Raw genomic sequence first — 133,377 nt, 5'->3', positions numbered from 1 at the left:
AAAATTTTCTCCGTTTTTAGAAATGACCGCCCAAACGGCAGGGGTGGGGGCTTACTAACATTGATTTCAACGAAACTGTTTCATCGTGCTAAAGTGTCTCACAAAATTATGCCACCTGATTGTGAGATACTTGCAGTTGAAATCATTATTCCGCAGTGAGCCCCGGTTACGGTGGCAAATATCTACTTCCCCACAGGTCTCCGTAGGACGGATGGGCTCGATGCGTTACTGCTACACAACAGAAGAGTAGTTCTAGCTGGGGACTTCAATTCACATCATCTTATTTGGGGTTTCAGAACAGACTTTAGCGGGCATTTACTTTGGTCTTGGATGTTAGCAAACGATGTGTGCTGTTACAATAGTCGTCCCGTAACTTACATGAGGGCAAAATCTCGATCAGCTATTGATTTAACGTTATCGGTTAATGGTATAGCTGTATCATCGTGGTGTACAGTTGACTGCGGTACATCAAGTGACCACTACCCAGTCACTTTCACTATTCCGTGCAGTCCAGTCAGGGCGAGTAGTTCGGCACAAAAATTTATCAATACTGCACTGTTCAAGAACCTTCTAGGTGAGGCCCTCTCGTCTTTTACCCCTCCGATAAATCTGACGGGGGACCTCAAGTATTAAATTCCGCGTTAGACGCCACTCGGCGAGCAGTCTTTACAGTCCGGTCAGGCGTAAAAAATAAGATTCCTTCCAGCTGGTGGAATGACGAGTGCGAAAAGGCCTATCGTCAAAGGAAAGCCGCATGGAAGAGTCTAGCGCATAACCAGTGCCCAAAGAACTGGATAAATTACAAATTCTTTGCAGCCTCTTTTAAAAGAACAATATCTAAGGCTAAGGATGATTACAATGCCAGTCTGAACACCTATTTGTCTAACCTTGTCAACCAGAAGTCTCTCTATAGATTCATGGAACGTAATAATGTGCTGCCCTCTTCTCACATCTCTCAGTCCACAGTATTGCCACCTCGGGACGAAAAAGATATACTAGAGTCCATAGCTCAAGGCCTTGCTGTGCGTTTTCGTGCTCGTACTACCTTTCCATCAACCCCGTTTCGTTTGGGTGGAGACTTCACTAAGGTACTTATATCTGATTTAGTGTCGGTAGTTCATTGCCTGTAATCTGCTGCCCCTGGGATTGACGGAGTAACAGTTGGCATGCTGAAAATCCTAATGCAAGACTTTGCCCCGTACCTCTCGCAGATTGTGAACTGGTCTTTGGAAAAAGCCTGGGTTCCACAAAATTGGAAAACAGCGAAAATTATTTTATTGCTGAAAGAGCCGGGGAAGGGTTTTGATCTCGATAATATTCGGCCGATTGCTCTCACATCAAATTTGGTTAAGCCTGTAGAGCGGGTAGTCTTCAGCCGCCTCACGAGTCATATTCTGAGTCTTCAAGGATTTAGCGAGGCTCAGATTGGTTTCCGCCGGAGGTGTTCGATTTAGACCGCGCACATAGACTTGGAGAGCCGTATTAAGGTTGATATGAGGCAAAATGAGGTATCCGCTCTGGTTACTTTACATATTGCAAAGGCTTACGACAGCGTTGAACACAGCATTTTGCTTCATAAACTGGCTAATGTACAACCTTCTTTGTACCTCTTTGCGTGGATAAGAGAGTTCTTAAAGGGCAGCTGCAGCACTTTTTGAGAATTTCGCGATATTCAAGGATTCAAATCTATGTAGGCTGTAGGTAAAGCATGCCAAGTGTTTTTGAACTAGCATTTAAAATAGTGACGTAATTGACGATTGAATTTTGCGCTTCTCCCCAATGCACTGGAGGAGTGCAGGGAAACTCAGCGTGACGTCACGGAAGGTATGATTTCAAATTACCGCTGTCGTCAGCCACAAACTGCCCTGACGCGTTAAACGCTGCCAAACAACTCTCGGTAGGGTGCGCCTTGGGTGGCGTTGGTTTTTTTCCCTTCAAAGCAAGCGTTTGTGCGTTGGAAATGTACCGATACCTTCGATGACGTCATCATCCGCCCCCCACTTGGCGTTGTGCGCTGCGGAGGAGCTTGAAGGGTGTCCGGATTTTAATCGGCGATTACTTCACTATTTCAAGTGCTAGCCCAAAAAGACTTCGCATGCTTTACCTCCAAGTTTCACACATTCGACCCTCTCAAGCTCGTTGATTTTTAAAACCTATGCAGTTTCCCTTTAAGGAATAGAGTATTATTTTTTTCTAAGGGTACGTTAACTTCTACAACATACGCCCAGTCTAGAGGTGTCATGGTTAAAGAATGCAGCGCGAAAAGACAAGGACAAACAAAGAAGTGGACAGGACTGGCGCTGACTACCAACACATTTATTCGAAGAAACGAGCAGCTTTTATAATGCCATCCAAGACCCACGTGACCAGATAAAGCAGCAGGCGTGGGAAATCTAACACTGATACACATCATTGCACACAACATGGAAGTAACAGCACATCGAGGCGACGCAACGTCACCCTGATGCCTAAAAACTGCATGGCTAAATGACCAGGATGAGGCAAAATAAACGAGTAACAAAAGAATGAATTATCGTCTACTGCTGTCCACTCATCGTGAGGCAATTGGCAGAAACAAAGAACTAAAGCCAAAACAAAACAATACCGCAAAACAGTGTAAAAGTCGAAGCAAAGCAGAGTCAAAGATACAATACAACAAAAAGGAACGCTACGCAAAAGCTGTGTCAAATGCTGAAATTTCATACAGAGTCTAAGAAAAAGTTAAAAAGTTCTAAGGAACAAGTCAAAAAGTTCTAAGGAACAAAATTCAAGCAAAACAGACGTACTTAAAGCGGACCTAGAAAACTCAACTCCTTGTCTAAAAGTAAAATTGAAGGGGTGCTAATGCACTTGTCTCCAGCTTTGGCGGTCAACCGCGCTTCAATGATGACCCTTTCTATTTCGGTCCTCGCTCGTGCTCTGATGACCGTGCGTTGAAGAATGGTTCGCGCCCTTTACAAATCGTTTGGGGGTCAGAAGACCCCGCTACATGATCGGTATCCTTAGCCCGGGACATCGCACGACGAGACCCCGTCTCGCGCCCGCTTTACTATAGCCCTTTGGGACTCCAGTGTAGAGCAGTTGAGGAGGGTAGTCTCCCATGTTTCTCGGGTGGGGGTGGGGGAAGAGGAAAGGTGAGGATTCTGAGTATATGCCCACACAATGTGAAAGATATCGCAGATCTCTCCACATTGCGGGCAGCACCCATGTTCGGATCGAGTGTTTGGCGATGGCAGGACAGAGAAGAGTTCCTGTCTGCAGGCGCCGCAGAGTTCGCTCCACCGCCTTACTCAGGCCCTTGGCAGGTGCCGGTTAGAGATGGTGACTGTCGCAGTAATGAATTAAGATTTCGCGGAACCGCAGAAGCGGTTTATGAGCTTCTGAGCCAGGAGAGCTAAGATGAGCCCAGTGTGTGAGCGCTCGGTCGGTCGCATCAGCGACGTCATTGCCCCGTAGACCCTGGTGGCCAGAAGCCCAGATTACGTTTGTGCGAGTTGGATCCACGGGAGCCCATCTTAGACTTCTGGAGGCAAGAGGGGATAATTCCTCAGCAAGACAGTGTTCACAGGCCCGGCGAAAGTCTGAGATAACCGTTCTCGATTTTAGATCGGCGGCAGCGAGAGATACTGCAACTTCCTCCGCTCGCGTTGAATTTGGGGCCCGAAAAGATAGCCCATCGACATTCATTCCCCGGTGGACTACGGCAGCCGTGTACAATCCTGCGGACGAAGGCCCTGTAATGTCCACGTAGTAGACGCCCTGTTTAGATCCATATTGCCTCTCAAGCGTGCGAACCCACGCTTGTCGTCTGCCTTCATGTGAAGTCATGTCCATGTTACGCGGGAGCGGAGCGACTCAGAGCATATGACGCCACAGCACCGGGATGTTCTCCGTCCCCTCTGATATGCATGCGTGTTGGATGTGTAGGCGATTTAGCAGGCGGCGCCAAGGAGCCGTCTACGATAGCCGCGCATATTGGTTCACGAGATGGGCCTCCCGCATTTCCTGATAGGAGTTTATCACCCCCAATGCCTTCAGTTTGGCGTTCGAGGTAGCCGCCGTGAGGTCCAGTGCTCGCTTTGTCGCCTTCATGATGATGGCATCAGTGTGCTCGTCTTCCTGCTTGGTGGTGCGAAGGCATACGGCACGGCGTAGAGGATCTAGGTGGACACGAAGGCATGGGCGAGCCGTAGCGCGTCCCTGCCCCGCAGACCACCCCGCTTGTTGGAAACGCGGTGCATCATACCCCCTACCTGTTCAGCTATGCTCGTGAGTTTCGCTATAGTACAGTCCGGCCTAAGCCTGTTATTGATGAACAGACCCAGGATCCGGAGCTCTGCCACTTCTCTAATGGTACCGCCCGACAGAGATATGTGTAGGGACGTGTTGTCCTTGTGATCTGCCCTGACATGCAGAAGCTCTGATTTGACGAGAGCACATTGAAGACCACAGTCGGCAGCATATGCATCGACTATGGAGGTGGCCTGCTGAAGGTGGTCCTTCATTTCCCCAAAGCTCCCCTCACGACGTCACTAGTGAGTTGAAAAATGCCGAGTTGGCCACAGCTCTCGAGTATACGGAGGCCACCCGATGGCCGGAGTATCACCTTGGTTAGGCCCTTAGAGAGGCGAGGTAGGTTCGACTAGAGATGTGAAGCCCTAAAAAAAACACTGCAATTTTGGAAAAAAAAACCGTTTTTTTTTTCGTTTTTTTCAGACGACAAAAAAAGGAAAGAAACATCGTAAATTTCACAATGCAATTTCAAGGTTCTATGATTTCTTGCTTTCAGTTTAGGTTTTTGTTTTTGCTTTGAAAACCATAACAGTTTGCACCGTTGAACGATTGGAGAGCAGTCGTCATCGCCGGTGCCAGGTAGTAATTTTAAAACGTTCGTGCTGCGAGTACGCGAGTTGGAGGCCAGGTGACATATAAGATGCAGGCTTGACTTAAAAACACACTAATACTTGAACTCACGGCTGAAGTAGAACAAAATTACTGCAAATTCTACAGCGCGACACACACGGCATAAATAACATAGGCTGTTGTGCACGTAAGCGGTTCCAGCCAAATACAAGCCTAGCTTCTTGATTTCCAACGTAGCAGAGTACAGGACATCCGCAGGAATTTGATTCAGGACAGGGGTCTGGGACTGAGGGAAGCACGTGGCCCCATCTACCTGGTGGCAAGGCCTTTTCACCAACCAGCCGCTAACTCCTCTGGCTTGCCGACTGCTGCAGATACCATAATCAACCGCCAGCTGCGAACGAAACTGGTTACGTTTCGGAAACGTCCATGCAAGGATTCGCAACAGGCTTTCAGGGGAACACGTTCGAAAGCTCGTGTATGTGCAGTCGAACCTAACTGTGGACACAACTTCAATCCATGCTGCTGCTCGTAGTGCCGCATCCAGCGCCAATGACTCTGAATCCGATATGGAGTGACTTATAGATCAGTTTTCATGTTCCCTTTGTCGGTGCAATAGAACAAGATACGATATTTATATCTCCATATTCGCCTGGAGTGCAAATCATTATTTATCATCTCGGTGCAATAGAACAAGAAGTTCGTTTCAGAATATGACATCTATAACTGCATATTCGACTGAACTTCAGAGCATTATTATTGATCGTTGTGCTGTTGCAAATAAATCTGTTTTAACACGTTTTGCAAAATTTCCAATTTTTCATGAAAAAAACCCTGAAAAGAATGGTTTTTTTCATGCCATTCAAAATTTCTTGAAATTTTACATCTCTAGGTTCGACGCCACCGATTGCCGGGCAAGTCGGCGGCTAAGCCTTTTCGGAAAGGAGTCGGCAGAGGGCCGCATGCCACCCTGTCCCTGGGCGCGATCGGTTCCATTGTGTGTCGCTGGGTCATCTTTGGCATTCGTGACCAGGTCGTTTCGATCCACCGACGGTGAACCAACCATATTGGTGAGGAAATTCTTCGGGGGCTATAGCGGTCTCCTCCACGTCACTTCCATGCTCAAGGTTACATCCGGCCCGGTGTTGGGCTAAAATCTCACACAGAAGCGGCACAGCCCCGTCAGAGCGGGGTTGCTAGGCCTAGCGTAGGCCTAGCGGGCCGTGCCTACCGGCGAGAGCCGAAACGCAGAAATGGCCGCAGAAACAGGCAAAAGGGGCCTTGCCGACGCGTCTGACGGAAGTATCCCAGCTTCAATGACGAATTCCAGGCGATAGCGGTGTTGACCGTCGCTGATTTCAGCGCTGGGCAAGGGTGAAGCGAGTAGCGTTCGCGCGAGAGTCTGATCCGCGCCATGTCTGGTCGAGACTCAGTCATCCGCGGTGTCAAACTTTTGCCGGAAACACTTCGTCCTCAAGAACCCACCCCTAGACTCGAAAAGCAAACCACTCTTTTGGAATTGATGAAAAAGTGTTCCCTTTCAATCTTAGATTTAATCGTTCTATAGAGCTCCAACGTCGGCTTATCCCTGCAGCATTCTATTTTGGCAGTGAGTACTTTCTGAAGGTCGTACTTTCTGCTTCAAGATGTTACGGTTGTACTAGGTACGTCTTGCTATCGGTTTCTTCCCTTTGACATTTGTATTTTGTGGGGTTTTAATTGGGGAGATAAACACGTTTTCCCCGTTTAACCGCGGCTGACCTAGTTCAAAACCGCCGGACCCCACCCCGTGGTCGCGTACGCTGCCGAGCGCACTCCGACCACGGTGGGCCTTGCTCTGAGGGAACAAAGGAACGCCTGTCTGACACAAACAAGGCATTTATTGCTACAACAACAATAACGCCAGCTAGCAACCAAATACGCTGAGGAATCGAGAACGTCCGACTCACCAGCACGGTTACGAGCGAATGTTCGCCCATGCTAGGGCAAGGGGGAAACTCCGAGGCCGGACGGGACGAGCTGACGGGAACGTGTTTCCACCACGAGGTCGCCAGCCGGCGAAGAGCGGAGCATTGAATTGAATTTATTTCTCCAGAAGAACTGGAAGGATTTCCAGGCAAAAAGCTACTTTCGCAGCTTGACTGGGCCCGGAAAACCGTTAGATAGCAGTGGCTTCGACATATAAGGTGATGGAAATAAACATAAGAAAGATACAACAAAAAGAGAACAAAAGTACACACTATAGAATATAAACAATGAAATACACTTAATAAATAAAACTGCGTGTTTAAAGCAATAGCTTCTAGGCTCGTCTAGTGCAAAATGATACGTAATCAAGAAATACGCATGCAATAGAATAACAAAGATGTACTTAATGTTCACTAATGCATATTTTGAACATATATGCATACATTAAACACATCAAGTTGTATGAAATGATCAAAATTTTAGAGAAATGCACAAAATTGTCTCTGTAGATCATAGTGCACCTAGAGAATCAGAAGTAATGAATGTAAAAAAATACATCACATATCATGATATAAAAAATAGCGCACAGGGAACACAAGGGACGGAAAGTAAACGACGCAGACAAGCGCTAACTCGCAACTGAGGTTTATTGCTGACGCGCGCAATATAAGGTAGTCACTTTAAAAAAACAAAACAAAAACAACCACACATGGTCCCTCCTCGAACGACCAAGTCAGAGGAAAAAATTGAAATTTGAAGTATCAGGCAGCACTCATCGCTGTGGAAGATCAGTTAAAAAACCGTTATCAAAAAAGGAATTCAATGCAACGCTGAGGCTAAAAAATCGATTTCACAGTCTGCCAAGTTAACAGAGGGCTCACTGATACACGGATTCCGACATTTTCTAATATGGTATGCCTCCATTATCTCGCGTACACGCTGATCACGATGTCTGAAAAGTATGACGGTACTAGAAAAAATCGGTTTGCAAATTTTCCCCTTCTGCTCTTCTTTTTTGCTACATTCCCGGCAATGCTCAGGGAGATTCCCATAATGATCTTTCAGGGAGTTACGGTGTTCACCCAGCCTGACGTTGAGGCATCTCCCCGTTTGTCCTACATAGACAGCTCCGCAAGACAACGGTAGTTTGTACACTACACCCAAGCTGCAGGGAACAAACGGGGCGCGGTGCCTAACGGTGCATCCGCGCTTTTTTCGCTTATCTCCAACACCTTCCTGCCTGTTCCGTATCTGAGAGCATAAACTGCTCAGCTTGCTTGGCCCGGAAAAAACCACCTGGACGCCGTAGCGGCTCCCTACCTTCTTTAACCCATGTGCCAGTCTATGCACGTAGGGCACCACGCCGACTTTCTGCCGCTCCCTTCCAACGTCTTGGGACTTGTGTCCCCTTTTAATCCAACGCACTAGTTTGCCGCACGTCATCGAGATGACATGCATGGGATACCCTGATTCCTTGAGCCTGTTCACCTGTGCAGAGACACTCTTTTGGAAGGAGTGAACGCAAGATTTGGTGATGGCTGCCTTAATGCAGGACGTCGCGATACCATTCTTCACGATTTTTGAGTGTCCCGAGGCGAACTTAAGAAGGGCCTTAGCAGAACGGGGGCTGTAAGTCCAGCAAATGTGATCCTTGCACATAGACAATGACAAGTCTAAGAACTGTAGCACCCCTTCTTTGGGTGATTCAACGGTGAAATTCAACCCTGAGCTGCATTCTTTAAAAACCTTCAAAATGACAGGTATGCTAAGAGTTAGATCACACTGAAATGAAAACACAAGGTAGTCATCAACGTATCTGCAAATTTTTTTAACAAATCCTGATGAATTACGTTCAATGTTTCGGTCCGCCTGTGCGAGGAAAATGTTACTAAGTATGGGGGCTACGCATGAACCGATACTTAGCCCCCATACTTAGTAACATTTTCCTCGCACAGGCGGACCGAAACATTGAACGTAATTCATCAGGATTGGTTAAAAAAAATGTGCAGATACTTTGATGACTACCTTGTGTTTTCATTTCAGTGTGATCTAACTCTTAGCATACCTGTCATTTTGAAGGTTTTTAAAGAATGCAGCTCAGGGTTGAATTTCACCGTTGAATCACCCAAAGAAGGGGTGCTACAGTTCTTAGACTTGTCATTGTCTATGTGCAAGGATCACATTTGCTGGACTTACAGCCCCCGTTCTGCCAAGGCCCTTCTTAATTTTGCCTCGGGACACTCAAAAATCGTGAAGAATGGTATCGCGACGTCCTGCATTAAGGCAGCCATCACCAAATCTTGCGTTCACTCCTTCCAAAAGAGTGTCTCTGCACAGGTGAACAGGCTCAAGGAATCAGGGTATCCCATGCATGTCATCTCGATGACGTGCGGCAAACTAGTGCGTTGGATTAAAAGGGGACACAAGTCGCAAGACGTTGGAAGGGAGCGGCAGAAAGTCGGCGTGGTGCCCTACGTGCATAGACTGGCACATGGGTTAAAGAAGGTAGGGAGCCGCTACGGCGTCCAGGTGGTTTTTTTCCGGGCCAAGCAAGCTGAGCAGTTTATGCTCTCAGATACGGAACAGGCAGGAAGGTGTTGGAGATAAGCGAAAAAAGCGCGGATGCACCGTTAGGCACCGCGCCCCGTTTGTTCCCTGCAGCTTGGGTGTAGTGTACAAACTACCGTTGTCTTGCGGAGCTGTCTATGTAGGACAAACGGGGAGATGCCTCAACGTCAGGCTGGGTGAACACCGTAACTCCCTGAAAGATCATTATGGGAATCTCCCTGAGCATTGCCGGGAATGTAGCAAAAAAGAAGAGCAGAAGGGGAAAATTTGCAAACCGATTTTTTCTAGTACCGTCGTATACTTTTCAGACATCGTGATCAGCGTGTACGCGAGATAATGGAGGCATACCATATTAGGAAATGTCGGAATCCGTGTATCAGTGAGCCCTCTGTTAACTTGGCAGACTGTGAAATCGATTTTTTAGCCTCAGCGTTGCATTGAATTCCTTTTTTGATAGCGGTTTTTTAACTGATCTTCCACAGCGATGAGTGCTGCCTGATACTTCAAATTTCAATTTTTTCCTCTGACTTGGTCTTTCGAGGAGGGACCGTGTGTGGTTGTTTTTGTTTTGTTTTTTTAAAGTGACTACCTTATATTGCGCGCGTCAGCAATAAACCTCAGTTGCGAGTTAGCGCTTGTCTGCGTCGTTTACTTTCCGTCCCTTGTGTTCCCTGTGCGCTATTTTTTACATCATGAACTTTATCCAACTTGCCCAATTTTCCGCCTTGCTTTACATCACATATCAACGAAATACCTTCGCAATTGTTTGAATCTGAAATTTGTGGTATGTGTATATTTCTTGAGTACATGCGGAAGATTGTGTTGCAGTGTTTGGAGTTTATAATTAGTCCTAAAATGAGGAACAAACCAAGTATTCGTGCTGCGGGTATTAGCAGAGGTACGTTTAGTTTTAAAGGACGCTGTTTCAGTAATAAAGGCAGTAAATTCTTTGCTTTCTTCAGGTTCGTTTACGTCTCTTCGGGGGAGTTCAGCCTCCTCCAAACGTGAGTAGTTTGGTGGTGTTTGAAGCAGAGAAGTCCAGAAGCAGAAGGTACGAAGGGGAAATTATATTTACAGAGTATATACAAGGCAAACTCAGTTGCAGAAGCGTGAACTCACACCGACGTTTCAAGTACTCAAACTTAGAAGGCACTTATCTCACACAGAGATACAAATTCAGAAAATTTTACTCATCGACCGGCGGTCTCGGTTAGAGCCTAGAAGTTCTTTCCGTACATGCTAAGCACGGAGCCTGGTTGGGACTGCCATTCCTTGCTTTTTCTTCCGTTTTTATTACTTACGTAAACAAAGGCGCTGGGGCGGTCATTTCTCTCCCTAGTCATTGAACAATCAATCGCTGCTTAGTTGCGCAGTAGCCACAGCCCTGTGGGTTGGGCATAGCCTCAAAACCAGGGCTCGAATAAATAAAACAAACAAATCAACAAAACATTCATAAAACGCTCTCCACGCAACACCCTCGCCTTCCCCCAAGAACGCACTTTTCGTCTCCAAGTGCATGCACGTGCGTAAGCGCCTCAGGGGCCGCCACACTCGCGTGCTGCCTCCGACCGGACCTTTGTTTACCTCCCCGCATGGCTACAACGGTATCAGTCAGCGGATCAGTCCTTTGATCCGCCGCGGTGGGAAAAAGACCACCCTTTTCGGGACTGCAAGGCCACGCCGTACGCGCGCCCTCTGCCCGAGGCGTCACGTCTACGTTCCGGAAGGGCGTCCTCCCCATGCCGGTAATTGCTTCAGCATGTGCTGCACTGCGCGAGCCACGCGGGAAGTACAAAGGGGAGAGCCGGCGAGGTCGTGTACGAGGCGCGATCTTACAAAGGCCTTGTAAGAACTATAAGAAAAAGAAAACAAACGCAGCATCCTGAAGTCATACATGTGGTCAATGCTGATGATGTGATACAATGGAAAGAGAACGTTTGTTGGGGCTTTTTGCGTTCCGCGTCCGTCGAAAAGCGGCCGCCGTGGTCGGGTTCGAACTCAAATCATGAAACAGACGAGGTTTTCAAAGTACCGTGTACATGTCATATCTTTTTTTTTTTTTCTGAACATAATCCGAGACACTGCAAACGGGGTGCAAGTGCTGGAATGTCACCTGACGTTCGTATGCCTTTTTTTTTTTTTTTTCACCGACGCCGAGGAGTGAAAGTAATGACCACCTTCAGCTGTACGTTTGTGATGTGACGAAGGGTTTTCTTTTGGAGGCACAGAATCTTCGCGATATTTGTTTTCGTAGTGGTTGCCCATATTAAGCTGCAATAATTAATATGAGATTCGAAGAGTGCATAATAAATTTGTCGCTTAACCTTTGAGGGTAGCAGCGTGTGGCATCGTGACAGTGCTCCTGTTGTCGCAGCGAGCTTTTTACAGATGTTATAAACCTGCGTATCCCAGCTGAGATTAGCTGAGAAAACAACTCCCAGAATTTTGTGCTCATGCACAATTTCAATCTCATTATCAGCATATCTGATTGCGCGTTCAATTTCAAGGGGTTTATTTCTTGCCCGGAAGATGATTGCGTTTGTGTTTGCTGCATTAATATTTATCTTGTTGCGCTGCGACCAGAGCAAGAGCTTGTCAAGCACATCATTGCATTTTAATACTAATTTGGGTACACTTGGACCAGAAAATAAGACTGTGCTGTCATGTGCATATATTATGAACTTCGCCGGTTGGTCCAGGTGTAACAATATCATTTATATACAAATTAAATAATAAAGGTCCCAAACCACTTCCTTGTGGCACACCATGAGTAACTGTTAAAAAGTTGCACTCTTCCCTATCGACGCATACGCACTGAGTTCTACCACTGATATATGATCGAAACAGTACTAGTAGTATGCCCCGAATTCCGTACAGTGAAAGCTTATGCAGTAGTGTATCGTGATTAAGACAATCAAAGGCCTTCGTAAAGTCAATAAATAAACCTAAAGTGTAATTGTTATTTTCTATATTTTGTAGTATATTTTCTTTCAGAGTCAATAAGGCTGTCTCGGTTGATCTATTTTTCCGAAATCCATGTTGAGCATTGGTTAGCACTTCATACTTATCTTGAAAAAGAATTACTCGATCATAAATTAATTTCTCTAGGCCCTTTGAAAATATTGGGAGGACAGATTGTGGCCTGTAATCTGAAACTAAATTTTTATCGCATCCTTTATGAACTCCAGTTAATCTAGCTTTCTTCATGGCAACTGGAAATACGCCCGTTTCAAGGACCAAGTTATGAGTTAGAACAGGAAGAATATGCTCCAAAACATATTTAACAGGTTTTACTTGGATATTATCTACATCTAATGCTTTACTGTAATTCAAATGCATAAATTTTGTGTAAAATTCTGATTCATTAGTTGGGTGCAAAAACATACTTTCAGGAACACTATGAATAGCCATAACCGAACTTACTGGGTTATTGTCCCTTGGTACAGATTTCATAAAATGTTCATTAAAATATTCCGCGAGTGCCTTTCCAGTCAATTCGGATTTGTTAAAAGTAATTCTGTTTGGCTCTGTGTTCTTCTTTCCGTGACCTAAGACCTTGTTTGCTACTTTCCAAACGATATTTGGGCTTTTTCGCGCGGTATCAGTGAATAATTCCTGGAAGTACACTTTCGCATGATAAAGAGCATTCTTCTTTACGATCGCGCCTTGGTGAGCCCTTGTTTTACGTATCTCTGTACGAAGATTTCAATGAATGTGGTGTAAGCATCACTTGGATCTTTAATGTGAAGTATGAACGACCAATCATAAATGGCGACATCATGTTTGAATGACTGCAAAGCCAGGTCTGTTATGTACTGGAATGCAATCGGGCAAGAAGCATCAGCTTTAGCTCTTGTTTCTGAGTTGTAGATCATAAAGACCGGACAGTGGTCACTAATATCTGATGTAATAGTACCAGCGTCGGAAATGACCGTCTCTATGTTTGTTATCAGTAAATCAAGTGCAGACGTACTAGATGTCGTGCAGGAGTGCAAACTGCTGGACTAGTTGGTTCATATATAGAAAGGGAACCAGCGAAAACAGACGCAAGACAAGAACAAAGAAGGCACACACCACAACGCTGGACTTCATCATCATCATCATCATCAGCCTGACTACACCCACTGCAGGGCAAAGGCCTCTCCCATGTCTCTCCAATCAACCCTGTCCTTTGTCAGTTGCCGCCACTGTATCCCCGCAAACTTACAATTGATTTATTGCGATGAAGAATTGCTCATTTTAAAAGCATTTCCTGCCTGCGCACACACCCTACAGATGTCGTGACGCGAGTTGGTGTTTCGATTACATTTGTGAAACCAGAGCTGTGAAGCGTTGTGATAAGGTCATTTGCAGCAGTATTGTGATGAGAAATGTGAATATTAAAATCACCCCGCAAATTAAGCTGAGGTTATTAACAAGCATGTAGTCAAGAATTATTTATTTATTTATTTCTGATACCCTCATGGCCCTAAGGGCATTATTGAGGGGAGTGGTACATAGATATAAAATGAAACTTACAAAAAGGGTGTAACGCATACATAGACATGCCTACAAAAAAATGGCACGCATGATTGCAAAAAGAATTATGTCAAAGAAGAAAAGAAAATTCGAAACGTTGCCGTCCGGAGCGGGTACACAACCAACTGTAACCGCTTCCTGCTTATGTTTCAAAGTTAATATTTCAAAATCATTGCATGATTTTGAAAACTCTGGACTATCTGGTAGTCATGGGCAGAATCAACATATATAGCGACACCACCGCCGCGTTTACCAAACCGATTAATGAAGAAGTTTCTATACCCTTCCAGGCAAAGCACATTACAATGCTCATAGTACCAAGTTTCTGTCAACATTATTATCTTAAACTTGAAATTAAATTCATCTAGAAAACTACTACTGCACTCATCCTTGTTACAAGCAGAACGCATATTGAAATGTAAAACAGGGTTTTGTATGGATTGGTCAAGTTTTATGTTTTGTGGAAAAGCAAACTCGTGATAGCGCATTTTCGATAGATGCGGTATCGCTGCTCTCCTCTATACGTAGCCTAGCAGATCTTTTCAAGGTCCTTTTCATTTTCTATCTGCAGAGCATCAGTGCCGTCTGCCTGCCTTGCGAAAATCTTAACCGACCAGACCGACTTCCGCTGATGCTCCCGTTTCCTTTTGGCAGCCAGGCCGAGCAAACGTTTCAGGACCGGGCAAAGGTGTTGATTCACATATATAGGGTGACTCCCTTCCAGTCCTACATCGGTGTTTGTGAGGCGCATTTTCTTTACTTTTCTGTGCGTTTCATCGCGTTTCGCCCGTGATTTGAACTGGACGAGAATGTTTGGCGTTTTTCTTGTCGGGCGGGTAACGATGACAACTCTTTATGTCAGCTTCAGAAATAGGCTCACTGATAGCCTTCCCAAGTTCGGAAACTATCTCCAGAACACTTTCACTTTCTTTCTGTTCTACACCCTGAATTTCAATGTTCACCTTTCGCGAGTACATCTCTAGACGAACAAGGCGCGTCTCTCCAGTTCTACAGTTTTTAGCTCTAGGGTCCCACATTTCGAACGAAGCATTTCATTCTCTTCTTCTAGCTTAGAGTTTTTTTTCAATTTCATTGTCCACTTTTTTCTGGAGCTCCTCGATTGTTTCGTTCGCATATGTAAGGGCTTTGTTTGTTTCAGTCTGCTCTGCTCGTAGTTCCCGAATTTCATTCCTTAAACTCCGCTCAACTCATTCTTTCATCGCCTTCATTTCTTGTCGGAGCGCGGGAACGAGTGACGTCATAACAGGTGCCGTCGCCGCTGCGCCAACAGTGCATTCTCCAAAAGGAGTGACGTCACACGGCGCACAGCTGCGGCGCTGAGGCCACCGCCGACTCCTCCGAGTGATTCAGAGGTGCCGCCGCTGCGATTGCCACGCCGTTGCCCGCAGTTCTACTCGGGAAGGCCATTGGTCAAGCCACAGCCAATTTTTTATATCCCCAGGGCACGGTGTAAGTGTCCCAGGGTGCACGATTCTTCATGACTTCTCTAACTCCCTCCTTTATCCCTTCCATTACGGCGCGGTTCGGGTGTCCACCGAAATGTGATACAGATACTGCACCATTTCCTTTCCTCCAAAGCCAATTTTAAATTTTCAGCTACATTTTTTTTTTTTGCTTTTATAATTTCCTCTTTTTCGTCTCGCTGCCGTCAATTAGTCACATATACAAGAGTACTTGTAAGTTTTGTACCCTGAAATCTCAGTCCCATTCGCGGAAATGAGGCCTCCGCCTCATTTACGCAAGGGTCTGCCTAGTCTTGAAGGCCTCTCGCGCCGTCCGCTAGAAGAACGATGTCATAGGCTATAATTCACTATATCATCGGCATATATCAGTCCCGGTATGCGACTTGTCTCCAGTTGGCCCGCCACAACACAGTAAACCCTAACCCGCTCGTTTCGATCTTCCGTTCAGTCTCCCTGATGTAGAGCATAAATAGGAGTGGCGATAAAGGACATATATATCCTAGTCTAAGTCCCTATTCAATCGACCATTCCTGCACCTTCAATTTCCTGCCTATTCAAAGCTATGTTGTTTTCCTTGTAACTTGTAATAAACACATTGTGTCAAAGCTCACACCCTATTTGCAATAACAGGGCGTGCTTTACATTGTCACAAGCCCCTTCGATGTCTAATGCCGTACACAGCGGTCGTTCTCGCAGCTATTTCGATGCACTGTGTAAAAATCAAGCTGTCCATCCGTCCTTGTCTTAATCCATTTTGCGGTTCTCCCAAAACTACAGTCGCTAGTGCTTACGGATGGCAGCGCTGTCTAGAAGTGAAAAATAAAAGCTGTTGCTTGATAACGTTATTATGTTTTGAAAGCAGTTTTTTTTTTCTTCTTTTTCTACTTGTACTTCCTAATTTACCTGTTCAGAATCTGTTTCATTAATTTTTTTTGCCAGAAGGTTGTTTGTTTACTAATAATATATAACATTGCAACTGAAACACAGTTTGCGCTATTGGTAGTGTCGCTGCAATACGTAAACCTAAATTTTGGACAACTTGAACCACCGTTTTTTTATGCATGAACCCTATGGGTATCTCAACTGTAAGATTCTTGGTGGCTCTGCGTAGAGCAGCAAACAGTTGCATCAATCAGTCGCCGCCGGCGCGTGCAGCGCGGTAGTCGTGGCAGTGGAACGCGCTATCGTGGCTGCGCGTGCTCGCGTTCTACCTGCCACAAAGACGGCGACAGCAGTGGGTGCCATGCCGTGGTGAACTCTAAAGGTAAGGCACGGCGGGTTTATTTCTCGCATAAGAAGCAGACTGTAATGAAATGTTAGCTTGTTAATCTTCTCGTTCTCGTCTTGCAGTGTTTTCCTTGATAACGGTTACACGGTGACACATATTCGCACACGCCGTCGCGTTCGTTCTGCTGCCGCCAAGCTGCCGAACGTTTCGGGCCTCCCGATTTTTATGCTTACCCGATGCCGTCGGCACAGCGTGCTTTGTCATGCCGCACCGGTCGCGCTACTGATGACAGCTGTGTTCATTCATTTGATACAGCTTTCAAGCGTTCACATGTAACTGACGTGGCTCAGTTCTGGCTACTTCTAGAATGTTCTCAACTGTCGCTGCTGTTGTAGTAAGGACCCGTGCAGCCCGATCGCATGCATTTTCAGAGCTGTTCGTCGTCTGCTCTTCTGTCAAACTGCTTCTTTGCGTGAGCGCTGGTCAGGTTAGCGACATTGATATTTTTAGTTCGATTCTACGAACTGACGGACGTTCGATCTTGTTTAGAATCATGGCAAGTCTTGAGATGATTTGCAGTTTTTGGGGTGTATTCGGTTTTAAGCTGCGGCCTTTTATTGTGGCTCGCCCGCGTGTTTCAGACGAGCCTCACGGCCCATATCGCCCATATGATTACAGGCGGAGAATGCAGTTGCGGAAAAGCAGTACAGACCAGCCGGTGTCGCTGCACATTTTTGCCTTTTTCATAAAAGCGAAGGATTCTTTTTTTCGCATATTCGAAGTTGCTATGTGTCACTTCTCGCATGAAACGTTTACGAGTACTACTTGCCTTTGGGAAAGAAATCCGCCGTTTTCGAAAGATGTAGCGCCCTCTGGGGAGAGGCGAAAATTCGTCTGCTAGTGGGTGAAATCGAACGCTCGTGGGAGAGGCAGGCGCGATCTGGTTCGACAAGGAACCACCTGTGCCACCACCTGTGCCTGCGTAAGTGGCAATTATAAGTGTGTGTGTGTGTGTGTTTTAAAATAAGTATTTTTAATATCTATATAATATATATATACAAAATATCTCTTTCAAAATATGTCTGCATGTGAGTCCATCTGTTTGGAAACAGCCAGCACACTTACTTATTCTAATATTACATCCTCAAAGGCCCCATTGAAGGGGTATTACATGAGACAGTGGAGTTCTGGACACATGGTTGATTCGATGGATGATCTGAATGAAGATAAGTCTGGAATGAAGTACAACGGCATTGGGCAAGTCAATCCATTCTTTTGCAGTGCGGACAGAAAATGATGTTAAATGAGCTCTTGTGCGGGCAAATACATTAGGCATGTTTATAATACACCCTATCAATCGCGCACACAATGCGACAATAAATTTTCACAATTCCAGAATCTCGCCCCCCCCCCCCCCCCCCCATCTCGTACACACAGGGTCAATCACACTTAGAGGGAACACGGCTCCACGTGGCTGCGCACACGAGGAGCCGTGTTCCCTCTAAGTGTGATTGACCCTGTACAATGACAGATAAACATTTTATAGTGTGGTAATCTATCGATACCGGCAAACTTCAATCTTGCTGCAACGGCCCTTCAGGCGTTTTAATAACAAGTTTGATGTTGCTGCTTACTGAGGTCTGCCCCGTGTGATTTGTTGTTGTGTGTGCAGAATGCGTTCCCAGCTGAAGTTCCAGCTGTCGTGGCTGATAGCGGAGAATGAGCACAGTCATGACTGGCGGCTCGCTGCCTACCGAGCCTTCTTTGCAAAGCAGGCGCCTCTCCTGGACGACGATGCGTCGTTTGTGCTCAGCGAAGTGTACAGGAAACCTGTCAAGAACCTCTATGAAGAGGCCATATACCAGGTGGACTGCACGATTGAATGGTCGGCCACTCTGTGGTTCAACCTGTCTTACAAGTACCAGCAGGTAGGGGCTTGGTTCCGAGTTGGCCTGCACATATGGCTTATTTTAGTTTCATTTATTTATTACGTACTACTAGTGTTGTGCAAGGTCTTGGACAGGAGGGGGCAGAAAAATTTGTATAAGGGGAGTAATTACTCATTGGCATCCACACAAGCCCAGCCATACAGGTACAGAGGTCAATAAAGCTTTGTAGGGCGCTAGCTGGTCGTGCATACTGAGACTGGGGAGCGCTAGGTTCTATACAAGGGAACAACACACACAAAGGAACAACACGAGACACGAGCGCAATTTTTTTTTACTTACAACTGATTTTATTTTCGACATGGCATAAATTTATACACATCTAGTCATGGGACACACAAACATAAAAGCCTTAAAACCAGCCAAGATAGCCGAGCAGTCGAAAACCATGCAAGATACAAGCTATCCTTGCAAGTCATGAATTTTAGGTCTGACCAGCTAAAAACAATCGTTCATGTCTTGTGTTGTTCCTTTGTGTGTATTGTTCCCTTGTCTTAAACCTAGCGCTCCCCAGTCCCAGTAGGTACAGAGGAAAGCTGCAAAGCTTCTGAAGAAACTGCTTAGTTAAAGAAAAGTTCATCCTGATCCTACGAAGTCTCTGTGGAAGCTGTATACATTTCTTTTGCAGCAGTACGGCTGCGCTTGGGCGGATGCCGATGTTAATAGACACTTTGAGTTAGGCATACGCAGTATATATATATACTGCGACTCTGCGGGCAACGAATGTGCATGCACAGAACACTGCATATCTCGCAGTGGAGCTCTAAGCCCCTTTCTATATGTAGGCCAGTTTCTTGGCATCCCTCATGACTGTCATTGCATCAGGGTTACTTCCATTGCAATATGCTATGAAATGCTGCCGTTGAACAGCTTCCTTGCACAAAAAGATAGCGTGCTTGGGAGTGCATCTTCAAAAAAGAAAAAAAGATAATGGGTTGTTTGTGTGGGAGGAGTGTACTCTTGTGAACCTCACTCATTGTCAAGAAAAAAAAATGGAACTGCATTAAGAGACTCTGTGCATGATTGCTTGCAGTTGGCCCAGCATAATAAATGTTGTACATGCCGTGCTTTGGCTGCCACCCTAGGTTCTAGCATGTGTGTATGATTAGTGTGCTTAATGTGTGGCAGTATGATTAGTAAAAAAATAAAGTGGTTGAAGGAACGACGGGAGAGGATTAAGGCATGCTTATGTGCTTGGGGAAACTAAAAAAGCACTCCAAGTAACCCAGGGTTTCTTAGGAACCCAGTTTGAATACCCCACGTATACTGAACATGCCTATATGTGCTCATGTTCCTGGCACGATCACGTGGTTCTTGGGAGTAAACAACCTCACGTGGTGACGACGGGAAGGATGGTTTATTGGGACTTAACGCCCCAAAGCGACTCAGGCTAAGAGGGACGGCGTAGTGAAGGGCTCCGGAAATTTCGACCACCTGGGGTTCTTTAACGTGCACTGACATCGCCCAGTAGACAGGCCTCTAGAATTTCGCCTCCATCGAAATTCAGCCGCCGCGGCCGGGATCGAAACCGCATCTTTCGGGTCAGCAGCCGAGCGCCATAACCACTGAGCCACCGCGGTGGGGTAAAACGGGAAGGATGGCAGATGGTCCATGGGCTTGCAGCTACGATTAACCGCTTAGTTTTGGCAAGTTCCACAAGCTTGGAGGTGTGACGTTGCACAAGCTTCGAGGTGTGACATTACACAAGCTTCGAGGTGTGACGTTGCACAATATCTGTCGTGTGATGTTCCTAAGAAACCCTGGGTTACTTGGAGTGCTTTTTGGTTTCCCCAGGCACATAAGCATGCCTTAATCCTCTCCCACCGTTCCTTCAACCACTATTTTTTTACTAATCATACTGTCACAGATTAAAGGGACACTGAGGAGAGCTCTATTAATATTTTTTTTTATAGCAAAATCCGATAGTTCGGCATTTAATGGCTTTGTTTCCACTTGGCCGGCAGCGAAAGATGCATTTATTTCTAAGAAATTTGGATTCGAAGTTGAAAAAGTTTTTCCCGCCGCTCTGATTCAAACTTGGGATTCTCCTATGACGACACAGGACTAAGTGACGTGAAACATGACGTGAACATGACGTAACACAGACTCCGTGATTTCTGGCGGCCAGCAGTGCGGCCCAGCAGCAGCCGAAAAGAGAGCTACCGCCGGCCGCACGTTGAAGGCATCTATCGGCTATTGCGGCCGTCACTTCGTTTACGTTTGCACCGGCGTTTTGCCAGTGTTACAATGGATCCCGTTCTCGAAGTCGTCAACGAAGTTCTCGCAAATAGACACCTTTAGCATACTGTGTACCTTGTTACCGTTAGCGGAATACCGGGAGACCCCATACCGCTGTGAGCAGGCGCTGATTGGTCCCGGCGCTGCAGGAGCGCGCGTAGCTGTCGGGTACGTGGCGCCATCTGGCGACGTCAAGGAGATTTGCGCATGCATTTGCTGCGCCTCAGTGATTCGTGGCTTATCGTGTCCTAGTGTTGCTAGAACTATTGGTTCTAGCAACACTGTTTTGTCCTATGACGTCATGAAGCTTGTACTTGCGAGTTTGGCCTGTGGCGGCGATACCTGTATTTTGGTTCTTGCTCTTTTCTACGTTACAAGAGCTTTGTTGTCAGTATGAATGGCGTTTTTGTAATCAGGAGCTGGTATTCTGTCAATGCAAGTCAACTTCAATTTCTCCTCAGTGTCCCTTTAACCACACTAAATCATACACACACGCTAGAACCTAGGGTGGCAGCCAAAGCACGGCATGCGCAACATTCATTATTCTTGGCCAACTGCAAGCAATCTAGGAGGTGTGATGTTGCGCAATATCTGTCGTGTGGTTTTGCGCAATCCCTGTCGTGTGATGTTACATAATCTGGCATGTGATGGTGATGGTTGCTTCCACATTGCCGCACAGGTGGGCCAGGCATGGTGTAAGGCAGGCAGGGAAAATATGGAGGAGGACGACGGTGGGGGGCTTTTCCAGTGGTTGATGCCCAGCCCCGTGGAGGCCTTTCCGCTGGCCACCCACCCGGTCGACCGAGATGTCGCCTTGTTCTCCGTCTCGTTCGGCACGCTGGTGGGACTGGAGACATTTGTCGAGCACCGGCTCTTTTCAAGGCGGATGGTGAAGGACCACCGCGACTACCACATAGATGCAACCTTCCAGCACGACCAGCGGTCCCTCCATGTTGACCTCCACCTCAACCACCACAGTGCGTGTCCACAGCGAGTTGCGGAGTACCGATTTGTGGTGCCATACGCCAATATCCTCAAGGTGCGTGGATTCGCTAGGGCATTTATTTATTTATTTATTTTATTTCAGATACTGTCAATCCCATTGGGATTTTTACAGGATGGGCACGTAGTAAAAGCGAATACAAATGGAATGGTATACATTAAGAACACTGTTGTTTGCAAGTAATTACGTGAGTATGGGAAAAAAACACAGATAACAGAAAATAAAACACATAACGAAAGAGTATATTTCACAGAAAAGGGTGCAATTTTATACATTGTAAGTAGTATGTTCATACAGATGCTGTTATATGCAGTGATACGAGTGGTCTGTTGTACTTGTATAATTATGATTTATTTATCTATTTAATTATCGCGCAACTGTTCTTCTACCAGAGTTACAAATTTCTGCAAAGATGTATTAGTAGTGATAGAGGGGTTCAAACTATTCCATTCTTTTATGGCAAGCGGAAAAAATGAATATCTGAAACAGTCTGTTCGGAATGCGTACTCTCTAAGGGTTAATGGGTGCTTATGCCGGGATGGTCTCGATTCATCTACAGATATATATAACGAAGTATCTATGTTTAACGAGTTATGAACTAATTGGAACAATAATTTTAGTCATGCTAGTCTGGCGCGTTTCTGTAAAGTAAGAATACATGCTTGATTTATAGTTGGGATGGTGAATCACTGGTCCTGTATTTGTTAAAGATAAATCTAATTGCCTTTCTCTGTACTCCTTCTAGTTTGTTAATGAGCTGTTGTGTGTAGGGAAACCAAATCGTGTTTCCATATTCGAGAACTGATCGTATGTGCAGTCTTTTCTTTTGTTATTTTTGGACAGGAGAAAACATGCATGAGCACTGGTCGTGTGGTTAGCTAGCAGGCTAGTAGCAGATTCAACACAATGCAGTATGTTATTGCAGCTGACAGAATGCATGCAATGTACAAAATATCCAAGGAACAAGTAATACCCGTGCCACACGCGCACAAAAAATGACAGTAAATGCTTAAGGCCTTAAGTTTGTTAATGCCATTATTTTCGGACTTGGTGCTACACGTAGACATTTAATGCCATTATCGAAAGTGACGATGACGATAACGCTTGCAAGGTAGTCAGAAATTTCAACTGAATATAAACATTCCAAATGAGAACAATATATGGGAAATGTTGTTCAAATGTAATGCAAAAACGATTTTTTAGAAAGTACGGCTGTTCCTGCTTTACAAGTCGAAAAAGTAGCCATAAACTCTCATGTCAGCACATAAGTCGAGAGTATCTGTCAATAAGGCTGGTTAAAATGGCGCTCTACACATCGAAAATGCGGTATGGATGCCTCATCTGACTGAAAGTTAAGAATTAACCATTTCCTACTGGTTAGAAAGTTGTTACTAACAAAGCTGCGTGCTTTTCTGCATGTGGAATGGGAACGAGAGTACACATTGCACAGGCGAATGAGTTGTGGCGAACTCAGTAGGTCGCGAATGGCAGTAAGGCTAATGCCATTAAATTTACGCAGGTGGCACTGCACGAATGCCATTAAAACTTAAGGCAGTAAGCACTTAATGGCATTAGATCAGCCCGTGTGGCACGGGTATAACTCCAAGTGTACATATATTAGGATACTATACTTATCTTCTATGCCTGCTTCCATTAGATATAGCTGTTACATAACTGTAAACAAGGGCAACGGGCACAGTAGAAATTGCCTACCACGTATGCACAGTATCCTGCAGACATGTTTGCAGAATTGCCTTTTGTTTATCAGTAACAAATGGTAGAAAACCATCTGATGACAGAATTTCAGCTTGCAGCGTTGTGTGCAAACCATGTTGCAGCATGCCTGCTGTGTCCTTGACAGGATGAGTTTTTTCGTGTCCTATCCACAGTCTCTCTGGTCTGCCCGTGTTGCATTGTGTCTGCTGCATTTTAAAGAACCCGGGTAGGACTTCGCAAATATGCAAAATGTAGATGCCGCTTTTATTGCACCTCTTAAAGTGGGGGTTAGGTATTTTTTTAGGGCCTGTAGATTTTAAGAATTTTATACTGTTCGGTGATGGAATTCAAGTCAAGACCGAAAATGTAGGAAGGGAGCAAGTTAGCTGCTTAGCTGCCATTCTTGGATAGAGGATGCTCAGGAGTGCAAACTCCATTGGCACCATCCTGGGCAAACAGTCGGATCACGTCATGCAAAAAGAAAATACCAGTAGAACCGTGCACACTAACGATGCCTAGCAGCACTATAAAATTCAGGGGACAGTTTGACGATCTAAAGTGCGCGATTCGAAAGCCTTTCCATGCAACTTTGGCTGCACGGCCATAGGCACACACGAGGCAGCCATGGAGCGACTTTGATTGGCTATTCATGACTAATTAGTCATGACCCATGACTGACTAGTCATGATTGGTTAATTATGAACTAGCCATGTCGAAAGCCTTTCCATGCAACTTTGGCTGCATGGCCATAGGCACACACGAGGCAGCCATGGAGCGACTTTGATTGGCTATTCATGACTAATTAGTCATGACCCATGGCTGACTTGTCATGATTGGTTAATTAACAACTAGCCATGATTGGTTAATGACTAACTGGTCATCTCTAATTGGTTGATGACTGGTAAATGACTAGTCATGACTAATTAGCTGATGACTAACTAGTCATGTCTGGTTAATGACTAACTAGTCATGACTTCTGACAAGTATTGAATAGTTATGACTCACTTCAGATGTAACGGACAGGGTCATGGCCGCGAGTCTGAGCCATTAAAGGCTTTCGCCTTGATACTCTGCAGTATTTGCGGTGAAAATGCTTGCTGGATATGCAACAGGAAATGCTTTAGTGGTGTCCGTATTCTTAAAAATTTTATCTGAATGCCTGTCGGTAACTGCCGCCGCGGTGGCTCAGCGGTTATGGTGCTCGGCTGCTGACCCGAAAGATGCGGGTTCGATCCCGGCCGCGGCGGCTGGAATTTCTTTGGAGGAGAAATTCTAGAGGCCAGTGTACTGCGCGATGTCAGTGCACGTTAAAGAACCCCAGGTGGTCGAAATTTCCGGAGCCCTCCACTACGGCGTCTCTCATAGCCTCAGTCGCTTTGGGACGTTAAACCCCATAAACCAAACCAAACAGCCTGTCGGTAACTGCGGTGTAATCTCTTTAATTTGAACCGACCCCCCCAGGTGCTGATCAACATGAGGAAACGCGTTGTGGAGTTGTTCCTGCACCTAAAGATACCAGCCATGTTGATGGGGGAGGTAGTGAACGAATATCATGCGAAGCCTGGCACAGCAGCGGCAGCAGCTCCGCTGCGGTGGGAGCGCTACCTCAGCCTAGGCTGCCAGTGTGTCGGTGGCCGTGTGGAGGGTGCCGCGCTGTGCGGAGGCCTCATCCTCAAGCTGGTCATCCGGGACCACTCGCTGGCATGGCGGGTGGTTGGGCGGCTCTCCCAGCGCTGCACCCACGGCACCATGTTCTGCTACGCTGCGGTCCGCACCCACTGCCCCAGCGTGACTGCCAGGTGCAGGACCATCGAGATCCAGGTACGGTCGGCGCGAATGCAAAGGACTTGCATGCACTGTGCTTTTTGGTGCCACGGTTTTCTTTTGATTGTAAAAAAAATGGCTGTGGCTTAGCTTGGTTAAGCCCGGTAATTGAAATGAAATGTTTATTCGGCCATATTTCCAATATACCCCCGGGGAGAGGCAAAAGGAGGCAGACAAAGCATGCCTCCTGACGAGGCCAACACCCCGGCTAACGCATCAGGACAGAGGTGACAAGACGGCAAATCACATATGCAAAAAAAAAAAAACTTTACAACAAAAGAATAGAATACCTTAAGGTAACCTGCCTAATCTCAAAGAGAAACAAAGGAAGACGCTCCTGCGAAAGCAATATCCGTAGCTATGCCATGGTTCAGCTGGTAGTGTAGCTGGTGGTGGTGCTTGTGGTTAGACTTGTGGTGATGCATCGGTTATACAATTCAATCCAATCCAATGCAATCCAATCCAATGCAACGCTGAAGTGGTCGTGTGTAGATTACCATTATCCCGGTGTGTGATGAAGAGCGCTGAAAGGCGCGCTGCGCGCGGAGGGCGCAGGAGTTAGGCAGCAGCCACCACGCGCAGCCTCGCCTCGCGACGCCACAAGTTGGAGCCCTGCTCTTGCAGCTGTGACGTTCACACCGCTAGGCGCGCCGCTCAAGGTCAATGGTAGCTACCGCGGCCTCGCCACGCGCGGAGCTGAAAGTGAAAGTAGTATTGCTTTCGCAATAAAATTTCAGTATACATGGATCACCACGTACCATATTTACTCGCATAATTTGCGTGTTTTTCTTTATATTAAGGGGGGAGACTGGTCTTGAAAAAAAAAAAAACATTAATGAAGTCAGTTAAGAAATCTTCAGGGATTATGTATTTTTGTGTGCCAATTCTTAATATGTCATTTAATTTTATGTAAAACAATTCCTCGAGCACTTATGCAATTTTTATGCATGTATTTTTGAAAAGCTTCAAAAAAAATTTCTTGCGGGAAACTTTCTGAAATGTATGTCATTGGGTTCTCTTGACTCCAAGAAATGCAGTAAGGGTAAAATTGACTAAGGGTAAATTGACTTCCTGGCTATCATAGAACTTGAGTTGTAGGGTACTGAAGCTGCCACTTCAGAAACAGGAATACACACTTTTCTTTTCATTTCTGAAGCGACAACTTCAAAACTCTATAACTCAAGTTCTATGATAGGCAGGAAGACAATTTTACCCTTATTCCATCCCTTGGTATCAAGAGAACCCAATGGCATACATTTCAGCAAGTTTCCTGCATCAAATTTTCTTCAAAACTGTTCGCAAAATACTTGCATAAAAAGTGCATAAGTGCTCAAGGAATTGTTCTACATGAAACTAAAAGACATACCTAGAATGAGCTCACAAAAATACATGTGGCTTGAAAATTTCATAACTATGGCTAGATTAATAAAATTTTCAAGACCAGGCTCCCCCCATAAGGTTTCAAAAAAGGGGGTGTGCAAATTATGCTCAAATTTTTGTGACACTGAAAAAACACTGCAAAGGTCATAACGTGCTGTATATACTGTTAACTAAACATGTTGACAGATTTGCGTGTCTGGTTGGGTTTGATGGCTTTATTGTATAATAAACTCTGATACATCTCCAACCAAAAACTTTACTTTGAAACCCAATGTTTGGAGCCTTCTCGGCTCTTTCTTCAGGGGTGACTGGAGGCAGTAGCAAGCGTCTTTAAGTACGCATGGCAGAGAGCCGGAGGTAAAAAAAAAAAAAAAATGGCCACGCGAAAGGCGCAGGGGAGGGGTGGTGGAGTTAAGGCTGTAAGGCTGTCAGTCACGTCAGAATGTGTGGAGGCGGTCAATGGTGACTTGGCTTCTCTGAGCTACAGAGCGGAGTTCCTGTGTATATACTGCGGGCAGGCTTCCTTTTGTGTGGTCGACGTTGTTCGGGCTAGTTGGAATGTGCCAGGATTCGAGTAAGAGCCTTTCTTGGTACATTGTTTCGGTTCCAAGTATTTCAAACTAAGGTTCTTGATTGGGGATGTGTCAGAGTTTATTGTAAGCAATAATATATGCTGTACATTGCCACCTATTCTTAGACCCCTCCCCATCTCGCACCCCTCATTGGCCAAAAAAAAAAAAAAATTTACTCCAAATGTAAGGTGCATACTGCCTCCTGCCCCGCCCGGTGTTACGTAGTCCCCCCGCAGGATGGCATGGTGGTGGTGCACAGCTCAAAGCAATGAATGCAAAATGATAGTCGCGAAACCAGCAGTGGGAGGCGAAGGAGATAACGGGCAATAAAACGGTGCCCTCACGTGCGGAGGCCCGGCTGACTAAGTGCAAACTGAGCAGCAAACAGTTCAGTAGTTTTGGATTTGAGCGTACATGCAAAAGGTTGAAGGTTGTAGCTTTTGTTGTCGGAGAGTGTCTGCACCAAACACATAGCGGCACACACGCTTTTTTCACTGCCGTGCACGCGTTGTAAGGAAAACAAACAGGTATAGAGAAGCTGTGCACCCGCGCCACGGCTAGGCTTTTAAGAGAAAGGAACAATGCGAGAAACGGCAGACAGACTTAAACCAAAGTCACGAAACGGTCCTGGCACTTCCAGTGAAGACTTTATGCTGACAAAAGCAAAGGTTCCACTAGCAGTCAAGTTCAACTGGCTCCAAGATTTGACCTCTAACAGGAGGCATGCCGCATGTGGCTATGATGTCATGCCATGTGACTCACTGATGCCACGGCTGTGCTCTTGGCAGTCACATCCGCCCCTGCACTGGCTGGTTGGTGGCCGCTCCTCCTCGCCACTTGTGGCATGTGCTGTGTCACGTGATTCAGTGTTGCACTTGGCAGTCACGTCCGTTGCTGCATCGACCGCCGCTCTGGACGCTCGCTTTTGCGCTCGTGGCACGAGTGCAAAAGCGAGCGTCCAGAGCGGCGGTCAGTCGGCTCAGTGGCGGACACGACTGCCAAGTGCAAGACTGAATTTGCTCTCGCTAATATAATTGCAGTGCTTGCTGACAGAGCTTTCACTCTGTATGTCCTGGCTCGGCTGAGTTGATAAAAGCACGCTTTCTGAGGCAAGTAGAATAAATGCCACTCATTCCCTGATTGGTGTGTTGTTTTTACTTAAATATATATATACATTTTTTGCGCATTGCGTACATGGGCCGGATCCCGAAGACTGGTCCTCTGATCTGGAAAGAAAGCGCGATCCTTACATGCGTTTATCCAGTAAACTAGGCGCAGTCTACGGGAGACCACTTTTCTGTCAAAAATGAGTTGGGCAGGTGGGGCTGTGCCTGGATAAAAATTTCGTGACCACTGACGTGCATGCCAGCGAATGAGAAAACCTGGAGACTTGGCATCGTATTGTGTGTGAGATATTGGTGTATGTTGGGTTTAGAAAACAGCGATGGTACAAAAAGCGAATGAAAGAGAGAAAAATGTCAAATATGTGACGTGATAAAGTTGGGGTTGGTCACTGGCGACCGAGAAAAACCACTCTAGAAATCTGTTGAAAAATGGAGCATAGATCCTGGAAGAGAGTCATGTTGGACTAATCTCTCCTTACATTTCGCCGTGTACTGTGCGATGTCAGTGAACGTTAAAGAACCCCAGGTGGTGGAAATTTCTGGAGCCCTCCACTACGGCGTCCCTCATGGCCTGAGTTGCTTTGGGATGTTAAACCCCAATAAACCAAACCAATCTCCTTACATTTCGCAGTTAACACATTTCTGTTTAGTTTTTACTTAGTTCTGTTTGCTCCCCCCCCCCCCCCCCAACTTGACAGACAGCATGTATAAGAGTCCTAAATGGTGTCTGATAACACCAGTACTGCATAGTTCACTGTCTGCATAGTTCACTGTTTACATAGGCCGCCGCGGTGGCTCAGTGGTTATGGTGCTCGGCTGCTGACCCAAAAGACGCGGGTTCGATCCCGGCCGCGGCGGCTGGAATGTCTTTGGAGGAGAAATTCTAGAGGCCCGTGTACTGTGCGATGTCAGTGCACGTTAAAGAACCCCAGGTGGTCGAAATTTCTGGAGCCCTCCACTACGGCGTCCCTCATAGCCTGAGTTGCTTTGGGACGTTAAACCCCATAAACCAAACCTAAACCAACAAATCTACTCCACCTTGGGGGATTCCCCTAAACATTTGACCAACAACTCTCGGCTACCCTTGGCTGTGCAGAAGCGGTGCGAGTCCATCCAGAAGACCCTGCCGTTCTCCTGCGCCTATGCCCTCAAGGCCACCCTGCACATCACCTTCGACGTCCTCGACCAGATGGTGCTCATGTCCGAGATGGCGTTCGACACGCTCATGCGGCGGCTCGAGCAGCAGTCGAAGAAGGAGCCGTCGATGGTGGAGCGGGCACTCAGCCACATCGTGTCCAGCATCGACGCGGGAAACGTCGTGCTCTTCAAGCAGGCCTTCGAGGCTTGCTGCGCCCTCTTTCGGGACGAGAAGCCCCCGCAGCTTGCTCGCGGCACCTGTCTTGTTCGGAGCGTGTTCATCACACCGGGGCGAATCATTCTGCGCCCTGCACAGGTGTGGTGCTTGACTGTATTGTTTTTTTAATGCTAGGGCTTTTGGTTGCTGTTGAGGAGTTACTTGTTGCCATCCGGCTCTGTATCAATGCATGCAGAGCCGTTTCGCTCTTTTTTTTCTTTATATTTTCGTGTTTGATGTTATTTTAACTCCGTTTTGTATCAACTTCGTGTTCCTTTCGTGTATTTGCCTTGTACCGCGTCCATTGTACCGTTATCATGGTTTTTTACTTACGCATATTCCTTTTCCGATATGCCCCCCCTCACCCAATGCTCTTCGGGGCCTATGAGGTACAAATAAATAAATAAATACGTTAATTTGCAGAAAGACATGGTCTGAAAAATGTCTTTTGCCTAAAACTGAATCGTAGAAATCCATTATAGTAAACTCAGTTACAGTACAAACTCGGATATAGTAAAGTGAAGCTGCAGTCCCATTTTGCCTTCCATTGATGGCTGTGCATTTTTTTTTATTGTGATTTTTTTAGAAGAAACGGCTATAGTAAAAACCGTCTGGCCGTGGCGATGTACTCCCCGCGAAATGATCACGTCACGGTACGCGCGAAGTCTAGGATCATTAGGCAAATCGAAACCGAATGCGCTCGTTTTGGGTGGCTTCACCACCAAGCTAGAGAGTCGCGAGGAGAAGCCAACTTTTTGAAGACCTTGAGGCCGTGAGGCAAAGCGTGCGGCGCGCGCAGGAAAAGTAAAGCTGGCTATGAACGTAGAAAGAAGGCGGCGCGGGTATACAACAAAGAAGAAAACAATACTCGTTCACATGAACACACAGGTAACGAACGAGAAAAATCTTAACTCTCTGAGATGGAGCAACTTTAGATGGCCGATTCCAGTTTTACGGTTTGGGGAGATAACTAATTACCGAAGCTATTAGTTTTATGTGAATATTCAAGTACTTCTGAAAGATTGTTCTCTTGTTCTTTATTTGTGCTAAAGCCAGCACTTGGCTTAATTTCTGCCAAGTTTCAAGCCGTACTGCATTTTTTTTTTTACTTCTTTTACTTTATTTTCTTCTACTGTTGTTCAATTTTCAATGTTTTCTGTTTAAAGTGCGCCTTTTGCTTATGCAAGTGGTGGTTTTATTGTGTACTGCATACATAGTTTACTGTCTCCTTAAAGGTGTTACCTTTTTGTTTTGTGTTCCATAGAAATGGTATCTCTTACAACATCAAAACCAATGCTGAAAACTGGGTGCCTGGGCCTATGCAAGTTGTTTTTATACAGCCTTTTGCCCAGATAGCATTTCGAGAATTGTGCATGCTTCTAGAAGAAAGAATTGAATCGAATTCTCTTGCACGGCTTTGGGCACACCCTTATCCGGTGCTTTTCGGTGTGCAGCCCTTTCATTTTGCGGTCCCGTTTTTATTCTCCGCAGGTTCATCAGTAGCCTAGAGTAGCTTCAAGACTGCAGCACTGTTTTATTTCGCATCCGCCGCAGGTACACTTTGAGAACAGAGTGCTACGGCACTTCAACGCCGAGTTTGCCATCCGCGTGTCGTTCAGAGACGACAACCTGGACAAGCTGTCATTCACGCTCAACTTGCACTCGTCGCGGGACGACATCCTGGAGGCGGTTGTTGCCCGCTTCATGCGCGAGGGCATGCGTGTTGGCCTGCGGGAGTTCAAGTTCCTGGCGCCCTCTACCAGCCAGCTTCGTGACCACGGGTATGCTACTGCCCATGGTCCTTCTTCCTAAGTGGCGTATATGCTCGTGCACAGTTACTGCTCCATTTCCTTTTCTCAAAAACCAAACCAAACAGTAACAAGGTAACCATGTGGGCTAGTTAGTGTGCATCAGACATAACTTCACCAGCGAAAGTACGAGACACGAGGAGAAGAAGAACACAGGACAACGCTGGACTAACAACTGAAGTTCGATCGAGAAACGGCCAACCTAGGTCACCAGAAGATGCATGCATATCAGACACACTTAAAAACAAACAAATACATATGTGGCGAATCACCAAGGAGTGGATACACACTCCATAAGTGGCAGACAACAGAAGACAGATATTTTGCCTATCAAACTTGCACGCGCACACTTCTGCTTAGGAAATTAACTTCCTAGTGAGATGCAAAGACGGTGCACTGACGCATGTGTCACTACTGCCTCGCAACCTAATATGGCAGGCCTCAAGGATTTCCCTCTCCTCCCTGTTTTTTTTCCTTTTCTGATTACTGAAATGTTGTTAAAAGCCGGAACACAGTTTTTACAACTCCTGCAATGACGTGGAAGATTATTTTGATGGACAAATTTTTCGGGGAATTGTTCTGTTGTGTGCCCGGTCATTAACACATCTGCCAGTTTGGCCCGTGTACACCCTACCACATGACAGGGGTAACTTGTAAATGACACCAGTCGAACAAGCAACGAACTTGTTGGCGTGCTTCACAGTGCAGCTCTTGGACTTCCTCCCCTCACTGGCCTGCGCGATTCGTGAACATAAACTACACATCTTACAAGGTGCAGAGAAGACTACCGTCTACCATGCCGTTGGGCCACTTTTTTCAGGTTATGCGAGACACCGTTAAGATAGGGCACCGCTTCAACTTTCTTCCTCTCCACTCTAGCATTTCCGGACTCCCGTGGGTTCTGGTTCTTAATTATCTGCAGCATCGACTCACCAACTGCAGTCAGCACGTCAGCCGGATAACCCGCGTCACTAAGGCGGCGGACTTGCTGGTGAAAGCTGTCATTCACTGCATGTGGGCAGCTCTTCTGCAAGGCATTCCCTAGGCAAAGGCTAGCCATGGCTCTTTTAATCAGCTTGGAGTGTGATAAAACATAAGGCAATAGCACTTTCTCAGTTCAGGGTGAGTAGCTCCAACAAATGTGGCTTAAGTCCAAACAAAACCGCATTAAGCATTAAAGGGGCTGTGAAACACTGCTTGGGGGGATACCGGGTATACTTCAGGTGGATTCTTGATGTCACACAGATGCCGACTTAAAGAGAATTACAGGAATCGATGCACAGGAACGGGAGTTATTCAATGAAGAAATTTCAAAATACAAGCAAACAAAACGCTGCCCTCAACTCGATTTTGGCGGGGCTTCCCACTCCTGTTTCGCTCTCCCGATGACGGCACCTGGCACAACCAATCAAAACAGCCAGCCAGAGCACGTCGCGGAAGTTTGCACTCCACGGTTGCCTGCTCTCTGTAACTCGTTCTTGCTGAGGCTGGCAGCGTCGTTTCCATGCCAGAGACCCTGGTGGTGTATTTTTATTTTACTTGCTTTGCAAAGCTTTTATCTAAGACGAACAAGTTGTTTTTGTTGATCTAATTTAAAACGCAGACAGGTGACAAAATGTTTCTCTATTTATTCACGCAATTTGCAGTATATTCACTGTTTGTCCCGTCATCAAGCTCGCGCCAGGTGATGTCATATCCGCTGCTAAAACCCGCCACTGTGTGGGGACACCATTGGAGCCATGGATGTGTTTTTGGGAGGACATTAAAATATTAAAAAATGGAATATACGTGGTATTACCGACGCTAATAGCACCATTGTAGCTTACTGTATGCGATCAACAGGCAAAACAGTCAACTAAGATAGTGTTTCTGGGCCCCTTTAAGTCCAAACGAAACAAGTTGGGGCACTGGCGTTAACAATGTTGTAGAGCTTGGTTGATTTTGACGAAAGGAAAGGCACAGAACTGGCTCCCTGGGTCAGTGGACACCTCAACCATGCTTTGAGGTACATGGTGTTGGTGTCCACCTGTAAAAACCTGCTTTTGCTCAATATTCCTTGCTTAGCAATGCTAAACTGCCAGCAACTTTTGTATTGTTGTGGTTAAGTCACTGGATTCAGGCCATTGGGTCTTGTGGTTTCGGCTGCTTGAAGAGAGTGTTGTGGTTAAGTCTGGGTCGGGTCGCATTGGGGCTGAACCATGCAAAGTGTACAAGAAAAGCTAAGCTGATGACCACGGCAGATCAACTGCTCCAAAGCTTGCTAGCCAGGATGAGGGCAGACACCGACTTCTCAAATCTAAATTTCATGCTGGCAAGCTGAAGGACAAAATAAACAGTGGAAAGGGTGGTTTAATTGCCAATAAGCCTGTCACAAGTGCTACCGTATCTGCTTGGTTCTAATGCGCACCGTTTTTCAGAAAAAAAATAGAGAGTTTTAGTATAGTGTTAGCGTGATAGCGGACCTAAGGGAAATTACGTTAGCGTGCCGCAAGCAACTTATCCCCTCAGAGAGTTTTAGCATAGCGCTTTGGAAACGCTAAACGCCATCTGCTTGACATGGATGCCAACGGTCCTTCTAAAATGGTTGACATTGCCGCTAACTTGCCAAAGTATAATATTTCCAAGTTTTTAAACGAATTATTAGTGCAGCATTCATTTTCGTCTGCAAAATGACCCCGAAATTGAAATAAAATGAAATGAAAACGTAAAATAGTGGCGCCATCTAGTAAAGGCAATGTTAACTACAAGCCGTTGGAGCAATAAAATTTGCCATCACATGACGTCTAATGTTCAAAAACTTGAGAAAAATTTAATATAAACTCTCTTTACATAATTCAAGTCCATAAAACACCGCGAAAAACCTCCAAATCTATTTTTGTCTCGTTCAAGACGTTTTTGCTAGGTTTCTGCTGCGTTTCGGGCCATTGCAGACGGTAGCAGTGCAGCTGGAGGTTCCATTAGGCTTGCGCGCTCCAGAATCGAGAGCGTATCTTAAAAACAGGGCTGAATTGCAGCTTAAGCTTTATCGTCGAAGCAAGGTAAGTCGTAGCGAAAAGCAACAACACCAGCAGTTGCCGGTAAACATGGCGACCGGAATCGCAAGAGCTGCTGAATCGGCTGAAGCGGGCGGTTGTCGCTTGAAAGGACGCCGCCATGTTTCCACGCTAAAAGCGCAAAAGCCGCAACTGCCGCAACGCTAAATTCTGAAAATTGCGTACGTACGCTAACACTATTTCCCCGTTAGCGTTCTGCGCATGCGCAGTCTGATCCCGCTATTCCGCTATGCACGCAATTACGCAAAGCCCGCAATACTAAAACTCTCTAATAATTGAACAATGACATAAATGTTAAATTCAAGTACAAATATGAAACTACACCAGCAGCACCCTATTGTCATCGGCATCACAAAATGGCAGCTTGGTATCTCTCTTTTGTTGATATCGACATATCACCTATCGCATTCATGGGTGCTGATAGGCCTCATGGGCATCTGAAGTGTTCTATCAGCAGGACTCTGATCTGGACTTCAGCTGACATGGATACATCAGTTGCAAAGACACGCCTTGTTGACTCCAACACTGGGTTAAAAAAAAAAAGGTGATCTTGTGTGAACAGGCAAGTGGCAGTCGGGTTACCTTATTGTGTGCCCAGTTTTAATGAATTATGTATGCGTGATTGGTGGCAGCTTAAAGACTGGATTTTCGCCAGCAAGTCTACTTGAGAGTCCTTCGATGGGCCTTAGACATGAGACACTGATTGATTGTACAGTTTAGGATTGTGTAGAGTGCACTATAACATGTAACCTTGTTACAGCACGCTTTGATTGCAACAATGCAAGACACTGCCAGTGCCAAAAAAAATGCAAAATACTGTGGCATCATCTTGTAACAACTCAAAAGCCCTTGAACGACATTGTGAAGGGGGTGCCAGGTTTTCAACATAGGAAGACATATTGAAAAGAGCCTAAACCGTATCAAAGCATAATTAGCCCATTTGAATAAACAAAAAAAAAGAACACTGCACATCTACTAAGAGCATAAAGATCATATTTCACTGAGATATGGTTTGGTTTGGTTTATGGGGTTTAACGTACCAACGCAACTAAGGCTATGAGAGACGCCGTAGTGGAGGGCTCCGGAAAATTCGACCACCTGTGGTTCTTTAATGTGCACTGACATCGCACAGTACACGGGCCTCTAGAATTTCTCCTCCAAAGAAATTCAACCACCGTGGCCGGGATCGAACCCGCGTCTTTCGGGTCAGCAGCCGAGCACCATAACCACTGAGCCACCACGGCGGCTTTCACTGAGATATAGTCACAATGGTGGTATACAGCAAGAGTAACCAATGCTTCATTGCAGATTGTTACTTCAGCTTCTTTATGCGACTTTCAATACCGAATTAAAATTATAATTCCTCATTTCATTGGTATTGATATTCCTGATTCTATTAAATAAGGTGAGACTTCCTTTCCATCAGAATCTCTCAACAAGTCTGATCAGTGTTTGGTCCGTTTCACTCGCAAGCCTTCTAGCTTTCTAACAAATTCTGCTATGAGTGCCCTGTCTTTGTGACCGAAAGACGCAAGCTGCGTTGCGCTCTGGACCGCCTTGATCCTTGCCCTTTCACAGAGGCTAAGATCCTCGGTCCGTGGCCACAACAGTCGACTGCCATCAAGGCTTACAAGGCACTGTTTTCTGTTTTGGGAGAGACTGCCTTGGTTGACAGATTGTGACTGTGTCTCCCGTTCCTTCTCTCTTCCCTCTTTAATCCCCTCATTCCCTTCTCCAGTGCAGGGTAGCCAACCGGAAACCTTTCTGGTTAACATCCCTGCCTTTCCCCCCTCTCTGTATCTATCTATCTGGTCTGAGGAGATGTTTTGTAAGCAGTGTCCGCGTTGCGCGCAGGACGTGGATGTACGCGGTGGACGAGAAGCGCAACAGCGCAATGACCATCCGCGACTGGATGGGCCGCTTCGAGGGCATCCACAACGTGGCCAAGCGCATGGCACGCATGGGCCAGTGCTTCTCCTCGACGGAGCAGGCCGTGCGGGTGATGCCCCACGAGGTCGCCGACGTCCCCGACCTCGTTGGTGGGGCCCACCCTGTCAGCGGCAAGCCGTACGTCTTCTCGGATGGTGTCGGCATGATGTCCGTGCCGCTTGCTGAAGAGGTGAGGGGGCATGCGGTCTGGTGCTGGCCCCAGCCAGGCGGCGATTGCAGTAGGCTCGTGTTAATTCAAACTCGTTTGGCCGCACATTTGTGGCGCTGTTCGTTATGGGGAGGCTTCTGTCGGAATTTGGTCGTTCGAAGTTGCGCTTTATGACAGCTTTGAGTCTCCAGAGTGCGAAGTCGCAGTGTGGGTGGAAACACCTTCTGTCGGAGATTGATACAACTGAGCCAGTTGCTCATATGAAGGGGTTGGACTTCTCGGTTTTTATTTTATGAAATTTGGCGAACCTTTTTTTTTTGCGGCAAACAGGGATGATTTTTGAGGAATGAAATACTGACTTTGCTCGGTGATTTAGTACAGCAATCCTGCATGGTTAGCAGTCATTTGAAGCGTACCTCAGTGTTTTTGTCATTATGGACAATTTATTTACAGTAATGAGTGTGCAAACGTTAGTACTTGGAGCTGATCTTGTACGTCGTCCGCCTGTTGATGGCGGCGATGGAACTGCCGCCCAGTCGTCGCAGTAGCCGGTGCATATTTTTTCGTGAGGACCATGTGAGCGTTTGTGTCAGTGTCCTGCATGCAGTTGACCAATCTACTTAACCGACTAACAGCTCTAAGCAGGTGATGACAGTGAACAAGTACTGCTTAGCTCGCAGGCGGTGGTGCTTCTTGGTCCGCAGAGGTGTGTGAGCTAGCGAAGCAATACCTCAAATCGCACAACTGCGCTGCTTATCCAACAATGTACACCATCATCGCATCTTGCCCCTGGCTTCCTGCTTATATAATGTCAGCTTTGACTGAGTGTAACTCTCATTCAAAAGCCAGCTATTTGTCTTGCATGCTAAGAATACTGACCTTTTTCGGTTAAAACCGAATTCAAAAACTAAATTTAGCATTTATTTATTTATTTATTTATTCATTCATTTTAAAACAAAATGTCCAACCCCTACTCATATGGTACCAATGGCACCTTCTATTGGAGGCGGGTGTAACTTGAGTCGGTTGCCCTTACGATGCTGCTGATGTGGCTTAAAGCACACACGAGGCAAAATTTAGGTCTTTCGTGGCTAAATAACTGATTCCATCTGTCGCGGAGTGACTGGGTCATTAAACCTGGCCCCATTCTAAGTATATATCATGACTGGCAAGTATCCATGCTTAGCTGTTTCTAACTGGTTATGTACCATATATCGCATAATGAACCCACTCATCAGTTTGGAGGGAGGGTTCAGTACGCGAGAAAAAAGTTTTAACTGATTTTTTTGGGAGGGTTAAAATTGCATATACATCCATTCGTCCTTCCGTCATCAACTAACGCATGCGGTCAGACGCGTTCGTGTCGCTAGTGTTTAGCATCGTTCACTTTGACGCGATCTGACAATTTTGTGGTAGCCGGTGGCACTGGCCAATCGCGACGAGATAAAGCAAACATGCTGCACACCGGCCATGAAGGTCAGGAGCGCATTTTTTACGAGAGGTTAAAAAAAGCACACAGGACAGTTACTAGTGTGTAACGGATGGCACGAAAACTGAGGAACCTGCTACAAAAAGTTTTAAAAAGAAAAAGTATATTCTGGACAGCAAAAGTAGGGGCCGGGTCCATTATGCGAGTGGGTTCATTAGGTGAGTATATATGGTACTTTGCCTAAGAAGTTTTGCGGAGACCACAGCTTGAATTGAGCTAGTACAACAAAAGTGCGCCTGCAACCTCATGAAGGAACCAAAGCTTAAGGACTCTGGAACCAAACACTCTAAGTATGAATGGCTAGGGTTTGGATTATCACGAGCTGACTGCGGTTATCAACGGTGCCCTCACCGACCGTAACTGTTCCGATGCCTGCTTGAATGGTGTAGTGCTGTGGCATCTGTCTGCCCGCCACTTGCCCGATAGTTGTGCGCACGATGACACTGTGGTCGCCTTGCATGGGCCTTTTTTGGCAGGCAATGCAAGGATCGTTCACAGAGCACTGCCTGTCTCTACCCAGTTGTTTCACCAGCATGGGGCCTGTGTGTTGGTCGCACCGCTCCTCTGCTATCGCACTGCTCGTGGCCATTGTGCACTTGGCCAATGCATGGGTTTGTCAGAGATGCCTTGCCATGGTGGTGGTGCCTGTGTGCCACTGCCTAGCATTTTGTGGCACATTTCTGAGGTAGCGTCAACGTATCTGTTTCAGAGCTGTATTTTTGCGGGCCAAAATACTACAAAGCAATGATGAAAAAATGCTAGACATAAGTCACGGAACGCAGGTCTAATCGAGGTAGAAAAAGAGAAAAACCAGAAAATACCCTGATTGTAACACACGCCCGGTTTTCACAGTCAAAGAAAGGTGGATTGTCTTCACTCGTAATACGCCCAGACTTTTATGCTTCTTGCACGAAGAAAGAACGGTGCTTGGCGAGCGCACAGTTTTGGTGCACATGAAGAATCACGTGGGTGGAAGTGGGAGAAACGTGCAGAGGTGCCAATCAATGCCCTAAACAGTGCATCCCTGTGTTCGGTTGGCTGGCTGATGTACGGTCGACGACAACCATTGCTGAGTGCTGGCACTGAGCTCAGGAAAGCGAAACCGAAACTAAGCATTGGACTGGTCTCAGAGGCAGGGGCCGTCCATTTTTCATCCTGCCTTCCGTTGGACAAATATCAAAGGTGCGTGGGCAACTCTACAGCATGCAGTTCAGTTTGAGAAGGGCTATTTTGATGAAAACTTCCGTGCCAGCCGTACCTGGACGCACCTCCTTTAGTGAAGCGGTTCGAAGGAACTGATGTGAGATACATGGCGTCTGAATTAGTGAGCGTCTGATGCCATTGACTTCCATGGGCACCGGACGGGACTGTGCAAGCTGTTCGAATTACCTGTATTTCCTAATTGACGGGGGTCGAGTTAACGAGCCTTTACTGTCTCAGTGCACCAGCAACACCAAGCCGCAATTTTTGTGATGTCAATTACAATAGCTTCGTTGCCTTCATTTGTATTGCTTTGTTTATCTTTTTCCCCACCCTGCTTGGACCTGTGCAAGGTTTTGCAGTATTGAATAAAGAAAGAAAGAAAAAAAAGTGGGGGGGGGGGGGGGGGTGTTTCTTGGATAGTTTCATTTTCATACTCAATTCTAATTCTAACCTGCATGTCATTGTTATAAGAGTTTTTCGGGGGAAAAAAAATTCACGTTAGAGCCGAGTAAATATGGTATACAGTATAATTTTACGTGTGTTAATTGAGCAGTGCACCATTAAATTCTCAAGCAGTGTGCCCTAGATTCAAAATGTTTTTTTTTTTTGTCAAAGTTGCACTTCATAAACTTGTCACAGTGAGTGTACATTAAGAACTTCGATCAATTTCGGGTGACTTGATTCCTTGGCAAAAACGAACTAGTATAAAGGCAGAATTGTTGTTTCATCTTTCCTTTTCCAGTTCTGCATTAGCACAGTCTTCTGACATTTTAGTCTGTGAAAGCAATGTGCAGAGTGATCTCAGCTCAGACAACCAGAGGGAGAGCTTTCATCAAGTCCAGCTTCAAAGGGCAAAAATTTTGAGGGGGCACTATGGTGATCTAAAGTGCGATGAGGCTAAATTCCCGCAGCGCTGTCCAGCGCCCTTACACTAGACAAGGAGAACTGCATATGCGTTGGCAGGGAGTTGGCGTAGCATAGTGATTAGCACGCTTGGTTGTGTGGCGCCATCTGGTGTAAACACCACAAATCACAAACGTTTCATGTAATGGACGGACGGACAGAGTCATGGCCGAGTTGTGTGGCTGCGACGACGTCCATGGGAATCATCTCATCCGCTACTTTGCCACTGGCAACTGGTATTGCGAGTCTCTGACCCGAATATGTTAGCACGCTTGGTTGTGTGGCGCCATCTGGTGTAAACACCACAAATCACAAACGTTTTATGTAATGGAGGGACGGACAGAGTCATGGCCGAGTTGTGTGGCTGCGACGATGTCCATGGGAATCATCTCATCCGCTACTTTGCCACTGGCGACCGGTATTGCGAGTCTCTGACCCGAATATGTCGTGCAGGTTTACAAGATCCTGAAGCTGAAGGACCACCCTTCAGCAATCCAGATCCGGTATGCGGGCGCCAAGGGCATGCTCTGTGTTGATCCCACGCTCTCGGATTCCAAGCTGCTGTGCCTGCGTCCAAGCATGCGCAAGTTTCCATGCACCAGCTCGGAGTACCTTGAGGTGATCAAGGTCTCGGCACCGCGTGAGTATCGGCTTCTTTGACTGTCTTTTTGCGAGCACGCTTTCATTTCATTTTTATTTCCTTAAAGGCCCCTTCTTGGGGGCATTATACATAAGGGGTGAGCTGCAATGAGTTTTACTGCGCATATCAAAAGGCATCTGTCTATGTGCATCTCTAGTAGAGATAAGACATGACGGTGTAATAATTCATTGACATCCACCGAAGCCAGGCACATAGCCCCAAGGCAGTTTTATTGTTTGAAAAGGGGGGAGGGTACTTGGCATATCAAACTCTAAACCTTCACAAGCCTGATGCATTTATTTATTTATTTATTTATTTATTAGTTACCTGCATCGCCCTGCAGGGCATTACAGCAGGGGGGGTACTGACTTCATTTTAGGTATCAAACAATTATTGCAGTGCTTGGATGTTGAGATAACTTGTGCTAATGTCACGAATTGGGGTGACGCGTCCCCGACTGCTGGAGGGGAACGCTTTCCCCTGCAGGTTCGAAGAAAAGAACAGAGAAATCAAAGAAAACAAAACGAAGCCGTGTTTATATTTTAAAGGAAAGGAGCCAATAAAAGAAACGAAAACACCAAGGAAAACACACACCAGAAACGCGTACAACACTAGAGACAAAAAGGAGACAGTTCACCGGATACAAAGCGTCCCAGGTGGAGCGGGAAGGCCTTGCGGTAGCACAGACGCGGGTTGGCGAGTTGGGATGCGTCGCTGGCATTGCGTCCAGAGAGGCGGTGGTAGAGAGCCAGGAGTTGAGGAACAGAGATGACACGGGAGATGCTGACGAACTCTTGTCAGTCGCCCCCAAGAACTGGGCAGCTGCAGCAGGAAAACTGTAGCCAGGTCCTGTCGACGGCGTTCCGCAAACACCGTAGGCTTGTGCAGCCTATCCCAGGAAGCCGTGGCAGCAAAGTGGCAATCGCAGTAGGCCTGCGTCGTTGATTCAAGGGAGGTCCACGGCAGCACAGACCCGAAGTCTGACGGCTGCCACCTCCACGCTTGAATGAGGCTTAATGATCTTGCGTCGATGATCCAAGGGAAGTCACTGGCAGCTCAGATCCAACGTCCGACAGCTGCCACTTCCATGCTTGAATGGGGACTCAATGGTCTTGAGTCGATGATTCAAGGGAAGCCACCGGCAGTTTGGATCCAACGTCCGACAGCTGCCACTTCCACGCTTGAATGACTAGACTTGTGGTGCGATGTCTTCCTCAACACCTCAGTTTGCCGACACATAGCTCTACGCTCCTCGTGCCTGCCTCGCGCACACGCGCAGCGCGGGGCTGGCACGTACGGTGCTCCGCTGTCCGACGCACCACTGCCAACACGCCGCGTTCCAAAAATCCCTCACCAGTGTGGCGTGCACATCACAGCTAAACGTGGCGCAGTCTCTGCAGTGAACCATTTGATGGTCATTGGGCCACGTCTTTGTACTAGCCGTGATCTGCCTTGTTGTCCAGTGCCCTGCGCTTCTTGTCTGCTGGGTACTGTATATCTTGACTGCTCCCGAACGCTGCTGCTCGGGTGACCTTGGTGGTTCATGTCTTTGTGGATGGCCTGATTTTGGCAATCTGAGTGGCAGGTCTCCTATTTCCTTTCGTTTCCAGGGTCAGTGACCTTGAACCGGCCTCTGATCACCATCCTAGAGCAGCTGGGCGTGACGACGGACACGTTCCTGCGGCTGCAGCAGGACATGATCCTTGAGTTCACCGATGCACTTGTCCAGGAGTCCAGCGCCATTGAAGTGCTGTCGGTGTGGTCCAAGTTGCTGCTGCCGTACCAGGACTTGTCCAGTGCTGGGTTCCAATTGACCCTGGATCCCTTCTTCCGGTCTCTACTTCTCGCCGTGTACAGAAATGCTGTTGGTAAGTGGAATGGTTTGCTGTGCATGTGTGACATTGGAGTAACAGTGCTAGAGTGTCGCGTAGTTGCCGCTGGTTCATAGTGCAAGAGCCACGGGACACCGTGTGCACATAAGGGAGGATAAGGGTCCTTGAGCTGTTTTTGTTGATGGAGCAGCTGCACAAGGCCTGTGCCTGCGGTACTCCATCAAAGGTCAAAGGTTGAGGCTTCACACGTACTCCAGGTTTTTCAGCTTTGCTGGCGAAGCTGCACTTTCTCACTAAACGCAAGAAAAGATCTTGCCACTGAGTTTACTGGTTAGAGTAGAATCTCGGTGACACATGGCTGATACGAATTTCGGTGTCATGCAAATTTGTGAAATTCCCTGGGCAAAGTTCATTGTATCAAGTGTGCAAAATTGAAGTGTTCTGCGCAATCTCCATCGACTCTTGACAACGGTGCGAGAGCTGCAACCACACATAGTAACTTAGATGGGCAAGCTACAGCAGGTCTGGCATTTCGGTGGCCCCCCATGCCACTCAGCTGTGCCGCAGCTCATTTGTATTATTGGGGACCAAAGTCTCTAGGATGCCTAGAATGCAATTTAGGCACATAGAGCCATGTTTGTCTACAATCGCATAATTTCACTACCACGTATTAAAGAAAAGGGTTTTGACTTTTGCCTCTTCAAGTGTGGTATCCAGCCAACGACTGATAATAGGGCTATCGGCTTCGTTTATGGTGCGTGCAGTTCAGCGGCCTTTGTCACCAACTGTTCATGCCACGTAGCCCAGTAGTTAACCTTGGCTCAGAGCTTGAAGTTACAGATAACCGAGTGTTTTCATTACGGAAGTCCATCTATTGTGCGAGTCATCATCAGCCTGACTCGCCCACTGCAGGGCAAAGGCCTCTCCCATGTCTCTCCAATTAACCCTGTTCTTTGCCAGTTGCGGCCACCGTGTCCCCGCAGTCTTCTCAATCTCATCCGCCCACCTAACTTTCTGCCGCCCCCTGCTACGCTTGCCTTCTCTTGGAATCCACTCCGTTACCCTTAAGGACCAGCGGTTATCTTGCCTTTGCATTACATGCTCTGCCCAAGCCCATTTTGTTTTCAACTAGGATATCATTAACCCGCGATTGTCCCTCACCCACTCCGCCCTCTTCCGATGTCTTAACGCTACACCTATAATTTTTCTTTCCATAGCTCGCTGCGTTGTTTAAGCTGAACCCTCTTTGTTCCCAAACCAATTAACCCTATTAAGCGAGTAAATGTACCCAATGGTAAACGAAACTCCCTTGGACATCCCAAGGACGTCCAAGACGTCCACAGGACATCCAAGGGAGTAATAGTGCCCATTGGGTAAGTATAGCTCATGTGACAACAGTGAAAGTGTCATGGCCACAAATTTCTTGAGGTGTGTCCTGCCGTTTCCGTCTTGTGAACATTTCAGCGGGCCTCCGGTACAAGACACGCATCGCGTTGCCTGTGGACCGTGCCCGCAACATGCTTGGTGTAGTCGACACGACGAAGAAGCTCCAGTATGGCCAGGTGGGTGTGCCATTGGTGTTGCTGCTCGGGTGCTGGCTGGCTGCCAGCTGTAGTGCTTTAGCAGTTAAATTTTGCTCAGCACTGGACTGTAATTTCAGTATGTGGCCCCAGGGATCTTATTGAACACCCTTCTAGAGGTTTGTGCATTTTGTATTTGGATGAGTGCAGTGTTGTGGGCGTATCTTTGTCCTGTTGGCAGAATGCTGCTTTGGGTGTCCTTAAAGGGACACTGAGGAGAGCACTATTAATATTTTTTTTATAGCAAAATCCGAATGTTCGGCATTTCATGGCTTTGTTGCCACTTGGCCAGCAGCGAAAGATGCATTTATTTGTAAAAAATTCGGATTCGAAGTTGAAAAAGTTTTGCCCGCCGCTCTGATTCAAACTTGGGATTCTCCTATGACGACACAGAACTAAGTGACGTGAAACATGACGTGCACATGACGTAACGCAGACTCCGTGATTTCTGGCGGCCATGCAGTGCGGCCCAGCAGCAGCCGAAAAGAAAGCTACCGCCGGCCGCACGTTGAAGGCATCTATCGGCTATTGCGGCCGTCGCTTCGTTTACGTTTGCACCGGCGTTTTGCCAGCGTTACAATGGATCCCGTTCTCGAAGTCGTCAACAAAGTTCTAGCAAATAAACACCTTTAGCATACCGTGTACCTTGTTACCGTTAGCGGAATACCGGGAGCCCCATACCGCTGAGAGCAAGCGCTGATTGGTCCCGGCGCTGCAGGCGCGCGCGTAGCTGTCGGGTACGTGGCGCCATCTGGCGACGTCAAGGAGATTTGCGTATGCATTTGCTGCGCCTCAGTGATTCGTGGCTTCTCGTGTCCTAGTGTTGCTAAAACTATTGGTTCTAGCAACACTGTTTTGTCCTATGATGCCATGAAGCTTGTACTTGCGAGTTTGGCCTGTGGCGGCGATACCTGTATTTTGGTTCTTGCTCGTTTCTATGTTACAAGAGCTTTGTTGTCAATATGAATGGCGTTTTTGTAATCAGGAGCTGGTATTCTGTCGATGCAAGTGAACTTCAATTTCTCCTCAGTGTCCCTTTAATTGCCTTCAGCCACAGTCACACTGAAGGTTCTGCTGTGACATCGTGTTTCGTACAGATTTGTGATGCCAAGCAAACTGGGCTTTGTATTCTTTTGAGTTCTGTCTGTTATTTGCACACTGTTGTTTTCTTTCATTATAGACGGAGGGAGAGAGAGCTTTTTTGTTGAAAAAGCAAAGAACCAGCATGTTGAACTTGTCAACATGCTATCTGTGTAGAGGATGCCAACTGTGGAAGGGTGTAGGTGAAAGTACTGTGCAGAAAATGTTGAAAGAAATGGAGAATAAGAAATGATAGACTGTGGTCCTGGAATTGAAGTATGGACGTAATAAAATGAGAAAAAAGAAAGCATTGAACTGTTATAAGGTTTGTCTGGGAGATAGGTGAACAAAAAGTGGAATGCATGGCTCTGCTTGGGAGGAAAGGTGAAGAATCCTATTACATTAAAACCTTGCTTGTTACATTCCCGGATGCTACATTCCGGGCCGTTACATTACCGGGTTTTCTCAATAGAAACCCATGTAATGCAGACCCGCCTGTTACATCGCAACTGTGGCAGTGTTCTAGCATACTATGTCATGAATGCTACTTTGTGGTGGTGCTTTACTTCAGGCCAGCATTTTGACAGCCGATGTTTAGCGCATGCGGAATGGCGTTGGCAGACCAACCGAAGCAGGATCTAAACTCGATCGGCGACTTCCGGCATGTTGCACCAAACACTGAGCGCACTTAACCCTTTGAGGGCCGAATTATTTTGAAGAAAACTTTCCCAGGTGGTCAAATTACTTTATTGCGGATCTTGAATCTACAAAATGTATATAATCGAGAATAAATAGTAAAAAAAAATTAGGAACAGTACTTTGGTGACAGCATCACTCACAACTGGAAAATGTTCAATAGAATAGAATAGCAACGGTGATAAGCAAGCTAAGAGTAGCACCAATAAAGATAGAAATCAACTTCCGCCGCCTCTGCAAAACAGTGCCCACAAAGAGAAAACACGTTTCGCGCGACTCCGTTGCGATCCCGCGGCGGAGTCTAAACCGCGTAGGCGCGTTGCCACAGAGGGCGAGAATACCTCGCAAGCAACGGTGATAAGCAAGCTAAGAGCAGCGCCAATAAAGATAGAAATCAACTTCGGCAGCCCCTGCAAGATAGTGCTGACAAAAAGAAAACTCAAATTTCGCGCGACTCCGTTGCAATCACGCGGCGAAACCAAAACTACAAAAGGGGTGTTGCCGCAGTCTGTGCCACTGCGCTAAAGCTAGACATAAGTTCTGCTTATCTCCGTAAGAAGGCAGCACAAAATTCAAACACTTGTAAGTCCTAAGAGGTGGCAGCAACCCCCGGTGAGCACGCATTGTTCTTTTGGCGCAAAATTTCAAACGGAAGATCGAAACCGTGCCCGTACGGCAAAGACCTTGCGGGACAGAAAACCGCCGCCGTACATATACGGCAAAAACCTTCAAAGGGTTAAGAACGCAATTAATTTCTAGTTCCCTGGAGTGTAGGGTTATTGTTCAAGATGAAAGTGGCTGCCACAAAAACGGAGAAGAACCGCACACGTGTGCCCATTTCGCCCACTGGACACAGCATCTCTCTTTGTTGCTGCCTCCCTTCCTCAGACAGTTGCTCTGGCAGACAGAGAGCCACTGCATTAAGACAATTTGTGCGTGCCATGCAAACAATAGTGAGAGCCACAAAGCTTTGCGAATTGTAGAGAAGCATGTTGCCTTTACTAGAAGTTAAAAAAAAAAGGGCAAACAATGTTGGATATTTTACACGCACTTCCTGCCTACTATGTTTCCCGGATGGTATTTTTTTTCTGCGGCCTCGTGTAAGACCCCGTGAAAGACATAAGAGTAGGGTTCTTCCATGGGCAGTTTATTACAGCTGGCCTCAGGGTGAACGCTTTCATTTCAAATTGGTAACATACCCTATTTGTAACGCGCGCAATTTTTCAAATTAAATAGGCACTCAAATTCGCATGTGCATCAGAACTAGAATTAAAAACAAAGTATCGTCCCAATTTTTGGGCGCGGAATATAGCTATGTGTTACAATCGGGAGCTCGTTACAGTCATGCAAAGGCGATACTGTGTTGTTCGTATATATGCCAGGTATTTGAAACTGTTATACAGTAGACTCCCGTTAAGACGAACTTACTTAAGATGAGCCCTTGGTTAAGATGAACAGTGGTGGTCATTTGTTTGGTTTCCCATAGAGTCAATGCAAAAAAAATCTGCTTAAGATGTACACTGCACACGTGCTAATTGGTTAAGATGAACTTTCACGACCAGCCGTGCCCAAGCCATGCAGCTTTACTCGACCATTCGAGCTGTATTTCAGCGGAAGGAAAGAAAAAAAAGCTAAAAAATTGAAAGCTTTTTTGCACCGCCGACGATCCATGCGACGCGGGGAGGCACAGAGACCTAACCACATCTCCGTTGAAAGGGCGATTCTGTGAAAGCAGAACTGTCGCTGCTCCTCCCCTGTGAGGGCACTGAAGGATATCTTGGAAGGTTAAGTGATGTGCCTACGCTTGTAGCAAGCAGACAATTTTCTCAACAGACACAAAAAAAAATAACAGACTGGGCAACACTCAATGGTGCCTGATGCACTGCACTAGTAGTGCAATAAATGCTTATGTTGCAATTATTTTTTCCTAAAAGACTATTTCATGGCTTTGTTCACATATACGAAGTATTTGGACACACGCTGCATGCTCGAACATCATTTTAAGAAGCACTCCTAATTAGATGAACTTCTAATAAGATGAACAGTCTTCATGGTCCCTTGGAGTTCATCTTAAAGGGAGTCTACTGTAGTTTCATTTGAGCCAAGTTGTCACAGTGTGGACTGCTGTTTTGTCCCAAGTGATATATCAATGGCGCTTTTTGGTAGCTTTCCGATGGAGCCGACGGTAGCAAGTTTCCAGAGCGTGCAGTAGTTGGTCTTGCTACAGCTCATCCAGTGCCCACCGGTGGTTGTGTTCAGGTGTTTGTGCAGTGCACGGAGATGCGCTGCCCGAACATAGAGTACAAGACCGCAGCCGAGCGCAAGGTCATCACCGGCACTGTGCTGGTCACCAAGTGCCCCTGCCTGCACCCTGGTGACGTGCGCAAGTTCACCGCCGTTGATGTGCCCGAGCTGCACCACGTCGTTGACTGCATAGTGTTTCCCGGCCAGGGATCCCGGCCACATCCAGATGAGATGGCCGGTGAGCCCAGCGTTTGTTACTGCGAAAAGTATCGAGGCAAAAGCCTTTAATGCCTCATCGTTATCGACAGAAGATTGTCAGCAGAGGTGTCACGCTTTTCTAGTCGGACCAGAAAAAACAAATAAAACCGAGTAGGAAATTGGTCGAGTTGGCGAATCGAACCAGGGTCTCCGGAGAGCGAGAGGAGCACACTAACCACTCCGCCATGCCAGCTCGATGGTTTGGAATGAACAAAGGCGCGTCTAGTCAATACGGTGTCTTCATTCACTCCCATCTTCCTCCCTTCCCATTACGGCGAGGTTCAGGTGTCCATCGAGATATGGGAGACAGATACATTACCTTGCCTCAGAAACCAATTTACGGACAAGCAAGGCGTAAAGCCGAATGGGCGATGGCGTTCTGTGGACTCCCTGGCAGCGTTGCAAGGCGCTGTCTCGTTCCACTCTTGGAAGTGAAGCTTAACATCTTAACCACGCATCAGTGACACAAGCAGCAACACCACGCCTAAGGCTTTCGCCTCTCCGCACTTTAGGTCAACAAACTGCCCCCCTGAATTTTTTTTCCTCCTCCTTTGACATTTCTAGTTCTCCCTGGCACGCACACTGCATTGTAGAGCAAAAAATGCAGGGGACAAACAAACAAAATGCGCACACCACTGGCGCTAAGTGCTGCAGCATATATGTTATGAAATACCGACATGCCCAAAATTCTACCTTTGTTGCTTCTGACTTAACCCTTTCGCTGTCGGGTGTTTCTGCCCGTGACGCACCCCCAGTGTCGCATGCTTCCGGGATGATGGTCCCGCTGTTTCAACATCAGACTCTGACGATGCGGAACTTGCCTCTTCCTCGGATGAGACGCTGTCCGAGTCCGAATCCGAGCTCGGCTCGTATTCAGAATCGGAAGAGCCACCGCTCCAATGCGCAGAGGAAGGTCCCGCGCGGTCAGCCATATCCGAAAGTAACTGCACGCAGCGGGGGTGTGCTTTCAGTGGCCCGCAATTCGGAGAGAAATGGGATGCTGTGTAATAAAGATGAGAGAGGGAGATGGAAAAAGGCTAAAACAAAGTTAGAGGAGCTTTACGTTTGCTGCTGCCAGCCGCAAGCGAGGGTGCGACGAGAGAGCGAAAGCAGCGATCTAGTCATGTGTCGGTTTCTTTGACTCTAGGAGTGGCAACGGCGCGCGCCCTTGAACTTGAAGCGCCGTAGCTCACACGCCGACAGAAGAAAAATAAAAACCTGCAAAACAGCGGCAGATGGCAGAACAACCCTTGGACCCATAACCACAGGCGCGCGCGTCATGATCCGGGGAACGCGGAGCGACCGCGCCACTCAGCAAAGAGAGAGGGGTGGGATGGCAGTCGCTTCGTACTCTTCAATACACGTACCAAAACAGTAAGGGGCGAAAATACGAACTTGTAGAAAGATTCAACAGATGGTGCGGCTAGTCCAAGAGCGTCAGCTTAGCACTCAAGCGCGAAATTTTGAACGCACGATAGAGAACGTACCGGTACGTCAGTGACACTGTGGGGGGGAAGCGCGAAAACGTACCGGTACATCCGTGACAGCGAAAGGGTTAAGAGGCAAGAAAAGTCAGCGCATTCATTATGCTGGCGTGAAAAATTTGGGGTGCGCTTAATTTCATTGCATGCGTGATGTGATAACACAGCGCCACTTGGTGCAAGAGCACGACGAACTTCTGGTCTGGTGTCGACAGTTCTGGGCTGGTGACGTCTGCTCCGGCCTGTGTCACCAGTCAGTCATAAATGGTCATATGACTCATACACACACATACGCACAGTTGCCACACACAGCATCTGTCACTTTCGGCCTGGTGGCGTCGCCTCCAGTCTATGTCATGAGTCATGTCTGGTGATATGATTCATGCACATGTACCTAGTTGCTGCACACAGCATCATGGCACCACACTCATGTACCAAAACACCACTACATACTGCCTAGGCTCCGTTGTGACATCATGATGTGAAAGCAAAATGGTCTGATGAGCTTTCTGTGCTGTTGCATAGAACACAGCCACCTGACGTTGTGCAGTGGGGGGAATGGGTCTGTGGCTGCACGAGCACATGCCGCCACTCAGTATCATCTTCAAACCAGCGTAATAGTTTGGTTTGTCAGCTTTAATCAAAATGGTGCATTTCTCTAGTCTGAGTGTCCCCTTGAACTTTCACAACCATAGGTCCAACGGTGTACTCATACTGCGACCTTCCTCCGTGTTTTGTACTCTGGTCTCTGTGCCTTCACAAACATGCAGTCTTGAAATTCATGCCACCTATAAAGGTGCCATGCCTTAAGCCACCTGTTAAAGGTGGCATAGTTATGCCACTTGCCAATGTTGGCAAGTGGGGCGTATGCATCCCATTGTCCTGAAAAAGTGGGTCGTATGTGTCCCACTGACCACTGACAGACAGCCACTTCAGAAAAAAGAAAGTATTTGTATCATCTGATGTGAACTTAGTGTAGGAACTTACTTTCTAAGCCAAAATAAAAATAGTCAAGAATTGTTCATGCTACATCCACTCACTGTCGACATTCGGACAACAGACTAGGGCATGCCTGCTGCAGGCTTCTTTCCATTTTGAAAACACTGGAAGCAAACTTCACAAAAAGGCAGTCCACAGACTTTGCATGTTGATCCTGTCCTCACTTTTTTTGCTTTCGCTGAGCACCCATTTATTATAAAATATAAATATAAAACGCAAACAAACTATGTCGCAAAATGTTGGGAATTACATATTGCACAAATTTTTAAGGAACTTGTATATAAGACATTTAGAGACTTGTGAGTGAGATGTAAAGCTTTTGACACACTTACTAATCATGATTTACCGGCAGGAGAGGGCGCCAAAATCCTTAGTAGAACACAAGTAGAGCACGTGATCGGTATAGTTCGTTAGAGATACGGGTGCGTGCTTCTACTGAGTGAATTTTGTTAAAACAAAAGCAGAAAAGGTTCTTTGGACATCCACTGCACCACTTCTGCTGTAGTGGTGCAGTGGACTTAACCACTGCACCACTACACCAGAAGTGGTATCAACCTGGATCTAACAAGCCCCACCCAGTGGCTGTGTTTGAAACAGCCACTTGGCGTGGCAAAGGTTCTTTGGACATCCAGGAGGCGACGCTAGAAATACAAAAGTAATGGATGCAGTGGTTTTAGGCTCACAACTCTAAAAATGGCAATGGAACAAGTGGGACTTATGTGTCCCGCTGTCACACAAAGGGTTAAATCAAAATGACAAAGAATTTGGCTAAAGCCAAACAGCTGATCATGTCTGACTTTACCGACTATGTCTGACAGTCATTATGTCTGACGCACTGTCTGACTTCCATCAGCACTGAGGCTGCATGAGCGGTACAATTTTTAAAAACACCTTGAAAAAAACTTCAGGTGACACTTGAACTCCGCCTTAAGGGTACGACATGATGGGTTCCTTAAGCGGCCTGGGGTCCACTTAGCATGTCAGTTCACAGACACAAATGCTGTTCTTTTCACCCTCACATAGTGCTTAACTTACCCTGAAGAGTACAATGCGATTGCATTAAAAATCCCTCCCATGCAAGTGCTTCTTCTCTGTCACCTAGGTTATGCCTACATGCCAGTATAAGCAGAATTGGTCATTCACTTCTTTACATTCGTAGATCCCTGGGAGTCCTCATACCACTCCTGGTGTAATGGTGCAGCGATTAAGCGATGCACCATTACACCAGGAGTGGTATGACGACCTCCCAGGGACTATGATTGTGAAGAAGCGAATGAGCAATGCATCACTGCCTCGACAAGCAGCTGTTTCAAACACAGCCACTGGTTGGGGCTTGTTAGATCCAGGTTGATACCACTTCTGGTGTAGTGGTGCAGCGGTTGAGCGATGCGCCACTACGCCAGGAGTGGTATGACGACCTCTTAGGGATCTATGATTGTGAAGAAGCTAATGAGCAATGCACCACTGCCTCGACAAGCAGCTGTTTCAAACACAGCCACTGGTTGGGGCTTGTTAGATCCAGGTTGATACCACTTCTGGTGTAGTGGTGCAGCGGTTAAGCGATGCGCCACTACGCCAGGAGTGGTATGACGACCTCCTAGGGATCTATGATTGTGAAGAAGCTAATGAGCAATGCACCACTGCCTCGACAAGCAGCTGTTTCAAACCCAGCCACTGGTTGGGGCTTGTTAGATCCAGGTTGATACCACTTCCGGTGTAGTGGTGCAACGGTTAAGCGATGCACCACTGCGCCAGGAGTGGTATGAGGACTCCCAGGGATCTATGAATGTAAAGAAGCGAATGAGCAATGCACCACTGCCATGGCAAGTGTCTGTTTCAAACACAGCCACTGGGTGGGACTTGTGAGACCCAGGTTGCCACCCACCACTGTTGCACAGCTTGTGATGGTGTCACAAAATCACGTGACCTAGGTGGCATGTGGGTCACTTGCTTTTCTTGGCAGACCAATGACACAGGGGTTGTCGCTGCTCGGGGTCCTTAAAGGTGCACTGAAGAGGAATCTGAACTCGTCTTTTTGCCGCTGCAACTAGATCTACACGTTCCGAGCATTCTTAGAAACTTCGATTTACTGCCCTGTGTGGCCGATTCCCCTAATTAAATCGAATTAACGCCCAGCTCCCGCCTTTTTTTTTTAATTCTGCCTCGTACGGTGGGCGGAGTCGACCAACGCGGGGAGTGCCTTTCACCCAGTCCCGTGGCGGCTTGCCGCTCTGCCATCGGCGGAGTAATACGTAGTAGGTTGGTTGGTTGGTTTACGGGGTTTAACGTCCCAAAGCGACTAAGGCTATGATAGACGCCGTAGTGGAGGGCTGCAGAAATTTCGACCACCTGGGGTTCTTTAACGTGCACTGACATCGCACAGTACACGGGCCTCGAATTTCTCCTCCAAAGAAATTCAACCGCCGCGGCCGGAATCGAACCCGCGTCTTTCGGGACAGCAGCCGAGCACCATAGCCACTGAGCCACCACGGCTCCGTAGAAGCAAATAGTCTGCGCGTAAAATAGTCTGCGCGTATTTTTATTTCTGCGGGCTTATTTTGTGGCTGTATTATCTGCGAATGAAACTATTTATTCACGGAAACCTAAAAAACAAAATGAAGCGAAAGCAAAGCCTCTACGGAGCTGGCTGAAAGGCACTCCCCGCGTTGGTCGACTCCGCCCACCGTACGAGGCAGAATTAAAAAAAAAGGCGGGAGCCGGGCGTTAATTCGATTTAATTAGGGAAATCGGCCACAAAGGGCAATAAGTCGCAGTTTCTGAGAATGCTTGGAACGTGCAGATTGAGTTCCCGCGGCAAAAAGACGAGTTCAGATTCCTCTTCAGTGCACCTTTAACGCTATATAGCATTAATATAGATGTGCAAGGTGTCTGACAAGGGCATTGTGGTGGTGGGAACCAGGCTGACATGAGTGGTTGTGGCGGCCACATCCTTGGTGTCATTGCTGCTCAAGCTACAAGCCAAGGAGGAGTGAGTGGATGTGGGGTGGCAAAAGCTGAACATTTTACACATAACATCTCGGTTGCTGTCCTTCGTTAAGAAACGTTCTTCCAGAATGGAACCACCGGTAAAGCACTGCACAGTCTTCAGGAATTTTCTTGTGATTGGGTAAGAACTGGGTAAGGAGAAAGCCAGAGTGAACTTTGCGGCAAACTCTATTATGCACGTCCATGCCCTTGAGGTCGTCAGTCATGTCAAGTGGATTCGCCCTCCTACTTGTGCCCTCACCGGTGCTTGCCATATATTACACCATCACCAGCATGGGTGCTTTTTAGTGATGCTACAAAGAAAATCTGGCAATATGGCTGCATGTTATATTGGCTGTAGGTAGTGTTTTTAGTAACGCAGCAAAACCAACTGCAATGGCAGAGGAGCTTGAAAGGAAAATGAGGGTCTGAACGAAAGGAGGGAAAACGGGAAAAGTTTTGTCCATAAGAAGGGGCTCTTCTGCTGCGTGTCGTAAGCAAGCACCTTCGAAACGTGCAGGGTCGGACTTGGATGGTGACGAGTACATAGTCGTTTGGGAGCCCTGCCTGTTCTTCCCAGGCCCCAACCAGACTCCCATGAACTTCTCGGACCGGAACCCGGATCCAGAGAACAAGGAAATAACGGCAAGTGCTAATCCATGGCATTCCACATCTCGCAGAGCATAACATGAAACGGGAATTCTACTCCATGGCGCTGTCCAGAGGCAGGCACGGCAGGCTCTCTCAGATCAAGAATGGCAGTTTGCCAATATCCTTCAAGAGAAAAGTATACAACAGTTGTATCTTACCAGTACTCACCTATGGGGCAGAAACGTGGAGGTTAACAGAGAGGGTTCAGCTTAAGTTGAGGACAATGCAGCGAGCTATGGAAAGAAAAATGATAGGTGTAACGTTAAGAGATCGGAAGAGGGCGGAGTGGGTGAGGGAAGAAACGGGGGTTAATGACATCCTAGTCGAAATCAAGAGGAAGAAGTGGGCTTGGGCAGGGCATGTAATGCGAAGGCAAGATAACCGCTGGTCCTTAAGGGTAACGGAGTGGATTCCAAGAGAAGGCAAGCGTAGCAGGGGGCGGCAGAAAGTTAGGTGGGCGGATGAGATTGAGAAGATTGCGGGGATACAGTGGCTGCAACTGGCAAAGGACAGGGTCAATTGGAGAGACATGGGAGAGGCCTTTGCCCTGCAGTGGGTGTAGTCAGGCTGATGATGATGATGATGATGAGCGGCCACAGCTCATTGAATCATCTAATTCAAGAATTTTTCTAACGTGATCTGTTTCACCGGGTTTTACAAGGGATTGAAAGTCGCCTCTAACAGCACTTCCAAAACTGTTCTCTCCGCCCTAGTTGTTCCTACTGCTCTGTAGGCAATGTGTCCTAGCATATGACACACTCACTGTTACATGAACAGGTGATTATGCTTCATGTGTTTTACCTTGTTAACGTTGCATAAGCATGCACTTGTGAGCACATCTCCTATGGAAGAGAGCATGTACCGAAAAAATGCGTAGCTGTAAGGGCAGCTCAAAAACTGTTAGATTGGTGATGACGTAACTATTAACTGTAGTCTCCCAGCCAGCATGCCGACTCATGTGTCTATTTGGTTTTCACTGCAGATCGATGACATGATTCAGTTCCTGTGCAATTATATCAAGAATGATTCCATCGGGATCTTATCCAATGCCCACTTGGCCTGGGCTGATCAGGAGAGGGATGGCATTTACTCTCGCCGCTGCCTTGCTCTGGCCGAGAAGATCAGCGTGTGCCTGGACTTCGCCAAGAACGGGCGCACCGCGTTCCTGCGGCGCGACGAACGGCCCCCGTTGTACCCGGACTTCATGGAGAAGGGAAGCCACAAGATAACCTACCGGTCGGACCACGCGTTGGGAGTGCTGTACCGGACTTGCCGCTCGCTGGAGGCAGCGGTAGGCAGGCTCGGCCACCGACACGTTGACCCCGGACGGTGCCGTGCGCTGGCCGTGCCTGGCTGGGAGGAATACCGGGACTCTGCGTTGCGTGCCCTCACCGATTACAATGCCAACCTCCGTCGCATTCTGAACCAGTATGGGATTGCATCGGAGGGCGAGGTGATGGCATGTATGGTGAACACCTTCGACGCGTACCACAACGCACAGTCTGACAAGTTGAACATGGAGGACCTTGTGGAGAAGATGACCAAGTTCCTCACGGAGAACACACGGGACGTCTTCTTTCGTGAGCTCCTGGAGGAGCTGGAGGGGCAGTGCATCGACGATGAAAGCGAGCGGCGTGTGCGGAAGCACCGCAGAGCCTCTGCCTGGTACATGGTGACGTATGACCCCGATGGGCAGCACACGCTCTTCAGTTTTCCATGGTGCATCGCCGATGTTCTTGTCGAGGTCTTGCGCAGCTCAGATCCGGAGGACAGGGTGTGGTACCCGAACATCCTGCATTGGAAGGTCAACCTTTTTGCTCAGAACAACTCGCTCGTTCAGCTTGATGATGTCCCGGGTCTCGTTGGTGAGACGTCCAAGAGCGCCTACTGCATCATCAGAAAATGGCTGGCAGATGAGACCCTTCTCGGGAAGCAAGAGACCAGTGCGCAGATGAAACCTGGGCTCTGTCCTGACTGCCTGCTCACCGTGTACAAGGAGTTTTTGGAAAGCCAGGAGATTTCATCACCGTCGTCGTCAAAGGGCAAGATAATGATGAGGAAGCGTCACACACTACTGTTACCAGTAGCAGTTGCTAAGCCTAAACAGACTGCTTTGGACAGTCAGTGTCGAGGCCAACAGGGACCCACGGCAAAACCTGTCAATGTCTCCCAAGTCAATGGCTACATCAAAGAATCCGAAGATCTGTCTTCTGAAAGCGAGCCGGACCTAGCTTTGACTGCTCGGCAGAATGGACGCGGGGACGCAGATTCTTACCGGCACACCAATGGTTCCGAGTCTTCAACTGCGTACCAGGGTTCGAACGCGAAGGAGGCGCCCAGCGTTGGAACCTTGGTGGTTTCGTTCCTCCGGTGGTGCCTAAAGCAGCACAAGCTGCCCCGAGAAGCATGTCTCACTGGTGCTTGCGCGGGCGGCGGTTACAGTGGCCAAACTCACAGACTGCCTATGGTGGCACTGAGGGCATACAGTTCATTGGCCGTGTCGCTCGACCCATGCCATTTGTCACTCCCCTGCGACCCTGCCTATCATGAGCCGCACCAGGACATCATCGAGCGTGACCCCGTGCGGATCCAGATTGCCAACCCGGCCATGCACCAGAAGCTCAAGGACAACCTTGACGAGGTAAGGGCATGCAATAATGAATAATGCAATGATAATCAAAAATTCAGGGGGGCACTTTGTTGACCTAAAGTGCGGTGAGGCGAAAGCGTTAAGCGCCATGTTGCTGCTTGTGTCACTGATGTGTGGTTAAGATGTTAAGCTTCGCCTCTAAGAGTGGAATGCGACAGCGTCTTGGAACGCTGCCAGGGAGTCTACAGAACACCATCGCCCATTCGGGTCTAGTTCGGGTCTACACCGTGCTCGTCGGTAAATTGGTTTTTGAGGAAAGGCAATGTATCTGTCTCCCATACCTCGGTGGACACCTCAACCTCGCTGTAACGGAAGGGAGGAAGATGGGAGTGAACGAAGACACCGTATTCACTAGACGCGCCTTTGTTCATTCCAAACCATCGAGCTGGCATCGCGGAGTGGTTAACATGCTAGTCTCGCACTCTGGAGACCGGGGTTCGATTCCCGAACTCGACCAATTTCCTACTCGGTTTTCTTTATTCATCTGGCCTGATTAGAAAGGTTAGTTGGGCTAATTGGGTGAATAAGTAATTAACTAAACTCATCCCCACTTACTTGGAGCATCACTACACCATTTCTTTAATTGGTTGCATGGTTACTAGCCAAAGTACAATTGGCCCCGTTTGAAATTCGCACACTGTGACGTCACGACCGTTTCGACCAATTGAAAAGCAGGACATTTCTGTCGACAACTCCTGCTTACAATGATGAGGCATTAAAGGCTTCCGCCTTAATAATCAATGCAGTAATCTCAGTAGCCTGGCTTGGTCACTCTACGAGGTCCACTGTCCTCTTCTTCATTTGCCACCTTACAATGCGCATTGCATTTGGCACTTCTTGAAGAAATAATTTTTAATTGAAAGCACTCAAAATCAGTCATTTTTTTCGCAGTAAGGAAAGAGCTAAGGGGGGAAGAGGGTCTTAGAAATAAATTTTTATTGAAGTCACAACAATTAAATCTTCAGGGAATATGCATTTTTGCATGCTGATTTCAAATATATGTCATTTAATTTTATGTACAGCAAGACCTTGTGCACTTATGCAATATGTTAGGTAACTTTTTCCGAGGGTTTGAAAGAAACTCTACTTAGACTGCATGCCATTGGTTTCTCTTACATTCCGAGGGTTTGAAAGAAACTCTACTTAGACTGCATGCCATTGGTTTCTCTTGACATCAAGCTATGCAATAAAGGTAAAGTTATCATCCTGCCTGTTATAGAAGGTGAGTTATTGGATTTTGAAATCATCAGTATCATCAGTTTCTTCCCGTTTGTGAAGTGGCAAATTCACGACCCTGTAACTGAACTTCTGTGAAAGGAAGGATAATTTTGCCCTTATTGCATAGCTTGATGTCAAGACAAGCCAATGGCATGCGTCCTAGCAAGTTTCCTGCAGCAAAATTTATTGAAAGCTCTCGGCAAAAAGTTACATAACATATTATATTAGTGCACAAGGACTTGTCTTAAATAAAATTAAATTACATATTTGGAATCAGCACGCAAAAATACATGTTGCTTGAAGATTCCATTATTGTGACTTTATTAACAAAAATTTTTTTCTAAGACCAGCTTTCCCCCTTAAAGGGACACTGAGGAGAAATTGAAGTTTGCTTGTATCGACAGAATACCAGCTCCTGATTACAAAAATGCCACTCATACTGACAACAAAGCTCTTGTAATGTAGAAAAGAGCAAGAACCAAAATACAGGTATCGCTGCCACAGGCCAAACTCGCAAGTACAAGCGTGATGACGTCATAGGACAAAACAGTGTAGCTAGAACCGTTGGTTCTAGCAACACTAGAACACGAGAAGCCACGAATCACTGAGGCGCAGCCAATGCATGCGCAAATCTCCTTGGCGTCACCAGATGGCGCCACGTACTCGGCGGCTACGCGCGCGCTTGCAGCATCGGGACCAATCAGCGCCTGCTCAACGGCGGTAGGCAGGCTCCTGGTATTCCGCAAACGGTAACAAGGTACACGGGGTATGCTAAAGGTGTCTATTTGCTAGAACTTCGTTGACGACTTCGAGAGCGGGATCCATCGTAACGCTGTCAAAACGGCGGTGCAAACGTAAATGAAGCGACGGTAGCGACGGCCGCAATGGCCGATAGATTCCTTCATCGTGCGGCCGGCGGTAGCTTTCGTTTCGGCTGCTGCCAGGCCGCACTGCTGGCCGCCAGAAATCAGAGTCTGCGTTACGTCATGTGCACGTCATGTTTCACGTCACTTAGTCCTGTGTCGTCATAAGAGAATTCCAAGTTTGAATCAGAGCAGCGGGAAAAACTTTTTCAACTTCGAATCCAAATTTCTTGGAAATAAATGCATCTTTCGCTGCCGGCCAAGTGGCAACAAAGCCATGAAATGCCGAACTATCGGATTTTGCTGTAAAAAATATTGATAGAGCTCTCCTCACTGTCCCTTTAAGCAACAGCATTGGCACACAGAATCTGCCGAGAAACGCCCTCATGTGGCATTCACCTGAACTTCATACCAGTTTTTGTGAGGAGGCTGCTGGGTGTTCCTGGAATGCACGTTTGGTGTGTCGGACTGCTCGCTCCGCAAGTGACAGCTCTTCTGCGTCACACTTCTTTTCAAACCTCCAGGTTCGGCAGCTTCTGATGCGCTGGTCAGGAGTCCAGGACGTGCAAATACAGCGCCAGGATGAAAGTGAGGACAGCTACATTGTGGTGACGTCCACTGGCCGTGACTGGCAAATCTGGTTCCTCGAGGAGTTGCTTCTTCAGCGATGGCTTCCTCAGGCCATCGACTGCAAGGACGTGCTGAGGTTCCTCAAAGAAAACAGGCAGAGTGTGCCACCCTGGGGGTCCAAGAACATGATGTCGTTCAGTGCGACGCAGCGGACTTACTGAAATGCATGTTTTATTTATTAAGTGCCCTGTAGAATGTGCTCATGTTTTAGTCCTCTCTTATCATGACTGTGTTCAAAGTGTTTAAGCTGCTAAAGTGGGGAATGTGCAGGGAAGGGATTATCGAACTGAAGAGTCGCACTAGTGAGATGCGTGTTATTTTTTGGTGTTATTTTTTGTTTTTCATACTCTGTGATAGCCTTACCATTTGAGAGGGACCCAAGTCACTGAGCAGCTTTTCCACTCATGCTGTCGTTCCAAGAGGGTTAGGTTCCTCTCCCGAAGGGTCTTTTTTGATGTGCAGTCTTGTTGGGCACAGTGCAGTACACCATTGTTGCAAGTTGCTCTGCGTCGAGTCCGCTAGCAAAAACGAGTTGGAGCTTTTGTTGTGTGCCTCTGTTCCCCTCAACCGTGCAGAGTAAACCCTCATCACTATGAGCCTGCATTCACCTTATGTACTGTCGCGGTCAAAAGTTTACGGGATGCGAGTGTGCAGGAAAAACTTTATTTCAGCATTGTCAGGTTATCCACTCATCTGAAATGTGACGAGGTATGAAAAGACGCACATGTTCTGTCCACTGGTAACAATACCATGACACTGGGTGGAGAGGGACTGTTACATTATACATTACATTACATGTTACATTACATTTTTCTGAGAACCCACGTCCCGTAATATTTTGATCGCAACAGTACATAAAGCTGCCCTCGTTTCAATGAAATGGTGCTCATGTTCTCATTGTCTCGTAAAGAGGGTCTCTTTTATGCATCTGCGGGCGTGTTGTTATTGCAGCTCCTTTACTTGTTATGCAATTCCTCCACTTGTAACAGAAAAACATACAGTGGATTTAGTAGAGAGGATGCAGAAGCAGCTTTTTAATTAGGAAGAAACTTGTTTATGAATGTATTCTTCCACTGAGCTGCACTCAACTCCCTGAATAGGCAGCTTGGCATACTCAGGTAGGCAGACTCGAACAAACTGCCTCTTTTGACAGCCGTCCACGTGCAAACTATGCCATTTTAAACAGGTTTGGACTTAAGGGTGAAGCTGAATGACTGCCTCTGTGGTCCGCAGGACAAATGGACTGAGACTTCTACTTAACCGAGTGCCAGTGGTTGTGAAGCATGTCCCAGGTTATCTAGAACCTGCAACTATTTATTTCATTCACTGCCATTTTATATACTTGAGAGAAGGCATATTTTTGCCCTGTGATAAACTTTACTCGTGTGCCTAAAAACCAACTTCAGTTCCTGCCATTTTACGCTGAGTTGAGGAAGCCGAATTCCTCCTCGAATGAAATGCTCAACAGAGTGACACTTTTAAATAGAAGTAATGCTTCGTCGCATAGACTCAGGGGACCAAAAAAAAAATGCGACCGCTGTGCCTTTTATGTGCCTTGCGAGTGGCCACCGGTCACCGCGTTATCAGTTTGTCCAGGCAGCTCCAATAATATAAAGGGAAGGACACATTATTCGCATCATCCAGTGATTAGTCCATATGTGACAAGCACACTTTTTCCTTTGTTTTAGATAGTTCTCCCCTAGATGGGTGAATGCTCACGAGAGACGTTTTCAACTTTAGTGCAAAAGTAACAGAATTTGTTCTTATGTGCTGACTGTTCCCTTTAATATTGGAGCCAGCTGTACATTTGGGAGTCTCCTTTGTTGTGCCAAAGCAATGCACTGCAGTCGAGCAGAGCATTCACAACAAGGATGCTTTTGCCAGACTGTCTGCCAGCCATAACTAGTCTCTCCAGGCAAAGTACTTTCTATACATGACAGATGTTTAATATGGAGTTGACCCTATTTTGTCTAGAGCATGAGACAGTGAAACAGTCTAGTACCAAATGTCACGGGTATTTTTTCAGTGGAGTAAGGAGACGCAACTGTTGCTACAGTTTAGCCAAGATGTTTTTGTTACCTTTTCAAGCATTTCGTTCTCTCAGAGAAAAGAAATTTGGCTGCAGAATTCAGCACTTCCACTACTTTGACCTTGAGAGCTGCACGAGCATTCACTGGTGGGAAAGCAGCGTCATTCACATCATAGGACTAGTTTCCACCCTCTGAGAGTTCAGAAATGTTTGTTTAGGTTCAGATTTGTTGTGTTTAAATACTTTTTGTTCCTTGAGTGTTTGTCCTTCAAATAAGTGCAATCAAAATAAATTTTTAAGTTTCCAAGTGTTTTTCCTTTTTTGCAAAGGAGCCTTTGGCAAGGTCAGTTATGACTAGGGCCCGGAAATTTAGGCACTAAAAAACCCCGAAATAGGCAGGCATCTAGGCTCTAAAAAACACTAAAATAGGCTCTGTAAAGCAAAAATAGGCGCTTTGAATAATGCTCTTTATTCAGAAGTACAAGATTTATAAGTCAAGCATGGAGCGTACGGAGTCCTCAACTGAAGCAATAAAGCGCCTTCTCAGGTTTTCGAGCGTGAAGCTCCTTCGGTTTTCGCTAAGCATAGTTTTGTACCTTAAAAGGCTTCTTTGGACATCGCATGAACTTAGTGGCGCGAACCTAAAACGTGAGAGTTGATAAAGGCTTAGGCCTTCAGGTGATGTGCCCGTATCGTCTCCGCGTAGAAAGACTCTGATTTGGGAAATTGTTTCTAGGCATCTGTTTTTTTGTACCAATTGTTGCATCATCGTAGAAGCAGTGGCGCCCTTTTCTTCCATTCCCCGAAGTGCTACGGTACTTCTGCCACTTCCTTCAGCGATTCATCTATTGAGAGTCCAGCCTTTTCCAACTTTGTCATTCTTTCCGTCAATGTTGAGAAGATTGCACTAATGTATCTCAGGCCTCTTTCCAAACTCGCCTCTTGCTACACTTCGAGATAAACACTTCGTTACACTACGTTCAAGTTACAATTCGAGATAAACGTTCGGCGAGACCCGCGCCTTTTGTGCGTGCATCGGCGCATGCCTTTCAGCATACATAGACATATGTCTCTAAATTGAAAAACGTCACCGAGGACCGAAGTGCCGGATTTAGGCATTTATAGGCAAAAATTGCGGTTAAATAGGTAGAATTTCCTAAAAAGTGACAAAAAGGCAGGCAAGGGCAAAAATCACTCGTTTAGGCATTTATAGGCATATTTAGGCAAATGCCTAAATTTCCGGGCCCTAGTTATGACGCAGTCTTGAAAGGGCCAAGCCACAAGGCTGCGACAGGAGGGCCCACGATTACGTTTCAGCTTTCCTAACAGACTAATCGGCAACAATTGGAATGGGAGGACTGAGGTTGGACTAGCTAGCAATGCCCAATAAAGCACCCCATAAGGCTCAGTGACCTCCCCTCTCCTCTTCGACATGGACATGTCATATGACATGTCATATGACATGACGATATCACGGTGTGGTTAAAGGAGTGTAGACACCTAATTTTGGTGGTATGTTTTCTTCTCTAAAATGATGCAAAAGACATTGTAGTATTCACCTACGACTGCTAAATAATTTATAACTGTATTTTTCTCTAATGGCTGCTCCGGTTTATGTTTCAACAGCCAAATGGTGGCTCTGACGTCTAAGAGTGATATGTCACGTGAGGCGTGGAAAAACGTATAATCGCTGCTTCGTTGTTTCAATTCACTACAGTGCTGAAGGCAGCCTTTCTGAAGACCCACAATGACAACGAATGTGGAAGCAGCCGAATGTGAAACCGAAACAGCACGAGAAAAATTTGATAAATTATTTAGCAGTTGTAGGGGAATACCAGGTGGTAATCCATGTATAATAATGCCTTACTCATCATTACAAACAAGAAACCATGCACCTAAAAGTTAACGTCTATGCTCCTTTACACGGGGGATCCCTCGGGGGAAAAAAAGGCTGACTACAAGAAGCTATGACCTGCCAGTACACCAGGGAATGCAGTCTCTCCTGCTCAGCCGAAAATCCAGAAGTTGTACGCATCCACTCGCATAGGTACGACAAGAACCACTTCTGGATCAACATTCAGCCCGACTGACAGGCGATTCCTGAAGTAGCAACACTGTGGATCCTCTGCATGTGGCTACAGTCCAACCACAGAGTGGACCACAGACTCGGACTCCTCTTTAACTAGCCAATAGAAGACAAGGTTTTCTTACATCACAAGAGGTTGAACAGGTAGAGGCTATGCTGTGGAAGGCGTACAAGACGGCGCTAGGTCTACCTCTGAGAACATGCGCGTAAATGAATAGACCTCGGCATCTCCAACACATGCATAGAGTATTAGGAAGCGCTTCTCGTTGCTCAGACTTCTACATGCGACCATGAGCAACGACTTCTTCATACGACCATAGCCCAGTGGGCACTGAAACTCCCTTAGACGTCCTGTGGACGTTTGGGACATCTGTGGGACGTCCAAGGGAGTTACAGTGCCCGCTGGGAGGCAGGGCCTTACTCAGACAACTAGGCTACCCTGACAGCCACAGGAGGATCCAAGAAACGGAGGACGTATCGGACAACATCAGACGTCCTGTGGACGTTTGGGACATCTGTGGGACGTCCAAGGAAGTTACAGTGCCCGCTGGGAGGCAGGGCCTTACTCAGTCAACTAGGCTACCCTGACAGCCACAGGAGGATGCAAGAAACGGAGGACGTATCAGACGACATCAGATTGGCCTAGACAGTCCTACCCATCCACAAGCACATACGCCCATAACTGCACTGAGGCAGGAGGAAAGCGAGGGCTCGGGTGTTAGAACAACGCCTCGCTGGCAAGAAAGAATCGGTCTTCGTAGGCAGCCAGCTACCCAAGACACAGAGGCATGATGGTAGTGGCAATCAACTAAGTTTGCAAGTAGCTAGTCAGCGTCGCCATTAGGGATTACACCTCTACTGACGCAGAGGAGACTGCGATTGCTCTCCGCAGTGAAGGCAACAGAAGTGGACACATGATAATCGCTTTATCGAGAACTTTCGCCACTTTTTAATCGACGCTTGCTTACACTCCTTCTTCTTTCTTTCCCTTTCTCATCATGCCTAATGGCAAACATCTCGAATAAAAAAGAAAAAAAGCGAATCCCTTGTACTAATCATCTCTGACTCGCAGACTGCCTATCAGAATTTCCTGAAAGGCAGAATTGGCAAGAAAGCTCTCCGTGTTCTAAGCCAAAGTGGTCCGAGTGAAGAAAAACGTTCCATCATGTGGGCACAGGGACATGCTGGCCTGGTCGGAAACCACGCAGATGTCATCGCTCGAGTACACTGCTGATGCGTGTGTTGGGATTCCAGCCAGTTACCCAGACGTACGGTGACATACTGTAGCACTCTGAGGGACTAAGGAGGGTCTATCCCCTACCCCATAGCCAACTCACTAAAGAGCGGACTGTAAGTTGGAGACAGCTCCAAACACACACACATCCGTGCTTATTTATCCGAAATAAGATGCACCCCGCTACATACAGGCCTGCATGCCCATGGTGCGGAGAGACAGCCACATAATATTACATTATTTGGGGATGCCAACACAACCCTGCAGTGCCAGTCATACACAGTGCCACTTCAGAGCAGTGGGAGGCAGCACTGTCCAGCTGCAAACCCGGAGACCAGCTTTCACTGGTCGATCTCCTTCTGAAGCAAAAGCTTTGTTACAGGATCTCGGACTTCAATCGCGGACCGTGTAAAACTGACCTTCAGCTGAGTTAGAGGTCACACCATGAAAAAGAGAAATTGAATCAATATCCATGTCTGGGAGTTGAACCTGCGACTGTGCGAACAGATCTCCTTTAAGGGCTGCTCAGTGAGACCACTAGGCTATCGCCACAGCCAACACGCCTCGTGTTAAATTGCTCCACACACTCGCGCTGTGCATTGCAGAGCGTCGTCTTCATCAACTTCGACCTGCTCCGTCCCGCGGCACTGCTTGCTCACCGCCATCTTCTACGTAGCACAAATCCATGCTTTCGCTCCGTTTCGAATGTAGTAAACATTCTCTGTGGTTTTTTTCACAAGCTTAAGCCAGAACAAAGCTCAGAAGTCTTTATTTCACACAGCATTAACATACAAAACACAGCGGGACACCTGTTTGCGTCACTTGCAAGGAATAAATACTAGAAAAGAAATCTTTGGGTACAAAGACTAAGGCAGCAAGCTGTGTGACGAGAAGCACGTTTGCACGCAGAGGGTGGGGATATCAAACACTGCTTTACAGTGCAAAAGAAATGGCAAAAACTCTGCCAATAAAATTGTTGCGATAAGACAGGCACACCTCTTAAGGGAGTTTCACATGCAAGCGACTGAACAGCGCAGAGACAATTTTCCAACTTGTTGCAACCTTGTTGCTCTGGCTGCTTGAAATGGTTTTTTGCGCCGTGGTGACAGAAATCGTGACCGTTTTCACTTGCACGTGAAACGGGCTTTAAATGTGCCCATGAAGTTAATGTCGCTCCAAAGAACCAAGTCTCTTTTTTCAAAATGGAAAAGAAAAAACCGGTCGACGATCAACGCACCAGAGATACTTAAGGCAGTAATGTCGTTGCCTGACATGCTTTCAAGTGTTCTCAGCATTTAGATTTCAGGGAAAGCACACAACCAAACCAAGTATGATAAAAGCAAGTTAAAAAATGCATTCATTCCACTTCACCGTTACTGTGAGAGTTGCAGCGAGAGTTTGCCAAAACAAACACACAGCTCGGATCAGGTATTCGCTTGCTACATGATGCAAGCTCTTGTTTGCAATTTTGTGGGGTTCTATTCAACATGGAGCACTGGAACTATGCATTTGAATGGTGGTGTTTTTTCCAGACCCATCATTCTGCAACAAAGGCATCTTTCCCAGGATGTTAGTGACGAGAGTAGATTGAAGCTGACAGGAAAGGGCCTCGCCACTGGTGTATTGCGTGTGGATACTAGAGGAACTCGATAGAAACATAGACCCCCCCCCCTTCCACCCCAACACTCGCCATCCAGACCTAGAATAGAATAGCTAGCAAAAGAATGTCCATTTAATTTAGCATGTGGTGCTTAATTGTGCACAAAAGACACCGGACTTTCTTTGTGCACTTAACACACACACAATGTGTTATTTCTGGTTGAATAAACAGCATGAAGAGTACAAATGCTCTTTAGCTTTACAGCACTGTATCAAAAGCATTTTTAATGTTAAAAGCTGTTAGGCACTTTAATATAAAAACATTACACATTTTAAAAAAGTTAAGCTGCCTGTAAAAATGACTATCGGCACACTTCTCAACGAGGCACAACACCAAAACCCTTGCACCGTCACCGTCCACTGCAGCCGTTCTGTGCAAATTAACAAGGCGAAAGCCTTTAAAGGGACACTGAGGAGAGCACTATTAATATATTTTTTATAGCAAAATCCGATAGTTCGGCATGTCATGGCTTTGTTGCCACTTGGCCGGCAGCGAAAGATGCATTTATTTCTAAGAAATTTGGATTCGAAGTTGAAAAGGTTTTTCCCGCCGCTGTGATTCAAACTTGGGATTCGGCTATGACGACAGAGGACTAAGTGACGTGAAACATGACGTGATGCAGACTCCGTGATTTCTGGCTGCCAGCAGTGCGGCCTAGCAGCAGCCGAAAAGAAAGCTACCGCCGGCCGCACGTTGAAGGCATCTATCGGCTATTGCGGCCGTCGCTACAGTCGCTTCGCTTACGTTTGCACCGGCGTTTTGCGAGCGTTACGATGGATCTCGTTCTCGAAGTCGTCAACGAAGTTCTCGCAAATAGACACCTTTAGCATACCGTGTACCTTGATACCGCTAGCGGAATACCGGGAGCCCGCCTAACGCCGGCGAGCAGGCGCTGATTGGTCCCGATGCTTCAGGCGAGCGCGTAGCTGCCCGGCACGTGGCGCCATCTGGCGACGTCAAGGAGATTTGCGCATGCATTGGCTGCGCCTCAGTGATTTGTGCTTCTCGTGTCCTAGCGTTGCTAGAACCATTGGTTCCAGCAACACTGTTTTGTTATATGACGTCATGACGCTTGTACTTGCGAGTTTGGCCTGTGGCGGCGATACCTGTATTTTGGTTCTTGCTCTTTTCTACGTTACAAGAGCTACTTTGTCAGTATGAGTGGCGTTTTTGTAATCAGGAGCTGGTATTCTGTCGATACAAGCCAACTTCAATTTCTCCTCAGTGTCCCTTTAAGCGCTCATACTCATGGCCATGACTCTGTCCATCCGTGACATCTGAAGTGAAAGTCGTAACTAGTCATTACTAGTCACAAATCATGACTAACTAGTCATTAACCAGTCATGACTGGTTAGCCATGAATATTTAGTCATTGACCAGTCATGCCTGGTTAGTCATGACCAGTGATGACTGCTTAGTCATGACTAACTAACCAGTGGCATGTGGTTGTTTTTTCTTCTGCTTTTCTAATCATTACCTTTAAGCGATAACATATTCATTTTGTAAATTGATCAACACCACAAAATAAATAAATTTAAAAATCCTCTGTGCCCCTTGGTTTCTGTGGCTGTTCGCTTCTCTCACAGTCATAACAGGTTAGTCATGACTAGTTAGTCATTACCAGTCATGACTTCTTAGTCATTGACTAATAATGAGTAGTTAGTCATATACTAATTAGACATCACTAGTTATTCATTAAACAATCATGACTAGTTAGTCATGGGTCATGACTAATTACGTAACTAGCCAATCCAAGTCACAGTAGCAGCCAAAGTTGCGTGGAAAGGCTTTCGCCTTGCGCACTTCAGATCGTCAAAGTGCCTCATGAATTTTTACCCCCATTTTAATTGGTTTCAAGGCATTGGTGCACAGGTGGAAATGGGTGCAGCAGAGGGAAAACAATTTCAAATCTGGAAAGATGATTCACAGTTAATTGAAGTTGCTCTTCCACCTACGTTGCCCCTAAAGTGTTCCCTGGAGCGCCAAAAATGGTTTGTGACAGCAGTATTTTCCACGTTAGCTTCCTCCATGGGCAGCACGAACTGCACTCTCGAAATGCCCATAATACAAGCTCGCTTTCACTCCTGGACGAAATGTTTATTATCACTACCTTGTGGGTCAATGAACAGAAAGCATGTTGCCTTTGTCAGAAGTTTAAGAATGAAGGAACATGCCAGGATCTCTTCTATGAGAAATATGAATTGCTACAGGTGACCACTTTACGCAGTCCACCTCGTCTGAAAAGCTGCTGATGCTTGTGGTGCGGTGCAACAGAAGTTAATTCAACAGTGAGGAACTGCTCAGCTCATAGGCAATGCTGTTAGGTCTGAGGCATCCCAACTACCTAAAAACCGCTTGTGAAGAAAAAAACAGGCTGTGAAGCTTACCGACACATAATCACCAATTTCTGCACTCCATCGACCCACACCTGAGATCAAGACTTCCCACCCAGACTGTCACCCAGACTTTCTCACCATCTGGTAGGTAGCTCTTTATCATCAACTTCGTCTTAAATGCTGCATTTGGAAATGCCTTACAGTTCCATTTAGGCCAAATGAACAGTACGTACTATGACAACAACAGCTTAGTAGAAACAGTGGAGCATATTTTGTTACAATGCCCAGTGTATGTTCAGGAGCGTGCATATTATGAACATCTTATGGAATCACTCAAGCACCTTTAACACTCGACTGTGCATTAGGACCTCTAGCCTGTCGTAGGCAGAAGACACGCACTATGAACTTTTTATTTGATTATTTAGAAGACACTGACAAACTCTAATCCCTCCACTCAGCATATTCCCATTGCATATTCTCTATGCAGTGATTTTTACCACACCATTTCCTACACCCCTCTCATTCCATTTTTCTCTCCCCGAATTCCTTCCCCACGTGGAGCAGCAAGTCAGCGGGTTTAAACGCCGGCTAAATTCTGTGTTTTTCAATTAAAGAGCTTCTCTCTCTCTCTCTCTCCAACTTTTCATCCTGAGGTATTGGTAAAGACCAACACACCCCACACAAGATGAGAATAACGTCAGACCACAAACCAAAAGCAATTTCAAATTCTTCTGTGCTAACAAAATCTGACTACATCAGCTTTAATTTTGCAGCATTTAGCTGTCTTTACACTCCTACAAGACAGAGAATAAAGAAAGTGCACTAACCACTGAAGAATGTTCACAACATTACATGTTGATTGTACAGTAGAGAAAGAGATAACGCTTGGCATTCCTGCCACGCCACCCAGAAATTGCACTTGCTTGACAACCTCCAACATCACCATGGCATGACCTCGAGACTGGCCAGCCATACAGCACCGGAATTGTAAAATCCAAGACGTTCAACACTTCAAATGCCCTAAACTTTGTCCACTGGACACAAGATGAAAGGGTCCACCACAAGCACCACGCGGCAGTCCGTCATTAGAGGAAATGTAAGAACGCTACCGTGCACAGTCTTCTTGGAGTGCACTACACAGGTGCAGGGAGAGAAGGCGGTGGAGTGACGCCGAACAATTTTGGTCTCTCAAAGGCACAGCACTGCGATGTTCAGGAAGGCGCCGCTTAACTTCTAGTTAAGCAGCGACACCTAGAGGCTATAACTAGCCGTCGAAAGCACACTCGCCTTTGCTTAATTCATAAAATAATGTACCATAAACCCAGACTGCGCCGCGATCTTATGCTTCCTCAGTCATATGTTTCATCACGAGTTGATCATGCGCATAAAATCAGCATTCCTTTCTTTAAAACAAAATGCGCAGCAGTCTTTCATTCCACGAACAGCAAAGAACCACCTTCCCGGAAGTACAGCCTCCATCATCGACCATCAGCATTTTTTTTCCACCTTAGCTACCATTGTATATTTAGAAGTGAAACGCCCTGTACTCAACCACTGTATACAACCATTACCCTCTTCAATGACCTCGGGCCTTGAGGGTAAAATAAATGAAATGAAATGATAGGGGAGTTCTTATTAGTATGAATTAGAATGCAATTAAGAGCATTCATTCCAGGGTTCCATGTCAGTGCAGCGTCTCTGAACAAGTAAAACAGATGATCGAATCCCTTTGCTCGAGTCAACTCTTTCTTTTAAATTTCTTTTATCGCTCAAAATTAAAAACCTGAAATTTATTTATGCTTTCTCCTGAGCGTATGTTCCCTCCTAGGTAAGATCCAAAATCGCCCTTTAGAAAGCTGGGAGGCATAACTGGGAGTTGTGGTTCCATGCCCTTGAGAGAACAGAATTACGCAGTGACACCAACACTGACTGCTTACTTTACTACGGGAACTTGTTTGCATTGCAGTGAAGCATACTCTGCACCTCTTTATAGCCCTGTGCTGGGTGCCATTTTCGGAAGTATCCATCTGTCGGCACGGTTCATTCGCCAGTTTTCTCCTCAAGTATGATAACCTGACCAGCGCTTGACATGTGAAGAATGTGTACCTCGCTTCAATGCAAGCGAACTCCTGTAGTAATGCAAGCATGCATTAAAACTGAAACAGGTTCCAAGACAGGCACACGCATGGCTCTTGGTGAAGTCATGTGACGACCATAAGCTAGACCAGGAGCTCCTTGTGGATCTGCAGGCAGGCAGCATCGAATGAAAGTAAAAAAATGGGGCTGGAACAATGTCGGCATCTGGTGGCGAGGAATGCAAGCTTACTGAAGAGCAAGGTTGGCCAAACTGAACACAAAGGGTTCCATACTCGGCCACCAGAGGCCACCGGCATGTGACTGGCTCTGATCCAAATCCACTTGGCGAAACGGCGTATTCTAGCTCTGCAAACAGTGGGTCGCTATGCACGTTCAGTAGCAGTGGAAATGGAGAGTCCTGCCACCAGTCGCTTTTCTCGCCACAGGGACACAAAACAAATTCTGTTTTAAAGCCCTCCCCTAAGCCCTGCCAACGACTGGGCTCCGGAAAGACCTGCACGACGCACTCCTCACTTCTTTTTGATCTTGGTGAACCGCGCTGCGGGCAGCTGGAACTGCAGGTGGTGTGTGTAGACGAGGAACAGAACGAAATGGCCGCAGCTGTATGCGGCATTCAAGAGTGTATGCAGGTCCGGGAAGCGTGATGGAGGCGGCACGATCAAGTGCGCAATGTTCAGCGCAGCACAGCCTGCGAGTGATAGTGCAAACTGGAAGAAAAAAAAAAATTGATGAAGTTCCTAGAGTAACAAACTTCACATGCCTTCAGTGAGTGCAAGATGTCGTTGCTAAGTAGTCTTGTTGGTTGGTTGGTTGGTTTATGGGGTTTAACGTCCCAAAGCGACTCAGGCTATGAGGGACGCCGTATGTGAAGGGCTCCGGAAATTTCGACCACCTGGGGTTCTTTAATGTGCACCAACGTCACACAGCACACGGTCTCTAGAATTTCGCCTCCATCGAAATTCGACTGCCACGGCCGGGATTGAACCCGCGTCTTTCGGGTCAGCAGCCGAGAGCCATAACCACTGTGAAAGTAGTCTTGTGAAATCACAGACAGACTGAGCTATGCTATCAGGACTAGGCTTGTTCACTTACCTGCTGCAAAACGAAGGCAAGACAACAGGTGACACAGAAGAGAGGCACAAAAGTGAGAGAGCAACGTCACTATTGCACCCCCAAACAGGTATCGGTACCACAAGGAAGCCCACCACAAACTAGATCGCAAATGGTAGTGTTCGAATCGCACCCCTGACACCACAGTAGCTCCGCCTATTCTGTCTCGGTTCGCATAGAACAGACTGCAACACAGAAGGGAAATGCGTAAATATCAACCAAACAAGCAGCTGCGGTAGACGAATAAATTACGCTCTGAAATTGCCAGTGCTTTCTTTTTTTTTTATCTTTGTGCTAATGGAGGCCTCTCTATTCAGAAAGAATGTGAACGACCCTGAAAGGTTAGGCTTGGTTGGTGCACTTCTGAAGCTGCTGTGCACAGCTACTTCAAGCAGGTCAAGTAAGCAACATGCTAACCTCGCAATGCTTTGCATTCTCGAAATTCTTGACAGGGTGCCGCTGCATGTATTTTGTTTTTACGCGATTACCTGGCTTATCCAAGCTCTGTTCATAAAAAAAAAAAAAAAAACTTTACAGCTCGATTACGATTCTTGGTAATACAAGTGGACAGCATAGTTGAATGGAAATACTGCTTGTCGACAGCTGCTGCATGTTGCCTTTTGGTTACCGATCGTGAGCATAATGCATACAGGCTTCAGCACTGGCTCATGTCAGCATCCATGAACACTGCTTGCATGGTGCCATCTGTCCAATCCAAGCCGCCATTTCTTGCCCTTCACTGTTCCTCCTCGAGGCTTCAACAGTGTAAAAGCACCGGTGGCTAGTTAAAACAGCAGTCGGGCTCGTGGAGTTCACGCAGCCGGGCCTCCTCATATTCGTGTTGAAGCGCTTTTGCAGTGTTGGCCACTTGTTTTCGGCACAGCTCGTTTTACAGATCAAATGATCCGTCATCAGTGAGCAGTATCACACACCATAGTGCACAGTCAACACTGGCCGTTGCGCTTTCTGTCTCAGTTCAGAGCGGTCACGCAGTAGGTGCGCCCAAAAGGAGGGTTACTTGAGGGGGGACATGGGTCTTAGAGCATTTTTTTTATGTACAGACCAAATACAATGAAACTGCACAGACTTATTCAGTTCTTTCTGCTCATTTCAAATATGCAATTTGTTTATTTCTCGGCCAATCAGTTCCTGCGATATTAATATATATCATGCCATTGTCTGCTCAAACAATAGAAAAAAAATGGGCCACCAGAAATCTAATTTTAATATGTGGGTAGATACTACAATGTGTGAGGAATGCAACGCTGGAAGCAGTTTCCAGTTTTTTGTCCGTGTGGACAAATGGGCTCAATAGTTAGTTTCATGTGTGTCATGTGTTTTCTGGCACTGTATGTCTGGTTAACTCACTTGAAAACTAACTATTATGCCCATTTGTCCACACGGACAAAAAACTGAAAACTGCTTCCGGCGTTGCATTCCTCACACATTGTAGTCTCTACCCACATATTAAAATTAAATCTCTGGTGGCCCATTTTTTTCCCTATTGTTTGAGCAGACAATGGCATGATATATATTAATATCTAAGGAACTAATTGGCCTAGAACTAAACACATTGCATATTTGAAATCAGCAGAAAAAACTGAATAAGTCTGTGTAGTTTCATTGCATTTGGTCTGTAAATAAAAAAAAAATTCTCTAAGACCCATGTCCCCCCTTAAGCAGGTTCCTGTATTCTCTCTGGTGCATGCTGATGTGCTAACAGGTAAACTGGTTTATCTTATGAGAAAGGAGGAAGCCACTCTCCCCTTTGCATTCTTGCTTCAGCCCCCTCCTGACTCTCTTACAGGAGACACCGCCAATATTGCACAACCCATGAATGGACACATAACAGCTATGCTCTAAAAGTACAGCCTTACACTCAGAGTACAACAAGTGATCAGTTCTACTGGTTCATGAAATGATGACCTCATGCATTACTTCCAGCCTGCCACTGATAAAGCACACAAAAACAATCCACTGCAAATGAAAGGACGGCTTTGCAGCTGGGGGGGAGTTTGCTCTGCATCATGGTCTGGGTTAGGGCCTCCGGTTCGAATTCAGTTACCCAAGTTAGCCTTTACTGGAGGGCAGAGATTGGGGATAAAGTGGCAGTCATGCCCCCAAGCCAACAGCTTTATAGTATGGTTTGGTTTGGTTTATTGGGGTTTAACGTCTCAAAGCGACTCAGGCTATCAGGGATGCCTTTATAGTATGTATGCATATACTAGTTGTCCATCGTTCTGCATGCACACAGGGCATGCAGGACAGCACGAAACCGAGAACAGCCAGCACTATAAAATGACATCTACGATCTTGGGCGCTCGTATACCCCAATCTAGCCGAACTCAGCATTTCCCTTTAGTATCCCTTTCAAGAAATCGTTCGTTGCCGGTTTGTCAAGGACACTCACCAACAGTGTGGCAAGGCCATTCCTCTGAACGTCCTTCAGGTAGGCCTGGTAAAAAAACACCAGGTTCAGGACGACCAGCGCAATGTAGGGAGTCACCAGGCCATCCTTGTACAGCAACGGGAACATGCTGGAGTACAGCACAAGGAAGGAAGCGGACATTTGGAGAGGAGAGAAGTTGCCGCAACTTTCCCACAAAAACTGAGCTCATCGAAGCTCAATGCTCAAACAAAAGTAAGCAAACTCAGTGCTATAGACAAGAGCGCACAAGTCAGGACTCACAGTGGCCTTGAGTGTTCCTTTGAGCTTAAGGAGTCAGTAAATTCAGCAGTTCTCAGTCTGGTTCCGTGAACCATTGGGTTTCATGAAGTGCTTTATGGACTCCCCCACACATGCCTCAACCCCAGCCTTTCCTTAGCCAACTTTTTAGGAATAACGACAGCTCATAGTAGACTGTCCCACCACACAGTCAGTAAACATCGAATTTGGGAATTTCAGTGTGAGGTCTTGCGTCCGCATGCAACGGATGAAAGCAAAGCAAAATCGTGGGGTTTCTCAGCACCTTTTGAACGTCGTCAAGGTTCCCCAAAGGTGAAATGACCGAGAATTCACGTTAAATATGAAAAATAAATGTACACGATAAAATGATGCCCTTCTGCGCACAAAATGTACTGCCAAGCTCACACAACAAAAACTTCATTTCCAATCATGAAACAACAACAGAACTAGAGTGAGTGCTTCAGACCACTAGGAGCCCAAAAGGAATTTCCATTGGCAACAATGCACATGTTTGTCTTCTCTCAGTAAGAACCCATCTAAAACTGCAGCTTAGCTTTATATGCAAGCGTAGCTACAGTGCTGCTAAAAAAATGTACAGTTAACACATGTGTACAGAAACCTATCTTCCCAGTTATCTCGGGCACAACAATTTGGCATGTTTAAGGGGGGAGCCTGGTCTTGAAAAGAAAATTTAATTACTCTAGTCATAGTTATGAAATTTTCAGGGCACATGTATTTTTGTGCGCTGATTCTAGCTATGTCATTTAATTTCATGTAAAACAATTCCTTGAGCGCTTATGTTATCTTTATGGACGTATTTTGGGAAGAGTTTTGAAGAAAGTTTGCTGCGGGAAACTCGCTGAAATGTATGCCATTGGGTTCTCTTGACACCAAGAAATGCAATAGGGGTAAAATTACCATCCTGGCTCTCATAGAACTTGAGCTACAGGGTACTGAAGCTGCCACTTCAGAAACAGGAATACACTTTTTTCTTCTCATTTCTGAAGCGACAACTTTAAAACCCTATAACTTAGGTTCTATGATAGGCAGGAAGACATTTTACCCTTATTGCATTCCTTGGTGTAAAGAGAACCCAATGGCATACATTTCAGCAAGTTTCCCACAGCAAATTTTTTTCAAAGCTCTTCACAAAATATACATGCATAAAAATTACTTAAGTGCTCAAAGAATTGTTTTACATGAAATTAAATGACATATTTAGAATCAACACACAGAAATACATATTTCATGAAGATTTCTTAACTCTGACTTCATTAATAAAATTTTCTTTTTCAAGACCAGGCTCCCTCCTTAAAGTACTAACTTATAGCGGCCGTTCCCCGCATTTAGCCGTTGAGTGTTTGTCTGAAGCCTGTTTTGTGGCAGGCTGCTTCACCTGCCCCCAAACAAAATCGTAGATCTCATGTTTTTCCTCGAATGCAGACAAAAACACAACAACAAAAGAGGACCACACCCTTGATGCTTGGTTTCCACGTAATCTACGGCCCAAGAGCACTGTCTCTCGGCACACACACAGTTATTACATTGCGCCAATGCCGCTGATCCTGACCATGAAAACCTTACGTAAAGAGGTATCATTCTGCCGGTGTATTAGCATGTCAAAACTCCTGTGATTTTTAATAACCCGTTCAACATGTAGAGTGAAAAATACAGCATCTCTCTTTCTGGGTCACCTACCTGAATGTTGCGATAGATGTAAACCACACAACCAGGCCAGGATGCTTATGCATGATAAGATAAAACGCTCTGAAAGAGAAAAAAGAAAGATTACGCTTCACATTTGCAACGTCAACGCAGAAGGAGATATACAGACGAGACATAGGAAAGAGGAAGAAAACATAATGTGCTACTTTGAGCTCTCTATTTACATAAGACGATCAACATCTATACCAAAGCCGGCAGTATCTATAGCAAAGAATGGTGTGATGTCACTGCTACGTCATTGCATGACGTCACATCAGGCGATGCGAATCTCAGCTCTAAAGGTCAAGGTCAAGTGACCACAGGTCATCGATCATGTGGTTGCTGGTCATTACCTATGACCATACCATACAGGCATATCATGGCTGTGCACAGCAAGACAAATAGTCTTACATTGTTAGTTTTGGGGGCGTGTTCTCGGTTTGACCTTGGTCTGGCTTCAAGGTCAAACGTGCAAAGCCAGGCGAAACTCTGCGTTGTACCTCGAGTAGTACAGCTTTCGCTCTAAAGGGCACTTTCTTTACTAACCAGATAGAAAGAGTCACACACTGCCATGGGATGTACCTTTCTTCCCAGTTCTGTGCACTTCCACATGTCCCAGACTGGTCCACTCTTGTAAGTGGTCAAAATGACACATTCGCATAAGGATGGTGTCGGTACACACGCTTAGCAGCAGACAAAAAAAAGTGACTACCTGGAAGGTTTCTGCACTCCACTGGTGCAGGCACAATCCAACGTTAATGCTTATGCTAATGCATCGAATGTATACACTTTGGCAGGAGAGTGGAATCTTCTTCATCCCTTCCCTCATGGTGTAGTTCAGGCGTCCACCAAGAGTAGCACAGCTACCATGTCTTTCCTTTCCTCGCAATACATTGTACTTCTTTTTTTGCATCTTTTGCATGTTATGATATGATTTCTGCACTTATTTCACAAACGAGTGCACCGTTATGGAAAAGGTTTACCACTTTAACCTATTTCAAACAAGGGTTTTTATCTCACAACCTATCATGCAATAGAGATTTTCCTTTTCTGCAAATCATCTGTTTCAGTATCAATTTTTTTCCCCCAATCATCATCAGCCTGACTACACCCATTGCAAAGCAAAGGTCTCTCCCATGCCCGTCCAATTAACCCTGTCCTTTGTCAGTTGCGGCCACCGTATCCCCGCAAACTTCTTAATCTCATCCGCCCACCTAACCTTCTGCCGCCCCCTGCTACGCTTGCCTTCTGTTGGAATCCACTCCATTACCCCTAAGGACCAGCGGTTATCTTGCCTTCGCATTACATGCCCTGCCCAAGCCCATTTCTTCCTCTTGATTTCAACTAGGATATCATTAACCCGCGTTTGTTCCCTCACCCACTTCGCCCTCTTCCGATCTCTTAACGTTACACCTATCATTGTTCTTTCCATAGCTCACTGCATTGTCCTTAACTTAAGCTGAACCTTTTTCATTAAACTCCACATTTCTGCCTCATAGGTGAGTACCGGTAAGATACAGCTGTGTTATACTTTTCTCTTGAGGGATAGTTAAAAACTGCCATTCATGATCTGAGAAAACTTGCCATATGTGCTCCACCCCATTCTTATCATTCTAGTTGTCTCCTCCTCATGATCTGGATTAGTGGTCACTACCTGCCCTAAGTAGACATATTCCCTTACCACTTCTAGCACCTCACTACCAATGTGAATCAGCTCTGTTGTTATTCCGCATGTGGAAGAGTTATAAACAAAGCGGTGCAAAACACCCAACACTTACAGGGCTGGGAACAGTATGGTCTTCTCGTGGACTTGGTAGGAGCAAAGGAAAAAGGCCAGGGAGCAGTTGATCTAAAGGCGTCATGAATAAAGGCAAAAGCACAAAGTATAACTGCACAAGTATAAGAGCCAGATTACCCTTGAGGTGCACAAGAAAGTAGTCACCATTACCTACCTATGCCCACCAACAGTGCATCACATCATGGGCATACTGCACACAATCTATGGTGTACAGCGTATATGAAAATTTAAAATAGCCCATTCAGTGCCTACACTAGTTAGTGGTCACGTAAGTTTCTATCACCCACATAAACGTGAAACAATAAAGTACATGAGCAAGCAGTCACTGGCTCAACGAGAAACACCACATATACACTGACATAGTGCACATATATTAAAAACTAAAGCCTGCTTGCAATGGATTTTATAAGGTTGTGAGAACTGCCCTCAAACTGATGTTGTTAATGAGCCCGTAAAATCAGCAAGTCCATTATGTGCCACCAATCAGACCAACCTGCTACCTTAAGCGTGCTTTCCTTAAACCTGCTAAACCTAGCTTAGAGCTTTCCAAGCTCTCCCTTGTAGCCAATAGTCAGCTATAGGGACACAATAAACTAATCGTGGTTGAAGCGTCCACTGAAGCTGGCAGCACGTCAGCCATGTTAACAGCATTTCTGACGGTCGAGAAGTGCTCATACTTCATGCACAGCCGCTTAATCAGAGCACACCTCTGCGATGTTGGTGTCTACACAAACGGAGACATCCTACGCAACATACGGCCAGCTATGCATCAATGACAGGTTGCCACATGGATCTGATCACATTGGTTTCCAACAGCACTATCTGTTCTTCCTGGCCCACGCAGCAAAAGTAGCGCAGCGCACGTGTGCACAGAAGGTATAAGCAGCTGTCGGCAATCTGCAAGCTGTCTACACATGGTGACAGCCAACCTAGGCAACAGCACCAAAGTCCATTGCATTTAAATCTCTCAAATCGCTGCCATTAGCTGATCTACGACCGTGCGCAGTAGCTCTGCTTTCGATGCTGCCTTATCAACAACGAAATGCCTCCAGGTCGCACAGCCTCAATGCGAACTCTCGCAGGACAAAAACGGGCGTTTTAACCCTTTGAGGGTCGAATTATTTTGAGGAAAACTTTCCCAGGTGGTCAAATTACTTTATTGCGGATCTTGAATCTACAAAATGTATATAATCGAGAATAAATAGTAAAAAAAATTAGGAACAGTACTTTGGTGACAGCATCACTCACAACTGGAAAATGCCGCAGAGAGCGAGAATACCTCGTGAGCAACGGTGATAAGCAAGCTAAGAGCAGCACCAATAAAGATATAAATCAACTTCGGCAGCCCCTGCAAGATAGTGCTGACAAAAAGAAAACTCAAATTTCGCGCGACTCCGTGGCGATCACGCGGCGAAACCAAAACTACAAAAGGGGTGTTGCCGCAGTCTGTGCCGCCGCGCTAAAGCCAGACATAAGTTCTGCTTATCTCCGTAAGAAGGCAGCACAAAATTCAAACACTTCTTGTAAGTCCTAAGAGGTGGCAGCACCCCCCAGTGAGCACGCATTGTTCTTTTGGCGCAAAATTTCAAACGGAAGATCGAAACCGTACCCGTACGGCAAAGACCTTGCTGTACAGAAAACCGCCGCCGTACATATACGGCAAAAACCTTCAAAGGGTTAATAACGCGTACAGTAAAAAAAAATACATTTTGGTAGTCAGTGTACCTGGTGCATTTGTGTGAATACGTCCATTGCTTGGGATTTTCAGAGTGCCAAGAAAAGACAAAGCTGACAGATTTTTAAAAAAAATATATATACATCATTCATGAACTATCCAATCCCAATCAATACTCTGCTCCGATTTCACATCAATGAAGTTTCCACTTCAGCAGACCTCTTCAAGGGTCCCGTGAATATCGTCGCAGCGAGATTCAACTGCATTAGTACACTATGCCTCACAAAAACCACCAGGGGCACAGATGCGTGTATCCAAACCAGTTCTAATCATTCTGGCAAGCGGCACACTCGACACACTACAGTCACAGACTCGCAAGGACCCCCAGCTTTTTTGAGTTGAGCTTACCAGGCTGAATCGAAACCGTTCCACCGTTGGCCTCAGCAGCAGGTCAACTGCCGAGATGCTGGCCACAGCGAGGGTTACCACGCCACTGAGAGGACAAGCAGCCAGTTATAAAAGGTGCATGTGCAATCCCATACCGAGGCTACATTATGCCATGGAAAAATTCACACAGCAGCAGTCACATCCACAAATGTGCGAAAGCAACCCTTTAAGGGGGAGACACTGGTCTTAGACCTATTTTCCTTACTTTTAGTCCAATCCTAATGAAACTGTACCACCTTGCTCAGTTTTCTTATACTGATTTCAACAATGAAATTAGTACCTTTCTCATAAATTAGTCAGTCCCCAAGATAATTAATTTTAATTAGTCACTCATTAGTACCTCGGTGCAAAAAAAAGCTGCCCATTAAAAAATCATTTTTAATCCATGCCTACATAGTATGGCGAGTAAAGAGTGCAATAATCAAAACCATTTGTTCATTTTGCCCCCACTAGTAATTTTACAGCACTTGGAATATCAGTATTCAAGGTGTGAATGTAATGCATCGATAAACTTTGCAAAATTATAAATTTTTGAAGTGCTATTGAACAAATCTGCTTTGATTATTGCACACATTGTGCCTTCAGCTTCCCCTAGCAAACAGTATGACATCTCTATGTGTCCTAGATGTTGAGATAACGACATATTAAGACAGCCAGATGCCCAAAATTTTCATGCGATTAAGTAAATTGTCTGCTCCTGCATAAATTCAGCTCATACGATGATCTGAATTTAATATATTACGGTCAAAGTGCTGATTTCTTGAAAGAAAAAATTGGCACAGTTGGAAAATAACAGCTGGAGATTCCACAAATGTCACTTTTTGAAAACCGATTTTTTGGTTATTTTTTGGTCTCGAAGACCAGTGTGCCCCCTTAAATCACCCCAGTGAGTCATTGTGAAACAATCAAAAGTTTGAATAACGGCAGTGCTGTGTGTCCCATTGATTGAAGCTTTTTTTTTCCAAAATTCTTTTAAACTGGCTTTCCCACGTTGCCCATTGATAAACAAATGGCGCAAGCCGGCAAAGGGATGTAGACAAACTGCTGAACATGCAAGGCAGCACTTGAGAGCTGCGAGTGCTGTCGCCATGGGAACCACATCAACGCCTTCCACATCAGAAAACAGATAGCGTGTAATCTCACACAAGGGCCGCACCCATGTATGGGCCATGGCCCGTTTTGAACTAGATAATCGAGAAAGAAATATGGTTATTCGCTTTTTTTTTAATTCTTGTATGGGCCGCAGCTTCAAAACTCAGACCCGAATTTTTAAAAAACAATGTGGCTCTTGCACGAGTTTATATGGTAAACAGCATACACATTTCCTGCAATGAAAACTGATTGTTACATCCTTACTCAATCAAGCAGCATTGTGGTGAAGCTAACTTTACATTTTGAAGAGGATCCACTGGACGCACTCGAAAGGAGAGAGAGACTTTAATGAATAAAAAACTTGCTCACATCACACTAATCCGCCCGAAAGTTGAGTATGCTTCTGCCATATGGGACCCTCAACAAGCATACATCATTAACAACATTGAATCCCTGCAAAACCGTGCTGTTCGCTTCATCTTTTCAGATTATTCACGCTTCACCAGTGTCACAGCATTAAAACAACGTGCCGAGTTGGAACCGCTATCATGTCAACGCCATTTCGCTCGCCTAACCTTGCTTCACAAACTGTATCACCATCCCACCCTCCACGACGACTTCTTTTTGCCACACCCTGCAGTCTTTCCTCGCCGCGACCACGATGACAAAATGAAGCGCCTAACATGCCGTTCATCGCTCTACGCGAAATCATTCATTCCTCGCACTATAATAGATTGGAATAACTTGCCATCACACATAGCTACTGAGGTTAACCTACAATCGCTTCAGCATTCGTTAAAGCAAACCATGGACTAACAGATTTGGTATTTTTGTTGTATTATGTGCATTTCCTGAGTATTTTATTCTGCATTGTTTGTTGTATTATTTGTGTAAATTACTAGCTTTATTTCATACTTCGTTATTACGTATATTTTGTTTCAAGTGCCAGTGCCGTATTTTTATGCTTGTATCCCCCCCCCTCCCCCCCCCCCCCCTATGTAATACCCTCGCACGAGGGCCCTTAGGGTATTGTAAATAAATAAATAAATAAATAGGACTGCCTGGTTATGCAACCATTTCCACACTGGAGCTTTATTTCAGCTTGGAAGGGATTCTGCTATCCTGCTAAATCGGGTTTAACGTTTAGAGGCGACACAAGGGCTACGAGGAACACGGGCAGCGGAATAATTTAGACCACCCGGGGTACTGACAACGCAGATCGTATGGTTTCGCATTTCGCCTCATTGAAATAAGGCCGCTACAGCCGGGATTCAGTCCCATGAACTTGGAATCAGCAGTCAAACGCCAAAGCCAGTGAGCCACCGCAGTGGGTTTGAAAGGATTCCCTCCAATGGTAATGTCCCAAAAAAATTAATACATCCCTGCCAGTGAAAAGCTAATAATTAGGGGTGTGCGAATATTCGAAATGTTCGAATATAATTCGAATATTATATTTTTAGTATTCGTATTCGATTCGAAATCCAAGCATTCATGTAGTTCCGAATATTCGACACGACGCGAATATTCGTATCTAGCAGAATATTTTATTGCGAGCACCGGCGTTCATTTCGGCCCGCAAGTCCTATCGAGAGAGACATGACAACATGGCGGCACCCAGAGCAATGCGTAACGTTGGGCCATGCAGTAGCTGACTACGCTGGCGAGCTTCTTTGTGGCCATACCTGCGAAGCTGGTATAGTCAGAGCTGTGCACGAAATACCTCGCAATACGTGCAAGTTCAGTGCCAATTGAGAGGGCATTTTCTGTGGCTGGAGAAGTCATTTCAGCTAGAAGGGAACTACTTCTGCCTGACCATGTGGAGCAGCCGGTTTTCTTTCACGACAACCTTTTATGTTCATCCCAGCAACGCGCTTTTGTGCTTATGGCAAGCTAGCCTTGATCAATGCTCTGTACTAGCCATCTTCTCTGATATTTCCACTCTTCTATAAACAATGTTCGAGACTTTGATACTTTTTGTGCAGCCACACACACACCTTTTGTGCTCATTCCATCACTGATAGTTGAACTGTGATGTTCTTGAGTGCTCAGATAAATGTTTTGTAGTGGTTAAATGCGTCTGTCCTTGATTATTCGATATTCGATTCGATATTCGGAACCAAGTATTCGTATTCTATTCGTATTCGAAAAATTTGATATTCGCACACCCCTACTAATAATTTGTACAAGAGAGTTCGTAAAGAATAATATCAAAAGGATTTTCATTTTTTTTTCTTTTTAAACCCATTAACTAACAAAGGATTCTTCTACATAGCAAACGATTCCATAGTTGGCATAGCAAGTTGTAGCTCAAATGCCATTGCGCTCCTAGCCTAGCCTAAGAGACTGCTAAGGGCTCATCTAGAGGGAGAGAAGGTGAAGGGAGGAATTCTGGGATACGATAAAAAGTCAAAAGGGATTTTTGTTTCGCTACTTCAGTCAAAATCGCACGACAAGTTATTTGAAGGTAACCTTACCTGATCCATGCCAGCATCGCTGATGAGTACAGACTCTTGAGCTTGACCACTACGGACAGTGTACACCACAAGTTGGCAACCTTGTCCTAGAAACAAGAAAAATTCGCCGAAGCAAGGTTTTCAGAAGTTTATCATTGCCTGGTACCCCTCAATGCAGAGAGGCAGATGTCAACACATAGCAGGACCAGATTTCAACAAGCTTCCAACGTAGCACTCATCTTCTTACAGTACGAACACTAAATTTTCAGTTACAGACTTCCTACTTTGCAATAATTTGTAAGACATTAGAAGTACTATTCATCGATCATCACAAGAAATTAACCTCTGTGCGGTAAGTAATTTTCAACTCAATTTCTTCACTTCAGTTGTTTTGGTTTGAAAAGCCAAACGGTGGCTACGACGTCAAAATTCAGTTCGCGTCAGATGAGGCATATAAAAATGAGCCGACGCTGAGGCTGTGATCGAACATTAAGCATTAAGACACCTAACATAGGTCCCCAGTTCAAACCCCTGCCGAGGGCTAGACTAACTTAACTAGCAACTAGACAGCATAACTCTATAGAGTGCATAAACTGCACTCATTTCCCCGACGTACGAGCTACTATAACAATCGTGACAAACTGCTTTGTCAAAGACAATCACAGATGATCATACCCTCACTGTGCCCTGTCTTGCACAATCACATACATAAGCTGCAGCAAATGTTTCTTTCACAAGTTGCACACATTGCAGTTCACACACAAAAAAAATGTCTGAGCAAAGGGTGCTTCCCATGCTTGCATTCTCAAGTGTTAAGAAGAACTATAAGTACACTTTGTCTACCTCTTAAACTATTCTTTTTTGTGACAAAAAGATAAAAAAAGCACAATTTGATTAACAAACTTGACTGCCTTCTATACTTGTATCTGCCCCTGTGAAAACAATGTGCCAAAAACATTCTGATTGCAACCTCTCCCTCACCTTTTTTTCTCTCCCACTACACACATAAAAATTCAGGGGGGGGGGGGGGGGGGGGGGGGCACTTTGGCTCTCTAAAGTGCTGCAAGACCTTTGCTGTGCTGAAAGGCGCACTGTTGGCATTGACTGTGAGACTGTTTGCGCTGTACTAGTGCTTGGTCACCCACGGACACCTAACGCCCCCTGTCGGAGCGGACGACAACTATTTTATTAGTTGCCGTCTGCTCCAAAAGGGGGCGTCAGGCGTCCACGGGTGACCTCATTGCTCCGAATCCGCACACTCTGGCGTCATGACCATTTCGACCAACCGAAAAGCGTGACACCTCTGCTGACAACCTTCTGTCGACAACGATGAGACATTAAAGGGTCAGTCTAGTCACCGAGATGAGTGTATAAATAATGGCATATTCTGGTAGTTGGCACCCTATAACATCAATAACGAGGGGTCTGCGCCCGGTTTAGGCAGGAATTTATATTTTATTTCGGCGTTAAAAGTTGCGTAAAAAAAGCATGGTGGCGACCCCAAACGTTCATTTTGTTCAAGAAAGTGGTAGTCTTTTTTTGTAGAAGCATAAGTGAATATACTAGGTACCATTTGTATGCCCCAATGTCAGAGAAACGCACGTTTTGATCTAGTAAACTGTAGAAGGCATACCGCTCGCTGTTTCTCTAAATCACATGAATATTTATAGTTACACGTACGCAAAACGCAGGCACATTCCCACTTTTAGTTCAGCGTATGCTAGCAGAGACGCAAAAATAAACTCAGCCTATAGTGGCGCCATCTGGTCGTCAGGACGGGAACCATTGCTGTAAACAAACCGACTCTCCACTTAAGCCTAGGAGCGGCAGAATCGTCACTCTAATGATTAAAATAAAGCAAATTTATCTCTTATACGTTTTCTTATAGGCGAGATGAGACGAAGCGAAAGACCGGCGCCCCATTTATGGCCAGTGAACGCACTGAAAAAGGCAGCAACAACGAGAATCCAGTCCGAAGCGAGAGGTCCGGCTTTGACGGGTGCCGCCATGTTTGTCGCCGCGCGGCAGAAATCCAGATGGTTGCCAGATGAGACTACCATCTCATACAGATGTGTTCCCACATCAATAAATTCTATTTTAAAATGTTCTACCACACTCCTTGGCACCACACCTGGCTAAATGGTAATTTGAGTAAAGAGCTATCAGTTGCCGCAAAGAAAATATGGTCGATAAAATTCAGTAGACTGACCCTTTAAAGGCTTTCGCCTTAAAAACACCATCATTCCTTGTGCACCATCATCAGTCAGGCCATCATGCTCACCTCAAACAGGCCCCTGTCCAGGGGAAACAGGCGCCTGAAAACCTGCAAGGCTCGGTCAACGCTGCCCAGGTAAGGTGCCCAGCAGAGACCAAATGTGCCAATGACCACGACGGCAAGACCAAGGAACAGCTTCAGCCTGAAACAAGTTACGTACAATGCTTCAGCAGTGCACACCGGAGGACACTGGACTAACTGACAAACTTTACAACCCTCTTGCGTCCCCCTTGAAAAGTATTTACAATGCACTGAACTTCATTTGCTTTTAAACTTACCTGCATTCCCCTCTGATGTCTATGCTAATTCCGATTCAATGACCGCATATTTTTGTTCCTCTTATTTTTTTTTCTACGATGCACTGACCTTCGTTTACTTTTGAGCTTACCTGCATTCTCCTCTGACGTATATAATAGTAATCCCAATGCAATGACTGCTTATTTTTATTCCTCATCATTTTTTTTCTACACTCGTCTCTTTCTACCTTTCTCTCCCGAAACCCTTCCCTAGCACAGAGTAGCATGCGAGCGCTATTTCAACGATGGCTAAATTCTCTGTCTTTCATTAAAGAGCTTCTCTCGATCTCTTGCACAGCTTGTTCACCACATAATACAATAAACTTGTTCAGGAGTCATAAAAAAAATTGCCAATCCTTGCACAGTCAAGCATCATTACAGCAAACACTGATGCAGTCCTGAACCACAAAATTAAGTAAAGGAGATAGATACAGTTCCCTCACTCGTGTTTTATTCCACTGAGTGTTCTACACAGCAGCAATGGAACCACCAGAGGTGTGAAGCACGATACTACGTCAGTTAGAAATGGGAAATTTTTTTCTTTAGAAGCTGAATTTATAGCTTATGAATGCCACATTCAAGGGTCTGGTTTGTCCGGCAAGCAAAAGTGTGCATTATGGGCATCTGTGTCACCAATGAACTTAGTTCAAACTGTACTGGTGAAGAGATTTACTAACTTGTAACTCTCAAGGGACGGGACAAGTCCATCCAATTTTGGTCTTAGTAAAAATTGTTGCTGCAGGCTCTTCCTATGAATGTTGACGCTTGTCTGGAAGCAAGCCATTTATTGCTGAGAAAAATGCGTTTAGAAATTGTCCCACCATTCAGTTTGAACTCGTGACGTCTACAGTGAAAAGAACTCCAAGATCGACATTTTGAAGTGAATGGTGGAACAGCACAGCCTCTATAATCAGCACCAAAAATATTTTTTAAAAAACGTGTCAACGCACTGTAGTTTACTCGCAAAATCAGCCAGCCAGTCAGGTCGACACTTGTATTCCATTCTTGCATCTCTTCTAGCCTACAAAACTTCAGTAAAAGTTGCGTCTTTGTTGTCATAATGCAGTATCCTATCAATACAGGCCATCTCCAATTCGTCATCAGTGTCTGTTTAGAGCAACTAGGGAGAGAGGTGCAGATTGAAAAAGCGCTTACTGTACTCTGCGAGTTATTTTTCTTTTCTTCCCTTTCACTTCTTTTTGTAAAAGATGGAACAAGACCCCAAGAAAAAGCACCGTCAGCCTAATATGGGTCCTTGGGTCAAACATTACATCAACATCCTCATCATCAAGCTAACTACGTCCACAGCAGGATAAAGACCGCTCTCTTACCCCACCAATGAACGCTGTTCTGTGCCAGCTACAGCCAGCTCAAGAACTTATCAAGGGACACAGAAGTTGCAAAGAATTACAAAACCTTCTATTTAGTGCAACAAAGAGCTTAAGGGGGGATGAGGGGATCGAAGGCAACTTTTCTAGTTTTCGACCTAGAGTGATGAAATTTGGCAGACTGACCTAAAACAGCATCAAACAATCACATGTAAAGTTTCACAATGGCAGCTTCAATAGGTTCCCTTTTATCATTGTATATATGTTGCCCCCACGTTGCTTGCTTGTGGAAAGCCTAGCATGACAAAGAAACAGGCTACAGGTGTGTAAGTGCTTTTAATATTTACTATTTAATATTTAATAAGAAGTGTGGTGTAAATCAAGACTCTCAATTTTTTTTTTAATTTTTCCGCACCAAAGGACACAATAAGCACCTTCTTTTATGTTTAGAATTTAATATGCTCTAATTACCATGTAATAAAAACAAATGAGCTTAAATGGTAAATCTGAGACTGTCTTGACACAGACCACATTTCAGTGATCACAACAAAACAAATGGGGTAAAAATCCATGCACCCATTGCTGTGCTACACTTTTCACGAACAAGGTATTAAGCTCAAAACAAACTTTCGAGAAAACAAGCCTGACGGTTCTAAGCTAGCACACACGATGTGTAGATGCCGACAAATATATTTATTTAGAGCGCTTAAAGTTTATTTTTGGGTAAAATATTTCAGCACAACATAGAAACAGTGTTGGAGATGCCAAAATGTGTACTTTCCAAAAAACAACTTTTTTGGCGATTTTTACGAAGTGATCCCCACATCCCCCCTTAAACTGTTACCTAATGCTTTTGCACCAGCAAGCAAGAAAGCAGCGGCAACACTGCCATATCACTCACTTGGACCCGAGCCCCTGCCGCTGAAAGCAGCTGCCAAGCAAGAAGCAGAAGAAGGGGATGGCATAGTACAGCGCCATCTGCTTGTAGTTGAGTGCCAGGGAGAAGGCCACGGCACCAAGCAGCAGCTGCTCACGCTCCACAAAGGCCATGGCGACCAGGCAAAGGCCCAGGCACACGCAGTTGTACCTTGGTAGCACCCTCGTCAAGGACAAACCATTTTTCAAACAGCCCAACCCTCTCGACAATTACACATTTCACGACAACGTTATAAGAGGTGATGCGCCCGTGACATAAAAAAACTGACCGCTGGTTACTACGCTTGTATATAATGTAAGATTCAAGATTCAGTGGCAGCTACTTGCGGAGCTAAACGCACCGTTTGCCACACGCCACAGAGTGGCGCCCTCTATGAGCAAAAGTGTGAATGGTGTAATTGAATGTGTAATCGAATGTGAGGCACGAAAAAATGGCCACACAGCTCTAACTCTTTACCGACTTATATGGAAAAGAACAACAAGTACATATAGGAAAAGAAAAAAACGACAAGCTGTAGGTAAGATGCCAGTTTCAGGTACCATGTTGTCATGCTTTCCCCCTTGATATTCTACTGCACTGTTCTGCACATTTAAATTGAGACTCAAGGTCAAGCACAAAACTGAACAAATCCAAGGTCAGTTGGGTGAGCCCAATGTTGGGACATGAGCACAACTGAGCACATGCATGTGAATCTATGCTCAAGTGTTTTAAGCTTATGCAAGTCTGCTGTGCCCCAATTCCAATAGCATAGGTGTCCTGAAGACAGACCTAGTATCTTCATTAAAGCTGCCAGCTATATTTGTTCAAGGCAGACGAAATGTGACAGCCTGTAATGAGTTCTGCTGTGGCCATGCCCACCCCCCGCAATTCTCGAGTTAAGCTGAGAAACACAGAAGGATACTGAAAGTGCCCATGGTCGATGAGAACCAGCCCAGGCATGATCAGAGTCAGGGTGCTGGCAATGGCCTGCAAGCAGACAGCAAAATGAACTTAAAGGAACAAAAAACAAACACTTGTTTCTACAGCACACATGCTCTCATGCCGTGTCAGACATGGAACACAGAAAAAGTTTTCTGTCTCTCTCATTCCATGTCGTGTCAACTTCAGTTTGTATTATGACTGCAAAGCAGCCGATGCAACACGTACGACCAGGGGCTACTGAGCCTGAGTTCCTGGGATCGAACCGGGCCACGGCAGCCGCGTTTCGATGGGAGCGAAACGCAAAAAGGCACCCATGTGCTGTGCGATGTCAGTGCACATTAAAGATCCCCAGGTGGTCGAAATTATTCCAGAGACCTCCACTACTGCACCTCTTCCTTCTTTCACTCCCACCTTCCTCCCTTCCCTTACGGCGCAGTTCAGGTGTCCACCGAGATTTGTGAGACAATTACTGCACCATTTTCTTTCTTCAAAAACCAATTTTGCACTTCACATCGCCTCGTGCTGGTGACAGCCATGGAATTGACACTTATCAATCGTGGTAGCCAGAACATCCCACTTCTTCATAATTCTTTGGTTTCGTAAAGAAACCATTACCTTCGTAATGGTGTCTTATGCCCTTACATGCAGTGGAGAAATCTGCCAAGAAACTGACCTAAGCAAGTAATGACAGTGGACTACGCTGCACTAGCGGACAGTGTTTGACGATGACATAGAGCCTCCAAGTCTGAAGATGCGTAGCCAACAGTACATTGCGTCACCACGCCCCAGGCTTCTGCACATTGTTCATTTTTTCCAATGCCTCAGTGTAATTCCTACTCTGTAGCTAGCTAGCTGCGGAGCGCATGTCAAGGAGACTGGCCTTTTTCAGTCAAAACTGAATTTCGATAATCGAATTCGGCGTACTTTTATCGGCGTTTTCCAGTTTAAACTGTAACGTGCAACCCCTATGTATCATCATCATCAGCCTGACTAAGCCCACTGCAGGGCAAAGGCCTCTCCCATGTCTCTCCAACTGACCCTGTCTTTCGCCAGTTGCGGCCACCCTATCCCCGCAAGCTTCATGATCTCATCCGCCCATCTGACTTTCTGCTGCCCCCTTCTACGCTTGCCTTCTCTGGGAATCCACTCTGTTACCCTTAAGGACCAGCGGTTATCTATATATTAGAAATAATTTTATGACTACTCTAACCAAATTTCACTGTCATATCGCTGGAAAATTGTTTTCTAATATATATTTTTTCCTCTGAATCTTGCGAAAAGGTTCTAGAGTTCAGAAAATGTGGCAGAAGGCTGCTTCACCATTCATTGCATTTTTACTGACATGCTACAGGTCAAGACATTCTTATCATTTTTTTTTTCTCGCAAAGCACAAATTTTGGTTTTGAATTTTTGCGATGCAGTCTCCGTTGACACGTTTAGGGATTTAGGGAGAGATGAAAAATTTATAGCAGAAATTTAAAACCTATAAATTTGCAAACAAAGAAATGTCTTGACCTGCAGTATGGTCCTAGGAGTGCAACAAAACAAATGATGTCAAAACAGTTCAAAGAGTCGAAGAAATCTGCTCCACTAGGTAAGCGTCTAGGCAACAAACCATCAGAGAAAAATTCCCACTGTTCGAGCGTTTCCCCGCAACGCAGGGCTGAAGCGGTTCTCAAATCGAATTTTTTAGATTACTCCCCTATTGACTTCAGCTACGAAACTTTGGGAGAGCATAAAAAAATATGAGGCAGGCATACAAGCAGATACAGCAATTTTCAAAAAATAAATTTTTTGGCCATTTCTTTGGAAATTCAAAGCCGCATCCCCCTAAAGAGGCCTAAGACGAGCTCAAATCATGCCATGGCTTACCATGTCTCTCGGCTTCATTTTCACGGGTGCCCACAGAGAGTTCCAGAAGAAAAACACCGCGGGAAAGTACACGACAACATCCGCAGCCAGGACTGTAAACATGACAAAAAAAAAAAATACACAGGTGATCACTACAACCATGGACACAAGACCACCAGATATGACAAGCCTTCTGAAAATATATTCTGCCACTCTGTTCTTCAAGTAAAAGTACTGAAAGCTTGCAAGCATTAAAGTACAAAATGCAATTAATACTATCCGATCCTTCGAAGAAGAATTTAGTTTACAGTCTGAATTTTCATTACAAAAACATGAAACTGTGTGGCAGTTTAAGTGTGGCAGTTTAAGTAGGGACATCAAATTGTTCTTGTTAATTCTTTTTTTCCTTTATAATGGTCACCTGCACTTGGTAAGTTAGTTACAATTAAATTTTTTTCTCAAATATTTTCAGTCGCGGCTTTAACAGCAGAATTATAGCTATGATGTCACAGGTACTGTTGAGGTCGCAGGAGTCGTACAGAAACTACGATACTAAATAGTCACCATTTTATCATTTCTAACTACGTCGCCAGGCTGCCTCAGGTCCCAAAATGGCGTCACGGGAACAAACAGAAATTTTACAACAGTTTCTGCAGCGGCTTCAGCAGTACGGATGCTGAAGCTAAAACTGAATGAGAAAAAAATTCAGTTGTAAATTATTTGCCGGGTGTAAGCGACTTTTACGTGGTGATTCATGTTTGCTAATGTCCTGCGCATCATTCCAAAGCAAGAACCCACAAGAAAAATCTGTAGTCCCAACTACTTCAAGCACGGATAGCAGTGTGCCAGCATCAATGCATTTCATCGGTCACAAGAATAAGGTACACCCAGTGGAATGGACTGAACTTTGATTTAGAAACTTCGAAAATTACAACCATGGTAAGTGCAGTCTGCCAAGTAAGCATATACTGTAGCCGACTGATTTTTTGAATTCCAATCATTCAGACTTGCGCGATATTTTGGACTTCGTTAAGGACACGTCATGCGTCTCATACGAATGTGTACTATCATAAGCAAAAGTAAAAGGCCCCCCTCCCATCTCCCCTCGTGTTCCAAACCTTGCCACTCTGTATAGGGGGCGCTACCGGTTTCGACGCCACAAGTGCTTTGTAAGGTGGCACCCCTATTCAATGCGGCAATGTTCAGAACATGAGGGAGGGGGGTCTCTTACTTTTATGTTCTGTGGGCGCAAACATTTAGGAAGACAAAGAAACAAGACACAGGACACGTGCCTTCATCGTAAAGTTGAAGCAGACGCCCCTACAGCCTACCACAATCAACCAAGCACTGGTGAACACAGACACAAAGGGATGTTAGCACACAGCATCACGGTGGCATGGGGATAAGCTGCAGTACCAGTAGCGACAGTGGCACTTGAGCAAACTAAAAAACAACAGCAACAAGAAAAACTAATTCGAGGGACTGGTGCAGCTGCTGAAACATGGTGTCTCATCTCACCTGTGTAACGCATGAACAGCTTGTGGTGGTAGCTTTCTATGCCTCTCGACGCGTTGAGAGCAACCCAGCTGCCATTGACGACTTCTGCACTAAGAATTCCAACAAAATTAAAACCGTAAAACAGTGAGAGTTTCGCACACAGCTACTTCACTGTTGCAAAACGCATCATAGGCAGGCACAGTAGTCGCAGCAAAACCAAACTTTAATGAATGGCTAAATCAGTCATCCCCCAACGAGGGGCCTCTTAGTACAAGGCCCAATATGTCTGGGTAAAAATGTACAGTAAACCATCATTTTTTATGAAGTCCTTTGGAATTTCTTATTTCGCAATCAGGAGTCAAAAGGCAACAGCTAGTTTTGCTCTCTGTTGCTAATGCACGTGAACATGTCACCCCTGTCGTTCATCGGTAAAGTGCACAAGAATGGAAGTGGCATATAGCAGTGATCGTCAAAGCCTTCTGAAGTACACCAAGGTACTGGGAAATACTGGCTTATGACATAAATACATGCATAACAACTTCACATTCACACTTAAACAAATTCCTGTCATATCACGATATTGAGCCATTGGCTTCAGTGACAATCCGGACAAGCCACTCCACAGAGGGCGCCACAAGATGTGGCGCCCTCTGTGGAGTGCCAAAAGTCGTCTGCTACTGGTTGAAAACAAACGCACATGGGAGACGCAGGTGCAATCCGGTTCCACGAGGTGCCAACTATGCCTGCGAAGTGGCAAGTGTATGCCGACACCTGCAGCCACCTGTTGCATGCGCACATCACCAACACAAACCGTGCACGCTCAGTAGGATCTGGATGTTAGCGTTCAACCATTGAAGCTGGAGGTAAATAAGCGTGTATGCACAGAGCACCCGTGTTTGAAAAAGGCACATTTCAAGAGGTAACACATGGCTCCAGGCCATTTCCCCAATGCAACAGCTGTTGCAAGTTCCTCTGCTTATAAAGAAATATTGCTTATAAAGAAAGTTGATCCACCAACCGAGCAGCCAGTATCACGTCAGTGCAAGCTGCCTACTGCAAATTGTTTTCTTTGGTCCCACGGTACGAAGGTAAACATGCAGCAATTTTGGTCTTCTTTCCAAGAAACAGCTGGCTTTGATCGAGTAGAATATATTTTCGTGTTGCACGAAATCCCGTTACTAAACTAAATAAGATTCTTACACTTTCCCACATATCCAGCTGTGGTAGGCAGTCAGTGGCGGGTAGTCCAGTCCCCAGTACAAGAGGTCGTTGTCTGTCGAGTTCTCGTACCTGGTAGATAAACAAACAGCTATAAAAGCGTGATATACATACAAACAAAAAAAAGTTTCTGAGAAAGCCAGTTGATAACGCTAATGCTAAACTTAATCTCGAGGCTCGCGAGTCCAAAGTAAGAAAGCGAGAGGGGAAAAAAACGTGAACCTGAAATAAAATACATCCTCCTACCATTCAGTCACCGGGAGATTCACTGTGACCTCCATCCAGTGCCTCTGAGCCTCGTAATCTCCGTACATTGGCGGCTTGCCGGCGCCTGCAGAGAGAAATAAATCAAGACTGGAGTACCTGCATTGAACCGAAGATGAAAATGGCTCAACAGCAATGATTATAGATAGAGGTGTGATCACGGAAGCGGCTCTCGTACCCGAATAGGGCCATAACGAAGTCGCACAGCGCAGCAAAAGCGCTGTCAAGACTCCGAAGTAGCACACGTCGTCGATTTCACCTGGGTAAAAAAAAAGGCGACCAATGCAGAGAACATGCGTTCGGCACTGTCCTGACAACGTTCCGCGAGTCCTAAATAATATTATCGGGACGCAGAATTGGTTTCACGGCGAAAAACTTCAGGTAACTTTAGTTTCGCAAACAATGCTTACCGGCAAACATCATACCACGGTATCAGTCGACTACGCCAACCACGCGGCGAAGCCGACGTAAACACCGTGGAAGCAGGGACGAAAACCGCGGGAGCGATTTTAAATCAAATACAACAGCAAATTTTGCATACTAAAAATTTATATGACTAAAAAGTTATTTTTTTTAAAAAACTACCGTCTTTAACGATTATTGAGAGCAAATGGCATTTGAAAAGGAAGTAATAAATGTGCTTCGGGCTTCGCGAATTGTTTCGCATCTGGTTTTGCCGATGGCCGGCGTACGTCTGCCAGCCATGCGTCCGAACGGCGAGTTCGGCGCATTTTACAAAGTTTGCATTTAAATTCTGTTTCCATACCCCTGTAATCTGTGTCGGAGAATCCGTAAACATGTGTGGAATCGGGCTTTGTGTGAGGATATGCGGAACAGGTTCGTCAAAGGACTGCGCGGCTGGCCTGGTAAGTGGGATACAGTTCATAACCGCGTCGTTGGGTGGCTGATATATTGAGCTAACATTATTCATCGCTGCATGCAAGGATATGGCCGACAACACCTCATGTTCCGGTCAGTCTGTTTTGGTTCTGCAGCCATCAAGTGGTTATGAGCGTAGTGGGCACATTGTGTGACGATCGGATTGTTGGGTTGTCAAAACAGTGCTGCGCTCGGTCGAAGCTTGTGTTCTAAGCCGCCAGGCTGTTCCCATATTAAATGCAATCAGTAACTGGCAGCGATTACTGTGCTGTGTATTTGTGAAGCCTTAAAGAGTATTGTTTCGTGCTTGGGTGACGTTTTGCTTTCGGCGGGCAAGAAGCGACTCCCGGTCGAGTGGGGAATGTGCGTTCGTTTTTATGTGCTCGAGTCTCTGGAAGCTTTATTCCATTCTCTGAGAGCACAGCCAGATGTCATTGTTTTGGTTTTATTTTGGTGCAACAACCTAGCGAAACGGTGCAGCTCTTATCAGGAAATGTACGCCGTCAGTTCTCGTTTCGGCGAGAAAAGTCGTCTGCGAAGCAGCGAAACTCGCCGCCATTCGGACGAGCTGCGCATGCGCATTCTTCACTGATTCGGTCACTTCCGGTAGGCAACGGCGGCGCTTACCGCGCTTCCTGTCGCCCTTTTGACCGGCGTCGAGAGTAGTACGAGTCGGCGCAGTTGTTGCGAGGTTACGCGCGATGGTCGTGGCCGTGTTGGAACTCCCACCACCACCACCATTCGGAAAGTCGGCTTAGGGTGAGCGTAGGAAAAACAAACGCCGGCGCGACTTCGGACTCACGACGCGAGCGCGGTGCGACGAGCCGCGAGAGCATCACCACAATGTCGGGCCTGGACTCCAACCCGTTCGCGGACCCGCACGCCCCGAGCCCCTTCGCCGACCCGGCCGTCACGCAAGTGACAAGCCGCAGCCAGCAGGCGCAGTCGGGGTTAGGCCTAGAAGACTACAACCCGTTCGCCGAGCCGGCGCAGCCGCGGCCGACGACGAGTCCGCCCCAGTACCGGCCTTCGACGGCCGCGACACCAGCTGCCCCAGTGGCGGCACCGTCCGTACAGCCGGCCGTCATGCAAGCCGTGACGGAACCGCCTCCGGCCTACTCGGCGGGCGGAGGCCAGTCGACCACGATCTCGACGGCGGAGCTCCAGAAGCGACAGGAGGAGCTCGAGAAGAAGGCGGCCGAGCTGCAGGCGCGCGAGGAAGCGCTGCGCGGCGCCGCGTTCAACGCCCGCGCCAACAACTGGCCCCCGCTGCCCGAGAAGTGCTGCGTGGCGCCCTGCTTCTACCAGGACATCGGCGTGGACATTCCGCTCGAGTTCCAGAAGATCGTGCGCACCGTCTACTACCTGTGGATCTTCTACGTGCTCGTGCTGGTCCTCAACTTCCTGGGCGGCCTCGCCGTGCTCGTGAAGATGGGCGGCGCCACGCACTTCGGCTTCTCCATCCTCTACTTGGTGCTGTTCGCGCCGCTCTCGTTCCTCTGCTGGTTCCGGCCGCTGTACAAGGCGTTCCGCTCCGACTCGTCCTTCAACTTCATGGTCTTCTTCTTCGTCTTCTTCGTGCAGCTCATCGTGTCGGTCATCTACGCCGTCGGCATCGGCACCACGGGCGCCTCGGGCTTCGTGGTGGCCATCGACGCGTTCAGCAATTCCATCCCGCTCGGCATCTTCCTCACCATCGTGGCGACGGGCCACGCCGTGAACGCGGCCTGGTCGGGCATCATGTTGCTGCGCGTGCACCGCCTCTACCGTTCCACGGGCGCCTCGTTCGCCAAGGCGCAGCAAGAGTTCACCGCCGGCGTGCTTCGCAACGAGCACGTCCAGGGGGCCGCGGCGAACGTGGCCGCCGAGGCGGCGCGATCGGCCGTCCAACAGAACCTGGGCGGAAGCCGCTACTGAGTTCGTGAAGAAAGAGCCGAGTCATCAGGTCGCGCCTGGCGAGAAAGAAGAAAAACGAAACTTTAGAGGCGGTCGCGGCCGAGTACCCGCATCGCTCGTGGTTCCCAGCCCCCCTCCTCTAGCAGTGCACCGCGTGATTGACATTTTTCTGCTTTTTCTTTGTTTTAAATTCTTAATGCGGCGTCGTGGCATGCTTTTTTCTGTTTTGTGGAAGTTGAAAGAACGTGTCGTGACACCGTTGCGTCTTTCTTTCCTGGACGGCCAGAGGATAGGGCCGCTTTTATCTCCTGTCAGTCGGTGGTAATTGTCAGCTGTGTCGAATCGTTCACACCCAAAGACGGGGCGTAAAAGCTGATCTGGTGTGTGGAGAACGAGGGGCACTGGCACATTCGTCTACCTGTCACTCTGTCGGAGGCCACAGGGCAGTGGGAATGTGTACTTGTACTTCTTTTATCCACGGCCAATCAATCGTAATGAACTCAAATTCATAAGACCCGAGAGCAAGTGTAAAACTGATTCGGCATTTGGGGGGATTGCAAGGGGCAGTGGGGAGGGGCAGTTCACATACTCCCTCCTCTATGTCCCAGAGTGGTGTGAATGTACACATGCCCCGCGTTTTATCTTATTTGCAACGACCGCCTTTGAGGAGAGGCGAGGAGGGCTGCTGTTTGGTGCTTTTTTTTCTGCGTTGCTCTGAGGACACTTAGGAGTAGAGCTGTTTTGTCACTTAAGGGTGCAGTTGTTTTCCTTTTGCCTTTCCCCTGGCTTCCCCCCTTGGGACCGTGTGACGGCTTTGTTTTGGAACAAAATGGCCGTGTGTGTGCTTGTGCAAGCCACTTCCATCTTCCTGCTGATGTGCGCGACAAATGGTTTTTTTGTTGGAGGTTGTTTGGGAACCCATGGAAATGTCTTTCGCCGTTGTCTGAGCGGCTTGTGTCGGGGAAGGAGGGGAAAAAGGCGGAGAAAGGGCCGCCCTCGTCACACGTAGCACTACTGCACTGTGGTGATGAGTCGGGAGTCGCGTCTGGTTTCGCTCGCGCCAGTTTTCCTTGGCTGCGCAAAAAGGGACGGAACTTGCTACGAATGTGTAATTACTTGTTCATGCCTTTGTTACCTTATAAATGCAGCACATTGTTTGAGAGTTCTCTTGCACTCGCTACACCTTGTCAGCCTGGCTGTGTGTCGTGCCCGCGAAGTGGCGGTACGACTCGCGCGCTGGGCTGTGTATCCACTGGTTTTTTCTCGAATGCATGCATAGTTGAAGCTAGCTTTAGGTTTGGCTGTGCATTTTCTGACCCCTGTACAGAAAAGTTGTGCGCTCGACGACTATTTTTGCTTTGAAATGTCCCCAGATTTCTCTGAACCTTCGTGCAAGGGGCACGTAACACACTGTCTTGCTGTGAATGCCTGAAAGTGTGTGATGGGCGCGTTCGTAAAAGATTAAAGAAGAAAAAAGAACGTAAGTGGGTGGTGCATTTCACTGAAGTAAGCATGACTAGTCTTGCGCAGAAAGCCTTCATTCCGAAGACAGACCGGGTAAAATACTGAAGCGTGGACGTTTTCTCGGATGTCACTGCAGTATACCCGTCCTCATCTTCTCCTCTAGATTCTTTCACAGTCTAAAGCTGGTGCTTTTGCCTTTGTCTTGAGTACACAGATATTAACATGTTGGCTTTGGTGATAAACTTTTATTGTTAAGCCTCGTGCTTGCTACTTGGTGAGTTCTTTTCTGTGCTGATATGTCAAGGCAGGAGACATTGGACCCTTTCTGCAGACTATATTTTCGTTGCTGTAGCCTAAAGCTTCTCGTCTTTGTCTTGAATAAACATAAGAGGGCAGTGTCTGGGTTTGGGTGATAAACTGTTGCGGAAAGCTTCTCATTGATACATGCTGATCGCTTGTGTGCCGCCTTTGCTGCTTTCTTTCAAATTCTTGTTGGACAGGGATGTCTTTGTACTTGCTCTGGCTAAGTAACATCTCTGAAGAGGGACCTGTGGGAAATTTTTTTGGCATATTTATCCCTTCTGAACTGGGCGATCTTCTCCTGATTCAACCGCTTATCTGGCAAGCTGCCACCTCATTGTCCCCTATCAGTAGCTGGGTCCAGGGTGCTCAGGGCCATTGCCTTATCAGGGGTGGGATTAAGTGATGGTTTCATGCTTTTTTTTTTGTTTGCTGTTAGCTTTTAGTCTCTGCCAAATTGTACTTACAGCCACTAGCGGCATGAATTTGAGAGTGAGCGGACTGGGTCTTGTCCTCGAACATAGGTCCACACTTGATGTTTTTGGGGCGGGGAAAACAGCGTTGTCTTCGCAGTGCGCGTGTGGCACGCAACTGAGTGAGTCATCTTAGATCTGTGACCATCTTATCTTTCTTTTCAAATAAAAAGTGTCTTATTTGAGAGCTTGATAGAACGTGCATCCTTTCTGACCAAAGGAAGCGTGTGTAACCCACCTTTGCTGTGGAATGTGAAAGGTCATTGCGGTAGAGTCGCCCCTCTTTGTTGCATTTTTTTTTTTTTGGTCCTTGTGTGTGTACATAGTTCGGGAAAAATCTCCGCATATGATCAAAAATGAGAAATGCAAGGGCACAAACAGTCCTCTTATGTTTTTTTTTTTTTTCCCCACGTGCTGGACTGTGTGGCATGTATCTTGGTTTAACATTTCCCTCAAGATGGTAGCTTGGTGGATATAAATATTATATAAATATTTCTTGCCATAATGTTCGTGTTCTAATAAAGTTTGAAGGCAGAAAGAAGTGTTGTGTTTGCGTGGAGTTCTGCGTGGGAAGTGTTTGGTAGTGCGTCTGCCTCGCACAGGCACGAACTCTCAGTAAATTCAGGCATGCTGCCTTTGTATTGCGGGACAATGTTGCGTAGTGGCACGCTGTGTAGGGAACTGGAGTCCCAACAAACAGACTTTCGAGCTTTGTTTTTGCTGTAGACCAAACAATGGGGCCCCGCCGCAACTCCCGCTTTGATAGCAGCGCACTGCGTCATTTGAGCACCTGGTGTAAGGGGAACCTTTGATAGCAAGCATGCAGCAGTGACAGGTAGCGGCGGAAGGTCTGGGACAAATCATGGCTGAACAAATAGCCGGGAATAAAGCGGATTCAGTGTTAGTTTATCTCGGGCCTTAGCGTGTGTATTATTTTTGCTTCAGTAGGAGGCTTTACTGCATTTGCTAACTTGTTTGGGTGAGTTCTTCGCATCGCTATCGCTCATTCTTGGGTGCAAAGCATCTCTGCTTTGCTGTCTAGAGTGTCTCGTAAGGAGCAATGCCAGGGTGAATAACTGAATTTTGCACAAATTTTGGGCAGCCAAAATCAATCGGAACCTTTCCGGCATAGCTGTGTCTCTGTTCAAATGTAATTTCTTTTAACACATGGCCACCTGTGGACAGATTATTGCTTGATAAATGCATGCCATTTGTAAACACATTTTTATGCAGAAAACTCGAGAAACTAAGAAAAAAGTGTTGCATTGTGTATTACAACAAGCACACTTCTTTCAAATCATTTCCACCCTAACTTGCTGTTATGAGAAAATGCGGTCGTAGTCTTGTCACAGAAAAAGAAGGAAATGTTATAAACTAGCGATTTTAGATCCAGTAGTTTGTTAGCATAAGTCAGATTTTTCTAACCTTTTGTTTGATGCATGATAGTCGTAGTTGCTTCTGTGGCGTGAAATGCAGCAAAACACTTATTTTGTTGTCTGTGCTCATGCTGAGTATGTTCCCTGAATGAGGTGCCGAAAAAGAGAAGTATGACACTATAGCAAAGTGAGTTTCATCAAAACAGGAAACTGAGCAATGCTGTTGTCAGCATGAATAGTGGGAATTTTGCATGGCATTTATATTCGGTCTTTAAAAAAGCAATCTTAATCAACCTCTAAACAGTGATGGTAATGAAATGCCCTCGCTGCGGTGGCTCAGTGGTTATGGCGCTCGGCTGCTGACCCAAAAGACGAAGTGTTCGATCCCAGCCGCGGCGGTTGAATTTCTCTGGAGGGGAAATTCCAGAGGCCTGTGTACTGTGCGATGTCAGTGCACGTTAAAGAACCCCAGGTGGATGAAATTTCTGGAGCCCTTCAATACAGCGTCCCTCATAGCCTGAGCCGCTTTGGGACGTTAAACCCCAACAAACAAACAATGAAATGTATGGTAGGAATGTTGGATGATGACTGTGGAGACTTGCTGGTGACAGGGATCCCCAAAATTGCAGCTCAATGCCGTTAAAAGAAATTGTATAGCACTGGAATTAATTTTTGCCGAAATAGCATTCAGCATGTTGCCGTTCTCAGATACGAAGTGGTGCGTTTTTGGCAGCCATATATGTGCAGTTTCAGCCGTCGGGGGTTCACCACACAGCACCACCACTGCCATCTGAGAGTTTGCTGCCCTGAATTAAACCTCAAACACGCACTTCCTCTCTCTTGCGGCTTTCTGCAGTGATGAAGCATACGGTGCATCCCATTTTGACCTCCCAGGCTTCTGTGCATTATGAAATTGAATAGCCAACAACATTAAAGTTGCCAACAGCCACAGAAACCAAGGAACACAGAGGATTTTTTTTTTCATTTATTTTGTGCTGTTGATCAGTGAAGAATAGTACTAAATATGCTATTGCTTAAAGATAATTGATTAGAAAACCAGAAGAAAAAACAACCACATGCCGCCAGTGGGAACTGAACCCACGACCTCCGAATTACGCGTCCGGTATATATATGTATGTATATTAGTTAGTATTATAGTGCTGTTGTGGACGTCTAAGCTCTGAAAAGGTAAGGCCGGGTGTTCATTAGAGCTTTGGAACACCAACGATGCTAAAGGACACACACTGCATGGCCCAAAAGCACACTCGGCTGGCCGTACTATATATATATATATATATATATATATATATATATATATATATATATATATATATATATATATATATATATATATATATGACAGAAGACAACAGCCACAGAAACCAAGGGGCACAGGGGATTTTTTTTTTATTTCATTAATTTATTTATTTTGTGCTGTTGATCAATTTCGAATATTACTGAATATATTACCGCTTAAAGTTAATTGATTAGAAAAGCAGAAGAAAAAATATATATATATATATATATCACTTGCTGAAAACAGCTGTTGTAAGGTATAAAATCAAAAACGTGAAATACACTTGTCGTCATCTCCGGCTGATTTCACACTTAAAATGTATATGTTGACATCAATTTTTGGGCGCTGATCCCAGAGCCCATGGTACAGTACCATTTGCTTCAAAAACATTGGCAACTCATCCTTTTCATGAAAAGTAAGGAACATCACCAGTTTTAACTGATTGGCAGGAAGGTTTTTACGTAAACTTTTCTCCGTGATGAATGCGTCTTTTGCTGCGTCTTTTGCTGTCAGTGTAGCCAGAAAGAGCTGGTGAATGAATTATTTTTTTTTAGAACAGTAATTGGGTGGAATTGTCGTCAGTTTCCCCTTAACTGGAAGCTCGTTTATTGCATAGTACTCTAATGTTTTCACTGATAATGGGCTTGTCACGACCATGATTTCCTGCTGAAGCTGACAGCACTGAAAATTCTACCTTTTTCCTTTTTGTGTTACAAGACTTCGGATCTTCAGTAAAGGGCTTTCAACTCGACTCCCTTGCTTGTCAAGCGCGTGATTCCTTTATCCAACTTTGTTCGCTTGGTCATCAAAGCCTTGCGTGCAAAAAGCAGAATTTTGGCTCTGCTATTGGCTGGATTATTTATTTATTCTTTTTTTAGATACCCTAAGGGCGCTTGTAGGCATTACATGGGGGGGGGGGGGGGGGGGTTCATCAAAGAAAACATAACAAATTTGGTATACAAAATACAGAGGGCTGAAAACAGGAACAAGCAAGCTAAGAAGCCAGGTAAAAATAAGAGAAAGGAAAAATAAAATGGCTGTGAACGGGGTCTTGAAGAAAAACAAAAAATGCACATATAGCAAGATAGGCAAATATAGTAGTTCAGAAAAGGTAAACAAAAGATTAGATACTGGATTAGCATTTGGGACCTGAAACTTTTTTTTTTTTTTGCTAGGAAATAGCATCCGTGTGATGGCTCAATGGTTACGGTGCTCGGCTGCTGACCCGAAAGACACAGGCTTGATCCCGGCCATGGCGGTCGAATTTCTTTGGAGACGAAATTCCAGAGGCCCGTGTACAGTGCGATGTCAGTGCACGTTAAAGAACCCCAGGTGGTCGAAATTTCTGGAGCCCTCCACTACGGCGTCTCACATAGCCTGAGTCGCTTTGGGGCGTTAAACCTCCATAAACCAAACCAAACCATTTTTTTAAGAAATGCTTCTGTATCTAGAAAAGGTCATGGAAAGCTGTTCTGAGGCTATAGATAGCTTATAGAACAATTGTAAAAAGCATTCTTCAAGTCGCGAATACCCTAGTGTAATATATTTTTCTGAAAACTAAAGAAATGCTCTTACGAGAAGGTTTCAAAATCTAGAAATTGTTTTTTTTTTGACAGAATGATGTCTCATCCCACTTTAACTAGGTTCCCATGGTAACTACCGAATCTACTGTAGTGCACCGCTGCTTTTCAGATTTTCCACTTACAAGTCTTGACAGGTCCATGTTGAACTAAGGCTGTGTCGTAAACTTTTCTTTAGTAGGCAATGTTCCTAGGTTAGTAAATCATTTTTCACACATGGTAAACATCCCGATTCCAGAACTCGTTTACCTCAGAGAAAAGTGCTTTCAAATGTTTAGATCTTAAATCTCGGAGTGCTCGATGAGGGCAAGATTTACCACTGAGCCACAAGCCAAGCTGCTGTAGTCTAACAGTCCTAATGACTCCAAAGGAGGAGATGTCATTTGACAGTGGTTGGTTAGTGTGGTAAGTGCCATTTGCAAAATTAAAAGGTATGTCCTTGCAGTCTGCAAAACAACTAACATTACAATATATTTTTTTTTTCGCAGACATGTTGACAGTGCTTACATAACATAAAAGGAAAATGTTTTTGCACCCTAACTTAGCAATGGGGCCTACTTGACAATTTTTGGTGGAGAGTTGCTAGATTTTTTTTCACCTGCCAAGGTTGTCCAACCTACACTCAAGTCTGTGCTCGTAATCATTCTTCTTTTTGCGATTAGAAGCATCTCATCAACTGTACTGCCATTTGCGACCAGGTAGCGAACCTGTGATCTCATTCTTAAGGCTAGTACAGCACAGCCACTGAGTTTCTGTTGTTGATTTTCACGCTTGGTTTGCTTTACAAATTCACAAATGTAATAAGCGAGCAATTGCTCATCGGCATCCACCCAAGCTCAGCTGCACGGTTACAAAGGAAAGCTATTGTAGCGAAGCTTCAGAGGTGAAGAAAAATTTGTCCTGGTCTGGAGTTCGTACCCAGGACCACTGCTGATCCAAGGCAGTCACGCTGCCTACTGAACTAGTCATGAAGTCAAGCAGATGGCAGGGTGGGGCTGAACTGATCAACGACTCAAAGCGTAATTGATCAGTGATTCGAAGTGTAGCTGATCATCAACTCAAACCAACAGCTATACATCTTCTGCAACAGCTGCGTAGCCTTCCTTTGTAGCCGTATGGCTGTGCTCACCATTCTGTAGAGACAGGAGGAGAAGGCACTCTAATAAACCAACCATCTAATAATCTAATGATCACTGCAGACGTTAGCGTGGCAGTCCACCTGACAGGCTACTCCAGATGAGGGTGATAATAATAATAATAACTTGTTTATTTCCATCAGTGATGGGGGAGACTGCGGATAAAAGCCGCTTGACAACAAGCGACTTGACTGAAGCCCGCAGCCTCCCTACAAAGCAGGCAGCGATAGAACAACAACAACAAAAATAACTCACAGAAAGCACAATATTCAAAAATAATGCACGCACACTTGATAGTCACAAGAGGTAAATAACAAAAGGCAAGATAACACTTTTAGTTGTTATTGTAAGCAAGGATTGTTAATGAAATGTTTGCATAGGGTTCGTACAGAAATTGTATGCAAATCTATACCTGATTTGTGGAATGAATTTAAAAGGGTTGGCAGTGTGGATGACACTTTCACTGTGTGTGACACTGATGAAGATGAAATAAAACATGCTTACTCAATTAAGGCTGTGGTGCAGACAGAATGCACGCACAAGGTTTTCACAGGGTGCATGTGAATCCTCAAAAAATCCACCGGCGGATATCCGAGATGGATATCTGTCGGCAGTCTAAATAATTATATTTGTACTGAATCCCTCTCGGTGAGAAATTTCCACAGGGCTTTCATAGCATGTAATGCTGAGGCAGCTTTACCCTGGGGCCCCAGTACATTCGCATGGCTAAAGGTAATGTCCTGATGTCTTAATTGAGTTTTCAAAGTTCTGTGTGAGGATGTAAAACAACTGCAGTGCATATAAATTGTTCAATGCTTCCCGCATGGATGTATGAGCAGCTATAGTGGTCAGCTACTTAATACGAGTTTCATTTATATTGAAACTTGGCTGTAGCGGCCTCATTCTGATGAAAATAAAATGCAAAAATGCCTACATGCTACACAACATCACTACAACTTAAAGGGACACTGGGAAAAACGAATTGAATGTGGCCCGTATCGATAGATTACCGCTTTGCTAAATTTTAGCTAAGACATTACTTTCACTGAAAATTAGGCTTTTGTAAGATAGAAAAGATTAAAAAAAATGCCATACTGGTGTTGCCCCGACGTACCATTTTCACAAGCTTCAGTGACGTCAGTGCATTCTACTGATTGTGGATCTCTTGAGGCCACGCCACCATCGGCTTCCAGGCAGTAATCACGAAGTCCTTTTCATCATCGACATCTCGAGTTTGAACCAAGTGGTGGGGAAAAGTAAGTATACCTTTAACCACTGAGCAAACGTTAAAATATTCACAAAGATTCAAACAAATTGATTTTTGCTAAGAACTAAAATTGGATGATGTTTTCACCAGTGTCCGTGTATAGGTTCCCGAGTCGTTGAAATTAATCCGGAGCCTTCCATTACAGTGAGACTTTCTCTCACTCTCTTTCTACCGTCTCTTTCATCCCTTCCCTCATGGCGTGGTAGAGGTGTCCACCGAGAGTGAAGCATTTGTTATGCCTTTTGTTTTCTCATAACTGCAGACATCTCACCCTTCGCACATTTCTCACCTTTCGCACTCGTCTCACATGCCACACACATCTCACACTTCGCACGCATCTCACACTTCGCACACGTCTCACTCTTCGCACGTATCTAGATGTCAGCAGTTGCTTCTTTGGGTAAGTCGTTGAAATTAATCCGAAGCTTTTCATTACAGTGAGACTTTCTCTCGCTCTCTTTCTACCCTCTCCTTCATCCCTTCCCTCATGGCTTGGTAGAGGCGTCCAGCGAGAGCAAAGCAGTTGTTACGCCTTTTGTTTTCTCGTAACCGCACACATCTCACCCTTTGCACATGTCTCACCTTTCGCAAACATCTCACATGCCACACACATCTCACACTTGACACGCATCTCACACTTCGCACACATCTCACACTTCACACGCATCTCGCAGTTCACATACATCTCGTACTTCACAGACATCTCACACTTCACACACGTTTCCACTTCACACACGTCTCACCCTTCGCACGTTAGTCTAGATGCAACCAATTGCCTCTTTGGGCCCCTGCCTGTGTCGCAGAGTCCCGAGACGGTCGAGCTGCTGAGGCGGCGGGGCCCCGAGGGATGCCAGCTGGAGGAGGTGAAGGTGGGCAGCGCAGCTCGGTTCACGTTGCTGGCCACGGTGCTGGGCCTGAGAGGGCGCCAGCTGACACTGCAACCGGCCAAGGACGAGCTGGGGAACCTGCTGGCCTGGAACGGAGAGATATTCGGAGGGCTCAAGGTGAACTGATCTCTGTGCACACTGTTTCGCCCCCTTTGGGTGTGTCGGCTCGCTGCTGGGTTAGCTCAGAAAGTGAAGGAAACTGAACATGACCCGGTTGGTTACAGGCAAAACCTTGTTTTAACAAATGCCTTCCTCACAAGGTTACCAGGTTTAATATAATAAATACGATTCTTGACATGTCTTAAGCCTTATTAAAGTGATTTCTACACATAGACGTTTCATAGACGTTTCATTTTTCGCTTTGTTGTGAAAATTTCTGACCTGCTCAAAGCCCTCACTGTTTGTTCTCATGATAAATGACGTCCATAGTCATCATTACAATTGCTATTATTGTAGCTGTCCCTCCAATATGGGGGACATTTGGTTTGTTTGTTGTTTGGTATGCAAAAAAAAAAGGTCCTTGTTTATTCAGCCTCATTTTGAGTCAAAGAAAGGACAGCAGTTACTGTGCCGCCCCCTGCAATAATAATAATAATAATGGTTATAGTGTCTGTGCCGCCCACAAGGGCCAAACTCGCATGTATCACACAACCACACTCAGAGTTTCTTACTATTACCTAGAGGGAAAGCTGGCGGCGCTGCACTTCAGCCACCATGGACGCCCAAAGCATCATGGGGCGGTGAGCTACTTGTTGCGAGACAGTCGTAGTTTTTCAGGAACACGGAGTGGCACTACTAAGATGTTTCATTCCCAAAACGCTGTCCGTGTGTGCGCAGACGACTTTCGCGCGAACGCAGTGTGCAAAAGCCATAGTAGTGAAAACGCAACGACACACGACGCCAATAAAAGATTTTACTCTTCTGAAATGCCATTAAAAAAACGCCTTAAAGTATCTAAGCAACAAATTTTTTTTTGAAAACATATTTTCTTTTAAAAGTGTGCCTGTTAATTACGAAATATTAGTTTTTTTAGTGTTCACTACTTGGCCAATAGGAAAGCTAGTCATCTCTTATTTTGGGCAAATTTTGCACTTAAGTGCTTTTCTGCTCGTTTGTTGCAATCATTAGACAAGATATTGATTATTAGGACGTTTTTAGTTATCAAACAGCTTAATTTTTCTATTATTTTTTGGCCAAAAGTTGCAGTTCCGCAACAAGTAGCTCACCGCCCCATGATGCTTTGAGCGCCCATGGTGGCTGAAGTGGTCTCGAGGGGCCTCCATGCAAACTCCCATAGACGGGCTGCCAGCTTTCCCTCTAGGTAATAGTAAGAAACTCTATGACCACACCGGGTACATTCTCAAGCATTCAGCCCACAGCCCACTTTAATGACATTCTCATTGGCATGCAGGTGAAGAGGGTAGTTTTTGGTACAGTATGCAATAGTGACTGCCGTTTGCCCCAGATGGAGTTCCTTGCATAGTTTTTTGCTGCAAGAGTATTCACAGCCCTTGGTTTCACAAAGTTTTGACTGGATTATATTTCCTTACAGCACCATACCCTGGAAGTGGTAGTGCATGCACTGCATTAGTGTACGCATTTCAGTTTGCCACAGCATCGTGCAGATTCAGTATGGGCTTTTCTGCATGTTTTTATAGACTTATTTCAGTTTAATATTCTTGGGAGTTCTAAGCAAGACACTGTTTCTCCAAATGGGTTTCTAATATTTTTGGTGTTTTCACTTGGGTCATCCTCATGACTGAAGAAGTGGGTGTTAAAGGGTCAGTCTACTGAATTTTATCGGCCATATTTTCTTTGCGGCAACTGATAGCTCTTTACTCAAATTACCGTTAGCCAGGTGTGGTGCCAAGAAGTGCGGTAGAACATTTTAAAATAGAATTTATTGATGTGGGAACACATCTGTATGAGGTGGTAGTCTCATCTGGCAACCATCTGGATTTCCGTCGCGCGGCGACAAACATGGCGACGCCCGTCGAAGCTGAACCTCTCGCTTCGGACTGAATTCTCGTTGTTGCTGCCTTTTTCAGTGCGTTCACTGGCCATAAATAGGGCGCTGGTCTTTCGCTTCATCTGATCTCGCCTATAAGAAAACGTATATGTGATAAATTTGCTTTATTTTAATAATTAGAGTGACGATTCTGCCGCTTCTAAGTGGAGAGTCGGTTTGTTTACAACAACGGTTCCTGTCCTGACAACCAGATGGCGCCACTAAAGGCTGAGTTTATTTTTGCGTCTCTGCTAGCATACGCTGAACTAAAAGTGGTAATGTGCCTGCGTTTTGTGTACGTGTAACTATAACTATCCATGTGATTTACAGAAAAAGCGAGCGGTACGCCTTCTACAGTTTACTAGAACAAAACGTGCGTTTCTCTGACATTGGGGCATACAAATGGTACGTAGTATATTCACTTATGCTTCTACAAAAAAAGACTACCACCTTCTTGAACAAAATGAACGTTTGGGGTCGCCACCATGCTTTTTTACGCGACTTTCAACGCCGAAATAAAATATAAATTCCTGCCTAAACCGGGAGCAGATCCCTCGTTATTGATGTTATAGGGTGCCAGCTACCAGAATATGCCATTATTTATACACTCATCTCGGGGAGTAGACTGACCCTTTAAGAAACACCTCGGAATGAAAAACAAAAAAACTTAATGTGCCTCTGCCTCCGTTTGCTGTTCCAGGTTTCAGACAAAGAGTGCGACACCAACTTCCTCCTGCACCAACTGTCTCACTGTGCCTCGGAATCTGAGCTGCTCAACACCATATCATGCATTGAAGGGCCATGGGCATTTGTCTACTTTAAGGTACGATGTTCTTCTGCTTCGCAAACTGCGTAAAAGTGCAGCCACCACCGTTGCCTTCCCCACCTTGTAACTGAGGAGGTGAAAGGTTTATTTGTATGTTTACAGCTCTCTTCATGTCTGCAGCTTCTCGGTTGAAATATCACGAAGTTGTCATCTAGCGTCATAATGATGGAGCAGCAGTGTTAAAAACATGAAAACGCTGCTATTACCAAGCTGACAAGTGTGCTGTTCATTTCATGTGCTGCTGTTAGAAAATGACTCACAGACATGAAAAAGGGTAAAAATAGAGCTCACTGACATACCTGATAATACTACTACACTTTCTCTTTATCATAACGTATCCAAAGATTGCTTCTTTTGCCAGTGAATGAGCCAGAACTGACCAGGTGTTTTATCATTTAGAAGCGGTAGTGTATAACAGAGGCACCCTTCGCTAGTGTTCAGTTTGTACAGAAAATCTCAGAGTGTGGGGACAGGGCTCTAACACATCTGTTTAGCTCTGCTGTTTTATTTCCTTTTCCACAGAGGAACGAGAAGCAACTTTGGTTTGGACGTGATGTGTTTGGTCGTCGAAGCCTCCTGTACCAAGTTAAAGGGGCCAACCTTAACCTTGCTTCTTCAGTGGCTCCCAGGGTGGATGAGGTATGCTGGCCGAAGCTTGTTCTCAAGACATGTCCTCTTCTTTTTATAATTATGTATGCTTTTGCACATTTTTTGCTCAAATACATTTGAGAGTATATTGTTACGTGATGGTTGATGACGGGCATTGTTATTGGGCACCTTGTTCCCGCAAACAAAATGACAGCTCAGCGGCGGTGATAGCAGCAGGTATGCTTGACAGCCAGCTAAGATCAGAATGGCCATCGCTACCTTCCGTTTAACTATGGCAGGGATCTGTCGAGATTATCGTGCTCAAAACACCAACAACAATCTGGAACATTGCAGAACATGCCACACATGATCACGACAGTTTCAGAGTGCTGTGGTCTCGTCTCGCGTGACTAAGTGATATGAGCGTGTTTCGGCAGTAATGATTAAAGCACATAAAATACATGTGAGAAAGCTAAGCGGAAGTACAGTGGGATCTATAAACAGGATACAAGTTAATTTATGACCTGCTGCATGCAGACTTGCATGTGTTTTGGACAGACACAACCACATTTCTTAGCTTAGTTACAAAGGCACCTCACAGCTTAGCTTGAAATTGCAGCTACAGTTCTTGACCATAGATGTGCAGTTTTGATGCAGAGATAAGTAGATGCCTCAGTTCTTCCTGCACATGTCAATGAACTGCATATTACTGAGGGCTTCATTTTTGGCACTTTGAATCTTGTGGTGCTTTGTGTGTAAAGCTACATCACTTCGCAATCATGTTAACACCCGTGTTCAGGTTATATTAGATATCTTTGCAGAAAATGTTAGGATTGCCCAAGTTCAAAGTGTTCTCAGGAGTGTAGAATGAGTATGTTGAGGGTGTCTGATGTAAATTGGGCCTAGATCGAAACAGCTCATGCATTTTTCAAGCTCAGAACTGGAGAAGTGCTTTTGGTTGATGCCTCTTGCAAGGAGGGGTGCGTTTATTTCAGTTAGGTTGCCAATTAGCAGCAATTCATCGCTGACCTCCCAGACACCCGAAAAGCCTTGAATTAGAGAGTTTTAGAGAGTCAGAAGAATTTCCGTGGCAGTATTAGTGTGCTATGTTGGAAGCAAGTACTTGTGCCATAGGCATGCATAAAGTCATGTTTTAGAGCATAGCATAGGTGCCTGTTCCTGGGTTGAGTGGCATGCCTCGCTATCATTGGCGTAACCGAGCTTGGAGCACAGCGGAGGATGAAAGACGCAAAGATAGGGAAGAGAGTGCAGGAAGGAAAGCAGAGGAGGCGGGTACGGGGTTAGCGTGAAGGTGGTGGCAACCCGCGGCTCCAGAGTAGCACATACGGTTGTATGGTTGCCATTGACGTCATCGGTAAGGTATGCGTCTCTCTCCAGGGCTCCAGAGTATCACACTCCATAAATGCGCTGGCAGTTAGCTCGAGGCAAGGATCATCGCTGGCGGAATGCTGGCTGTGAAACATTTTATGTGCATTCAGTGATTAGAAACTTTGTTTATCCTGATTATTTAATCATTCGGCATCATAGTGTGACATGATCAAAAACTGTTGCATTCGCCAGCCAGCCAGCGAAAAACCCCCCTGTACGGCAAAAACTAAATTGACCACAGTGGATGTCATATTGTACACTTATAGCATCGTGTACCGAACACTGAAATTAGATTGAGGACAGTGCAACAAGCTATGGAAAGGAAGACAATAAGCACAGCATTAAGAAACGGGAAGAGAGCTAAGTGCGTGAGGGAACTAGCAGGGCTTAATGGTATCCTAGCTGAGGTCAAGAAAAGGAAATGGTCACGGGCTTGTAACCAGTGAAAATCTCAACCAGTTCAACTGGTTTGTGGAACCATGGTTTATGGTTTATGGAACCTAGTTGGTTCCAGCTGATGCCAATCGGTTCCAGTGTGAACCAGCTGGGAATTAAATTGGTCCTATTGGGAACCAATTGGGAACTTTTCCATAAGCCATTTGTACGGGTTAAGGTTCCTTTGGGGGATGAAGTGGATCCCAGGGGAAAGCAACAAACGTAGCTGGAGGCAACAGACAGTGTGGTGGGCGGGTGAGGTTAGGAAGTTTACGGATATAAGTTGGCTTCAGCTGGCAGGGAACAGGGTTAATTGGAGGCATATGGGACATAGTTGGGACATCATTGGATGAAAACCTTCTCTCTGGTGCAGAGCTGGTCCGAGCTGCCGGCCAACGGCATCTACTGCCTCGACCTGAAGCAGAGCGTGGCACAGGGGAGCTTGTCCGTGAGCTTGTTCCCCTGGAGCCGGCTGCCCGCAGGCGACCTCTTTCAGCCGGACGGGTGGCAGCCCACTGCCCTGGGCGAGAACCTGGTGTGCCCCGTGGAGCCTTGGCTGAGCAGTCCCCTGAACCGGCAGCTGGGCAACGGACCGCCACCCATGCCGACTCTGGGGCGGTTCTTCTTCCGCAAGGTATGGTGTCCTTTTTTTTTTCCTTCATTCACTACTGCCACCTAGCATTGACAGGTGGCACATAGCTGACGACGACAAAGCAGGGCTCGCGCCGTGAGGAATCTGTCGCCTTTGCTGCCCCAGCTTGCCTGGCCTTGTCTGTCTTCGTGCCTGGTATTAAAGCCCCCTTCGTCAGCAAGTACGTTACAGTCTGGTGGAGGTGCTGGGTACCCGTTAGCCCATGCAAGAGACCCCTCCAGGCAGCCATCGTGCGAGCCCTGTACCGCTTGACACCCCGGTACATCGATTCAGTCGGAGGATCCAGGGACTGCCTTTGGAGGTTGGACCATTGGAGGAGCGGCGCCATGGCGACAGCCGCTCCTCCTCCTCTGCAAACCGCCGCTGCTGTGCCATCCCACTACACCTTGCAGACTCCGCGGATTCCCAAGGCGTTCCGTGGGGAACTTTTTGAGGATGTGGAGGACTGGCTCCTTCACTTTGAACGCGCAGCTGCGTTTAACCAATAGGACAACGCAGCCAAACTCCGGAACGTTTACTTCAGCCTCGAGGATGGTGTCACACCTGGTTTGAAAACCGAGAGGACATTTTAATCTCGGGGCATGAGTTCCGTCATCGGGTGCTGGAGGCCTACACAAGCCTGGATCATCACAGACGAGCTGAGCGTGCTGCACTACAATCTCGCATCCACCTGCCGAACGAAAGTGTTCAGATGAACGTCGAGGACATGACGGGCCTCTTCAGGAGAGCTGATCCGGCCATGCCCGAAGAAAAGAAACTCCGGCATTTGATACGTGGCGTCAAAGAACAGCTTTTCACAGGCCTCGTGCCCAGCCCACCATCGTCCGTTGCTGCATTCCTTACAGAGGCCACAACGATGGAAAAGGTGCTGCAACAACGTTCTGCGACCTACGACCGGCTCGTGCATGCTGCTGCTGTCACCGCATCGTTTGCTACCTCCGGGAGCCACCCTGATGATCTACGCAAACTCATTCGCACCATCATGCGTAAAGAGGTCCTGAAATTTTGCAGCCCTTCGCAGCCTGCGCTAGGTTCGATTTCTGCTCTTGTTCGCGAGGAGGTGCAACAGTCGTTCAGGGCTCCTGCTGTCGAAACACCTCCTCTACCAGGAGACTGCCACCGCCCCACCTATGCTGAAATTGAGAAGCGCCCGGCTGCCGTTTCGCTGCCACCGTTTCTGGTAATGCCTCCTGTGCTGCTGTCCTCACTGCCACCAGTGCAGTATTTCGACGATCGCCGAGTGTCCTTGCGGAAGGCGAATGTCTGGCGCACACCTGACAACCGGCCACTCTGCTTTCACTGCGGAGAACCCGGTCATCTCTGCCGTCATTGCTCTTATTGACGCCTCGGTCTGCAGGGCTTTCGAGCAGATTTGCCCAGACCCCGGTTTGGCCACCGGCCCCCCGCCATTGAAGACTTCCTTGCGGAACAGTGAATTTCAGCCTGCATGCCGCAGCAGCCGCACTCATCGTCTCCGAGGCGCTCTTCCCCGAACCCGCACAGCTCCTCGCGAGCAGCACAGGGTCGCTCGCCCAGCCCTCGCCGGGAAAACTGAGACCAGCGACCTTCGGGGGCGAGGTTGCTGGGAGTCGCTGCGCTGAAGACCTCCCGTCGCCGCCGCTACACTCCGACTGTGAACAGATAGCACCCTCATCTGACCAAGACAGCTGCGTTTCTTTGGACATACCTGTTCTTCTCGATGGTCACAGGGTCAGTGCATTAGTGGACACTGGGGCCGACTATTCAATTATGAGTGATAAATTGGCGACTCTTCTGAAAAAAGTGCTTACACCTTGTTCTGTGGTGCATCTTCATACTGCCTACGGTCATCTCGTTACCCGAAAGGGTATTTGCACAGCTCACGTTCAGATTCACGGATCTACGTTCGTCGTCAGTTGTGTAGTTCTGTGCAATTGCTCCCGCGATCTCATTATCAGCATGTACCTCCTCGGCCCTTTCCTTTTGTCGCAGGGTGGCAATAAGTAGATCTTAGTCGCTACCGACTATTTGGCTCGCTATGCCGAGACCAAGGCGATCCCTCGACGCACAGCTTCCGAAGTTGCGGAGTTTTTCATGCACAACATTGTCTTGCAACACGACGCACCTTCGCACATGATAACCGACAGAGGGACGGCGTTTACAGTGCAGCTAATCGACCACATCTTTCGGCTGAGCTGCACAACGCACCGCAAGACCACAGCCTACCATCCACAGAGCAATGGCTTGACTGAATGATTGAACAGGACCCTTGGGGACATGTTGTTCATGTACGTAGATGTCCAACACAAAACATGGGATGAGGTCCTGCCGTATGTTACCTTCGCCTACAACACCGCCCTTCAGGAAACTACGCGCTTCTCCCCGTTTCACCTTGTGTACGGACGCGAAGTCCAGAGCATGTTTGATGCCATGCTCCCGTGCCCAGAGGATGACCAACTCGCCCCAGACACCCAACGTGCTGAAGAAGCCAGTCAGCTGGCTCGCGTGCGCATCGGGCAACAGCAGAGCGCGGATGCACGCCGTTACAAGCTTCGCCACCGACAGGTTGACTACAACCCCGGTGACCAAGTCTGGGTGTGGACTCCTGTCTGTCGCAAAGGCTTGTGTGCGAAACTGCTCTACCGCTATTTTAGCCCTTACAGAGTGGTACGGTGTGTGAGTGAGGTTAACTATGAAGTGGTTGCGGACCGTTCTGCGCAACCGCGACGCTGAAAGCCCAACTCTGTCATTGTGCACGTTGTGTGGCTTAAGCCGTACTATACATGGTGACGCAAACATGTTGATGTTTTTGCTCACTTCAGTTGCGACACTTTGCTTTTTTTGTTTGTTTTTGTTTTACCCTTACGTCTACAGCGACAGCGCTCTTTCTTCTTTTTGGCAATCGTACCGCGCGCTAGCTATGAATGCAAGCCTGACCTTGGCTTGGAACCTACACAACCTAAAAAAGGAGTCAGAAAGTAACGCAAGTATTTGAACTTGTGAATCGCACCTCATGTTGGCGCTGTCATGCAGTGGTTCATAAATTCATTCACTTGCCATGCTGCAAGTCTGTGGTCATGATCGTGGCATTATGCGACACACTTAAAGGGTCACTGAGGACTACTCCACTCAGTTGTTGTCAGTATAAATTGAGTATCCGGCTCGTTCTGGCCATGTTTACTTTTGCCCGGTAGCAAAAGATGCATTTATAGCTAAGAAAAGTGTATTTAAAAATTTTCCCACCAGGTGCTTGTGACATCTTTACCTAAAAGGATAGGTGGTTATCGTTTTGAAGTGAATGGCTGTGTAGCGGGGCCTCCAGGATCTATGAAAAAAAAAATCAGCATCGACGCGTGTGTTTTGCTTGAAAAATCGGTGACTGTGACCCCTGTCATCAAAGGTAAATCGATGGTCCTTAAGGGTAATGGAGTGGATTCCCAGAGAAGGCAAGCGTAGCAGGGGGCGGCAGTAAGATAGGCGGGCGGATGAGATTAGAAAGTTTGCAGGGATAACATGGCCTCTGCTCACACAGGACTGGTTAATGGGAGAGATATCGGAGTAGCCTTAGCCCTGAAGTGGGCGTAGTAAGGCTGATGATGATGATCAGCTTTATATGAGGAGTTTTCTTTCTTCCTTCCTTTCTTCCTTGATCTAGGTCTTGAGTGAACACGCGGAAATAGCCAATGCCGTGGCTGACCTGGACAGGGTGCTGGTGGAGGCAGTCCGTCGCCGCCTTGCCAATCACAGCATGGTCTGCCACCTGTGCACCCCCAAGCATCGCTCCGGCCCGGCCGATGTTTCAGAGTGCAACCACGCGTCCGTGGCGGTGCTCTTCTCTGGCGGCCTGGATTCCATGGTCATCGCCGCACTGTGCGCCAGGTGGGTGCGTCATTTGTTTGTTTGTTTCAGTACCACAGGTGCCGCTCATTTCTTTTAAGGCGAAAGCCTTTAAGCACTCATACTCGTGGCCATGACTCTGTCTGCCCCTTCATTATATCGAAAGTGAAAGTCATAACTAGTCATTACTAGTCACAAGTCATGACTAACTAGTCATTAACCAGTCGTCAACTAGTCATGTTGGAGGCTAGCTTGCAACAGGGAAAGCCTTTAATGGCTCATACTCATGGCCATGACTGTCTGTTACATCTGAAGTGAGTCATAACTAGTCATTACCAGTCACAAGTCATGGTGAACTAGTCGTTAACCAGTCGTCAATTAGTCATGTTAGAGGCTAGCTTGCAACAGGGAAAGCCTTTAATGGCTCATACTCACGGCCATGACTCTGTCTGTCCCTCCGTTATATCGGAAGTGAAAGTCATAATTAGTCATTACCAGTCAAGTCATGACTAACTAGTCATTAGCCCGTCGTCAACTAGTCATGTTGGAGGCTAGCTTGCAACAGGGGTTCTGACTGATGACATATGCACCTTCAATTGCATGCTTTAAGGCACTGTTGAGGTGTCCACCCAGATGTCAAGATTTGAGAGCTACAGCCCCCTTTCTTTTCCTCAAAACACATGCTTTTGTGTTCCTCCCTGTAAGGAAACTTAAGTGCCCTCAGAATTTTTTGTTTTATCAGGATACTGAATTGAAAGATGATGTATATTCAAATAAAAGTCTCTGTGTGAATTTAACATCTTTCAATTCCATGATGATAAGACATGGGCATTAGCCAAGAGCACTGCTGGAATTGTGTGCAAGTTCCAGAGCCGACCGGACGTGTAGCAAGCCAATCAAAACCTCATTAAATTTGTTTCAGGTATTCAGAAGGCACAGGAAGTCAAGTGTCAACAAGGATGGGTACAATTCACTTGTTGAACGTCGATTTGCTCTGCCCACCAAGCTCGCTGAGACCTCTGTTGAGCAAAAATTCAGGGGGCACTTTGTTGACCTAAAGTGCGGTGAGGCGAAAGCCTTAAGCGCGGTGTTGCTGCTTGTGTCACTGATGAGTGGTTAAGGTGTTAGGCTTCGCCTCTAAGAGTGGAACGCGACAGCGTCTTGCAACGCTGCCAGGGAGTCCACAGAACGCCATCGCCCGTTCGGCCCTTGGTTTTTGAGGAAAGGAAATGTATCTGTCTTGCACACCTCAGTGGACACCTGAACTTCCTAGGGAAGGGAGGAAGATGGGAGTGAACCAAGACTTTATTCACTAGACAAACCATCGCACTGGCATGGTGGAGTGGTTAACGTGCTCATCTCGCACTCTGGAGACCCTGGTTCGATTCCCCAACTCGACCAATTTCCTACTCAGTTTTATTTACTTATCTAGTCAGACTAGAAAGGTTAATTAGGCTAGTTGGTTAATTAACTAATTAACTAAACTCAGTCCCACTTAGATGGAGCATCACTGTACCGTCCCTTTAATTGGTTGTTTGGTTACTAGCCAAAGTACAATTGTCCCCGTTTGAAATTCGCCCACTGTGACGTCACGACCATTTCGACCATTTGAAAAGCATGACATTTCTGTTGACAACTCCTGCTTACAATTGATAGCAGGAGTTAATAGAAGTTAGTTAGTTAGCCTTAATAGAAGTTTTTCGTTCATTCATTCATCGGATCTGTCTTTTTGGGTTGCAGGCTGCTGCCAAAGCGGTGCCCCATAGACCTGCTGAACGTGGCCTTTGAGCACCAGGTGCACATGATTGACAGCCAGAGCAAGACCAAGCGGTGGTTCAAGTCCTTTGAGGCCCCCGACCGCATCAGCGCCAGGCTGGGGCTCGACGAGCTCTGCACGGTGTTTCCCGACCGTGCCTGGAACCTGGTTGAGGTCGGTGGTGTCTTTTTGTGGTGGCAGTACAGTAAAGCACCGCCGTAGTAAACTTGTATGCAGTAAAAATTAAAAAACAACAAAAATGGGTGTAGTGCATTGGACTGTTTCAGCGAAGGTGAAGTAAAATTTTTAAAAATACGTAAGGCTTTTCGAGACTTACAGATGGTGTCGGCGGCGTTGTAATACCATTGTTGGTGGAAATTTTAAGGCAGGTGAATCCTGCTAACTAGCAATTTGGTTGACTAATTATTAATAGTTAACTTCTTCAACTATTGTAGTTAGGTGCGTGGTGGCAACAGGAGATTTGTAGCTTGTTGTTGTTAATAGCCATGTCACTGCTCAGATTAGGCTCACTGTGCAAATGTGTTCAAATTATGCGGAGTTTGAATTAACAAGAGCCTGCTGTATAGTGAAACTACGGGCTCATTTCAACTTGTATATACATGGCTATGCATTTCCGTTTGTCTGTATACATCTGTAATAAAGGAGTGGCTGTAGCAAGTGAGATGGCCATCTGATATGTACACCTTCAAGGCTTCAGCTGAAGTGATCAGTGGCCTTTCAAGAGCTAGTGGAGTTTGGCAGGACAGTGCAAATATCACGAGTCTCTGCAGGATAGCTGCGTACGAAATGCTCTGGAGCAAGTTTTTAGCCACCAAACGTGGCCTGAATTGCTGCTGCTTGTAAAAAGCAGTACAAGCATAATGGCCGCTTGGAGATGTCTTTGTGGCAACGTACATTCGAGAGCAAAGGTGGTGTATACGTCACCAATAACTTATGCTGGTGCAAGCAACTGTTGCTGGTGCAAATGCAGTATAATCGCTGCTTCTTTATTCATTGTCATTTAAGCACTTTCGTGAGGCTGGCTTTTTGCATTCTAGTGAATTAGAAGGATGAAGCAGCAATTATAGTATCGCAGTCTTTTGTCACGTCCCATATGATCTATACTAAACTTTAATGTCACAGCCATCATTCGGCTGTTGGAACCAAAACGATATGAGGGAAGAAATTCAGTTATATTTAGTAAGTTATAGGTGAATACCACATGGTGATCCATATGATCCATATATACCGGTATCTTGCACATCATTACAAATAAGAAAACACACAACCAAAAAGTTGGTGTCTATACTCCCGGCCTTGCAGCTGTGGATGAGGGGGCACCAGTGTTGATGGGCATCGTGTGCTGACAGTGGCCTTGTGATGTCTTTTCCAGATTGACGTAACCAAAGGAGAGCTGCAGTTTGAGCGGTGAGTCCTAATTTCTGGGAGTGCTCCAGTGTATTTCGAGTCATTTTCTTTTTCCCCTAGAATGGGGGTGGGAACGTGATGGGAATTACTCTTTGTTAAGAACATTTAGTTCATTCAACACACCTTTGAGATTTTTCCTTTGTGTGTAATCCTGGCAGTTACTCTGCGTTTTGGAATTTCACTCAACTCAGTAAATCTAGTTTGTTTATTGAATACCCAGTTTTCCCCATGTTGATTTTCCCCAATGTCATATATGGCTTACCCCCCATATATCACTTTGTTTACAAGCAGTGCAGTGTTTGAGCCAGGGGAGTAGTTGTGTAGTCGATTTTGTTTATTTGTTCACTCGTTCAGATTACCTCCAAAGACACATACACAGTGCACGGCAGTGGGAGTGGGGGGGGGTCAAATCACACAAATCTACTAAGACTGGTCGATAAGTAAAAATTTTTAAAAAGCAGGCAAATTCTATAAACTACTAATACTAGCTGGGCAGCTAGGTATAGACTGATTAACAGGTAATATTATTAACGTTACAGTGTTATTAACACAGATTAACAATGTACTTGTTAACAGGACAGCCCACTTCAGTGCAGAAGCATTACTTCTTTCTGTGTGCTGATCATGTTGACTGACACTGCCTCTGTGTGAAAAGAAACGACTTTAAGCGGTCTCTGACCGGTGGTAATGCAGTGCCAGCCACATTCACAAGTTGATCTACCCCCTGGAGACAGTCCTGGACGACAGCCTGGGCTGCGCCCTCTGGTTCGCTGCCCGGGGGAGGGGAATGGTCGCAAACAGAACTGGTCTGGCTGCTGCTGCTGCCACCTACGAGAGCCCAGCCAGGGTGAGCTTAGGCTGATGTGTGACCAGCTGCCTTGGCATTTGTGGCATGCAAGACTGGGGTGGATAGTCGAGTGCGATAAAAAGGAGAATTGTGCATGCTCACATTCCCAAGCCGCACAGGTAATTGGCCCAGTATTGGAAACATATTGGCAAAAGCCGGCCCTATAAAGGACCAGAGTGGAGCCATTGACCCAATATTGGAAACATTGGCAAAAACCGGCCCTATAAAGGACCAGAGTGGAGCCATTGACCAGTATTGGAAACATATTGGCAAAAACCAGCCCTATAAAGGACCAGAGTGGAGCCATTGACCCAGTATTGGAAACATATTGGCAAAAGCCGGCCCTATAAAGGACCAGAGTGGAGCCATTGACCCAATATTGGAAACATATTGGCAAAAGCCGGTCCTATAAAGGACCAGAGTGGAGCCATTGACCAGTATTGGAAACATATTGGCAAAAACCGGTTCTATAAAGGACCATAGTGGAGCCATTGACCCAGTATTGGAAACATATTGGCAAAAACCGGCCCTATAAAGGACCAGAGTGGAGCCATTGACCCAGTATTGGAAACATATTGGCAAAAACCGGCCCTATAAAGGACCAGAGTGGAGCCATTGACCCAGTATTGGAAACATATTGGCAAAAGCCGGCCCTATAAAGGACCAGAGTGGAGCCATTGACCCAGTATTGGAAACATATTGGCAAAAGCCGGCCCTATAAAGGACCAGAGTGGAGCCATTGACCCAGTATTTGGAAACATATTGGCAAAAGCCGGCCCTATAAAGGACCAGAGTGGAGCCATTGACCCAGTATTGGAAACATATTGGCAAAAGCCGGCCCTATAAAGGACCAGAGTGGAGCCATTGACCCAGTATTGGAAACATATTGGCAAAAACCGGCCCTATAAAGGACCAGAGTGGAGCCATTGACCCAGTATTGGAAACATATTGGCAAAAGCCGGCCCTATAAAGGACCAGAGTGGAGCCATTGACCCAGTATTGGAAACATATTGGCAAAAGCCAGCCTTATAAAGGACCAGAGTGGAGCCATTGACCCAATATTGGAAACATTGGCAAAGACCGACCCTATAAAGGACCAGAGTGGAGCCATTGACCAGTATTGGAAACATATTGGCAAAATCCGGCCCTATAAAGGACCAGAGCGGAGCCATTGACCCAATATTGGAAACATATTGGCAAAAGCCAGCCCTATAAAGGACCAGAGTAGAGCCATTGACCCAATATCGGAAACATATTGGCAAAAGCCGGCCCTATAAAGGACCAGAGTGGAGCCATTGACCCAATATTGGAAACATATTCGCAAAAGCTGGCCCTATAAAGGACCAGAGTAAAGCCATCTATTTCCAGTATTGAGCCAATTATGTGTGCTGCTTGGGATGCCAGTGTAGTTTCTGTAGCTGTTGACAGAGGGCAGCACACTTTCAGCGCGCCCACCTTGCTGGCCCCGAGGAGAACGGGAGAAAATTGGTCATGCTCTTTGTGGTGAGGCTGATAATGATGATTATAGTAGTTTGATTTTTAATATTGCCGAGGCAGCTTGGCCACAAGTGCACCATGGCTAACATGTTTGATCTGGACAGGGGGGAAGGGGTAGAAGCCCGTTTTCCCAACTGTTTCATCTTGTTCGCTTTAAAAGGTCTTTGTTGTATCGTGGTGCAGTCCGCCAGTTTCGTGATAGTTGATGGCATTGGACAGCCAAAACGAGATAGGCTAACATGTTTGATCTGGACAGGAGGGAACGGGTAGAAGCCCATTTTCCCCAACCGTTTCATCTTGTTCGCTTTAAAATCTGTTTGTTCTATCATGGTGCGATCCGATGATTTTGTGATAAGTTGATGGCATTGGACACCTGCAGCGAGATGAAACAAATATGCTGAACACCAGCCTTGAATGTCAGGTGTGCATTTTTTACATGAGGTTAAGAAGAGAGAGAGAGTGTAACTTCTCAGTGGCAAAAGTGGAAGGTGAGTTCATTTGCAAGTTGGTTCATTATGCGAGTAAACATGGTATTTCGTACATTTTTTTTTTTTTCGCTGCGCTGCTGATGTCGCCTTTTGATGGATGAATGATGCTTGGCCAATAGCTTGAGTTGAGCGCATGCTTTTGAGATGTTGTATATGGGTGCACCTACTCAGACGTTCACGACACAGTAATCGTCTTGCACATTTTATTCTGCTCCATGCTCATGAGTTGTAGTACGTAGGTCAGTTTAGCCTTTTCCCAATGTGAAAAATTCTTTTTTTTTCATATTTTTTACCTGTTTTTTTATTATTATTACTGTGCTCCAAAATACACATTTGCAGCAGTGGCACCATGCTCCACTAAAACCTTCTTGCCAACGGTCTTTCAAGTTCAGTTCAGTTCAAGAGGGCTTTCAGGGCCACATTTTTGGGAATGTAGTGAATGGAAATGGGAATCATTGCCTAAGGGATGTACAATCAGTGCATGGAACTAGCTTTTTATATTCCTGTGGGCACTTCTCAAATGCTTGCTCACAGTATTGTTTTGCACATGGACATCATGTTGCTTCTGGCTAAGAGGGCTCAGGCAACCTAAACAGAGAGACTGAATGTGGCATCAGTGCTTGAATATATCTGGAGCTTTCAGGTATTTAAAGGTCTTTCCAAGCAACCTACATGTTACAGCTGCTAGCTGAGATCAGCTTCAGTCAAACCTCAGTAATGTGTGCCATCTAGGAGTCACGAAAATTTGATTGTCTGAAAGCCAGAATAGTGAGCGGCTGGGGTGAATGACATTGAAATGAAATGTCATCTTCACCAAGTCTTTTTATTGTAATTCATGTCAAAAATACATGTAGTAATCGTGGCCTTCTTGACCTCCACTGTATGCTTTTATGCGTGAAGACATTTATAGACAGAAGTTAAAGCTCAACTGACTTGGCGGAGCAAAAGGCCCATTGGCCTTTTTCATTATTCCCAGCTCATCCAACTGTGAATGTGTGTCGTACAGCATAGTAATTACCGTGCATACACATACCCAACAGTCACTTATGACTCCGCAACACCGCGGTAGCCTTCATGGGCTTTAGTCAAGACTAAGTGATCGGTGTCAGAATAATGCACATCAACTCCACCGGCCAGTTTGTTTGGCTGAGCATTGTAAACAGTTCACGTTATGTGAGTTTCCTTCTTCTAATAAATGGAAGTGAAGTATAACAAGTTACTGTTGTATTAATCTTCTTTTTGAAGGCTTTATTGGAGTGGCTATAAGCTGTCTGTGATGACCTCTTGACCACTAGTGAAGATGCCTGTAGAGCCTAGGTAGGTAGCGGTAGAAACAATGTAGTGATTCTGATGCAACTAGTAGCTGCATTGGACTTCTTCTATGAGCATGTTTTGAACAGTGGCCCAAGAAACGTTACATTATTTGCCAGTTTCTTCAGGTTAGTGACACTACATACTAGCGCTGCGCTCTCAAGCAATTGCTCTGAAATGCACAGGTTCCTTAGTGATATGAAAAAAAACATTACAAAAGTACTCACACTAGAATGCACAGGACACATGCCCACAGGCACAGCTGAGTCAGTGCCTGCCTTGTGCATTTGTTCTAGTGGTGTCATTTTTCTGCACAGTTTATTGTTGTCTTGAGCATAGATAAACTCTCCTTCAGCAACATCCCTTAATTGACATAGTCCAATTCCTACAGTACTCATCTTGTCATAGAGCCAGAAATTGTGGAAGGCCTTAGCAAACTGCAAGAGTTCTTAGACACCAGGAATGTCTCCTCAACGGGTCCACAGAAACCCATGTCATTACCCTTGCCCTATTTCTTTGCACTGTGGTGATGTTATAACTCCACGTGGAAACCTCACTATGTTGAGGGGGGACACTGGTCTTGAAAAAAAAATTTTTATTAATGAAGTCACAGTTACGAAATCTTCAGGGAATATGTATTTTTCTGTGCCGATTCTAAATATGTCATTTAATTTCATGTAAAACAATTCCTTGAGCACTTATGCACTTTTTATGCCAGTATTTTGCGGAGAGTTCTGATTAAAATTTGCTGCGGGAAACTCGCTGAAATGTATGCCATTGGGTTCTCTTGACACCAAGGAATACAATAAGGGTGAAATTGTCTTCCTGCCTATCATAGAACTTATGTTATAGAGTTTTGAAGTTGTCGCTTCACAAATGAGAAGGAAAGTGTGTATTCCTGTTTCTGAAGTGGCAGCTTCAGTACCCTATAACTGAAGTTCTATGATAGCCAGGATGATAATTTCACCCTTATTGTATTCCTTGGTGTGAAGAGAACCCAATGGCATACATTTCAGTGAGTTTCCTGCAACAAATTTTCTTCAAAACTCTCCGCAGAATACTTGCATAAAAAGTGCATAAGTGCTCAAGGAATTGTTTTACACAAAATTAAATGGCATATCTAGAATCAGCGCACAAAAATACATGTGCCTTGAAAATTTCATAACTATGACTAAATTAATAAAATTTTCTTTTCAAGACCAGTTTGAGTGGTGAGCTTTGCCTGTGGCAAAGAACTGCAGTGCCTGTTCTCTCGTTCACCCGCAGGTTGTCTTCCTCGGAATGGGTGCAGATGAGCAGTTGGGCGGCTATTCAAGGCACATGGTGAAGTACAAGTACGTGCTGTTTCTTCACTTCTTGCCTTTTAACTGCAGCAAGAAGTCACTTGAGTTTGTTCCTCACGTGGAAGTGAACATCTTTAAATTGATATCTGTATAATGGGAAAGGTTATGTAAATGGAGCGCATCAATCACAATCATTGTTATTCTGACAAGCAATCCACACAGGTGTGTCTTATGCATTGTGGCACTGCAGAGCAGAGGACTTGACGGATGTGTGGCTCTTTTAAGGTGATGATTAACTAGTTGGTAATCTTGTGTGGTCAGAATGGGGCACAGCATTACATCTGGAATCGTAACCATGTTCACGTGTGAACAATGCAGAGTTCATGCTGATAAAGTAAAGCAAGGCAGAGTGATAACGCAAGAATTTGTAACTAAGTGTAAATTTTGCATTCTGACTCCAGTCAGCTACAGGTGACGTAGCAGCATAAAATGTCTCCCCCCTTTCTTTTTTCCCCTCCTTTAGGAATTTTGGCTGGCAGGGACTTGTGGACGAAATCTCCATGGAGCTGAACAGGATAGCTCACCGGAACTTGGGCAGGGATGATCGGTAAGATGCTGCTGTCATCTTACCAACGTCTCTCGGTCATGAACCGTTCATTCGGAATATTTTTTCTGAGCGAGGTCCCACTATTTGTTGGAGACCAGATGGCCATCTATTCTTTAAACTGCTTCCCATAGCATGCCTTGATTCGGGCCTTGGTTTGCATTGTTTGAAAGTTTTTGTAGCTTTTTTTTATGCTGAGGAAGACCTCTTTAATAAGGGTTAATGAAGGTTTTATGCTTTCTTTTTACAGAAGGATTATGCACTTTGTTTTTTGTTTTTGTAATGGTGGCCTTTCACACTAGTTAAGTTTCACACTGGTTAACTATTTAGGTGAGCGTAACTTAGTAAGCATGCAGCTTTTTAGATTTTTACAGGGCATCGTTGGTGTAAAATTTGCAGATGATGTTGGTACCAGGGTACATCATGAATTGGGTGTTGGGTGCTGGTTTTAGCGGCCCATAAGCATCTAAGGCTATCATGCACCATACTCAGGGACATCATTAATGATGATGTGGTGATAGGCGAGAGAATGATCTTAGGGCACAAAGGCAACTTACATACATCATAAGGGTGCAGACACCAAAGTTGTCACGTAAAGTTTTCTTCAAACAGTCAGGAGATTAATTAGATGCAGCGAAACTCCAGTGTGCCGTGCATGCAGTGATTGATGTATGATAACTCCGGAACTACAAAACATAGAATGCATTAGGTAATTGGTATTGCCGCACCTTTTTTTTTTGCCCCGTGGTTTGTTCATTCTTAGCTGAGATACTTGCATTACCTTCATGGTCAGGCATTTTAGACATGTGAAGTACCCTATAAACTACTTTTCATCTCTTCTAGCATTGTGTCCGACCACGGTAGAGAAGCCAGGTTTCCCTTCCTGGACCGAGACGTTGTCAATTTCTTAAACAAGGTGCCAATTTGGATGAAGGTGAGCGGGCTGGCATTTGACAGTCAATTTGTTCAGTACCGTTTTACTGTGAAAGCGCTACTTCACTAGCAATCCTGAAAAAGCAATGTCTGTCTGAAGCCTCTCAGGTACCTGCTGAAATAAATATTGTGCGACTGGGTTTTGAACAGATCAGCGGACACTGCACGAGAGCACTATGTACGCCACAGCCGATCACACCTGGGGTTAAACTACAACACACACTCACGCTATGCATTGCGCATCCACGTCTTCATCAACTTCCATCTGTGCGCAAAAGTCATAAAAGGAAAGGAAATGCACATAACCGGCTCTGGGTCAGCGGACACCTCAGTCACGCTTTGAGGTACGGCATATTGTCGATTATAAGTCGACCTCCCAACTCGCGGCCCCTTTTGGGCAAAAAAAAGTTAGACTCCAAATTTAGGTCGACGCTGCCACACCCCACGGTCCTAGCTCGCCCAAAAAGTTTTTTCAGAAGGCCGAGTCATAGAGAAACGTTTATTCGTTCACGAGACATCTCTGACTCGTCGTCGCTTGTGAGGACACAGTCGCGATCATCATCTTATGAGCCACTGCTGGTTTGTCGATAACAAGTTGCTATCGTATTAAAACAAACCTTTGGTGCATATCTCAGTTAAATTCATTTTTTAAGCAGATCCACTTTCGCACCGTGTCGGACAACTATTACGGAATTACGAGCGCACGGGGCGTGATATTAGCCGTGACTTGTTCGAAATTACTTTTGACCTCGCATACAGGCCGACTTTAAGACTTTGCATATAAGTCGACTCCGATTATAAGTCAACTCCCCAACTTTGGAAGGACATTTAAAAAAAAAAAATTCAGGGGGGCACTTTGTTGACCTAAAGTGCGGTGAGGCGAAAGCCTTAAACGCGATGTTGCTGCTTGTGTCACTGAAGCGTTGTTAAGATGTTAGGCTTCGCCTCTAAGAGTGAAACGCGACAGCGTCTTGCAGCGCTGTCAGGGAGTCCATAGAACGCCGTTGGCCGTTCGGCTCTACGCCTTGCTCGTCGGTAAATTGGTTTTTGAAGAAAGGAAATGCATCTGTCTCGCATATCTCGGTGGACGCCTAAACCTCGACCTAACAGGAAGGGAGGAAGATGGGAGTGAACGAAGGCACCGTATACACCGTATTAGAGGTGCCTTTGTTCATTCCAAACCATAGAGCTGGCATGGCGGAGTGGTTAGCATGCTCGTCTCGCACTTTGGAGATGGGGGTTCAATTCCCGAACTCGAACCATTTCCTACTCGGTTTTATTTATTTATCTGGCCTGACTAGAAAGGTTAATTAGGCTAATTGGGTAATGAAGCAATTAACTAAACTCAGTCCCAATTACTTGGAGCATCACTACACCATTTCTTTAATTGGTTGCATGGCTTTAATTGGTTGCATGGTTACTAGCCAAAGTACAATTAGCCCCATTTGAAAATCGCGCACTGTGACGTGACGACCCTTTCGACCAACTGAAAAGCGTGACATTTCTGTCGACAATCCCTGCTTACAACGATGAGGCATTAAAGGCTTCTGCCTTAAAAAACGTCGACTTATGCGCGGCAATATATGGTACATGGCAGTGTCCAGATGCAAAAAAACCTTGCTTTCGCACAAGCACAAGTATTTCGTGCTTAGCAATGCTAAATTGCCAGCCATTTTTTTGTTGCTTCTGAGAGCTAACAGGGAGTGCATGCCCGTGCATGTGCAGGTCAACCCCAACCTCCCGAGAGGCATTGGAGACAAGATGCTGCTGCGCACGCTGGCTGCCAGCCTGGGCCTCGAAGACGCTGCCTGCCGGCCCAAGCGGGCCATGCAGTTTGGCTCACGCGTCGTGCACGCCGAGGAAGACCGCGCCAAGGGGGGGGACATCTGCAAGAAGCTGATGGACGTGAGTGTGGTTGTCCGCTGCCGAATTTTGCCATTGTATGCCAAATTGTTGCCATTGTAGTTGAGCCATCTGTGCAGCTCGTATGCTGTTTTACTTTGTGTGTTGTCACATGTGCTTAATGTAACATTGCGTTATTTTTTTGTTCTGTTGTCTCATGCAGATTGACCTAGGATCTGTTCCCGACAGTGAAAGAGCTTACTGGAAAGCATAGTAAGTGTTTCTCTGTGCACCTGGTTGGGTGGTGAGACGTCCATAATCGCAGCATAATGGGGCCAAGTTTGTGTGGAACATGGGTGCTCCTAGCAGTAAAGAGTGTTCATAATTCTTGTGGCTGCAAATAAATGGTCACAAAAGTTCAGTGGTAATCGCAGGTACCGAATCTTGAGGAACTGAACTTGGGGACCAACGTGCCTTCTTTCTGTTGCCACTGTGACTGTGTGGGGAATCGTCCACTTCAAGCACCTTTAGTGCAATAATCATGCCAGATGGCGATCCATTTTTTCGTCTTTCTGGGCACCGTAACTCGACTAGAAAGTGCACTCAGAGCTCCAGCCAAAAAGGCCAGGCTTCCACAGCTCTTTTGAGCTATCTCTCCCTCAAGGAATGATGTCGCTTTTTTTTTATCTTATGTTCATGCTGCCGTACCAAGTGAATCACTACAAAACACCAAATTGCAAGTTGCGCCATGCAAAGAAGCTGGTAGTTGCCATTTTGCTCAAGTTAAGGGAGGCCGCCGCGGTGGCTCAGTGGTTATGGTGCTTGGCTGCTGACCCGAAAGACGCGGGTTCGATCCCGGCCGCGGCGGCTAGAATTTCTTTGGAGGAGAAATTCTAGAGGCCCGTGTACTGTGCGATGTCAGTGCCTTTTAAAGAACCCAGGTGGTCGAAATTTCCGGAGCCCTCCACTACGGCGTCTCTCATAGCTTTAGTCACTTTGGGACGTTAAACCCCATAAACCAAACCAAGTTAAGGAAGGCAGCAAACTGATTAGTCTTGTTTCCTAACAGTAGAATAATTTGGGTAAATCCTGCACACGACTGCAGTCAGCCATTAATTTAGTGAAAGTTTAACATTTTCTACGAAAACTGCTCTTTTTGTTATAGGAGAATATACAACCAATGCTTGGTAAAGATGGTCACGGCCCTTATGTTTCCAAAAAGCTGCAGTCAAATTAAAAAGCAAGCAAAGCCAGCCACGGTTCTCCTGGTGCAACTGCCAAACTAGATCTGCCGAACTAGATGTAACCTGCACTCACAAACCTCTCAGCTTTTTTTTTCTTATTTTTTTGCATTCTCTTTACACAATGCAACTCAGTGACAGAAACCTGTTTACCACTTGTTGCTGTAGTGTAGCACTACTAGAGTTCATGATAACCAAATTTTGTCTTTGCATTGTGTATTTGGGAAACCAAAAAGACGTCACAAAACTATTCAGCTTACCTGAGAATTCGGTTTGCCAGAGGTCGCCCTAAAGAGAGCCCACAGTGTCAGTACCGTCAGTCTTTTTTTTTTTTTTTGAATATGGAACAAGCTAGGGTTTGTAATGTGAAGGGCTCCGGAAATTTCGACCCCAGGTGGTCGTCATTTCCGGAGCCCTCCACTACGGCGTCTCTCATAGCCTTAGTTGCTTTGGGACGTTAAACCCCATAAACCTAAACCTAAACCATTCAAGTTGGAATGTGCGTGTGACAACAAAACTGCCTCTCTGCTTTGCCTTCATGCAGAGGACTGTCGGAAGACGTCGCAGCTAAGCCCCCGAGTTCCTTGTGGACCCGTACTGTGATATCCAGCAGATGCATCATCCTCAGAATCGGCATTTGCTACTCTAAATTATAGACACATGCACATCATGGTGGCGTACTGTTCTTTCCTTCATTTTTGTTTTTTTTCCCTTTTCTCATTCTTACTGCCAACTTCTATGCTCCAAGCATTAATGCACGTTTGTTTCGTGACGAACGTGTGTGTTGCCAGTGTACAGTGGAGCGTTTTCTTCCCTCGTTTAAAGGGACGCTGAGGAGAAATTTAAAGTTGGCCTGTATTGATTACTCCGATGTAATGAGAAAAGGTAATCAGTTTCATCGAAAACAGATTTTACGAACCAGAGAAAGGCCAGAAACTGAAATATAAGTCTCACCGCCACTGGCTGTTATGACAAACTGCTGTGAGACACATGCAGTTTTCTGCTGCAGTTCTCTGAGGCTAGGTCATTGTGCTGTTCACTTCCAAACAGTGGTCACGAAGTCCTTTTTTTTTGTTATTGAGAGTTTTAGTATAGCGTTAGAGTGATAGCGGACCTAAGGGAAATTACGTTAGCGTGCCGCAAGCAACTTGTCCCCACAGACAGTTTTAGTGTAGCGTTTCGAAAATGCTAAACGCCATCTGCTTGACATGGATGCCAACGGTCCTTCTAAAATGGTCGACACTGCCGCTAACTTGGCAAAGTATAATATTTCCGAGTTTTTTAAACGAATTATTAGTGCAGCGTTCATTTTCTTCTGCAAAATGATGCCGAAATTGAAATAAAATGAAATAAAAACATAAAACAGTGGCGCCATCTAGTAAAGGCAATGTTAACTACAAGCCGTTGGAGCAAGAATATTTGCCATCACGACGTCTAATGTTCAAAAAACTTTTGTAAATTTAATATAAACTTTCTTTACATAATTTAGGTCCATAAAACACCGCGAAAAACCTCCAAATCTATTTTTGTCTCGTTCCGGACATTTGTGTTAGCTTTCGGCTGCGTTTCGGCCCGTTGCAGACGGTAGCAGTGCAGCTTGAGGTTCCATTAGGCTTGCGCGCTCCAGAATCGAGAGCGTATCTCAAAAACTGGGCTGAATTGCAGCTTAAACTTTATCGTCGAAGCAAGGTAAGTCATAGCGAAAAGTAAAAACACCAGTAGTTGCCGGTAAACATGCCGACCGGAATCGCAAGAGCTGCTGAATCGGCTGAAGCGAGCGGCTGCCGCTTGAAACAACGCCGCCATGTTTCCACGCTAAGGGCGCAAAAGCCGCAACTGCCACAACGCTAAATTCTGAAATTTGCGTGCGTACGCTAACGCTATTTCCCCGTTAGCGTTCTGCGCATGCGCACTCTGGACCCGCTATTCCGCTATGCACGCAATTACGCAAAGCCCGCAATACTAAAACTCTCTATTGACTTCTGTCAATAACAAAAAGCTTACCTGTCACTCCCAGCATGACAACCACGTCAGTGCTGCCCTGTCTATCTACCTTCGTTACGTCACTATTATAAATTGCAAAATAATATTCTGTATAGTTGACAGAGGCAGCTTTAGTGATATGTATTGTGAACGAACACTAAGGAGAAATTGGAAACAAAGATTTTTGTAACCCGCTTGGACAGCACCTCGTAGATGTGTGCAATTCTTAACAGGAGAGCCTAGAAGCTTTGGACCACCGCCGCTCCGTGCAATTACCTGTAAATTTCCTTCCTCACCGCTCTGGCAACATTGGACTGCAGTGGCCGTATTCCTTCCAAGGCAGGTGGTGCGGGGAAAAGGAATGCGGTACTCTAAGATTGTCCAGTGACTGTAGACTAACTCTATGAGCAACTTGCACTATCACGTGGAGTGTATAGCAGTAATAGATGCGGGTTCATCACTTGATTGTAGCAGGACTGAGTGTCGCATTTGTCAAGAGTCAAAACACAACCAGTGCCATGCATACTTGAGAAGCAATGCACGCCATAACTATATGCAGGGAATGCTGCATGGGCATAAAACAAGAGGCCTCGAGTGGTTTCATCTCCTATCGGTAAGCTATGGCATATAGATGCATTCGATGGCCTTTAGCTCTGTAAGCAAATTTTGAAGGTCAGCTGTGGTCTCACTGATTTCCGCATTGTGGCCAGGATTGCAGAAAAGCTTACATGCAGAACTGTTCTCACCACGAGTA

General features: G+C 46.0%; 4 protein-coding genes across 8 annotated transcripts; 3 read left to right on the top strand and 1 right to left on the bottom strand.

Moving 5' to 3' along the window:
- The first annotated feature begins 16,527 nt into the window (after nucleotides 1–16,527).
- On the top strand, nucleotides 16,528–62,483 carry LOC149366896 (uncharacterized). 4 transcript variants are annotated; one of them, XM_089553000.1, is made up of 14 exons: nucleotides 16,528–16,665; nucleotides 18,302–18,494; nucleotides 21,493–21,852; nucleotides 24,994–25,353; nucleotides 29,529–29,885; nucleotides 31,341–31,567; nucleotides 36,502–36,766; nucleotides 40,794–40,980; nucleotides 42,591–42,848; nucleotides 44,277–44,374; nucleotides 48,428–48,650; nucleotides 54,656–54,780; nucleotides 55,769–57,427; nucleotides 60,042–62,483. In XM_089553000.1, the coding sequence occupies exons 2-14, from the start codon at nucleotides 18,303–18,305 to the stop codon at nucleotides 60,306–60,308; spliced, it is 4,578 nt and encodes a 1,525-aa protein (XP_089409126.1). In that variant the 5' UTR covers nucleotides 16,528–16,665; nucleotide 18,302; the 3' UTR covers nucleotides 60,309–62,483. The 4 variants fall into 4 exon arrangements, with proteins under 4 accessions (XP_089409126.1, XP_089409117.1, XP_089409141.1 ...); XM_089552991.1 differs by having other exon boundaries at nucleotides 18,302–18,557; XM_089553015.1 differs by lacking the exon at nucleotides 29,529–29,885 and having other exon boundaries at nucleotides 18,302–18,557.
- A 3,765-nt stretch (nucleotides 62,484–66,248) lies between these two features.
- On the bottom strand, nucleotides 66,249–95,632 carry gny (ALG6 alpha-1,3-glucosyltransferase garnysstan). Its single transcript, XM_089552977.1, has 15 exons — nucleotides 95,552–95,632; nucleotides 95,320–95,400; nucleotides 95,124–95,208; nucleotides 94,860–94,949; nucleotides 93,681–93,769; nucleotides 92,184–92,275; nucleotides 90,292–90,356; nucleotides 89,355–89,540; nucleotides 86,836–86,971; nucleotides 84,576–84,661; nucleotides 80,971–81,055; nucleotides 78,868–78,938; nucleotides 77,084–77,152; nucleotides 75,110–75,236; nucleotides 66,249–72,296 (listed from the first exon to the last, which is right to left on the bottom strand). The coding sequence occupies exons 1-15, from the start codon at nucleotides 95,562–95,564 to the stop codon at nucleotides 72,099–72,101; spliced, it is 1,473 nt and encodes a 490-aa protein (XP_089409103.1). The 5' UTR covers nucleotides 95,565–95,632; the 3' UTR covers nucleotides 66,249–72,098.
- Nucleotides 95,633–95,815: 183 nt separating this feature from the next.
- On the top strand, nucleotides 95,816–131,311 carry LOC149366893 (asparagine synthetase domain-containing protein 1). 2 transcript variants are annotated; one of them, XM_089552947.1, is made up of 15 exons: nucleotides 95,816–96,007; nucleotides 107,613–107,813; nucleotides 110,405–110,527; nucleotides 111,053–111,169; nucleotides 113,316–113,576; nucleotides 117,229–117,452; nucleotides 119,151–119,340; nucleotides 120,560–120,594; nucleotides 121,288–121,441; nucleotides 126,004–126,071; nucleotides 126,544–126,627; nucleotides 127,468–127,558; nucleotides 129,283–129,462; nucleotides 129,623–129,672; nucleotides 131,185–131,311. In XM_089552947.1, coding segments are annotated over exons 1-15 (1,848 nt in total). In that variant the 5' UTR covers nucleotides 95,816–95,938; the 3' UTR covers nucleotides 131,186–131,311. The 2 variants fall into 2 exon arrangements, with proteins under 2 accessions (XP_089409073.1, XP_089409084.1); XM_089552958.1 differs by lacking the exon at nucleotides 131,185–131,311 and having other exon boundaries at nucleotides 129,623–129,673.
- On the top strand, nucleotides 96,680–100,694 carry Scamp (secretory carrier membrane protein). Its single transcript, XM_089552969.1, has one exon. The coding sequence runs from the start codon at nucleotides 96,864–96,866 to the stop codon at nucleotides 97,935–97,937; it is 1,074 nt and encodes a 357-aa protein (XP_089409095.1). The 5' UTR covers nucleotides 96,680–96,863; the 3' UTR covers nucleotides 97,938–100,694.
- Nucleotides 131,312–133,377: the final 2,066 nt, after the last annotated feature.

Source organism: Amblyomma mixtum, chromosome 1, assembly GCF_055824585.1.
Source record: "Amblyomma mixtum isolate Tamu chromosome 1, ASM5582458v1, whole genome shotgun sequence".
In the NCBI taxonomy this organism is placed as follows: domain Eukaryota; kingdom Metazoa; phylum Arthropoda; class Arachnida; order Ixodida; family Ixodidae; genus Amblyomma; species Amblyomma mixtum.
This window is presented reverse-complemented; position numbering and strand designations above follow the sequence as displayed.

What these genes read in the sequence shown, in the direction of transcription:
- LOC149366896 (XM_089552991.1), top strand. Translation starts at nt 18,303, where the DNA reads ATGCGTTCCCAGCTGAAGTTCCAGCTGTCGTGGCTGATAGCGGAGAAT. An exon ending in CCGTGCCGCTTGCTGAAGAG is followed by an intron (nt 36,767 to 40,793) that starts GTGAGGGGGCAT and finishes TATGTCGTGCAG; the next exon opens with GTTTACAAGATCCTGAAGCT. An exon ending in AGAAGCTCCAGTATGGCCAG is followed by an intron (nt 44,375 to 48,427) that starts GTGGGTGTGCCA and finishes GGTTGTGTTCAG; the next exon opens with GTGTTTGTGCAGTGCACGGA.
- gny (XM_089552977.1), bottom strand. An exon ending in AGCTGGATATGTGGGAAAGT is followed by an intron (nt 93,770 to 94,859) that starts GTAAGAATCTTA and finishes TGGAATTCTTAG; the next exon opens with TGCAGAAGTCGTCAATGGCA. An exon ending in ATGGCCTTGCCACACTGTTG is followed by an intron (nt 72,297 to 75,109) that starts GTGAGTGTCCTT and finishes TTTTTCTTCCAG; the next exon opens with TTTGCACTATCACTCGCAGG.
- LOC149366893 (XM_089552947.1), top strand. Translation starts at nt 95,939, where the DNA reads ATGTGTGGAATCGGGCTTTGTGTGAGGATATGCGGAACAGGTTCGTCA. An exon ending in TGGCTCCCAGGGTGGATGAG is followed by an intron (nt 111,170 to 113,315) that starts GTATGCTGGCCG and finishes TCTCTGGTGCAG; the next exon opens with AGCTGGTCCGAGCTGCCGGC. An exon ending in CCTACGAGAGCCCAGCCAGG is followed by an intron (nt 121,442 to 126,003) that starts GTGAGCTTAGGC and finishes GTTCACCCGCAG; the next exon opens with GTTGTCTTCCTCGGAATGGG.
- Scamp (XM_089552969.1), top strand. Translation starts at nt 96,864, where the DNA reads ATGTCGGGCCTGGACTCCAACCCGTTCGCGGACCCGCACGCCCCGAGC.